This window comes from Miscanthus floridulus, chromosome 10, assembly GCF_019320115.1.
Source record: "Miscanthus floridulus cultivar M001 chromosome 10, ASM1932011v1, whole genome shotgun sequence".
Taxonomy (NCBI): domain Eukaryota; kingdom Viridiplantae; phylum Streptophyta; class Magnoliopsida; order Poales; family Poaceae; genus Miscanthus; species Miscanthus floridulus.
The window spans coordinates 86,398,603-86,542,225 of NC_089589.1; the positions used below are offsets into that span (position 1 = coordinate 86,398,603).

General features: G+C 44.8%; 7 protein-coding genes and 2 long non-coding RNA genes across 19 annotated transcripts; 6 read left to right on the top strand and 3 right to left on the bottom strand.

Annotated features, from left to right (window-relative positions):
• Positions 1-32,434: 32,434 nt before the first annotated feature.
• Positions 32,435-34,558, top strand: LOC136485015 (uncharacterized). 2 transcript variants are annotated; one of them, XR_010766299.1, is made up of 4 exons: positions 32,435-32,875; positions 32,981-33,411; positions 33,503-33,701; positions 34,060-34,558. It is a non-coding gene; the product is annotated as an uncharacterized lncRNA (long non-coding RNA). The 2 variants fall into 2 exon arrangements; XR_010766298.1 differs by having other exon boundaries at positions 32,735-32,875; positions 32,981-33,701.
• Positions 34,559-35,152: 594 nt separating this feature from the next.
• On the top strand, positions 35,153-38,511 carry LOC136486832 (uncharacterized). Of its 6 annotated transcripts, none has more exons than XM_066483866.1 (5): positions 35,154-35,565; positions 35,798-35,834; positions 35,935-36,118; positions 36,464-36,835; positions 36,940-38,509. In XM_066483866.1, the coding sequence occupies exons 3-5, from the start codon at positions 35,938-35,940 to the stop codon at positions 37,668-37,670; spliced, it is 1,284 nt and encodes a 427-aa protein (XP_066339963.1). In that variant the 5' UTR covers positions 35,154-35,565; positions 35,798-35,834; positions 35,935-35,937; the 3' UTR covers positions 37,671-38,509. The 6 variants fall into 6 exon arrangements, with proteins under 6 accessions (XP_066339961.1, XP_066339963.1, XP_066339965.1 ...); XM_066483868.1 differs by having other exon boundaries at positions 35,154-35,435; XM_066483864.1 differs by having other exon boundaries at positions 35,153-35,834; positions 36,940-38,511.
• Positions 37,873-39,536, top strand: LOC136486833 (early nodulin-like protein 18). Its single transcript, XM_066483869.1, has 3 exons — positions 37,873-37,997; positions 38,549-38,960; positions 39,062-39,536. The coding sequence occupies exons 2-3, from the start codon at positions 38,672-38,674 to the stop codon at positions 39,427-39,429; spliced, it is 657 nt and encodes a 218-aa protein (XP_066339966.1). The 5' UTR covers positions 37,873-37,997; positions 38,549-38,671; the 3' UTR covers positions 39,430-39,536.
• Positions 39,537-39,794: 258 nt separating this feature from the next.
• On the bottom strand, positions 39,795-45,578 carry LOC136486831 (putative disease resistance RPP13-like protein 1). 4 transcript variants are annotated; one of them, XR_010766984.1, is made up of 4 exons: positions 44,225-44,338; positions 41,294-44,093; positions 40,349-40,494; positions 39,808-39,944 (listed from the first exon to the last, which is right to left on the bottom strand). XR_010766984.1 is itself a non-coding variant. In XM_066483861.1 (3 exons), exons 2-3 carry the CDS (start codon positions 44,058-44,060, stop codon positions 39,817-39,819), a joined length of 2,895 nt encoding a protein of 964 aa, XP_066339958.1. In that variant the 5' UTR covers positions 44,061-44,093; positions 45,230-45,578; the 3' UTR covers positions 39,795-39,816. The 4 variants fall into 4 exon arrangements, 2 of the variants coding, with proteins under 2 accessions (XP_066339958.1, XP_066339957.1); XM_066483861.1 differs by lacking the exons at positions 40,349-40,494; positions 44,225-44,338 and adding an exon at positions 45,230-45,578 and having other exon boundaries at positions 39,795-39,944; XM_066483860.1 differs by lacking the exon at positions 40,349-40,494 and having other exon boundaries at positions 39,795-39,944.
• A 5,204-nt stretch (positions 45,579-50,782) lies between these two features.
• On the top strand, positions 50,783-51,841 carry LOC136485016 (uncharacterized). Its single transcript, XM_066481965.1, has 3 exons — positions 50,783-51,240; positions 51,355-51,454; positions 51,554-51,841. The coding sequence occupies exons 1-2, from the start codon at positions 50,897-50,899 to the stop codon at positions 51,425-51,427; spliced, it is 417 nt and encodes a 138-aa protein (XP_066338062.1). The 5' UTR covers positions 50,783-50,896; the 3' UTR covers positions 51,428-51,454; positions 51,554-51,841.
• An 873-nt stretch (positions 51,842-52,714) lies between these two features.
• Positions 52,715-70,730, bottom strand: LOC136486834 (putative disease resistance protein At3g14460). Of its 2 annotated transcripts, XM_066483871.1 has the most exons (6): positions 70,130-70,239; positions 63,510-63,586; positions 62,136-63,242; positions 54,622-57,798; positions 54,326-54,444; positions 52,715-53,256 (listed from the first exon to the last, which is right to left on the bottom strand). In XM_066483871.1, the coding sequence occupies exons 2-6, from the start codon at positions 63,522-63,524 to the stop codon at positions 52,848-52,850; spliced, it is 4,827 nt and encodes a 1,608-aa protein (XP_066339968.1). In that variant the 5' UTR covers positions 63,525-63,586; positions 70,130-70,239; the 3' UTR covers positions 52,715-52,847. The 2 variants fall into 2 exon arrangements, with proteins under 2 accessions (XP_066339968.1, XP_066339967.1); XM_066483870.1 differs by lacking the exon at positions 63,510-63,586 and having other exon boundaries at positions 70,130-70,730.
• Positions 70,731-111,032: 40,302 nt separating this feature from the next.
• On the top strand, positions 111,033-117,483 carry LOC136486836 (putative F-box protein PP2-B12). Its single transcript, XM_066483872.1, has 3 exons — positions 111,033-111,387; positions 111,491-111,609; positions 116,052-117,483. Exons 1-3 carry the CDS (start codon positions 111,133-111,135, stop codon positions 116,479-116,481), a joined length of 804 nt encoding a protein of 267 aa, XP_066339969.1. The 5' UTR covers positions 111,033-111,132; the 3' UTR covers positions 116,482-117,483.
• A 9,953-nt stretch (positions 117,484-127,436) lies between these two features.
• On the top strand, positions 127,437-136,288 carry LOC136486837 (uncharacterized). Its single transcript, XR_010766986.1, has 3 exons — positions 127,437-127,543; positions 135,357-135,421; positions 135,505-136,288. It is a non-coding gene; the product is annotated as an uncharacterized lncRNA (long non-coding RNA).
• On the bottom strand, positions 127,554-129,518 carry LOC136487224 (putative disease resistance protein RGA3). Its single transcript, XM_066484345.1, has 4 exons — positions 129,349-129,518; positions 129,238-129,295; positions 127,623-128,716; positions 127,554-127,563 (listed from the first exon to the last, which is right to left on the bottom strand). Exons 1-4 carry the CDS (start codon positions 129,516-129,518, stop codon positions 127,554-127,556), a joined length of 1,332 nt encoding a protein of 443 aa, XP_066340442.1.
• Positions 136,289-143,623: the final 7,335 nt, after the last annotated feature.

Consider the following 143,623-nt stretch of genomic DNA (forward strand, 5'->3'; position numbering starts at 1 on the left):
AATCAGTTCCATTTCATCACCTTCCATCTTTCAGTTCTTACTACGATGCTAGAGTTAAGACAAGCCATACCGACTCGACGGCGATTCATGAATCAATGTCCCCAGCTGGGTACCTCGAAAATACACGCCCCACTTGTACCCTAGGCACAAGTAGGACTAATCCATCATCCTCCTGTCCTAGGTGTCTAGGTCCCCATCCAAACTTGGACTCTAAGCCCATACTCCTAAGTCCTAAACTTAGTGCAGTGCAAGGACCTCCACCATCCTCGCCTCTAATTAGTCGGTCTAGAAAGAGCCGGATCCACGACAAGAGAGCAATGAGCCTTCCCTATGCCCATACCCAAGTATGTGCTCGGGATAATAGATCTGTGACTTGCGTAGCGTCCATTGCAATGATCAGTCCTTAACCGACACAGACATGGAAAAAGTGTAACCAAGCTATATCCTATTGGCTGTGGGACACAACCTCTTGCACCCACCCATACCCAACCATATCCCTACCTGGTCACCATTTTCCTTTCCACCATTTTATCATAAGTGATCATAAGTATCACCTATAGCGAGTAACGGTAGGTTACTCGCGCTATCGAAATCCTGAGCATAGCAGCTACTTGACCTATACTAGTAGGACTCATATGTAGACTTATTTATGCATGTAGTTTCCATAAAATGCCTGTAATATAAATGCACATCATATATATATTTAGTGATCAGTAAAAATATGTGTTATGCACTAGGGCTTGCCTTGGGTAGGCGATGGGTCAGCAAAGTCAGCACCACAAGGCTTTAGGGCTCCCTCCTGCATGAGGATCTCCTCCTCGTATTCCTCAATGATATCTTTGTATTCCTATTCGTCCACGGGCACGAACCCTACCAACTCATGATCTATATGCATGAATTGATGATGCAACATTTAGTAATACGACAACGGCAACTCTTAAAATAAAGCACATCTATCAAGCTACTAAGTGAGTCCTACTGACTAAGGTACTATTTACCTACTGCTACCACTAACGAGTATGAAGCATGCTATATATTATCTTAGCAACTAAAGGTATTCTTACTCCTAATACCGATTTACTCTATATATGATAAAACAAAGATAATAACTACCCTATTTATCAACCTACTCTAGGGCTAAAAAATTCATAGCAAGTACATAATAATCTAGTGAGCCTACTGTAAAATTTTCATAGCTATAGATATCACCAATTTACCACAAAAATTCCTACAAATATTAATTTACATAAAACTAAGCTCTCTACTTTGGATTCATGAACCTATCACTATCACAGCTATCTGTAAACTAACTACACTACAAATAGATGGCATTTTTGTGAACCTAACAAACTTGGTTTCACTATTTTTGGACATATACACGATTTACTATAATTTTTCAAAGTTTTGCTCAAAACTAAATTGAATAAGCATTTGTAATTCACTGGAAAATCAGAAAACTGATTTCACCGTGCGGCCCACGAGCGAACGGCTTGGCCTACTCCGGTGTCCCGCCCGTGCGCACACGCAGCACTCGGCGTGGCCCACGTAGCGGTGCGCAAATGCAGCCCACGGCGGAGCCCGCGCGTGGCTGGCACTTTTGCTAAAGAACCCCTATTTTCTTTTCTATTCACGAAGCTTACTTGAACACTATTTAGTTGAGTCACTGTCTTTGCATCTATCACCCTCCCCTTTTTTCTTCTTTACCACGGCCGAGTCCCCCAGTACCCATGCACACACCGGTGCGGCGGTGCTGGCATCGGGTGGCTACACTGGCCACACCAGACCCTCACAGTCCTATCTAATGAGCCGATGCTCACCTCGACGTCAACGTGAAGCGGTGGGAGACGATACTATGAATGGAGATGCTGTCCCAAGCCCTCTCCCTAGCGATGGACTCCTCCCTACGATAGCGAGCATGTTTCGGTGAGACAAGGCACAGACAACATGAACAAGTTCAAGGATGAGCAACATCAACTCACCCTGAACCTATCGATCGTGGTGGATTGACCGGAGGCTGATCGAGTGAGCCTAGCCACGCGTGCACGGCAAGCCTCATGACAGCGGTGATGGCATGACTATGGCAGCAGCGCTAAGCAAGTAGTAGTAGGGCGAAATGGGGTGTGCACTGGATAGAGTGGAGCAGGGTGAAGGTACAATGCTAACGAATTAGACAGAGGTGGACTAGGCAAGGTGAATTGGACAAGCACTACCGTGGAGTTTTAAAACGACCGACGGCGACAGAACTGTCAAATTGAGGCTCGGCCTCGGCTAGCAGCAGTAGTGGGAGGGTTCGGCATGTAGCTAGGTCTCTACTCCATTCACAGGCGCACACAATTTCATGGATTTGGCTGACACTGTGAGCTTGCCTCGGCATGGACCAGCGACAGAGGAACAGGGAAGTTAGGCAAGGTTGGCCCAGCGCTATCGTGGTGGGATATGGCCATCAACTCGAAGCACAAGAGCGCATGGGTGAAGAGGAACAGCGAGACATGCACAAGGTGCTTGGCCGCAATACCAGAACTCACAAGTCAACAGCGGCATAGTACTGCGCCACAGTGGATGGCGCTAGCCACGGGAGGCACAGCACAATGTTGATGAGCCAAACTGATGGCAAAGGTAGGCCACACTTGCACGCATGGCAAGGTGATGTGCATGTAGAGCCAAGCGTGGCCATGCGGCAGCGACACGGCGTGGTGGCGGCAGCGCACTGACCAGGATAGCGGGCCCATGGCGACGGCAGTGGTGGCTGAGCAGTCAGGCCTACCATAGTGGCGTGCGTAGGCGTGGCTGTGGCGATGCGACTGGCGCGGCAGCGTGCACTGGGCAGGCCAGTGCAGCGGCGCCAAGCTAAAACAAGTTGGTGACCGTGTCCGAAGGTAGAAATCGTGTCATGCACGTGTTTTAAAGTTGCTTGAAAATCCAATACAACGATCCAATTGCTAACCCAATTATTTTACGCTCGAGATGGTATATCTAGCGACTAGAACAAACCCTTAAACCAAGCCACTACCTAACCTGATCTTTCTATAAAAATTCCCAAACTTTGCTTCATCGACAGACTTTCCGACCTAACAAATGACTAAGTTATTCGTTCGGATTCGTGTCACTTTCGATTTCCAAGCTACCAACTAGGCCAGCTAGTGACTGTCGTTCTTGACCGCAAGTATTTCATCGTCACCTACAAAGCTTGTTCTATGAACTTTATTAAAGTTTCGCATGTGCGTTCTATAGCCTTTTTGTTCAATAAAAATTCGTTTAGAACACCAAGTGATACAGCGCGACATGCAATGTAACATTTGTTTCGTGTTTCAATTGAACGTTTCAAGTTTCGTATATTGCTTTACACCTTATTTTACAACCAATTACACATAAGAACAATGCTCATGCAGTGTTTTAGCAAAAACTGTACAATGCAACACTGAGGGTATTACACCCGGCCACGTGTGTAGTCGCTTAGGACTGGGTGGCTCCATGGTGAGAGCGTGCTGGTGGTGAGGGAGTGGTGTGGCTTGCTGGTGACGACCGCCAAATAGCAGGCTATGCAATCGATGGGGCGGCTACGGGGCAACATGGCCCCAAGTGCGCTCGCACGCACGGCGGTAGGCGAAGGAAGCGGTCGCGCTAGCAGAGCGGCCCCATGGCTCCGAATGGACCTGGCACGCTCGTGTGCACGGTGGCGGTGGCCACAGGGAGGAGCGAGACGAGGCGAAACCGCACACAGGCTTCGGTGAGCAGGAGGAGAGCAGCAGGGTGCTACGGCCGGAGGTGGAGTGGTGTGGGGAGGTACGTGGACTCGGCATGGGGGACAAAAAACCGGCGATGATGCTCCAGGGCATGGTGGCAGTCGCGTTGGGAGGGGCAGTGCCGAGGGGCGGTGGTCCAGCGTGGATCGGGGCGGGCACGATGGCCAGTAGCGAGAGAGCGCACAACATGGGGAGCAAAAAGGAGGGGTAGCACACACAAAGGGAAAGGGGAAACGACGGGTGGGGGGATGCAGCGACGGCGAGCGTCACCAAAGCCGGTGCTCGGCTTGGAACAGAGGCAGACAGCAGCGGCAGGCAAGGACAATCAGAGACAGAGGCAAGCAAAAATAGAAAAGGAAGGAGGAAAACAACATGAGGGTTCAACCAACTACATTAACGTAGGGACAGCGTGGCATGCTTTGGCAGCTTTGCAGAGCGACGGACGATGCAAGCAGTAGGTGACAGGGACACGCTCGACACGTCGCAACAAATCAAATGACTGATTCAGAGCAAGGGGACGCACCACCATCGTCACACTAGCGCACAGACCGAACAACTCGAACCTAATGGGATGCAAAGGCAGCCAGCTCCTCCATGGTTAGGTGGGTCATGCGATGGGAGAAGCACCACGTTAGCTAGACGGCAGGCTGGCAGTATATACGGCGATCGCAGGTTGAGTCGTACGACGATCAGTAGTGGTGCACATGAATTTTTAAGAGACGCAAAACCGCTGATGAGCTCATACTCCATACCAAGCCATGGAACAAAATATTAGGGTGCTACGTAATTATTTTTGCCTAAAACAAATCGCCATAACAACGCTTTAAAATATAATTTCCGATTTTTACCGTTGACGCGCGAAGCTAGTTTTTAAATTTTTAATTTTGATTTTTGAGCTATCGAACGTACCATGGAACAACATCCACACGCCAGATCAACATTTGCATTTTTAACTACTAACTTGCACTTCTAATTTTTATTTAAGTTCTAATTACAAGTTATATTTTATTTTGTTTATAAAAATTGTTTTCATGCTCAATCCAACAGAACAAGCCATTCGCCATTTACTTGCTAGAATCATTATCGGACATTCCTAAATATCTTTACGCACTGAGTAATTTAACTTGGCATCGATTCGAGTCCACAAAACTAAGTCACACATGATTCCCTTATCACTTCAAGTATGTTTTAAATAAAAAATCTGAGAAACTCATTTCAGAAACTTTTCTTAGGCCTAAATCTCGGTGCTAAATGAGCTCATAACACCAAAAGTGTTACATGCATCCACCCTTCTCATTAGGCTTGTCTTGGTCAAGTGAGAGTTTGTGCTTGTTACTCTTGGTGATCGCCATCACCTAGACGGCTCTGTGGTGATTGGGAGCTTGGTGGTCATCCGATGGAGCTTGTGAATGACCCAACTCAAGTTATGAGCAGTTGGTGGTGATTCACCATGATGGAGTGTTGAAGAATCAGCCTGTAGAGAGTACTTGCTTCTTGCGCGGATCAAGGGGGAGCTACACCCTTGCGCGGGTGCTCCAACGAGGACTAGTGGGGAGTGGTGACTCTCCGATACCTCAAGAAAACATCACCGCATTCCTTTCCCTCTCTTTACTTTGAGCATTTACATTTGAGCAATTCATTTCTTGTCTTTACATTACTAGAATTGCCATGCTAGAGTAGGATTGGAACCTAGGGTGCAAAACTTTTGAGCGGTAGAACTATAGAAACACATTCTAGGCACAAGGGGTGAAGTGGGCTAAGTGTATGGCTTAATTCACCCCCCCCCCCCTCTTGGGCATCTTGATCCTTTCAATGTTAAGCAATGATTATGATCTCTAGTTCATAATCTAGAAGTAATGATGAAGGTATTGAGGTCAAACCTATAAAAATGAGCCCCAACTTGGACTCGGATAATACACTTTGCTTACATGCGGACCCTTGTGAAGATTACACAAGAGTAATGTTAAACATGCTTGTTTCATGTACATTACATCAACCTGCAACCATCTTGACCAGTGAAAAAGTTTCATGAAGTTTGGAATCAAGAAGTCACATGAAATGATGAGTTATAATCTTTCTTGAATTGCTTCATCAGGTGAATGAGAACATGGGATGTCGACCAAACCTTGCAACCTTGCTCAAACAACTCTAATTCAACTCATGAACAAAAGTCATGAAAGGTTCATTTTGAGCAAATGTCAAGAAAATGCTTCTAAATGTGGGAATAGCTACAATTGTCTTTTTCATGATATGATTTTGACCTGTGTTGACCAACTATCTAGATTGCTTGCATGGAGTTAGACCTTAAATAAAAGTTGAAGTTTGAGTGGAGTACAACAAACTTTATTTTGGACCAAGACCTATTTCAATTCCTAAGTGGCTCAAACAGTGGTCTCAAGTTTGAATGCAGTGCTGTTTTGGCCCCTCTGAAATATTTCTGTCCTTGATTAACAGCGGGAAGTTGACATGTTTGTGAAATTTATCTTCCAAATTCATATGGTAACTCAACTGGATTCCTTAATATGAGTTGAAGTACACCTTGTGAAGGAAACCACAAAACAAGTCTCATCACTTTTGGAGCACGTTTGGACTTTCAAAAGTTAATGCAAAAACAGCAAAAGTTTCTTGAATTTAGCCCTTAACTGAATTCAGTTTTTAGTTTCGTATACCCTACTTTGGAGGCTTGTATGTTTGTAACCATGCCAAACCAGCCCAAGATCCTTTAAGCAAAGTTGTTGATCTCACGTAGCTCTACAACTTTGGTTACTACAGCTTGTGCCACAACTAAACGGATTAGGAGTTGGAAGAGGGAGAAGAAGGCCGTTTCAGTCGACATGTAACCAAAATTCAGAGTTCCATTTTTGGGTATCCTCCTTTGAAGATCCATATCTCCAAATCTAGGCTGAGTTAGCTCTTGATCCTTAAATCAGTGTTGTTCACCTCACAAAGATCTACAATTTTGCCTCTTGCGCCATGATCATAGGGTAACCGGATCAGGAGATAGAAGATGGGGAAGTTGGAGGTTTTAGTCGGCCAATGGTGCCTGAAGCTGCCAAAGGGGATGAACGTGTCCATCTGGTCGTAGCACTTCGTTGTCATGTGCCTCGCGTGCTTGGTTGCATGTACGCCACCTCACCCTGTGCTTGAGAAAAAGGGAAAACCTGGCGCCCTATGCGTCCTCTCTTGCTCGGTCTCTCTTTCTCTTCCATGTGCTCGCCACAGCCATGGCCATCCAAGCTGAGCTCTACAGTGCTGTGTCTAACCGCTCGCGCTCGCCTCCGACCAAGTGGAAGCGCGCCCCAGCAGCCCCACATCCATAGCACACGTCTACCGACCGATTTCTTCGTTGCAACGCCACCATTCGTCGTCGCAGGCACGTCCACCATTGGTGCCACGCGACCAGGCCGACCTGGCCCACCTCAGGCCGAGCTAGGTAGCCCCATGGGTGCGCTCAGACCCCTAGGTGCTCTCTGCCGCTCTGGCCCCTGCTGGCCAAGGCCGGCCGACCTCGAGCCCATCCTCGCCGGCTGTTAGGCCGCTGCTGCCGTGGCTACGCCACCTAGGGCCATCTTCGGTCGAGCTAAGGCCACCCAAGGGTGCACGTCGGTCCCCTGATGCTCCACCACCACCACTCCCCGGCCGATGGCATGGCCTCCTTCAGCCTTAAATGGTGAGCTCCCATGCGTCCTCTGCTCCAAGTCACGTGAAGGACCTCACGCAAGAATTCGACGAAAGGGAAGGGCCTAACTACAAAGTTGTTGACTCATGTGAATAGCGGCTAGAAGGACTATTTCGCTGGAATTTATTTTTGTGGAAGTTTGGGGTCCTTGGTGCAAGTTTATTTTTCTTTTATGGCTAAAACTTTGGAAAATCATAATAAATCATAGAAAAATCATAAAATAGCAAATGAGGACTTTTTGGAATCCTTGTGAGTAGATCTTCATAGGACTTTTTGAAAGATTCTGATGTTTTTATTTATTCTTATAAAGTGCTTTTAGAAATCATGCATATCTCGAGGTAGGAATGTCCTAAAAATGTGATTCTAGTGTTGTGAGTCTTGTTTCAACATGTGCTGGCTAAGAAAAATATTATACATGTCGTTTGATCATTGTTTTTATGATGTTTTGATTTAATCGTGATTGGCCATCAGTTTGGGGATGACATGTTGTAGAAAACAATAGCTTAGTCCTCAATTTATTCCACAAAGTGCGCCAAAAATGACTCAAGAATTTTGTATCGCGATCTAAAACAATAGTAGAAGGCATACTATGCAAGCAAACGATTTCTTAAAAGAAAAGGTCAGCAATATGAACAGCATCGTCCTCTTCTGACAAGGAATAAAATATGCCATCTTAGAAAAGTGATCAACCACCACAAAAATACTATCCCTCCCCCTCTTAGTCCTTGGCAAACCCAACACAAAATCCATAGATATATCAGCCCAAGGAGTAGAAGGAACAGGAAGAGGCATATACAAACCATGTGGGTTCAACCGTGACTTAGCTTTTTGACATGTCGTGCACCAAGCCACATACCATTCTACATCTCGCCTTATCCTAGGCCAAAAGAAATGTGTGGACAGCACCTCCTCTATCTTCTTGGCTCCAAAATGTCTCATCAATTCATCTCCATGTGCCTCCTACAACAACAAAAGACGAACGGAGCCAACTGAAATGCATAGGTGGTTAGCTCTAAACAAAAACCCATCATTGATCATAAACTTATTCCATGTACGTCTCTCTCTACAATTTAACAACACGTCCTAAAAATCAGGATCAAGCGCATATTGTTCTTTTACTGATTCAAGCCCAAAAATCTGACAATCAAGTTGGGACAACAATGTATATCGTCTAGACAAAGCATCAGCAATCACATTATCCTTCCCTTTCTTGTGTTTAATAATATAAGGAAAAGATTTAATAAATTCAACCCATTTAGCATGCCTACGATTCAGATTATGTTGAGAGTGAAAATACTTAAGTGATTCATGATCAGAATGAATAACAAATTCTTTAGGCCACAAATAATGACGCCACGTCTCTAAAGAACAGACAAGTGCATACAATTCCTTATCATATGTGGAATAATTTAGAACAGGACCATGCAATTTTTCACTAAAGTAAGCAATGGGTTTACCATCTTGCATCAAAACACCCCCAATGCCAACTCCACTAGCATCACATTCTAGCTCAAAAGTCTTACCAAAGTTTGGAAGTTGCAGCAATGGTGCGTGTGTGAGCTTGTCCATCAAAGTGTAAAAGGACTCCTCATGTGCCTTTCCCCAATGGAACACCACCCCTTTCTTCATCAACTCATGCAACAGGGCAGCAATGGTGCTGAAATCTTTGACGAAGCGGTGGTAGAATCCTATAAGACTAAGAAAACTCCTCACCTGTGTGACAGTTTGGGGAACTGGCCAGCTCTTTATGGCTTCAATTTTCATCTCATCCACCTCAATTCCCTGTGGAGTTACAACATGGCCAAGAAAAGAAACTCGATCCGTGCAAAACATGCACTTCTCAAGGTTACCAAATAAACATGCATCACGTAAAGCATTAAAAACAGCACATAAGTGATCCATATGTTCAATAAAATACTTGTTGTAAATCAATATATCATCAAAGTAAACTACCACAAAACGACCAATAAAAGCTCTTAAAACCTCATTCATTAAGCACATGAAAGTGCTAGGTGCATTTGTCAAACCAAAAGGCATTACTAACCACTCATACAACTCGAATTTGGTTTTAAACGCGGTTTTCCATTCATCTCCAAGTTTCATTCTAATTTGGTGGTAGCCACTTTGTAAGTCAATCTTGGTAAAAATTATAGAACCACACAACTCATCAAGCATGTCGTCTAGCCTAGGAATAGGATGACGATACCAAATAGTAATATTATTGATGGCTCTACAATCAACACACATACGCCAAGTTCCATCTTTTTTAGGAACCAAAAGTACAGGAATGGCACAAGGACTAAGGCTTTCACGTACATACCCGCGGTCTAAAAGGTCTTGGACTTGCCGCTGAATTTCCTTAGTCTCCTCAGGATTGGTTCGATAGGCAGCACGGTTGGGCAGGGTTGCTCCCAGAATCAAGTTGATTTAATGCTCTATCCCTCTCATAGGTGGCAGCCCTAGGGGTATCTCAGCTAGAAAAATATCCTCATACTCCTGCAAAAGGTTAGTGACAGCAGGAGGTGCCGAGCTAACAATATCATCAAGCAAAAACATAGCTTCTTTGCATACCAAAGCATAGCAAATATCATCATCAGAAATTTCAGTAAAGTCACATTTTGTTGCAAGCATAACACCACCCTTCAATTTAATCCCCTCAGCCTTAGAAATAGATGTAGACTTATCCTTTTTAGGTGGGAGAATAGAATTAGCAACTTGCTGATTTTTAGATTGAACATCATTCAAACTAGCAGCGCGTTCTCTATCAGCTTGTATAATTTGAGCAGGGGTCAAAGGTACCAAAGTTATTTTCTTTCCTTTATGCATAAAGGTGTATTTATTACTTCTACCATGGTGTGTAGTATCATTATCATGTTCCCAAGGATGACCCAATAAGAGTGAATAGGCTTGCATAGGTACCACATCACAATCAATAGAATCAGCATAAGAATCAATGAAAAATGAAACTCTACAAGTTTGTGTTACCTTTGCTTTTCCAGATTCATTTAGCCACTGAATATGGTATGGACGTGGGTGCGGGCATGTGGTCAAACCAAGCTTCTTGACCAAATTAGAATTGACCAAATTATTGCAGCTACCTCCATCAATAATGACACATGCTCGATGGTTGCTGATGACGAAGAAAATCTAGAACAAGTTATGGCGTTGTAGCTTCTTAGGTTGCTAGACTTGTGAGCTGAGCACCCGCTGTACAATGATGCTCCTATAGGCTGCCGTGTCCTCGCCACCAAGGACTTCGCCGCCCTCCTCATCTGTGTCTTTATCTTCTTCATCTTTAATGTCAGAGGTGCTGATGTTGCCATCTTCTGTAGCAATGTATGCCCACTGACTTGGGCAGTCCTTCTGCACATGGCCAATTCCATGGTAGTGGTGGCACTAAATGCCCAAAGTGCATTCCCATTGATGCAACAGATGAGGCACTCTTAGCAGGCACCTGCAAAGAATTTTTACCTGAATCTAAAGGTCATACGGGAGGTGCCTTAGGTGTAGTGGTAACTCTAGAGGCTGCTGGTCGCTTGCTTGCTGGTGGAGGTGCCCAAAAAGTGGTTGGCTTGGTCAGCCCTAAAGATGGTGCCGAGGTGGCGTGTATGTGGTGCTGACCTTGCTCTTGCTCTGCTGTTCACGCCCCTGCAATTCCTTTTCTGCAAGCATAGCAAACAGAAACAACTGCTTGACAGTGTTAAATTCTTTATAATCAATAATGTCTTGAATCTCATGCCTCAAACCGAAATAAAAATGACAAATGGAATCTTCGTTCCCCTCCACAACACTACATCGCATCAATCCCTTTTGGAGCTCACCATAGTAATTCTGTACAGATTTCTCACCGTGTTCTAAACGCATCAATTTCTTACACAAGTCTCTATGATAAGGAGGAACAAAACGATCACGCATAGCTATTTTAAGTTCTTCCCACATACCAGGTAAAGCATCCTATGCAGCTAGCCCATTCCACCAAATAATGGCAAAGTCCTTAAACTCACTAGTAGCTTGTCGAACTCTATGATGCTCAGGCACAAGGTGGCCACTAAACTTTTGTTCTACTGTGATCTCCAATCAAGATATCCCTCAGCATCATAATGACCCAAAAAAGATGGTATTGTGAACTTAATCTTAGCATAAGGATCATTAGGCACATGATGATTATTACCTTGATGGTGGTGGACACCACCCATACCTGTTGTGTTGCAGTGAAGACGTCATCGGAATCTTGCTTGTCGAAAGGCTGTTCTATCTATGTTTCCAGTGGCATCATGCACCATGTCTTCTAGCAAGAGACCATCGGTGTTGCTATCGGAGACATCGTTGTTGACCACCACCAAGGTTTCCAACTCAGTAACCTTGTCAGTTATCGTGGAAATTTGTTTGTCCAATCTCCCCATGATGTTGCCAATGTTGAGTTCAATGAGCACATCAGTGACAGCCTTCCTGATGGCCTCATTCATCCTTTTTTGGGCACTATCTATAGTCGCTTGTAGTTGCTCTTGGCTGACACACTCATTGAAATCCTTGGGAATGTTATCTCTAGTCTGATCACCGCCTGCCATTGTAAACACAAAAAAAGGAACAAACGGTGAAAGTTATCCCTATCAAATGATGACGTGGTTGTAGTGGTGTCATTTTTCACAGCAAGTGGAAGCATCTTACCAAGCTCTTACAAAGTTCTTACCAACGCAAGCAGTGGACGATACAACTGGTGGCTGGTTTGTGATACCTATGAGGCAGTTGTACCAAGATTGCAAGGCCCTTTTTTTGTACTTATTTGAAGAGTTTGTGGAGCTTGGAAGGCACACAAAGAATAATATGTATATTTGGCACACAAGTCAGTAATAGAAAGTAATGCTAAATTATAGTCCGAAGTACTTGTTCTCGTTGCTGGTCTAAAATATTCTAAGTGCCAGGTGTGTGACAAACAAGTATGGTGGATAGCAAGGTGCAAGGTGTGTGAAAAATAAGTATGGTGGATAGCAAGAGCAACACAAACAAGGAACCAGACAGCATACGCTAACACAGCTCACTTTGGCCTTCTCTATGTGCTCCTCTAGATATTGTTCCTCTTTTGCCCCTCTTTTTTCTATTTTTTAGGTTGTCATTGTTTTTTTGGGAAATTTTGACTTTTTCTTTTTATTTTTTTATATTTTTTATCACTTAGGAGCACAAAAGAAGTAACCACAGAAAATATGAGCTTAAACAAGTGAAAGGTGTGGAATGTGGAAATTTTAGAAGACATGCTTAAAATTGACAAAAAGCTTGTGACCACAAAAAGAGGATCTTGTGACCAGTTTTTGACCAAAATAAAATTTTCTAACCCCAGGATCCGAAAAAATTTTCTGATCGATTTTGATATATGGAACGTCGAAATCGGAGTTCGTATGCGAAAACTAGACCATTTTTAAGAATGGACTCCGAATTAGAGGACAAAATAGAAACAATGCACGTAAAATTGGTCGCGTCAGCAAGGATTTGATGGAAACGATGGGGGAAAAAATATGGCACTGGACTATGGGACGAATGTGAAACACTCAACTAGGGGATAAATGTGAACCTCATAGTATACCTTAGCTCTGATTACCACTTAATGGGAACAGGGATCCTGATCTTCTGTCAGGTAGAGGTAACTATCATTGTGGCGGAGAATGACACACTGATCCGGCTTTAGATCGAAAGATCGAACCCTACAATCTTAGCACCATAACTCCTCTGGTTATCAACCGAGACACGAATCCAGTTGACCTTGCCAATAAGGCTAATCCCTGCCTGCGCAATAAAGAACACAAGCAAGAACAAGAAAGAAAGCAACCAAATTGTAGATGAATGATTAATCTCACAAAGTTGGGGTCTCACAAACCGATGAACGGTGAAACTGTTCTTGATAAATTAATCTAAACAACCCTGCCAAACCCTAATCGAGTGGTGTTCTTGATAGATTAATCTAAACAACCCCCCAAACCCTAATTGAGTGGTGGTGGCTATTTATGAAGACTTTAGGGTCATGCAAGACCCCTAGACGCGCTCCCTAATGGGCCCAAACATGATACATGGTCCAATGGACCAAAAGACGATGTCGCAGAACCCTAGTAGATTCTAGACGCTAAATTATTTTGACGATTCCCGTTGATTCTAAAGGGATTTAACGTGAGACCACTTGGATTGGCTTCCTTATCAAATTAGCTTTCCAACCATGTGTGGATCGTTGAAAATGGAGTCTGGATGCGTCCTGGGTGACCAGTTTAAGCTAGACTGGTCCTCAAGGCTGAGGCAGACTCGAAATCATGTTGGGCTAGGCCTCTGGTTTCTGTTGAACGTCTTTGCTGGTCATCAATGCCTCCACCTCTTCCTCTAAGTCCCTCATGACCATCTCTAATGTTCCTAAGTAAGATAACATTATTAGGTAGTAGTCTATTCTCAAAAGTATGAAAAGGATCGCTTAAGAACGAGCTCACCTCTAAATTGAGTTGACGCATTTGAGCCCGGGTCATTGGACATTACATGACGGTTGGAGGATCAGCGGGTACATCCGAAGGAGTGATGTCCTCATCAGGTCATCAGGTTGCTATCGTCATATCTAATGTTGTACTACTCCAAATGACCTAAAAATTTTACGCTAGTATACTTATGGCATGTGTGAGCTCTGGTTAAAATTCCATAATTTTTTATGCATTTATGGTTGAGTTATGAATTTAACTTGATTAATGCTTGAGAAACAGTTTTAAATGATTTATAAATAATTTATATATGCAAAAATGTGAAATATGGTTCCTTTAGCCTTGAATGGTAATATTGTGACATGAGAAACCATAATATGTCTATGTGTTTACAGAAAATGATGATTTTTAGATTTATCTTGCTTTTACATGTTTTCTTGCAATAGCAATTTATCTTTTTCATAGTAATTAAACTATAAAACCTGAGCATGTGAAATTTGTATAGTATCCATGTTTTGATAACATCTACCACTCATAAAAGTCTCAGCCCCAAAAAGTAGTTGTTCTCATATATCACTAAAATTATATATATATATATATATATATATATATATATGTTTATTAGGAGAAAGGATTAATAAAAGCATAATCGTAGATAAAGCTTATAATTGTATTTGGTGATGCTTTGGGTGATTGGTGTTCAATAAAGTGTTTCTAAGTATGTTAGTGGTGGTTGAAGTTCTTGAATGGCTCATGTGTGCATGCTCTTTGTTAGCAAAACAAGTGAAACATCAAATTGTTATATTCTGAAATGGCTGCATGTGCATTTTCTGTTGTGATAATAACTTTGCGGATTAAATGATGTTTTATGTAAATATGGTGAATACAAAAGTTGTAGATAATTTCCTTATCTTTCTTTTCCTAAAATTTCATGATGTTAAGCCTATTGTTTTTGAGGTATAGATTTTACAAGTTTGCAGTCAGCTTTTGTATGTCTTCTGAACAGATCTGAATGATTGTATTGTTTGACTTATTTAAGCATGGAATTATGTCTTGGTGATAATAGGAGAGTTGTAGTGATTTTCTTAAGCTTTCTAAAATGTCTAAGATTACTACTTTTAGTGGTCTAGAACTCTAGTTATTGCTATTCAAAATGGAATGACAGATTATGTCCAAATCTAGATAGAGATGCCTTCTTGGTGTTGTTTAACCCTTTTAGATATGAAGTCACCCTTAGATGATAATACCAAAGTTTTATATAATCTCATTAGATGTCCAGAAAGTCTAGGATCACCCTTGTTGAAGGCCTATAACTTCAGTTATGGTTAAATTGAGTAGCTATTATGTTGTTGTCTAGATTTTGTGCATATACTTGCAATTGATTGCTTATGCTTGATCTTGATTGTATGATTACTAGGATTAGCTTGTGCTAGATGATTCCTTAAAGTAGCTTAATTTGAGTGCCTCATTGGTGAATGCTTGGTGTTATTTTCTTGCTACCTTACCATGATAGGCATGTGCAATAATTAGTTAAATGACTTGCTCTCTAGTGCTTAAGTCAATATGATGTTACCTTATCCTTGCCTTTGTATGCCTATTGCAATGTATCATGAGTTGTTTTCTATGCATTCATACATTTGTATTTTTCATCTCATCTAGGTACGCTAGATGCACCATGTAAAGGATGTGATGTTGGAGCCGAACCCAAAGATGGAGTTTGGTGAATCCATCCAGAAGACGAAAGGACTAAGCAAGTGCCGAGATGGGAGATGTTCACCAAGCAAGTGTCATCTAACAAACACTAGCCTAGTGTTGGATCCTAGGCAAGCCCCAGAACATTCTAAGCCTCCTATGTTTTATAAATATCAACTTGAGTCCTTTTATGTTTGATGCATTAGGTTATAAGAGTTGATTGGAAGCACTTTGATGCATATAATTTTCTTGTCCAGAAATATACCTTGAACCCTATGTAGGTTCAGGATCGAATATATGCTTAGCAATTCTTAGACCAATAGAAGTCGGGTGATTTCCTGTCACATGCAAGATATAGGTGGATACCAAAGCACGGTTGGCTATATTTGCTATTGTGGAAAATAACCATGTGATGATGAATAAACAAAGACCGAATGGGATCTAGTGATTAAGAGGCACAGGACATGGAGGTCTTGTGTGCATGTTTTATCCCATCTGTGTCGATTAAGGACTATACCGTTGCTGACGCTTCTATCGAGATTGAACGCATACCTCTCACTTAGCTGGCCGGATAACTCATTTCGACCACAAAGCCAAGTAGCTCAACTCAGGCTGGGCCCCATTCTATTAGAGTGCGCACTCTAGATGGTAGTAAGGATGTGCGGGGAGCTAGACGTGAGCCCAAGGGCAAGGTAGTCCTGATCATCTTGGCAGCTGGTCGTCCCTGATTGTGCAGCGCTGGTCGAACCCACGAAATGTAGACCTAAGTTGTAACAAAGCTGACCTAAGGCTACCATGGCTAGTAGACCTAGATTTGTGTTAGAAATAAATTCCCAACTGGTTGAAATTGATTCAAATCGTCGTCTCTCCCGGATAGTGAGAAACTCGACTAGTCCCAGCATCGTAGTAACTGGATTATGGAATATGATGGTTATGATGAATATGGAATTATTACACCGGCTATGGTTACTATTGTTATGCTACTAAATGATATACCACATGTTTGGCACAGATTAGTTGCTAATCTAGAGATGAATAGCATAATTAACTTGATGATCGAATTATAAAATGTATAGCTGAATTAGTGGCTTTTTATGCTAAATATTGTCAAGCTAGCTCCACTTATAAAGCCTTACATGATCCTTGGAGTTATTTTATTTCTGGTTTATAATGGGTAAGTCTAGCTGAGTACATTCGAGTACTTAGGGTTTATCCCACCATGTTGTAGGTGAAGTTTTTTGCCTGCTGAAGATGGTGGCTAACCGCCGATAGGCTCGGTGATTCTATATTTATTTCTCATCTATATGCTTTTATCATAGAATGTCACTTATGCTAGCAATGTATTTGCAACTTATATTAATGTAATCATTTGAAAGCTGTATTGTTTTCCCTTAATCGGTTTTGAAACCTAAACTTATACTATTATTTGTGAACCCATTTGTAATATTACTTCTGCTGCAACTCTGTGTATGTGATGTGTATTTGCTTAATCATGCGATCTTGGTTATGATGTTGATTTACCGAGGTCCTTCGTGACACTCGGCGGACTACTAGGTTTATATAACTAAAAGTATGTGTGCATCAACGTGTTAAACAGGGACAGCCGTACTTGATCTTGTATAAATTGGGCGGTTCTGTCACAATCGCCTATTGTAAAGATCATGTATTCTATGCATGATCATATATGTTCGGTTTTGGTGATTCAGGTGAAAACACAAGCACCATGACTAATATGTATGTTAAGGTGTGTTAGACATGTTCTAATAGGGATGCAACACAAGAAATGATGTGAAAACCAGCAAAGAAAGAGTTAAAATCAAAATGTGCGCAAAAGTCGTTGCACATTCTCGACAATCCGGTGACCACGGTTATGAACATGCCAGACAAAAAGTTGTCCACTACAAAAATCAACTGACTAAAAAAATTAAGGCGCCTGTGGTGACTTCGTGAATTTCATGATCTGCTGGCTCAGTCCTTTGAGAAGGTGCTCATAGAGGTAGGGTTTGTGTACTTGTGTTCATAGGGGTGACTATGCGTGCGTGTTATGGGCATCTATGTTGTACTATATAATTTAAAAAAACAATTGAAAATTTTTAGATCTTTCGGAGCACAACTTTTGTTGTAGGTCATTTTTCCATCAACTGTTATTTAATTTTTTTTCCAAAATCTAAGGTCAAAATGAATATTTGGGCCTCCAAATGCTCACAAGTAAAGAAGTTATCAAATACGAAGTTGTACATTGTGTGAAGATGTACTACCACCATCCTAGAAAGAATGCAACTATGGTTTGCGTGCCACGTAAAGTGATTCACGTTTGACCAAGTTTCTAGAAAATAGTATTAATATTTATGACTCCAAATTAATTTATTATAAAAATACATTTCATAATTAATCTAATAATATTTATTTGTTATTATAAATATTTATACTTTTTTATCTATATTTGGTCAAAGTTGATATATTAACACGTGACACTTTTCGAGAATTGCATTCTTTTGGGGACGGAGGGAGTACAAGTTTAGTATAGACAATGTCTACATTCGAGGTCATTTAAAAAATTCAAAAATTTCAATTCAAAATCTAATAAATTAAAACGAGTATTTGGTCTCAAAATAGATCACATTAATGGCTAAAACTTCGGTATAAAGCATGCCAGCAACTAAGGTAATTTGAAAACTTTAAAAAAAATTCAAAACTTGATAATTGAAAGGATTTCACTCCCACCTAGACTTTTTTTATTGCTCTTCTTTGTACCAGTTGAAAAGATAGACCCAAATAAAGAATAAATAGTAATCTTTGACAAAACAAATGTCGACACAGAATTTTGTCCAGTGCCGACGGCACACGAGCAAGCCAGAAGGGTCCGCTCGATGGAGCTAGTAATCCACTTAGCTTCAGCGTAGGGATAGTCGATCCGGCGCACTCTTCCCGAGACATGCCAGTCAATTTAACCCTGTAATTAACAAGGAGAGAAAGTTTATCAGTAATTAAGGGTGAAAGATGCCGGTGTTGCCAGACAGTCCTGAATGTGCGGCTCTACAAGCCGATATGAAAGGAGATCGACTAAATAGTCGATTCCAGCATATCCACAAGAATAAATCGATTAAAGCTCATGAGGTTGTGTAAGAAGAATCGGTTATTGTTTAGGATGAATATCATTCTTTGGACAAATATTAGTCAATGGCAATAAGGTGTCAACAATAATTAATTCATGCTAAGCCAATGACTGCAAGCAACCAAACTCCTTTATAAAAGAAATAGTTCATCAACATTCAACCATTTAATCGAAATAAATCTAATGAACATGTTAGATCTCATCTATCGCTATAACCAGTGGGGCATGAAGCAGAATCATGCAGGTCATAGAAACAATAATAGACTCGACGACCCTAACTTATTACTAATATTAGTGGGGCATGAGGCAAAATTATGCAGGCTGTAATACAATAATAAGATCATGGAGCTAACATATCTTTTAACCTATCGCTACTTCAACGATCTCGTGATGCGAACTATTCGTGCAAACGCTTGATATCGGCTAAAACAGTCGATTCAGGCATAGCGCACAGTTAAGGTCATGCCCTCTCAGGAATAGATCTACCAAATAACGATCCCCACTCCACAGTGCTAATAGTAGGGTGTGAGGCAGAATCACACAGACCGTGATAACGGGTCATGCAATAGTTTTTGCTAGCTAATAGATCTACTCAATATCAAACATGCCTTAACCGCACACTACGCACGATCAAGATTGATGTAAAACAGCCGATAGAACATAACTCATCGTTTAAAATACAGATTAGATCAGTTTAGATTAACAAACGATGGGTTAAAAAAGATGTAAGGCTAATCTAGATCAATCCCAATCGGGCGAAGTGATATTACTGTAATTAAATAAATAATTGAAGCAATAAGCAATATCGGTAACTTAATGAATCTATCCGAAGGAATACCACCCTTAGATAGAGCCGATAACTTGACCTCAATCTGGTTCGAGCAGTGGAGGTCGACCAAATCGATGCAGCCGTACTTGAACTAGACAAAAGTCGATAACTAACTTATACCAGAGTCGTAGTGGAGATCGACCAAATCGATGCAGCCGTACGAACAGAGGTATAAGCCATGACGGTACTTACAGACAAGCAATGGAGGTTGACCGGATCGATGCAGCCATACTTGCTGAAGAACTCGCCGAGATCTACTCTACTCCTACTTCTAAGGGGTGGCTGGAGCTAAAAAAGTAAATAACTGGTATTTGATTGATTGTGTGTCCTGTTACAATAGCGGAGGGTTGTATTTATACCCTAGGCTAATAAGAGTCCTAAACGAACATGACTAGATAACAAAAAGAAATATAGATACATGGACTCTAACTTTCCTTATGCAGAGTCCTTGCTGATGAAGCTTCCTTGTTTGATACGTGTCCTTGTTTCTTTCATCCTCATATGCACCTAGACGTCATGTCTCCCTTAAATATATTAAATAATATTTCCTATTCGGCTCGTAAATATTCCTTAACTAGGAGACTTTCTTGCTTTTGACATCATCGGTCGGTCTCTTTCTTTCCAGGATAAGCTTACCAAATTTTGGTGTAAACACAGGCCCCCCTAGTTCGAAGTATGAGTTCTCATGCTTTGAACTATTTTGATCTGATGGTCTTCTTTTCCCTAGCCGAAGACATTTGATCGCAATCACTGAAAGTTGCATCGGCTCCATCTTCTTTTTGATCTTGATAACTTCAAAATTGATCTTTCTCTGCATCTCTGTTCATCTACTTTAGCCAATTAGGAGCTGGCCCCCCGAGTTCGATCATAGCAATACAAGCTAACTGCAATACGAAAATATGCTGCATAAAAGTTTAGGCACTCTAGCCGATAGTCTCCTTCCAAGGAGCCGGGGAATTTACTAGCAGCAATATTACCTCATTCTAAGCCTCACCTACACATGTGAACTTTGAAGTGTCTACCATACCATCCTGGGTGGTTGAGGAATGGAACGGATTAGAATCCAGTCATCCTTACTTCCCCTGCTCAAAAAACTTGGGTTTTTGAAAGATTTTCAAAATAAAACATAGCTTTGCTCCTCAAATGATTTTCTCAGATCGGTCAATGTGTATAGTTCCTCATCAAAGCATTGTTTTGTCTCTTCTTATCCTACTTCTGAAAAGCTCTTGTGGAGTTTTAGGTGGGGATAAAATATGTAGCGTACTTACCTTGCATATATTGTAAGGTCAAATCCCGGATCTAAGGAGAGAAATGCCATACTCTTAGATCAAGATGTGCATGTGCATGGAATATTTGGTGGCTAACCTAATTCTACTATGCTCTTTGAAATATATTTCTCTCTTATGGAATATTTTTTCGAGAACATGGGCTATCTTTTCTCATCTTTTTCTTTTCCCTTTTATTTATTTATTTTGGACTTCTTTTGTATCCATCTTTTATATATTTTTGCATAACCCATGTCTCTTTTCATAATAAACTTTTGAGAGAAATATTATCAAAAACTTGGAGCATTTATTCTAATAAAACCTAACATATTTTTGCCTTCTCTCAGTGTAGGAGCAGAACATTTTGAGGTGGATGAAAAACATGTTTTTGCATACTTCTGGTATAGAAGCATCACATATATGTGGCATGTACGTGATCTTGATCTTGGGAACATGATAAATCTCTTAACAAGGGTCAACAGGACTCGACAAAACTCAACGCAGAACAAGCAACTTATGTGGAAGATTTTTAATGAGACTAATATATGGCTCTGGTAGGAAATTCAACATCATTGAGGAGACAAGCTATTGATTTTGAATTTTTGTAAGAAAATTTCCCAAGTACTTTGCAAAAAAAAAGCAAGGTTTCTTTCATCATACCATATCTCATTCATCAACTACTTAAATAGCATGCTTTCCCTATGATAGATTATTCACAAGTGACAGGAAAAGCATGAAATAAAGAATATGTGTACCTTCGTTTTGAACCAATGAATGCCTTTGCTCAAACTTTCTCCCAGTATGTACATATCAGCTAGACTTCGTCGGCCTTATGATCTCTGCTTTCTCAATCAAACATATGATATGGCACGACCGCACGTACTTCCAAGATCTGAATCATCCTTTTTGTGCCCACATACATCGTGTATATATATGCATGGAAATCTGACTTGCATGCACTACATAAAGGGCTCTATCGGCTTGATGTCTTGATCTTCCAATCCTAAGCCGATTGCAAGCAATCTTTCATTTATTGCTTCTGACTTTTAATAAGGCGATTGTCAGTTTTAGAAGTCCCGCAATCAGATCAAGTTGAGAACACAGAAAGAGCACTATGAAAAATTCGCTTGTTGAAGCCACAAACTGCAACAAAGGTCAGGGCTGGCCAAGAGGCTTCCTGCGTTGGCTGCTGAGCGCGCTATAGGTACATCTTCATCCTTATTTTTTAACTAGAGGCGATACCCTTCTGGTACCAGCTATTAGAGCCGATGACTAAACGAATCGGCTATCAAGTGTTGATCAAATGCTAGGATAACATCCCTTTAAATATTTTTTGCCATAGAACTTTTTATACTAAAGGCTAAATGGTCAATCAACCCAAGTCAAGCACCTCATTAAGCGAAACAAAACTTCCTTTAATAGATCTATTACTTATGATTTGACTTAGCATTCACATGCGTCGACCTAAGCCCATCTCTAGGACCAGTGCTTATTCTTCCTTAATCCAATGGCCGATGTGAAGCCGTGACTATTTACTAAAACAAACTCTCAGAGTTGATTGCTTGAACTGGCTGTTGGCCTTCATTATTAATCCTAATGTAGCCTCCTTCCCATAACTTGCCAGAAAAGCATTCAAAATCTCCTAGTTCCCAAAAGACTGGATCGGTTGTTGCGATGCTCATAGATTTATCAACGCAAACTAGTTCGACATCACCTCCATGCCATTGAATCAAACACTGATGCATGGTAGATGGTACACAACAGTTCGCATGAATCCAATCATGACTAAGGAGTAAACTATACGACCCTTTTCCATCGATGATGAAGAATGTGGTGAGCAGAGTCTTACTTCTGATTGTCAATTCAACATTTGTTGCCCCCTAGGTCTCAGATGTATTACTTCCAAAATCCTTAAGCATCATGTCAGTCTCCATCAGATCTCCTAGTCCTTTGCCAAGTTTACGAAAAGTGGTGTAAGGCATAAGATTAACAGAAGCACCTCCGTCCACCAATATCTTGTTCATTGGCTTCCCATCAACCAAACCTTTCATATATAAAGCCTTCAAGTGCTGGTGCTTGACTGGTTTATCAAATATTGCTTGTTGTACAACTGTCAACATGGCAACTATCTCCTCACACTCTGATTCATCAAAATCTGAATAAACTTCTTAACTTGCCGGAGCTCTGAATTCTAATGACAACAGAAAAGCCATTTGGATATTAACCGATGGTTGCTTTCTATCGGTTGTTTGCTTAGTATGCCATACTTGAGGTTTGTCGGATGCCTGAGCCTGTTCCAACTCTTTATTCCTTAGGCGTTGCACCCTTCTCTTCTGGCTTCTTGTTAAACCTCCTGGACACCATTGGCATTCCTGCCAAACATATTTTCTCCCACTGCCTTATTCTTCATAATCAGCCCAGTCTTGGTCAACAACTTTTTTTTCTAGCTGATTATGACCACTTCCATTTTTTAAGCGTCGATCCATGTTATTATGATGATATGCATCTTGAGCATGGATAGACCAACGGTTGATTTGAGATTGCCTAACTCCCAATATTGATTGCTGCATTCTAGACAGTCATGGCTAGTAGGTGACTTCAAATCTTCATTCTAGCAATGTCTGGAGAAAGGACAATTCCAATGTGATTCGGCTTGTTTCCTTTCATATCTCTCTTTTTTCAATTAACGCTGGTATTTTTGATCCTTTAACCAATGCTGATAATCATTTTCCTTCTGCCACTGCCACTTATTCAATAGGATCCGAGATGTAACTCGTAGCTTTGTCGCCCCATCTTTTGACGTTTCCCCTGCTCATATCGGCTCTTTTGCTTATCGTGACGTCTCTCAATTTCCCTGTATTCATCGGCCGATATTTGCATCTTGGGATCGACTATTCCAGCTTCTCTTGATTTGGCTGATGTTAAGACCTTAGTCTTCTCTTTGAACAGCCTAGCATCAACCATGTTTTAATCTCCTGGGAAAGGATTATCATCAACTTTCATCTTCTGAGGCGTATCAAATTTGAGCCTTCCTTGCTGAATAGCCTCTGTATATGCTGCTGGAAAATTCTACATTCATTTATGGAATGAGAAGTAGCATTATGGAACTTGCAAAACTTCTTATTCTTCAACTGATCAGGGGGCAACATAACATGATTATCGGGCAACTTCATCTGCCCCTTCTCAAGCAAGAAATCAAAGAGCTTGTCTGATTTTGTGACATCAAAGTCATAGCTCTCCTTGACTCCTCTTCTCCAAGGATTCGACACCATTACTATCTTCTTGCCCCAATTCCATTCAGCCGCAGCAACCTCTTCTTCTTCATCTTCATAGCCGTCATCGACTAAGTATGGATTATAAGCTTTGGCCACTGTGGTACTCTTCTAAAATCGGGTATCTCTGTGCATACTCTAGAATTGGCTATTGAGCACTGCCACTCATTGAGCCAATTGACCCAAGTTATCAAATTCTTGTCCCAGCAGTTTCTCTTTCCACATTGGCAGTATTTCTTGGATGGCTAAAGTAGCTAGTTGATCATCAGCCAAGTTTAATGAGAAGCACAAGTTCCTAGTCTCCCAGAACCTCTGAGGAAACTCAGTGCCCAATTCATTAGTCTTCTGCCTTATAGTTATCAAATTAGTTATCTTCTTTTCTCCAGTCCTAGTATAAAATATGTATGAAACTTCTTCTCTAGGTTAGCCCAATTGGCAATGGAATTGACTGGCAGTGATGAAAATCAAGTAAAGGCTGGCCCTGATAGGGACAAGAAGAAGAAATGAACTCAATGGGCATCCTCAACTGATGCTTCACCCAATTGTATAAGATACCGACTGACATGTTCTATCGTGCTTGTACTGTCTTGGCCAGTGAACTTAGCAATCTCTGGGAGCCTATAATTTGTGGGAAGAGCGACCAAATCATACCATTCTGGATATGGGCACTTGTACAAAAAGGTTAGCCCTTTTGGCTTTAGACTGAACTGATTCTTTGTCATCTCAGTCACCTTTAGCAGCAACTCGTCAACTTATAGATTTGGATTCCTTTACACTTGTTGACCTATCTGTGGATTGAAATCCCGTGTGCCTTGATATCCTAGATTTGGAATCATGTGAAGGGTGTTATAATCTATGCCTTAATGATAACCCTGTGGAATCTCTATCTACTGGGTCCGTTGCTGCTTGCTGCTTGAAGTCTCTGATTGTAGACATGAGGATCTATATCTTTACAAATCCTTTGAATTGGTGGTGCTATTTTTTGAGTCGATGATGGTATGTGGCCTGATGTGCCAAAATTGATCACCTAGTTCTGACCTTGCCCCATCGGTCATTGCACATGTTGTACTGACGGTCTAGGATTATACTGTATTTGATTCATAGTAGTAACTTGAGTTGTTTTAGATGAACCCTGAACTGCCTGGACATCGCTATTGCCAGCTGGTGCTGCTTCTTGATGGCTGGTACAAACTTGATTAGTCCCTTGGGCCGATGGATCAAGAATGTTGTAATAAGCCAATCCAACTTGACCAATTGGAAACCCATGAATCGCTTCTTTCATGGCATTGTGGAATGTGTCTAAGAAAGCTTCATTATGGCTTGATATGGCATCACAAACCAATTTGTCTACAACTTCCATAACAAAACGCCTATCTTCAGCTTCGGTTGTATCCATCTGCCCGTGTAATAGAACTCTTGGTAGTAGAAATTTCTGAACAATTGTGTTGTCACGTGTTTTGGTGTAGAACAACAAACACTTATTCTGAAACTCTTCTATAGCTTTGCTGATGACACCTTTATCTCCATCAGGTAGATCTTTATAATGTATCATAAGGATGTCGTTGTTGTTGTGAACCGCCATGATAATTGTGGGGTCCCACCGAGTGTGCCAGAAATGTATGTCGACATAGAATTTTGTCCCGTGCCAAGGGCACACGAGCAAGCCGGAAGGGTCCGCTCGATAGAGCTAGAGATCTGCCTAGCTTCAGCGTAGGGATGGTCAATCCTGCGCACTCCACCCAAGACATGCCAGTCAATTTGACCCTACAATTGATAAGGAGAGAAAGTTTATCAGTAATTAAGGGCAGAACATGTCGGTATTGCTAGACAGTAATTAATGTGCGGCTTTAAGAGTCGATATAAAAGGAGATCGACTAAATAGTCGATTCTAGCATATCCATAAGAATAAATAGGTTAAAGCGCATGGGGTTGTGTAAGAAGAATCGGTTATCGTTCAGGATGAATATCATTCTTTATACAAATATTAGTCAATGGCAATAAGATGTCAACAATAATTAATTCATGCTTGGCCAATGACTGCAAGCAACCGAACTCCTTTATAAAAGAAACAGTTCATCAACATTCAACCATTTAATCGAAATAAATTTACTGAACATGTTAGATCTCATCTATCACTATAACTAGTGGGGCATGAGGCAGAATCATGCAGGCCGTAGAAACAACAATAGACTCGATGACCCTAACTTATTACTAATATCAGTGGGGCATGAGGCAGAATCATGCAAGCTGTAATACAATAATAAGATCATGGGGCTAACATATCTTTTAACCTATCGCTACTTCAACGATCTCGTAATGCGAACTGTTTGTGAAAGCGCTTGATATTGGCTAAAACAGTCGATTTAGGCATAGCGCGCAGTTAAGGTCATGCCCTCTCAGGAATAGATCTACCAAATAACGATCCCCACTCCATGGTGCTAATAGTGGGGTGTGAGGCAGAATCACACAGGCCATGATAACATGCCATGGAACAGTTTTTGCTAGCCAATAGATCGACTCAAGATCAAACATGCCTTAACTGCACGCTATGGCCGATCAAGATTGATGTAAAACAGCCGATAAAACATAACTCATCGTTTAAAGTGCAGATTAGATCAGTTTAGATTAACAAACGATAGGTTAAAAAAGATATAAGGCTGATCTAGATCAATCCCAACCGGACGAAGTGATATTGCTGTAATTAAATAAATAATAGAAGCAATAAGCAATATTGATAACTTAATGAATCTATCTGAAGGAACGCCACCCTTAGATAGAGCCGATAACTTGACCTTAATCTGGTTCGAGCAGTGGAGGTCGAGCGAATTGATGCAGCCATACTTGAACTAGACAAAAGTCGATAACTAACTTATACCAGAGTCGCAGTGGAGGTCGACCGGATCGATGCAGCCATAGGAACAGAGGTATAAGCCATGACGGTACTTATAGACAAGCAGTGGAGGTTGACCAGATCGATGCAGTCATACTTTCTTAAGAACTCACCGAGATCTACTCTACTCCTACTCCTAAGGGGTGGCCGGAGCCAAAAAAAAGTAAATAACTGGTATTTGATTGATTGTGTGTCCTGTTACAATAGCCGGGGGTTTGTATTTATACCCTAGGCTGATAAGAGTCCTAAACGAATACGACTAGATAACAAAAAGAAATATAGATACATGGACTCTAACTTTACTTATGCAGAGTCCTTGCTGATGAAGCTTCCTTGTTTGATACGTGTCCTTGTTTCTTTCATCCTGATATGCACCTGGACGTCATGTGTCTCTTAAATATATTAAATAATATTTCTTATTCGGCTCGTAAATATCCCTTAATTAGGAGACTTTCTTGCTTTTGACATCATCGGCCAATCTCTTTCTTTCTAGGATAAGCTTATCAAATTTTGGTGTAAACAACAAATAAGAAAAAAAATGATTTTTACTTCGATACAAGAAGAATCAACACAAGAAAAAGCCTTTTTCTAGGTGCTCATTTTGTCTAGGCTTTCAATTTAATGTTTTTATTCGGTGGCCATGGTTATTGGCAAGAACTCATTGAATCTATCGTTTGGGCTCATAACAAATTCAAAGTTGCTCTTGCTACTCAGCCTAGAGTTGCTCAATCCATTGCTTGTTTGGACCGAATTCATGGATTTTTTTAATAGCAAATACTAAAAAGAAAATAACCTCATTTGCTTGCAAAATAGACTAAATATAGCCTGAATGATCCTAAAAACTCCTCGAAGGAGATAATAAAGAACCTAAAGCAGATGGTATCCTACTCCAAGGGAGGTCTTAAGAATCCAAAAGAGGTTGCTCAGAAGAGATAGATATATCCCAACCTCTATTGCTCCCGCGTAAAGCCTTTTTTATGTGACAGGAAAAAGTGACTATGAATTCCCACCTATAGCTACTAACTTGCTGCCTCCCCATGTTAAGTTGGTACTTGTTGCACCAGGAGCTGTAACGCCAGGCGCGCTAAAATTGATTATTGCTGCTATCCAATATGAACTATCTATGGAGTATTAGGTGTCAAAATTTGGATATTCGTAGAAGAAGAATAACTAACCATGTCTTCCCATTCTGCTCAGTGATAGAATAAAAAAGACAAGAACAATTTATTCTAGACTTTTTGATAATCTATGATTAACCGCTTTTTATAATACTCCCTACCCCTAGGGGAAGTCGAATCCTGTCGATAGAATATCATCAGTAGTCCATCGAGGGGCATCCCACGATGGTAGATTTGTCGGTGGAGATGCACGTAATCAGGAACCAGATGGTGACACAAGGCGCAGAGACAGCGATTTAGATAGGTTCGGGCCGTCTAATCGATGTAATACCATATGTCCTATGTCTTTGGTGTATTGTATTGATCTGTATGTAGATCCGATCGTCATGTATCTTGTCCGCTAGGGGACCCCTACCTCTCCTTATATACTCTTGAGGGCAGGGTTATAAGGAAAGTAGCCTATTTGGTACTATACAATATCTTGCGGTGCACGCCGAGCAGCGTCGTGCACGCCTTAATCTTATGGGCTGGGCCACCTCTGATGGTGCGTTCCATGTCTTGTCTTGTGGATACCGGGGACCATACCCCCATAGCTAGTCCTCGAGCCTGATAGTAGGTGACGTAGTCATGTAGTGCCAGGGTCATAAAGTAGAAGACCAGCCGAGCAGGCAGCTAGTCCCCAGGCGTAGCCTTGAGATGAAAAGCGCACATTCATCGCAAGGTGAAGTGTGCCCACTTAGTCCCCGAGCCTACTGGAAGATGAAGAATGAATCTTGTAGCAGGGTCAAAGAAAAAGAAGTCTAAAAGCTTGTCAACGTTGTCTGACATGCGCGTATCAAGACCCCAGACGTGCTACCCAAGATCAGCACCCTGATCCAAACAGCATGGAGCAGCTTGATAGCACACCGATGAGACATAGCAAGATCCGAGCAGCAAGGAAGTCCTCGGCGTAGTTGGCGACGCCCGAGCACCGAGGAGCGAGGAGTCCCCGGTGTTGCTGGCGATGTCAACCACCGAGGAGCGAGGAGTCCCTGGCGTCGCTGGCGATGTCCGAGCACCGAGGAGCGAGGAGTCCCCAGCATCGCTAGCGATGTCGACCACCGAGGAGCAAGGAGTCCCCGGCGTCGCTGGCGATATCCGAACACCAAGGAGCGAGGAGTCCCCACCATCGCTAGCGATGTCCGAACACCAAGGAGCAAGGAGTCCCCAACGTCGCTGGTGATGTCGACCACCGAGGAGTCCACGGTGTCGCTGGCGATGTCCGAGCACCGAGGAGCGAGGAGTCCTCAGCGTCGCTGACGATGTCTGAGCACCGAGGAGCAAGGAGTCCCCGGTGTCGCTGGTGATGTCTGAGCACCGAGGAACGAGGAGTTCCCGACGTCGCTGGCGATGTCTAAGCACCGAGGAGGTCCCGACATCGCTGGCGATGTCGAGTAGGCGTCGCTGACGATGTCCGAGTACCGAGGAGCGAGGAGTCCTCGGCATCGCTGGCGATGTCCGAGCATCGAGGAGCGAGGAGTCCCCGGCGTCGCTGGTGATGTCCGAGCACCGAGGAGCGAGGAGTCCCCGACGTCGCTGGCGATGTCCGAGCACCGAGGAGCGAGGAGTCCCCAACGTCACTGGCGATGATCGAGCAACGAGGAGTCCCCGACGTAGGCGGCGACGTCCGTGCGGTGAAGTGTGCCCACTTAGTCCTCGAGCACGAAGAATCCGAGCGCTGAGGAGTAATCGGCGTAGCTGGCGATGAAGCACGAGCGACGAACAGTCTGGTCAACTAGTCGGTGGTGAAGTGAGCATTGAGTAGAAGCGATCGGCGAACAGTCCAATCAACTGATCGGTGATGGAGTCCATGAACCAAGCAGTCTGACTAGTTGATCGGTGGAGAAGTCCGAGCACCAGGTGATCCGATCACCTAGACAATGATCCTACAATACAAATATATAGAATGGGTAGTACATGACGCACAAATAAATAAACTCCAAAGAAAAAATCAGCAATGGTGATGAAATAGCATATGCAGTTCAGCGATCAGTTGGAGCAAAGATGTATTTATATTTAATACAAACTGCCCAAACAGTTAGTGTGTAGCTGAGTCTCTAGCCCTAACTAGCCCGTTAACCATAACGCGGGGCGCGGAGCCCGTGCACATGTAGGAAGAACAAAGCATCGCTAAGGAGCCGCTGCCGACCACCCATAACGCAGAGGGCAGACACTCGTGCACGTGTAGGGAGGAGCTGGAGACAGGGCCGTCTCTAGAGGCGTCCGAGCATCAACAGGACTGATCGGGGGTTCGGAAAATCGTTTGGAGAACAAACATGGAGAAAACGGTTCGGAGAAACATTATGGCGATATACGAAGATTGGAGAATATTTAGAAGAATATTAAAGCATGACTTAGCTTTAGACAGAAAGTCTGATCGGTGACATATGGCGTTATCTGGTCGGTGAGAGGATGGACGTCTTCAACCTAGTTGGCGAATCTGCCCCTCAGGGCATGTTGATAAGTAACGGCGATGTTGGTGAGCCCGAAGAGTAGGGTCGTAACCTCTGGAGTTTCCCGAGCAGCCTCCAATAGATCTGGATCGGAGGGTGGTCGGCGCTAAACCAGAGTGTCCAGAGCCGATTCGGCGATGGAGAGGCAATCGGCGAGCTTCAGACCAATCTAATCGATGGATACGATCAGATCGTCATTGTTGATTTGCCTCCTCTGGTAGCGAGGAAGCGGGCGGCGAGTTGTTGATGAAAATGACCTCGGAGGTGGTTCCGAGATTGGATATGCTGTCGCGGGGGTTGATGTAGCCAGCGATGAATCGTCGTCGTGGACCGGCATGGATCTCCATGAGATTGATGACGAGAACGCGCTGTTGATTTGAGGTCCATCTGGCTCGCCATGGATCAAGCGCACACCCCTACCTGGCGCGCCAACTGTCGACAGAATATCATCGGCAGTCCACCGAGGGGCATCCCACGATGGTAGATTTGTCGGTGGGGATGCGCGTAATCAGGAACCGGATGGTGACACAAGGCGCAGAGACAGCGATTTAGACAGGTTCAGGCCGTCTGATCGACGTAATACCCTACGTCCTATGTCTTTGGTGTATTGTATTGATCTGTATGTAGATCCGATCATCATGTATCTTGTCCGCTAGGGGACCCCTACCTCTCCTTATATACTCTGGAGGGGCAGGGTTACAAGAAAAATAGCCTATTTGGTACTATACAATATCTTGCGATGCACGTCGAGCAGCGCCGTGCACGTCTTGATCTTGTGGGCTGGGCCACCTCTGATGGTGCGGCCCATGTCTTGTCTTGTGGATACGGGGGGCATACCCCCACAAATCCCTACTGCCTCCATGAAAGAGAGATGTCCTGAACCACTAGACGATGGGGGCATCACTAAAAGATAGCACTATATACAACCACACGTCATTATACTATAATGCTTTATCTTTTTACCTGAAATAGGAATTGGTATTTATCTAGATTTTGTTCTCTCTCTATCCGTTGATAGGGTAGAGGTTCTATTATCCAATTATTATACTAAATAGGATTTTTTTTTAACCAGTCCGCTCTATATTCTAGAGTGGAAAAATAAAAAATTCATAGGTACAATTTCACAACCACGTTGAGCTTGACAATTTTCATGTAAAGATTATTTTCATTTAACTTCATATAAAAAATAATGAAATTTTATATAAGAGAGATCACCTGACATGTGGCTCCACATTAGCAAAACCACCTATGATGCCAACTTAAAACAAATATTTGGCCTCCAGTAATCTCAAATAAAAAAGTTGTCCACTGCAAAACTATAGACCGCGTTAAGGGATAAAACTCTAGTATAGAGCACGTCAGTGTGTGAGGTCATTTGAAAATTCTAAAATCTGGATTTCAAAACTTGATAATTTAAAGAATATTTGGGCATCTAAAATATCTCAAATAAAAAATTATCAGCTACAATGTTGATGACCGCACCGAGCTTTCCAATTTTCAGAGAAAATTTGCTTCCATCCAACTTCATATGAAAAAATTATCAACTTTTATATAAGAGAGACCCCAGACATGTGGCTCCACTGCTACCGTTAGTAAAACCACCTTTAAAACCACTTTAAATGACAGGGGTGGATGTATTTTGAAAGTTAAACTGTGTATGTTTTTTGGTATTATAAAGCTCAGGGGCATTTTCAAATTTAGCAAAAAGTTTAAGTTGTAAGGTAGTCTGAGGATATATGATCTATGAGACCATGATTTTACGTAATGTTATGACCCGAAACTAGTTTTGCCAATTAAAAAAACTTGCTAATTAGTTGAAAAAAGAAATGTTGATTGTGGGCTTTTGTTGAAAAACCTGTCATAGTTAGGTAGTAGAGAGGTTGGATCTGCCCCATGGGAATTTTACAAAGCAAGGTCGCAAAAGGATAAACACTTCAGAATGCAATTAAGGAAGGGATCTGCACGAGCGACGCGATCCACCTCTTCGTCTTCCTCCGCCGCGGCCGCGGCGATCCCTCCGCTCGGGGCCTACTCCACTTCCACCCCCTGTCCTCCACACCATGGGCGGCCCTACATCAGCCATCAAGGATGGGATCTCCCTCTTCAGTGGAGGCGAAGGAGCAGCCGGATCCGGCGAAGTACGATCGGATGCTGCGAAGGGAGGAGTGGATCCGGCACTTGGTTTGTCGATGAGGACTCGGAGGCAGCGGGCGCAACGCAGGAGCGAGCACACGTCAACAACCACCGCGACGTCAATGCGCAGGTTAGCGGCGGAACACAGAGGCTGCTGTCCGCCTAATCAACAGTCCGACGACCTTGAGCTGTTGCTCAAAGGTTCGATTCTCCCCAGCCCTGCTTGTTGGATTAAATTATTTGCTTCTTGTCGTCATCTTCAGTGTTTCTCCTGCGGTTGATATGGGCATCTGAAACTTGGTGCAGAGGGTGGTAGGGGATCTCCATTCTCAAGCAATTTCGCTACTAGCTGATTACTTTTAGGAGGAATTTCTTGAATCTCACCTGAAAAGGATCACTATCTCTGCAAAGGAAACGAGGCATATCATCAATTTCTTTTCTTTCTTTCTTTACTGACCCGGAATCCTGTCATTTGCATAGCTGGTTTTCATGTGTAGTAAACAAGTTAGAAGCTAGAACCTTGTCCAAACCTGCTTGCATATGTTGCTAACGATCCAGCTCCAGATAATATGTTGTGCAATGTGTATGCTATTTTCTTAAGATGGATGTTTATTACTCTGGCATATTCTATAAGTTTGCATAGTTCCATTAGTATTCTTGATCAAATGGATCCTGAGATTGATCGGCAAATTTCAGAACACGCTGCACGAATGCATAGATATTGCCTGATGATGGAGGTAGCTTTGCTATTTTACAGTCGAATATATTTGTTTTCAATTCTTCCATTCTTTTTATTTGCTTAATAAAAGACAACCTCATAAACTGTAGGATCAAGAGGTATCTTTATAAAGAGGGATATGCCGAAGAAGATGATGGTTATGCTAATGCAGCCATTTTTTGTTGAGTATTGCTCCATGGTCAGGATAGAAGAGGCAAGAAAGCCAAGCAAGACAGGCTAATTGTCAAATTTCTGAAGAAATATATTCATTATGCGAAGAACCTTATTCAACCGAAGCTTACTAATGAGGTAACCTTTTACAATCTTGCATACAGAGCCATACAAAGTTGGCGGAGATATTATTTTTCTATTGTGCATTAACATACCATGTTTTCCTCACCAAGGTGGGGGCTGCTTTCTTCCTCTACAATACACTTCTGTATTTCAATGTTTCCTTTTTTTCACTGCGGTGCATATTTGTTGATCTATTTGCCTTTGTTACCAATGACATTAAAAATATCTTGGGCTTTTATTAACTATGCCCATGCAATTTTACTAATTTAGGAGAGGATATTGGGCAGACAAATTGCTGTATGATCTCTTGAAGCTTTTCTCTGGGTAATTTTTTGAACTCTTCTCATCAACAAAGTAATGTCAAAATTTGCAGTGCTGCCACAGAAGAACTGTATGCAACACAATTAGCGAAGCTCCAAGAAATGGGTTTCTTGACACATGAGAGAACATCCGAGCCTTGGCCGCTACCGCTAGAAATGTTCATGCTGCAGTGGAGCGAATTCTTGGAAACATGGGCCAATAAAATATGATGATGATAACTGTACTCTGATGTAGTTGGCATTGTCAGATCATGTCTGGTTCATTGGTTTTACAACTGAGATTGAGAGGTGACATCTAGATTTTGTGTTCAAGGACGACTAAAGAGTCTACCAGCGGGAACCTTTCGTATACATGTGGTCCGGTGTCATGGTTAAAATTGTTGTTGTTTGTACATCGGGTTGCTTTACATACATATTGATCTTTTACAATCTTATGTACATAGACAATGTCTTTTGTACAAGCAGGTGGGGGAGGGAATATGTGGTGCAAACCATGAGAACCCAAAAAAGCTGTATTTCGATTGCTCAAAAAAATATGAGATGCATCCATATCCTAAAGGTGTCTTTTGTTTCAATAGTTGGGATTACCTCAAATTTATTTAAAAATACAAGAATAATAAATTCAATGATTTTTGTCATTTTATATGATTTTTTTATAAAACGAGATTGAGTTCTAACTTTTATGACAAAAGTACATATATGCTTTTTGAACATGCATCACTTCAATTTTTTGGAGCCACGGAAATATGTTTTGATTGAATCTTTAAGGGAGTACTTCAAATTTGATAGAATTAACTTTTGACTTAATATAACACGTAGCGTTAGCACGGGCAAATATACTATTATGTTGTAAGTGTCAACGGATAATTGAATTCTGCAGGGGAGAGGTCTCAATGATGAATTAGCATAGTAGAACAATAGAACCTAATCCAGAGACTTTTTATTAGATGGGTATAATCCAACATTGTTGGCGTCCTAAACCTCATCTCTCCCGGGCCCATCTGTCAGCCAGACCAATACACGCATAGCACAGTCTCACAGCCCCGGGCCTTCCCCAAAGACCGGGCCCGATCCGTCTCTGGGCTCTTGCTCTCGTATAAAACCCGAAGGGGAAAACAGGGAACGCGAAAAAAGTCTGCTTGTCTCCTGACTGGACCGGGCCGCAACCACAGTTTTCCTCCGGGCAGAAAATATCAAGCCACGAAATCCCGAAAACACCCTCGCACGGGTCTCTTTCGGCGGCGAGACCGCGGCTGCGTGCCTCTCCGTCCCACGTGTCTCTCTCCGCCGCCGAACTTCAACGCGGCACGCCTCTTCCTCCCCCAGCTCCACGGAATCCGACGGCCTCGTCCTCGTCTCCTCCTGTGGACTGGAGCGCCGCCGGGTAGAGATCCCACATCCGCGCCTCAACCAATTCCTCCTGCCTCCGGTAAGGCGGGCCATGAATTTTTAAGTCTAGTTCTTTGGTGCAACCTAGCTTATTTGTTTGTGTACCACTGCACTATGGAACAGCAAGCATAGGACATGATCTATGGTTGGTGATTTTGCCTTCACTTGAGGTGTGCTATTCTAATAGTGACCATCCTGTCCATGCTGACATGCTGTTATCGCAGTTCAGTTCAGTTATGTTATTATCTTTGATTTGTTCGTTAGGCATAATTCTGCTCCTTGCTATCCCATGAACGAATACTAGTGCACGGGTGGCCATTTGCTACCTTCACATGTATCCTCTGCCCCCGCTGATCTCACAGTTTTAATGGTGCCTTTGATTTCTTTGTGGTCCTTAATTAGCTTGGCACTTCGGCTCCCGAAGGTTCAGTCACGAAATGTATGCATTGATATTTAATACGTTGGTAACGAGCATATCAGAGCTATCTGCACCCCTGTTTGCTACAGCTAATACGTCTGCTTTGCTATCAATACTACAGAGAATGGCGATCCTCTGTCCAGGGCGTGTTGCTCCATCGGTTCACCATAATTTTCTGCCCAGATGGTTGCTGCTGAACAATAGCTCCAGAATGTATGGCCATGTCTTTCCAGACAGAATGAAACCAAAAAGACAAAACAGACATCAGAGGATGGCTTGCTTCTCCAAGGGGTCTTCGTTTCAAGGTACTGTCTGACCAGACTTTTGATGTTGTCGCTCCAAGCTTATTTCTGTGCACTGGTAAACAATGTATTTCTATGTGAATTGTTCTTTGTAATATACCCATCAATATAGTATGCATTCATATTGTGTAGTTGTTCGCTTTCCTAGTCATGCAACTGTTTCCGCTTCCACAACGAATCATATTAACTTTTCACTTTACCGGATGCAATGTAGTTGTAGTTTGTTTTCTCCTATTTAGTTTCTCATTTTATATTATTATTGACAACATGAAAGCTATGTTTCTTGGTTGTGAAAATTTACCATTCTATCCATACCAATCAGCGACCATTGTTCCTTCAACTCTGCAGATCTGGTGCCCTCTGTAAAGCCTTCACGCCTTCTTCCAGCAGAGGAACTAAAGACATATCCCAATACTGTTCCTGAGGAGATATTTAACACAACCATATTAGATGACTCTGATGCGTTCTATGTGCTAGAGCTTAGCACAAGTACAGAATTTAATTCCTCTTTGGATAAAAATTCTGCAATCTTAATCTGCTTAATTGATGTTGATGGTGACTCCTTGCTACAAAGAGTACCGGCAATCTATTTGGGTCAACCTACACCTGGAATTAAGATAGCGCAACTGATACCCTTCCAAAGTGGTTCAGTTGATGTTGTCACTTTCAAGGGGTCAAAACTGAAAAGGATTAAAGAAGTCTGGATCGGTCTTGAATCAGGTACATTCCATTTCATGTTCTTTGCAAATATAATGTAATGGTAGTATGTTCACCTGATGAGTGTTTTCTATCCTTTGTTTATTAATTTTACCCTTGAAGGTTAGGTTCATGGAGATTAGATGGTTTGAGCTTGAAAGTAATACATGGACCGGTTGATCCACCTAAAGAAATTAATGGAACACCTGAACAGAAGTTCAACGGTTTGCAGTACATTTTTGAGAAAATAAATGCATTTCTTGGAGATGATGGAGCTTCAGTAGCTGAAGCAAGGCCTGTGGCTGTCACTGACCTCTCAGGAGTTGGCCTTTCCGATCTTCAAGAAGGGCTGTTATCCTCAGAAAGCAAAGCTTCAAGCGTTAAGGAACTAAGAGAGGATGGGTTGAGAGAGTACGCTGACCTCAAACAATCTCTGCTGCTCTATGACGCATCTATAGTGATAACAGGCTTCTCCGCCTTCATCTTGGCTTCAAATGACAGCGCTGCCTATTCGTTCCTGATAGGTGGCATTGTTGGGTTCCTCTATCTGTTGCTCCTCCAAAGATCGGTTGATGGTTTGCCCGTGATTGGTTCACCTTCAGAAGCTGGCAGTGCGCAGCCCTCAGTAAAAGGTTTCAGTGGTGTAAGGAGGCCATGGTTGATACTATCACTGGTACTGGTTGCAGGTGCAGTTGCACTAAAGTATGGTGCTGGAGGTGACAGCTTTGAACTCACACCGACCGAGCTCTTTGTTGGCACTGCAGGGTTCCTAGCAAACAAGGTTGCTGTTCTTTTTGCAGCATTCATGCCTTTGCTAAGTGACTCGAAGAGTGAAGATGGATCTGGGGATAGCAATTAACTGGACTCTAAAAATAGGTTAGTATTAGTTTCCTATAGAAGCTCTGTATTCAAGATCTGAAGGTAATTAGCTGATGTGCAAAGGGCAACTCCTAGTTTCTGAACCGGAAAAATGAACCCTGTAGCTATATCATCTTGGTAACCGAGTCGATCAGTACTTGAAACACAACAGCAGGTCCCAGGCATGGCATCTTTGCGAGGGTTCAATTCACAGCAAGGGTTCTGGTGTTGTGGTACTTAGAAGTCAGAAACTTGAGTTGATGTACTCACAAATCGGACACTTAACTGTTAAGATGATCTGCAGACAACAGGAACGTGACTACACCAGGTACCTCAAGAGATGAGCTCGGAAAACTTGATGATTGTACGAGAACCATGTACCCATTGTTGTATGTCAATATGATATTTGTGAGGTAAATATACAGTAACTATAAAAAAATGTTTGGCGTTGCTCCAAATCAGCATCATGTAAGAAAATTTCTACACAGAAGTGATTGTAGCTTCACTCAACACTAGTAATAGTATACAACTAACTGTGAATGTTTTCTATCAAGTCCGGCTGAACAGTTATTGTTTTTTTTAAACTTATATCACAAAAAATATATATAATGATCTGAAGTAAACACCATTTCCTAGGCACTTTAGTCACACAATTATCATAAGTATATTTTACCATAGTCCATAGATCTAGTCACCGGGCACAGCATGGTATCTAGCCAGGTGTCTGCTGCAACTCCCCCGAGCCGGCGCTGCCACCTCCTGGATGCCGCATAAACCGTTGACATCACCCCATCACCATTAATGACCCTGTTCGCTTGAACTTATCTACCGTATCGTTTCAGTGAAATAACAGTGTTTTTTTTTCTCGCAACAAATCAGCATCCGCCGGCCAGCCGAACAGGGCAGTCTTCACTTACAGAAAGAGTCACACATTTAGCATCTGAAGCTTCTGACTGAAGTCTAGCATTTGCAGCACATCATCACCAGATTTCTCAGTGCCAGATGCCGCCAGCCATGGGCATTCCGACGACAGTGATGTTCCGAGTAGCAGTCATGGTTTTTGCCGTAACGACCGCTGCAGCCGCAGGCAATACGATAGAGAGCCCAACCTCCACGGCCAATTCCACTTCGAGCCCGACCAAGAACACGACGGCGCCATTGCCGCCGTTTGGCACGAACCACGCCGTGGGCGACGGCACCGGGTGGTTCTTCGACTGGAAGGCGAACGCCTCGGCCGCCAACTACTCCGCCTGGGCTGCGAACCGCACCTTCTACCTCGGCGACTACCTCAGTGAGTTCTCAGCTTCCACTCTGCAAAGCACTACGTAGGGAGCTCGATCGATGCTAGTTACTGACATTGTGTGTGACGTGTGTGGCGTGCTCACTCGCAAGGCTTCAAGACGGACACAGGCAACACGGTGGTGCACACGACGAACTCCACGGTCTACAAGCTCTGCAGCACCGGCGTCACGGCGAGCGGCGGCGGCAGCGGGTGGAAGCCGGAGGGGGCGTTCCTCGCCGTGATGCTCACGGCGGAGGGCGCCAACTACTTCTTCTCCGACGCCTGGAACGGGGAGCACTGCCAGAAGGGGATGCGGTTTCAGGTCAGCGTGGCGCGCGGCCGCGGTCTCCCGTCGGTGCCGCCGTCGTACTACGAGCCGCTCTCCGGCGCGGCGCCTGCGGGGACGCGACGCGTCGGGACTGGGGCCGTGTGCGTCGTTGCGATGGCTGCAGCCTTTGCTGCATTTGTGTTTTCTTGATTATTTATTCACAATACAAAGTCATCGCCGGCGTTTTTGGGCATGTTTCCTATAACGTTTTCCTCAATCTCTTTGTTCAACTTTGACGAAATATTTGTAACATGTTTTGGTAGAAAAAAAGAAAAATAGAATCTTTACATTTTTTTGCTAACATAAACTGAGCACAAAGCATCTCCTTGTTTTGCTGCTGATCAGGAAAAGGCACAAAGCAACTACTTGGTTAAACAGTTAGGGTCCTGTGTGGAACTATACAGGTTCCCCTTGAATTTTAAAAAGCACATGAGAATAGTTCATGGACAAGAAAATCCCTTTCTTATCTGTGAAGTGAGCTCAGCATGTATCACTATGGTTGGCAAGGAGAAGATACTTCGATCCTAGAATATATGCTTACACAATGTATCGCCAGGAATTACTTGAACCCACTTGTTCCCTGACAGAGTTCGAGTTAAAAGGATCTGCTGGCGAATGCAATGAAATAATTTTGTAGTTTCCAATTGGGAAAGTAGAAATTGTGCCTGTTCAGAAATGAAAGGTAAATTGATCAGCAAGAATAACCACAATGTAATTAGGTAGAACTGGCAATGAAATATTATTTACATATTTATTGCAGTCATGATTCAATTAGATATAACCTGTATCGCTAATACAATATAAGAATTTATAGCGGACGAAGTGGGTACATAGAGTCATAGAGAGGTTTGGACAGTATCTAGTATGTAATTGCAGGCCTGCATCATCGGGACACAACGTTCAGACTTACAGTGGGGAAGATTGAGAACGAGAAAATATCACTAAAACAGAACTTTTCAGAATGCAGTTAGAATAGGTATAGGTGTGAACAAAATGTATTTCGTAGGGAGCAAATTAATTGTGATAAGATTTCTCAAAAATTTAATTGTGATAAGCTTTAGTTACATACCATTAGAAATTCAATTCTGACAAGATTCCTTTCACTAGTTGTTCAGATGAGCAATCCATCATCACTAGTGCTTTCAAAATAGGGATTCCCACCTTTATTGCACATATAGAGTTCAAGCACCTATCTGGTTCACACTGTAGTACTATCTGGTTCCATTCAAGCAGAAAAAAAAAACTCATTTAAGACAACCTGAAATGAGTGCTGTCACTGGAATAGAAGCAGTAAAGTCTTTTTTTTTTGAGAAAACAGAACTAAAGTTGTACAAAACAACAACCATACAACGATTCTCCTTTTTATTGGTCTGCTATACAGATCCTGAAAACATCTGGACAAAAGTTCCATCAGAAAGTATTACTGTCTAACTCCGTTCAAAAATACCTGTGTACATGTGGTTCATGCCAGAAGACAGCCGGGGTACATTAACTCCGGCGAGCTCCTGGGTCTAGAGTCTGGACACACTCAAACACAGAGGAACAGATAACCACTCTGTTCGTTTGGGCTTGTTTGGCTGATAAGCCATGGCTGAAAGTACTGTTGGTTGATTTGGTGCGAGAGAAAAATATTGTTCGTTGGTTGAAAAAGTACGGCTTATAAGCCAAACAAGCCCAAACGAACAGGGCGAACACAAGATTGGCTGCGGAGTTGCAGCATGTTTTGACTCTATTGATTTCCTTATAAACAGAAAAAACTCGACTACAAAGTTATAGCCACCAGGTCTGAACCTCACACCATGATCCATGCTTCTTGCGCCATGGCACGAAAGTCCAGACCATGCCACGGTTGCGCTCCAGCACGAACCAGTCATGTGTCAAGCACAGAACGCGCACGTCGTGCATAAGCTCCGGCGTGCGTGGGACACTAACTGAGCATAACAGATTACATACCATGACTAGCAAGCCCGTTACATTAGGAAACTAGCAAAGCTGACAAGGACAGATTACATACCATGTTCATTATCTTCAACGGTAGGAGTCTTCAGTTGTGGTGGAAGCAGATCATCTATGGGGAGCTTTGGGCACTCCCCAACCTCGAGATGCTCAAGGGAAGTAAGACTAGCAAGCCCATCACAGTACTGGAGATTAGAGCACTTATTTATGCAGAGCCTTGTAACTGAGGGCAGACTTTGTTGTTTAATTGGTATGCATGTAAACTCTGAATCATCAATATTTAAGCACTGCAACGATGGGAAGTCATTCAATGGGCTGTACATTAACTTATCACTCAGTCCAGACTTGAGATTCAAGGTGGTGAGTGCAGGAACAGAGCCGACTGCACAAAGATTTCGACACTGCTCTAGATTCAAGGTCGTTAGTTTGGGGAAGCAACAGACAGAACTCACAACAGGGCTTGGAAAATCAGAACCAATTGGAATAAGACTTGGACAATCGAATATGTCCAATTCCAGAAGTGATGGGAGAGTAGGAAGTTTGCGTAGACCAGAACATACCTTAACAATTAGTACCAAAAGGGATGGAAGAGTAGGAATTTCTGTTAGGGCAGGACAATATCCGATCTCTAGTTTATGAAGAGAAGGGGATTCAGGTAACCTAGCCAAGCTATCACACCACCTTAGATTCAAAGTTATCAAAGATTGGAATGGCCCCAATGGAAGGGAGATCATTTTCGGACAAAATGATATCGAAAGTGTATTTAGGCACGGAAAACCTCCAGCATCAGTTCCAGGCCATTCTGACCACTCCGTCATATATTTCATATCGTTGACAGTGAGGTACTTAAGGGAAGGCAAGGCACCAAGTTTTGGGAGGTGTTTGGATTCACCACGGCATATTGCTATTCTGCTCAACATGGAGAACGAAGTATTTCCTAGCCAACTAGGGTATTTTCCAGAATCGTAACGGTGTATACTCAGTTCCCTTAGGTTGTGATGCGGTCGCAAGGTGTCTAGTAGTTGGTTGTGTGGTATGTTCACATGTTTTTCATGCAATCTACATGGACACTGACCCTCTCCTCCATTAAAGCTCAACTTTAGTGATCGGAGGTGCTTTTTCCTCTGCAGCTGGGCTTCAGTTGCATCTTCGACATGGCGAATGTTACTCAATCCACAAATACTCAGCTCTCTTACTCTGTTGATGTTCCTCAGGTCTCTTATGTTCAAGCTACAATGACGTCTGCTAATATGTATACCAGGCAAAGTATGGAGACGAGTTAGGTGCCTAATTCCACTGAGTACTAGATTCTGTACATGATGAGAAGTAGATTTTCCCACAAGTCGATCAATTTGTACAAACAAATGGCGTAGCAGTTTCAGGTTCCCCACGCCATCATGCAGTGCCATGCCAAGGCCCATGCTATGGCTTATGTCAAGAGCTCGCAGCTTCTTACATTTTGAAAATAATGCTTCTGGAACTGCATTTGGACTGATATTGGTACAATGTTCAAACACTCTGATGGCTCTCAGAGTATGTGGAAAAACTGAAATGTCAGCTGATGTAATAGCTTTATTTATGGACAGATACCGAACATTTTGTGGAATTTGACTCAAGGTAGCTCCTTCAACTCTATGGAATTCTTCCCCAGCAAAAAAGCATGCAAGATCGTGGACAAGATCATGCAAAAGGTATGAATCACCATAAATAGGATGAGGCTGAAGTATTGACCTTCCAACCAACTCCTTCAAATACCATCGTCCAATTTCGCACTCATCATCACTTCTATCAGAATCAAGCAAGTCAAGTAATTTCCACAAATGGCACACTTCTTCAGAATCAAGTTCATAATCTTTGGGAAATAGAGAAAGGGCAAGAAAATTTCGTCTTAGGTATGTGGGCATGTGCTTGTAGCTCAATTCCAGTGCTGGCAGAACCTCGTCCCTCGGTTCTTTTAAGTCCCATAATTTACTCTCTAAGACATCCTCCCATCTGGTTTCTTCAGTTTCATAGCGCAACATGCTTCCTAGTGTCTTGATTGCCAGTGGCAAGCCTTTGCACTTTTTAACAATACTCTTACAAATATTTATTCGGTTTGTTTGGCTGTCAGACTCTTGCTCACCAATACAGGCAGCTTTGCTGAACAACAACCAGCTCTCATCAAAACTTAAACAATTTAGGGGATAAAAGGGTATAGTCTGTATCAGCCTTGCCACTACCTCACTCCGAGTGGTAACTATGATCTGGCAAATCTTTGCAGCTGTCATAGGAGCACAAAACATCTCCCAGCAGTCTCTTCGCTCATTCCATACATCATCCAACACAAGGAAAACCCTCCTCTCATTCATTTCTTTTGCTAATTTCCTCTGAAGATCAGCAAGTTCTGTATACATACACTGCACACTTGTTAGGGAAGTAATGATGTTCCTTGTCATTGTTTTGATATCAAAGTTTTCAGACACACAAACCCAGGCATGCTTCTCAAAGGACTGCCTCACCCTTGGGCTGTTATACACAAGTTGTGCTAGTGTTGTCTTGCCTAGTCCTCCCATGCCAACAACAGCCATGACAGAAACATGATTTCCTGCATTTCCCACTTCACTAGACAATAACTTATCAATTATCTTCTCTTTGTCCTGGTCTCGCCCCAAAATGCTCTTCTCAAATACAACAGAGCTAGTATGTCGCACACTACTAATATCCGGCGTATACCGTCTCTCTCCATCATTCTCTGATAAACTCAAATGGTCAGAGTAATATTTGATATCATCCAACCTCCTGATTAGTTTTCTTGCTTGAAGAACCAAGTCATTAGGAACTTCCATCACACCAGTATCCACCGGATAGGCCTCAGTTTCCTTCATGAAGAAAGAAGAAAAGGCTATGTCAATCGTGTATGTTTGATATTCTGCTGTTAAAGAAGAAGTGTAACTTGGATATGAAACTTTCTTACAGAACTACATAACCAGAGATCATTGAACCAAATTACCTCCTGGTGCTTGCGCTTGCCGGTTCTGTACAAGCCAGTAGATCGATGGAGGACCTCATACTCATATTCGTCTACAACATCCTCGATGTCGTACGCGAGCTCCTTGAGCCGCAGCTTGGCAGACTCCTCACGTATGTTCCAGTGCTCCTCAGCATCGTCCAACATTGCTCGGATCCTATACATGGTTCTCTCCAGCTTCCGCAGCTCCTCCAGATCATCGTCGTGGCTTGCCGTGGATGACGAGGGCAGCAGTGAGGATGTTGTAAACACCCGCATGAAGGAGGAAAGCTTCGCCCATGCCCTTCCCACGGACAGAGATGCAAACAACCCCGACATCTTTTGGTCTACCCAGGCTCTGCTCTGGCGAGCTGATGGAGAAACAGATTTTGGGACAAGGGGAGGGATCGGAGGAGCACAGGTGCATGAAAAGCTAGAGGATGCTACCATAGGACATAGGTTATGATGTGGTGGGCCGGTGGCACGCTGACCAGTAGTTGGTGGTGTGCTATTGTCACAAGTTCACATAGAAAGGCAATGATCTTCCACTAAGTTCAAATGTGCAGTAGTCACGGGAGGAGGCTTCTCCTCTGCAGCTGGAGCTTTCATTAACTTTATACATACATCAAGCACCCACAAATTAAGCAAAGGACTGGTATTCTTTCAAGAGGATGTGTTCACACCTCTCCACATGCTGACCATTCTTCTTGACGTAGATCTCATCACCAGGAACCAGTCGTTCTATGTCTAGTCTAAGTCTAATGGTTTAGTCAGCGGTAATGGTCCCCAGATATGCACTTGTTACGTATGCTTCTGAACAGATACAAGATGCCTAATTAAGCAGAAATTAATATAACAGCTTACCAAGTGGTAAGACTCGCATTCCAAGAAGAGCAAACGGACGAGGCAATTCATCAAACAAGTGACGTGCAATGGTGAACAGGAAAAGAAAAAGGACCAACGGAACAATGAGCTCGATAGGGAAGAGGAAGGTGAACGGAAACCTACAAAGGTCCAGCGGAAGTCCTCCTTGAATGCATGCAGCTCGGCCGTGCTCTGGCGGCCTTGCGCTCCTTGCTAGCGACGCGGGCGGCCTCCGCTCGCGAGCGCGACTCATCCTTCCGCTGCCGCTCTGTATTCCGACGCCAACAATAGCAGCCGCCGATATCCCCCGAGAGTGTAAGGAGACTGGAGACAGGTGCCGTTGGAGAGGCTAGCACGAGTGCTATCGCCATGGTCGTAAGCGGCGGCGGCAGCGCTTTTCTTGTGCACGGAGCCGGGCTAGCCGCTGGTTAGTCGTTAGACCGTTGAAGATTAGCGGTCAATGAAACCCATGTCACCACTCACCAGTCCACGTTCGAAGGATGGTACACACTTCTTAAAGACAATCAAGGAGATGTATCTCACTATGTTTTAGGGTTTGTTTGGTTATAAATAAGTTACCTCCTCTCCTTATAAGTTAAAAAGTAAAATAAGTGACTGATTTTGTCAAACACCACCAACTTATAAGTCACCCTTACTTATAAGAAATAAGCTGGTTCACCCCTGCTTAAAACTTATAAGCCACCATTTTTCGCGTGGGGCCTACACCTTTCACTTAACAGGCATAAGCTTATAAGTCATCTACAACCAAACATGCATGACTTATAAGTCACTGGTTTTCAGTCACCTGACTTATAGAAACCAAACAGGTCTTAATTCTTGCGCTCGTACAGAAGTGACTTTCTTCTTGTTAGGATTCAAGTTCTTTTAGGCCCCGTTCGTTTATTGTCGTTCCTGCTGCTAGGAACGATTTCTAGGGAAGCTTGGCCTATACAAATTGTATAAGTGTTCTTGCCGGGACCGGTTCCAGGAAGTAATTTCCTGCATACCCAACATGGCCTTAGGGCATTCGGTTAGCTCGTTCCTTGCCGGGAACGGTGAGGAATCATTCCCACGCTATGTAAATTAATGAAGGAATTGTGTGGTTGGAAATTATTCTCAAGTAACCAAACAAAGATTTAATGTGTACGCAACGCAAGCACAAGAACACAGAGGATAGGAAATGGAACACAACTCTATTATTTGTGAATGAGTTCAGTACACGAACATTTATCTGAAGATGTCCCTTTTCCTTTTATATAGGGAAGAAGCTGATGAGTGTTGTCCATGGTCTTCTCTTTCACACTTGTCGGGGTCGGGCACAACCGAGGACGATTTGGACCCTACGGATTTTTCGCACGGGCAGCGGCGCGGATCCGTTGTTCCTCTCGCTTGTAGCAGCGCGCATCTTCATCGCCAGGTGAGTGCTTCATCTCTTCCTTCCCTCTCTAGCTCACCCTCCCTCTCTCAGATCTACGGCTCACTGACAAAGGCGAAGACACAGCGGCATGGGTGGGCGACGAGCCAAGGACAGGGACACGCCAACAATGAGGACGGGGTCGGCGAGGGGCACGCCAATGACGAGGATGGGGTCGGCGAGGGTGGCCTCGATGGACCAGGGCAGCAGCGTGCTCAACGACCAGGACTGTGCCTTTTTTTGTTTTTTATTTAGATTAACAGAAGCAAACATTTACAACTGCCTCTGTAAATCATAATTAACAGTGAGCGAAGGCGGGCGGGTGCCGGCCTCTGTTAACATCTTTTGCCGGCCTCTAAAAAGGTTTATTGTGCTAGTGCGGCGAGCAGGGTCCAGTTTTGTTATTAACGGATCATGTTGGATGGATTTGGACGTCAATTGCAGCTTTTGTTTCGTTTTATGAAACTGGAAGACTGAACCAGGAGTCCAGGACGCAGGTGATCAGGATATTGACACTTGGATTTTATTTGCCATGACACTATAAATTGCTACATCGCTGATGACGGGGTGAACTGCAAAATCTATCGATTTTGCCCCAAGACAGGGGTGGCATATCCGGCCGTATTAACATCGGATCAACACCACTCGTGTGTGAAGCAAGCAATGCGCCATCGATCAGGCAACAGTTAAAGCACATCCATTCGTCAACACCGCATATGCATACTGCATGCTGTGACTCCTATCAGTTTTTTTACCGGTAATGCTGGGTCAGGGTGTCCAGACGGACGGACACGGCTTCCCAGAAAATTTCCACTCGCTACCGCGCCGTCTGCTCGCTCCACCATACCGCCCGTCTTCCCTACTTCGCCTCCACCATGCCATTCACCTTCCCCACTCCGCGCTCCACAGCGCAGCCCGCCTCCACCGCACTACCCGCTCGCCGTGGGCACTCCACTACTCCGCTGAGCTGGTGAGCTCTTCATGACGAATGTTCTAGCCAGCAGGCGAGGGAGAAGCTTCGTGTGATGCAGCCCCGCGCGGCGAGTTGCCCTCGCTACTGCCGCACCCACGAGCTCCGCGCCATCGCGACTCCACGCGCCGCTCCCGACCTCCGCACCGGCGTCGATCTCCGTAATGACGAGCCTCCATTCATCCAAGCAGCGAGGTGATATTGCGATGAAAGCACATGTTGTAAACGTATATTTCAAGTGTTTCAGATGTTTCAAAGGTATGTTGCAAGTGTTTTATATCGATGCTGCAAACATAGATCGAGATATTGCACAAGTTGCAATGACTATACACGAATATTTCAAGTATATGTTCCAAATGTTTTATCTGTTTTATAAGTATGTTGCAAGTATTTTATCTAGATGTTGCAAAAGTAGATGTGAATGTTGCATATGTTTTGCAATGGCTACACACATGTTCTCAAGTTTTTTTTTGTGTTTTGCAAGTGTTTAAGTTGTTTTTGGATGTATGTTGCAAATGTTTCATCTGGACGTTGTAAAAGTAGATCTGGTGTTACACATGTTGTAATGGGACCCAACTGCCGCAGCTGGTGCGGTGCCACTGTGGGTTACTATGTGGGCGCCCGAGGCCAACAAACACATACACAGGCAGGGCAGGTGACTAGGACCCATGTGGGTTCCTGCGTGTGGACATGGTGGTTACGCGACACGGAGCGAGCACGATGGTAGGGCGGTACGCACCGTGGGGTCCATGCGGTGGGGCGCACGAAAACAGGCGCGGCCCCGTTCGTTTCGCTGAAAAAATAAGCCGAAACACTGTTTCCGGCTGATTTGTTGTGAGAGAAAAACACTGTTCCGGCTAAAAAAAACAAGTTAAAAAATACGGATAATTAGAAAAACGAACAGGGCCAGGCTTCTTTCGTGTGCAGCGCGGCCTCGACGTCTAGGCGCTAGTAGCGCCTTTTTTAAGCAAGGTGTTGCGGTTGTTTGGCAGGTAGAAGGCAGATTTGGCACGAGACCGCCAAGGTTTGGTGTGTTCTTGAAAGTCATCCCTTTAGATTCGTTTGTGTAATAAAAACATAATGATGCTAAGTTTTATTGAAGCACGAGAGCAAACACGGCCAATGGAAAGCAAAAGAAAGGGCTAAGAATGAAAGCCTGGAAGAATTCAATCAACTGAAGATTGAGTAATATCCTAAAAATCACAAGCACCGAGCTTAAATTACTACATTAGTATGTGTATTGGGAAACATCTAATGCTGCAAAAATTCCTTACAAGAGATATCGTCGTGTCGACGTCTTGTATGTTCAGACTTTCATAACACCAACGTTCTGTTTATTTGGGCTGGTTTGACTTATAAGTCATGATTAAAAGTACCATTAACTAATTTAATATAAGAAAAAAAACTATTCGTTGACTGATAAGCCATAACTTATAAGCCAAATACAACCAAACAAACAACCTCAATGGCCGGCTGGTCAGCTGTTCAGCGCTATCCCAGTCTCGTGATGCAGAGTCTTGCATGTGATGGACAGTACAGGCAGTTTTGGTACTCGTGGACTGTAGGAGTACAACAACAGTACAGCAGTTGATCGAGTGGATAAGGGCGTGTTTGGGACCGCGGTTACCCACCGCGCGGTGTGGTACGTGTATCGCGACACGAGGGCCGTGGTGCCGAAAACGCAGACGCTAGTTCATTTGTGTAGTTCCGATGCTGTGTGCGGGGAAAAGAATCATCACACCGTGGGAGCGTTTGGCGTGATTCTCGGATTGTTTTCACCGCCGCCGCAAGAAACGCGGTCCCAAACACGCCCTAAATCAGACAGCACAGAGGACCGCGCGTAAACCGAGTGGCAAGAGCACGAGATTTATTTTCTATTAATAATTTTAGTTGTCTCTTGTATAGATGTACCATAATGGTCAAGTGACGTATCCATCATGCTCGGAGTCTAACGATCTTTGAGTATCTCTCAGCTACGTTTGTTGTCTAGGTATAGTTGTAGGGTTGTTCGTATACCGTGTGTTGTCTAGATATAGTTGTAGGTTCGTTCGTATACCGTGTGTGTGAGATCCGTGCGTGTGTGTGTGATAGTTTGTATTTATATCAAACAGATATTACCGCTATACTTAGATGAGAAGTAAAAAAAAAAAACAGACAGTACAGCTCTCTGAACTTGATTCTGTCGTGCAGAGAGCTGAGGTCGCTGTCCTGCTTCAGGCCTCCACTACTTCTGTTAAATAAGTCTAGGATGTCACGTCATGTATTATATGGAACTGTTTGAATAGTAATAATAAAATAAATTACACAAGTTTTCAGTAATCCGCGAGATGAATTTATTAAGCCTAATTATTTCGTCATTAGCACATGTTTACTGTGGCACCACATTGTCAAATCATAGACTAATTAGGCCTAAAAAATTCGTCTCGTAAATTAGTTGCAATCTGTGCAATTAGTTATTTTTACTCTATATTTAATACTCCATGTATGTGTCTAAACATATGATTTGATAGGGAGTAAATTTTAAGAGGAGAAACTAAACAAGGCCTACTCATACTTCCCTTTGTATCATCCTTTGACTAGAATTCGAATCAAGCGGTTCAAAGTTTTCTACCAATTGCAAAAGTTTGGAGCATCTTAAACTTTTACTCTACAAAAACAAGGAGAAGGATAAGTTTCTCTCAGTAGTTTCTTTGACGTATACATCCAAACAAGCCCCGAGGTGGATAAGTTTCCATCGAAAGCCAGACACAAATATTTAATACAACCTATTGGCTTGGTTGTAAACGATCGTGGATTATAAGCTAGAACATTATTTTTCTCTCATACCAAACCAACCAGCAGTAATAATCTACGATCGTTTGAGCCAAAACAAACAGGCTGCGTGTCAATTGTAAGTACTGAAGAACATTTTCTGCAATCATGCAAAACTAACGTATTATTGCTTCTGACCCAAAATGACACGTACGTCTGTGTTGTTTACTGGCAACAAGCATGTAGGAATTTCAGACGTAGGTTTCAGTATCAATGCTTTCCACTCACTTGTGGTCAGTCAATCCCAGTATAGTACAACCATGTGAAAACCACCAGAGAATCACGCACCTCTCTGCGCAGCCTGCGCAACGGCTACATTAAGCAAATCAGCATGCAGTGCTGTCCCTGTCTCCCGATCTCTTTGTTCCTTTTCAACAGAAATGTTGAGGGAAAAAATGAAAAATATGAAATACAGCACAAATACAACATAAGGCAAGTACAAATAGCATTTAAAAGGCACAAAGAGCATGAGACGGCGGCACACAGCATACAAAGCTCCTGGACCATCGTCTCATCTCCCTCTACTCCACGCATATATAGACAGCTAGCTCGGACGGCTCAGTCCACACTCCACACTTGAGTTGATCATCAGCCTGCTACCAAACCAGCGATCGAGATGGCCCGGCTTCACCACCTGTCTCTCGTCGCCATGTCCCTCCTCCTCCTGCTGCTACCCGTCCTCGCAGCAGCAGCAGCGGAGGAGCCGGACATCAGGATCAGCGTGCAGTACCCCACCGAGGAGGAGGCGCGGTGGCTGGACCGCTGGTCGGAGAAGTACCAGGCGCAAGGCGCCGGCTCCGGCTTCTCGGTCCACCCGGCCACCGAAGAGGAGTCGGCGTACCTGAACAGCATCTTCGACAACGGCAGGAAGAGAGCGGCAAGTGGTGGCCACTCCCACGACGGCGGTGGCGCACGCGCCGGCTTCGACGGCCACATCGAGTTCGACGACGACGACCATCCGTATGCATGTTACTGAATTCGCATTATATTAATTAATTGCGTCATTCACTTGCGCCACTTCACCATACTGATTTTTTGTCTTGTGGATTTTGCGTCTCGATCGATCGAGTGCAGGTTTGGTAGAATCGTCGTAGACACCGTCCACTCTCAAGCGAGCTCATCCGAGCCGAACGATGATCTGCAGTAGAACCACGAGTCCCACTCTCACGCCGAGGTTGGTAGATTATATATATATTAAACTGGCACTGCAATCATCTTCTTCTGTGTTGTGTTATTAAATCCTTGATGCTTACTAATCCAACTCTCTTTGCAGTATGACGACGTCAAGGATCTTTAGGAACATTGGACTTCAATCGAGTTCGTCATGAACGGAATAAATGGAGGATTGCTGGGAGGGAGTTCGTATTTCATTAGCCTGTTTTAGTAGTAGCTTAGCTGGTATGGCGTCGCAGCCAGCAGGAGTCTGTCCTTCGAGAAACTATTGAAGTGATTCTCTAGTAGTAGTAGTGTCACGTGTGCTAGGTAACTTATTCTGAAGTGTGGTGGTGGTCTCAGCTTTCATTGCAATAATTGTCTTTGTTTCTTGGCTAATATAAATCATGTGCAGAGATCTCCTGCAATAATTGTCTTTGCTCAGCTGTGTTTATTTCCCCCTCCTAAACTTTAATCCCTATCGCATCGGATATTTGGACACATGCATGTAGTATTAAATATAGACTAATTATGAAACTAAATGCACAGATTGAGACTAATTTGCGAAACGAATTTTTTAAGCCTAATTAGCCCATGATTTGACAATGTGGTGCTACAGTAGCGTATGCTAATGATAGATTAATTAGGCTTAATAAATTCGTCTCGCGGATTATCGAGGACTTGTATAATTTATTTTATTATTACTGTCTAAACACTCGATGTGACACCCGATGTGACACTCCTAAACTTTAGCCCCAGATTTAAACACCCCTCAGCCCCTTTTGGCAGAGATTCCGGCAGCTCCGGCCCCACTGCAAATTTTCACTGTAGCGTTACTGTTTACTAAAGCTGATTTCCTCTCTTTTTCCTCTCCCTCTCACGGAGCTAATAAGAGCTAGTGAAGCTAAAAATTTTGACTCCAACAGCTCCTCGTGTGTCCGTGAGAGAGGAGGAGATGAGAGAGAAAAACGGATTTGTCAACACAGTTGTGACGGTAAGAGCCGGATCTAGGGGAATCCATACCGAACGGGCCATATGTTTCTCCTCTGGATCAATCCACTTGGCCATGTTCCCCCTAAAACACACAGCCTAGCCAAGCTCCTGACGATGCGATTCAGAGACGTGGTGATAACTTAAAAATTTATGAACTCAAAAATAAAAAATTCAAGTTTATGGACCTAACTGAAACCCTCATATAAGTTAATGGACCTCCGGCATATTAAACTCCCCCCAAAAAATGAAAATTGATAGCAAACATGTTACATGTATTTTCCAGAGGTCGTTTTGTGTCAAATTCTCACCATCTTTTATAGTAGCAATTAAAAGTTTCCTTGATAAAGATATCACATATGAGACACTCTTTTGAGTGTTTCTATTAAATAAAAGATCAGGTTTATATGACTAATAATTGGTGGCTAGGTAATAGGCATGCTTTTTGCTCTAATCTCCATGCCTTCAATGATGAGCCCTTTCTTGGCATAGGTGTTCGTTTTCTCAGACAAGTGCACTTTTACCGTGCTAGTATCATCACGCAGGCTGAACTCACCGAGCCTGAGCTCCATCCATCCTTCAGAGCGCGTAACCGGGTAAGCCACGCGATCCACGCGCACAGCGTCTTGGTCCACAAAGGAAACAATGGCACCAAACGTCGGTACACCATCGACTAGGACGCATGACTCGCCCCATCTGAGGCCATCGTGCTCATCTGCCAGCTTGTAAACAAGGTATACATCGTAGCTAGTATTTGTGGGGAGGGCCCCTTGAGGGAGACTGCCCTCAATGTCAAGCCACCAGACTTCTAAGAGTTCCATCGATGATTCAAACCTGTAATGTGCAAACCAAACAAGCAAAGTCATGCGTCTATATCTAATAACAGGAAAGAGTACAGAAAACACTTTAAACAATTTATACTGTTGCTATTGGTATGAAAAACATTAAATCTAAGAAGACATATTCCTGTAATAGATATATGTGATATGGCATCAATTAATAGTATTGTGGGGAGTGGGGACTGTTGACATGTCAATAATTTAATTTATTTCCATGAGTGTCGAGTCCATTTATATTACTTTGGTTTAATTGCGAAAGCAGGTTATTACTATTGCAACAAAAGAATATATATTTTCAATGACGAGCTGCTGCTATTTCAACTGTCTAAAGCTGCTGCGATAGATTCATTATTTTCATTGCGGTTTATATTTGTGTTAGCTCATTTATCAGTGGTAATAAACATTATATAGCAACTAGTGATTTATTGTTGCATTATACAAGTAACTACTACTCCCCCCCCCTTCAAATTTCAAATTGTAAGTCATTCCAACTTTCTTGTAGAGTCAAAGCATCTCAAGTTTGACCAAAATTATAAAGAGAATTACAAAGACTTATGACATCAAATAGGTATTAATATGAAAACATAATTAATGAAGAATCTAATGATATTTAGTTGATATCATAAATGCAATTTTGATATCATAAATGCAATTATTTTATTATATAAATTTTGGTCAAACTTGAGATGTTTTGACTCTCCAAAAAAGTTAAAATGACTTATCATTTGGGATGGAGTGAGTGCCAACACTCTGAACTATGCCATGTTTTCTAGTTACTTCCCTGGAAATAGAAAATAGATTTGGCATGGTGGTAAAAATGAAAAGTGTGGCACCACTAGTGATTTGATATTGCATTATACCTGTGATGTCTGGCAATGAACTTTTAGAGGTACCACATTTTTTACATAGCGCAACAATTCTTCTTGCAAAATCTGATCCTGATTTCCTAGTATTTGTTCATTTTTCAGGCTAAGTTTTCTTTCTTTAAAACTTTATGCTTAACATTTTGAACAATATAACCTAATTTACAAATTATTCAGGCCATTAATTTCTCAAAATCAAACCTTGAGTGAGGATGAGAATGCATCCTCCAATATCTGTCATCCCATCCCCAAAGGATGTGTAATGATCTTGCTGGTAAGATGTAGCTGTTGCTCTGACCATGACTCTCCAGCCAGAAACCCTAAAAAAAGCATGTGTTGTTTGTTTCAACGCAAAGTAGAGGAATGTAGCCAATTAATAATACCTATGCATGCCTTGGTTAGAAAATAAGAATAAAGTGAGCGAAAAGTCATCATAAACTTGTTTGTCGTCGGGAACATTAAATTCGTGGAGATACAATGCAATGCATGGAACATACCTGTCGTTTGATTCCCGCAAACATAGCTTTGTTGACCCCTGATTCACTCCACCCATGTAGTTCATCATTACAGTCAATGAATAGATCTTGCAGACTACAAAGCTGAGGCAAGGATTTAAGGCTCTTGCATCCTTCAATTGTGATCTTCACGAGTGACTTGAGATCACCCATCCACCCTGGCAATGCTGCCAGTCTATCACAACAGCTCAAAGTGAGGGACCGAAGGAAAGAGAGGCGCCTCATTCCCCCCGGTAAGAACTCCAGGGGACAGCTCACAACCATCAAGCTGTGAAGGCATGTCAGGTCCCCCAACCATTCAGGCAGGTGTTTCAGGCCATGACATTTACTTACCGTCAAGGACTGGAGGGAGGAAAGGCTCTGAATGCTCTCTGGTAAAGCTTCCATCCCATGGCAGCTAATGATCGCCAAGTTCTGTATCCCGGGGAGATGGTGAAGCAATTTCCAGTTACTGGGAGGAACTTTGCATGACAACACTTGTAGCATTGTAGCAAGCTCGCCACCTCCACTGTTTCTGTTTTTGTCATAGGATGACGCTATTACCGGATCGCTATTATTTATGTCCCACTCCTCCGCTCTTGGGAGGCCAGGCTTCAGCTTCAACTGGGGGCAGTTCCAAATCGTCAGCTTTACCAGCTTAGGGAACATGAACTCCTCCCTGTCCCTGCCACAGTGACCAGTACTTGTACTACCTGACACCGTAATAACCCACTCCTCAAGGTTCGGCATATCATTCAGAACAAACTTTGTCAACCTTGGGAAGAACAACACAGATGATGATGAACGGTCACTCCCGCCGCACAAGTCCCTGTCATCTATCCTTGTGATCTTAGGCATCCCTTTCAACCGAAGCTCCTGCAGCCCTGGCAGCTGTCCTAGTGGTGGCAGGCGGTCGCACATAGGCAGGTCCTCCATGTTGATCCGTATGAGGTTGCCAAGAAAGGAGGTCACTTTGTCAATCCAGCCATCAAGTGCACAGCTTGCAAAACCTGTTACAAGAAAATGGGGTGATGCTCCACTGTTTACAATAGGTTGCTGTAGGAACCAATCTGGCCATGATTTGGCGAGGCTAGACCTTGTGTAATGCGCAACTGTCTCAACTTGTTCCAGCAAGCTTCTTGTATCTTCAATGCCTGAAACCTCTAGATTAATTAAACACTGCATGTTATTGCCTTTGGCTAGCAATGTGTCAATCAAACCGCAGCAATCACTTGTCCCCAGATCCCTGAGAGTGATGAGGGAAGCATTAAACTTCCATCCATCACTAGGAAGATGTGGAGAACTGCTGCTGGAGCCATTGACATGCAATTCGGTAGTGTAGCCAAAGGGACACCGCAAGCCCATGTACTCTGCCAATGACTGCATAGCCTCATCCTTCTCAAGAAGCTGTTGCGATGCTCTACTACTTGCTCTTACTTCCCAGTCTATGCTTCTTGGAGGACATGGACTCATTGTTAACCGAGGGCAGTGGTATATGTTAAGCTCCTGAAGCGAGGGGAACATGAACAACCCTTCCGGTTTGTGCTGGTGCTGGCTACTAGCTGATGCCATTAACATGGTAGTGCACCATTCTTCCAGGTTCTCCATGTATTCCAAAGTGAAACTTTGCAAGTTCATGAGTACTCCGGTGTCATCACCTAATTCTCTGCCTAGTCTCCTGATTTTGGGCATCCGGCATAGGTGCAGCTTCTTGAGATTTGCAAGCTGCCCGAGCTGTGGCAAACTGTTGCACATTGGAAAATGCATCAACCCGAGTTCGTCGAGCTGACCCCGGCGGAAGGAACTGATATCTACGTTCCATTTAGGGAACCTTTTGCCCATGTAACCCTGTACCCTAAACTTTTGAAGATCTTCAGGTGGCTCAAGCACCTGAAGCAGTGCCTCATCCTCAACGAATCGGCCAACATTCAATGTCCACATCAGTCCCAAACTACGTAATCCAGATCTGGCCGGCATCTTTAGTGCTTCGGCCTCCTCAACTGCTCGCACATTCTCGAGGCGGTACAGTTCCAGCTCAGAGAACTTCTCCTGCTCCAGCTGGGTAATGTTGCTTCGGATGCTGCCAACCTGCGCTTCAATGACAAATGCAGGTAACGACTGCAGGCCAGCACCCAGCCTATGTTGCAGAATGGGTTTCCTCACCGATTCTGCACAACCATCCAGCAAAATGAACCTGATGCTTTTCATTTGGCCCAGCCTCTCTGGTAAATTTCCCAATTGACTACAGTCAGAAAGATTCAGTGTATGGAGATGTTCAAGGTCACAAAATTCTTCAGGCAGACCTACAAGTTTCGGACAAGATGACATATCTATGTAGTTCAAACCCACAAGTTTGTTAAGACCATCAACAGGTATGTTTAATTCAGAACAGCTTGAGATGTCGAGGTATCGGAGACCAGTAAGTCTAACGAAAGAATCTGGTAGCTTGGTGAGTTTCAGACAGCCTGATAGATCCAATTGTTTTAACTTCTTCAGCTTACCAAGAGATTCTGGTAACTTGCAAAGACAGGAGCAGCCTGACAAATTGAGCTTCTCCAAATCCTTGAGTCCGGCAAGATCATCAGGTAATGAACATAGTTGACAGCAGTTCTTTAGTGACAAAAAACACAGGCACTTGAGTTGGCAAAATGAGCTGGGCAATGCCTGCAGATTCTTACAGTCTGATATGTCAAGATGCATCAACTGACCCAATTTGGAGACTGAGTCTGGTAGTCCGGAAATGCTACTGCCATGTAGATTGAGATACTGTAGTTTAGACAGAGTGCCGATGGCTTTGGGGAGCTCTTTGAATTGTATTCCTGAAGCGTTAAGGTACCTCAGCTGCATCAGTTTTCCAATAGAGGAAGGAAGCTTCTCAATATGATGCCCACTAATATCCAGGACCCGCAGGCGTTTGGCGAATGAGGATTTGCACCATTTGAACTTCAGTGTAGGACAATCTTTAATATGCAGAGCCCTTAACCCAGCAAGCTTATTATTCTTATGCAAGTTCTCCTTCACACAAGCCAAAACCATGGCATAGCGAGGTGAATCACGTGTACATAACATATTCTCCTCATTGAAAATTTCTAATTCATCATCACAAACTAACTTAGCAAGGTCGTGTACCAAGTCATGCATCTTAAGTTTGGCTGGAGCTCCAGAACTCCTTATCGTCACCTGAAAAAGTAACTCAAGAGCTTAATGGAATCACTGGCTTGTAATTTTTTTATGAAGCATGTTTTTTTATTTGAAACAAGATAATTACATCGAGTTGATACAAATATCTTTAGTTCACTCCCGAGCTCGACATATTGAGATGCACATAGCCTACTATAATGTATCATGTAATACAATAGAACAGATGAAGTAAGTAGTATGAATTTATACTCAATCAATATGCAATCATAAACTGCCTGATGGATCCCTAAAGAGCACATAATGTTGGGCTGCATATGTAAAAAAAAGGCCTATGAGCCGATATGTCATGTATGCTAAAATGTATATGTGATTCACGAGAAGCAATGAAGATAAGGCTAGATGGGAGTAAATGCACACTATATTATTGTTGAGGATTGCAAGCTAAAAGGCTTTCTTTTGAGGAAAGAGATTAATGAAAATTTTCCTTTTTTGTCCCCTGTTTGTTTTGTGTGTTGCACTACATGTACATTAACTAATCTTGCAATTGTTGTTATTCTACTCTGTAGGTTCTCGTATGTACCACAACCCCATACTTCTGAACGTCATAAATGAAGTCCTTCATGACATACTCAAAGATTGGGGGCATTGAGAAGGTGTCGACCATGACTCTCAAGGATTGTAGCTGAGAGAAAGTTGCGTGCGTGGTGACTCCAGCTTGCTTACCTTCCCTCAATTTAAATATGCAAGAGCTGTTGATGTGTGTGCTTTGCCGTGGCAGGGGCATCACCCAGGCATCCCCGCCCTTCCCGAGGTAGTTAGCCGGCGGAGCTCGAAGCGGCGGCGGCGGCGCGTGGAGGCGTGTTTCCGGTCCCCATCCCCGCACGTCATCCTTGGCGGTGCGAGTTCGCGGAGCGGAGGTAAACCGAGCGCTCCTGCGACTCCTTGGCGGCCGACACGGACCCATGGCCAACATTGATGCGGCGGTGGGAGAAGAGGGAAAGAGCATTGCGGAACAGGGGAGAGAGGAGGCTTTGGCAAAAGGCTGAGTTTATCTTATCCATCATACCCATTGGGTTCGATGATTAGGGATAATTGATAATTTAGGGGTATGGGTAGAGATAATTTAGGGGAATGGGTTGGGTGACCATACAGACGTTTTTTTTTTAGGGAGATACAGACGGATATTAGTGTTCCACAGGCCCCGTTTGGCTGCCCTTAAAACTGGCCTGACTTCTTTTTTTTATCTGGAACAGTGTTTTTCTCTCACGACCTTTCATCCAGGACAGTGTTTTTCATCCAATTTCATCCAACTTTCCTCCAGCCGAACGGCTGTGTATTTCATATTTTTTTCTGATCTTAGAACCAAATAAGGATGATGTCGAATATTGATATCTATCTCGTAACATATCATAAATCTGATTTTGAGTATTCGGATTTGGATATAGTATGGATATTAAATATTTGGATTCATGTGTGGACTATCTATATAGGGCTTCAACAATGGATCGGAACATACACATCTCGTCTTCATCCCCTAGGTATGGGTATAGCTGAATGCATTACTTCCCCATTGGCATCACTACTTCTATGCCATGATTAGTGAAATCCATGGTCGTAGATAGATTTGGTCAAGGTTCTAGGGTGGACTTTGGTGCAACAGATGGTGTTGGGGCTCGTGCAAGCAATACTATTCAAAGTGAAGGCGATGCAACTATCTTTCATATATTTGACAAATACTTGTCTTTTGAACCTGCTTCCCCACCTAATTATGTGACCATAGAGTTAGATGTCTAATTGGAAGAGGAAATGTTGGCAAGAACAACAAAACTGGACATCATCAATTGGTGGAATGTTGCAGGGATGAAGTATCCTTGTTTAAGAAATGTTGCTTGAGAAATTGTGGCAATTCCTGTAACACTATTAGCATTCCAGTATGTTTTTAGCACTAGTATATGAAATCTTACCCACAAGGCTTCACGGGTGTGGGTACGAGTTAGAGTTCGGGGCACAGTCATGCGCAGGTAAATGCTTTGACTACACCTTTGAATGCATCTAGTCCCCAATTTAGTGATTTGGGGTTCTAGTGATTTATGAACTCAAGTTTGTAACCAGCGTGTGTTTCGTAGCAGTATTCACATTTAAGTAAGCCAAAAATTGAATGGGAACAAGTGTCTTCCCCCGAAGACATGGTTTGATGTTTGGAGTATGGTACAAAGGATATTTGTGAAGACTAAGAACATAATATAGCGAATGTAAGCTTGGTGCTTAGAGATGTTCGCTGTATTCGTGACTTGGTCGAAGGCACTGGATAATAGGATTGAAGAAAGTGGTTGTGCACAGGGGCTTTGTGTGCTGTTCTGTCAACTTCATGGTCTGTCCGGCCACATATGCCGTTGGACAGCGGGCCAGAGTGAGGAGTGCTTGCTCCGGTGTTAGGCTTGGACGCTACACACGAACTGAAGTGCAAGTATTCAGAGCCATGGCCCACTTGGTGGCTCCTGGCGGTCGAACCGTAGAGGCTAATGGTTGGACTGGCATTGGACTGAAGAGCGTGGGAAAGGTTGCGGTTCAATAGGAGGAGAAGCACATGTTTTGTTGGTGGCCCATTAGATTGGGCCAAACTTTACCAGTGGAGTGGTTTTTGGCTCGCGTGTGACCGTGGCGTGGGCCGGTTGGAGCGTGGGTCTTAGGCCCAGTTGCATGTGGTCATTTGCACTTTATGGCAACTAGTTGTTAGGCTCAACCGGTCCAATCGCAGGAGGGCTAGTTGGACTGCCAGGTACAAAGAAGTGGTTGTTGAGGGTGTAACAGCGAGTTGGGCATCCCCCTTTACATATAGAGGGGTGGCAGGCCATTTTAGTGGTTGAACACCTTGGGGACTCTGTGTCTTGCCTTTGTGGAGTGTTCTAACCCTCCAACTCACTTGTGCTTAGTGGAGATTGCAGAGCATTTCCTAATGCATTGCATTGCATGCAAGATGGTGGTGCTTATTATTCTTGGAGGTTGCCACCTTCTAGATGGGTTGAAGGCTTGTGGACTTCGTGTAGCACGCACGGAGATTGTGTGGTGCTCTAGATGATATCGTATTGTGAGGGCTGTTGTGCTCGCCCCGTGGGAGATCATGAAGAGCACTCTAGTAGAAGTGAGGTGCGAAGAGCGCCGAGTGGTCCGTCAGATCAAGTGCTAGAGCTCACGTTGGAGCACACCTCTGGTAGTGAGTGCGAGCTTGCGGCTTGCTACTAGCAAGAGGATCAGCATCAACTTTGGGCTTACCTCAACAGGGATTAAGTGATTGGCAAACCACCAAACCTTGGGATAAAAATCATCGTGTCAACATAGTCTTTCTTGTTGGTTTGCCATTTCCTAACACTAGCTCATGATACTTGTTCATACTTGTGCTAGTGTTGTTGCTCTTGTAGCTAGTTGGCTTGTGTAGCAACTAGTTGCTCTCTTATTTAGCTTGTGTAGCTTAGCTAGTAGTGCTAGTGTAGGTAAAATCCATTAAATCCTCTTCAATCAAAAATGGAAAAATTATGATTGTCGGAACATATGCAAGTATTCACAAGTACTTCAAATATATAATTATAATCAATAGGGGGTAGGTAAAACCCATCCTAGCTGTTTCCCACAAAAAATATATGCAAGTATTCAAATGTACTGATTTCGGGGGGTTTAACAAAACATGGATGATTGGGAACTTATGCCACGCTTTGGAGATGCTACAATGGAGGTCTTTGCTAGCCTTGGATGTATGTTTAGCAATAGATTATGCTAATGACTTTAGATCTCTAGTGGCAAGTTATTATGGGTAAAGCATCATATAGAAGGTAGAGCTTGGGTTATTTCGATTCCATCATCTAAAATTGTATATTGGCAGTGGACAATATTTTCATACAATTGGGTTGGTCAAAAACTCAAACCAATTTCATAAATTATTTGTTGCAAATAATTAAACTAGAGATGCATGGTTTGTATTCAGAATAACATAAAAACTCAAATCAGAATATTAAAGAGCTCTGATCCAGAAATCAACCCACAAAGCAATTCACAATGAAGACAAGAAAACACCATTTTCTGCACTGACGAAAGACACTAATTTTAACTGTTCAATCATAATAAATACAAAGGAGGGCCTACCAAATGGAGTAAGCAATGTCTCTTTTTAATTCATAGTCTGAATAGTATATTGATGATAATGAAGTGATAGTGAGGGGTAGTTCCTGTATGGGTCGGTCTCTCTTTATATAGAAGTACATGAAAAAATTGAAGTAAAGTACTAGGTACCATTAACTTATGGTTATGTCAACTCTATGGAAGCAAGCATGAAACTATTACATAGAGCTACAAATTTGAGTAAGTGAAAGACAATAACTCACCGAAGATGGCCCTGAATCTTGAAGAAATGACATGTCCAATAATTCGTGAATCGTTTCCTCTGCAAGCCTTTTAGTTGAGCTTTCAATTATACCCTGATTCTTCCATGGGTTTACAATTAGCCCAAGAGCAATCCATTGGTGGCATAATTCTTCACGATCAATCTCACAGCCTTTAGCAAAAATTGCACAGTAGGCAAAGCATAGCCTTAGTCGTGGAGTCATTAAGTGGTATGTCAGCCTGAGGGATCCAAGAACAGTTTTCTCAATAGCATCTTGTCCATAATCTGATGTGGGTGGAAAGATATCTTTTATTAAACTCAATAGTTCTTCTTCGGTTCCTGGTTTCAATCGGGATGCAATAGTCTTCAGAGCGAAAGGTACACCTCTGCACTTTGCTACAATTTCATCCAGTGCAATATCTGGAATGTCACCTTCACGGAAATATGATGAGGATGCAACTTTCTTAGCTAAATCAAAGCTGAGTTTGTCTGACAAAGGTTCCAAGGGGAACATTATTGCTTTTCTCGTATTCAACTGAATAGCTTTGCGTGAAGTAACTAAGATCGAGACATTCCTGCCTAGTATACCCTGCAATCTCTCCAAGGATGAATTCCAAAGATTATCCAATACAATGAGACATCTACTCGTGAGCACCTTTTTGAGATGCTGGTATATGGATTCAAGAATCTCAAGCTTGCAACGTCTATGTTCAATTACTGAGATTATATCTCTGCAAATATCTTTTTCGTCACAATTTTGGCGCAAGTAAACCCAGGCCCTTTGAGGAAATGCCTCCTTGATTCTTTCATCATTGAACACCAATTTTGCTAGTTCTGTCTTGCCAACACCAGCAAGCCCATGAATAATGGTACAGTTATTAATTTCTTGAGCATATGTATTGGAGCTAAGCAGTATATTAATGACAGATTCTTTCTCAACTCTACGACCAACAATCACATCTGATGGCCCTGATATTGTTTCCCCATCAGTGTACTCTGTTTTGGGTTCAGGTATCAACCCAGTCCCAAATTTATTTTGCTTCCTTATTTCATTTAACTTTTTATTCATCCTCTTCATGCGGTTGGCCATGTCAGTACTAAACATTATCTGTTGAAACAATTAATTCATCAATTCCAGATGTCTATTTTGGAGTGAAAGCATTAGACACAACCAAGGGTCAAAAATGTATAGACACAGTACAATATATTTTTGTCAAATATGCATGCCTCAGTGAATATCTAGATTTAACACCAAAGTTGGTCAAAAACAAAGATGACTTTGCCCATGGAGATTTGAGATATAAAACATTAAATATAAATTATATACTTAAAAATGCATGATGAAACATGTTTTTCGGTGTACTATATGCCATACCATTTTAGGGTCCATGTGTGTGTTGTGGAAGAGGGTGGGGAATTGGGGATGATGGTGACCCCACAAGAACCAGCACCCTACAATTTTTCATTAAGATAGTTTTGTATTTGAAAGCCAAAATAGATTCTGTATAATGTGTGAGATATTTGTATAATATATAGAGAGAGAGTATGGAGACTTGGGGCACAACACCGTGTCTCCCTACAGACATATATATACTGTATCCTAACTGCTAGATATACTCTAACATGACCCACAATCATAATAGGAGTATTATCACAAATAGTCGGACTATAGGTGAAGTTGGTATTAAAACATCCCTTATAGTCATATTGGGAGCATTGTATATGGTCAGACTAGAGAAAAAGTCAAAGGCTAACTCCCCATAGTCATAGCAACATCGCATTGCAGCGATGCTATGACTGGAATAGAAATTGACAAGTAGCTCAAGCGGATGACGGGCCTTTTTTACTGAAACAGCAGAGGTTGTTGTGGACATGGTCAAAGCTTTAATAGAGGCAAACAAGTACAAACAATCACTAGCTTTCTACAGATGATTGGTGGCATATGATGATGAGCTGAACGAACAGTGGAGGTAGAAGGGCTACTCAGACATATCAATAATAAGCGGTCACATGTCATCCTTTAGAGACCATAGTCTAGTGTCGAGAGCTACATGACAAGGAGGATAAGCAGTATAGGTGGCACCATCCTAGATAGGCGGCAACCATGAAAATAACTTAACCACGAGTAGTGTCCTTGCTACAAGGAGTACGCACAACGACAACTTCGTCCATCGGACGTTGACAGATCCATAGACATGGAAACGCAACCCCAACCTCCGATCTGGAAAAATAGCAGAAGCATCTCCCTAGTACGGTGAACCATGGAGGGAACCATTTGTCATGGCAGGCAAAGGCACTGTATGGGACATGGCCATTGGCAATGCAGTAGCCACAACACGGTGTAGCAGGGGGCAAGATAGGCGTGTGACATGATGATGCTCTTGGTAGATCAACCCAACAACATGGAGTGGCAAACACCTCATGCTACCACCCCCATACTATCTGCCGTCTCGTGGCGGCAGCGGCAACCTTATGGTTCATGATTGAAACCTAAACTCATGACATCGTACGTAGTATATTGGGTACAATGCGTGGGATATTTGCACTAAACCTCTCGGGTGTTATAGATAGAGTACATAGACTTGGACGGCTAGATTCCTCCCTAGATACATATGGCAGTGGTGATTACAATATCCTGGCTATTAAATATACTACAATAGTACTATTATCATAGAAAATAGTTAAAACTAAAAAATTAACATGTTCTTATATATGGTCAGTTGCTTATGCTTCACTCTAACACATGAACAAGCTACATGATTTATTAGCATAGAAACACATCACAAGTACTTATTTATTCTTTTGTGTGCCAAAGTCTAAATCATAGATAGCATCCTCCAAATATCACCTACAATGTGGTAGTCACTTCATGTTGGTATCTTTTTCAAGTGGTATTTAGATCTCAAAGTCAATTGCAGGTCTCCTATAAGTAATTCAAATTCTTGTACGCACACCTAATAAATATGAGTAAGGAACGTCCTAATGCAAGGTATAAATATACATACAACTAACCCCAAAGGTATCTAGACCCAAGGCCACGACATATTGAAAGTTTCTAATTGCTAGAAGGGGTGAATAGCCTATAAAAATTTTTACAACAACACTTAAGCCAAGAGATTAGACAATTAAGAAGCGAAACGAGTGTTGCGCTAGCCTACTAAAAATGCAAGCCACCTATCCATAATTCTAGTTGCTATGATCTCTATTTCATACAAGGGCTAAGCCACTACTCTCTAAGTTAGTAGGCTCTCAAAGACTAACTAAAGAGCCTCACTAACCAAATTAACAAAACATAAGCTAGCTCTCAAAACTAGTTACACTAAAGAGCTTAGCTACACTAGAATGTAAATACAAGAGGGATAGTGAGGGTTATACCGCCATAGCAAGAGATGATCAATCGATCACAATGAACACCAAATGAATTCCTCGGAGACAAGATGACACAATGATTTTTCACCGAGGTTCACTTGTTTGTCGGCAAGCTAGTCCCTGTTGTGGTGATTCACCCACTTGGAGGTTCACGCGCTAATAGGCATCACACGCCTAACCCACAATCAGGTGCCGCACAACCAACGCAAGATGGGGATCCACAAGCCACGAGCAATCCACTAGAATACATTTTGGCTCTCCGCTGGGAAAAAGTCAAGAACCCCTCACAATCACCACGATCAGAGCCGGAGACAAGCACCTTCCTCCGCTAGACGATCCTCACTGCACCAAGCCGTCTAGGTGGCGGCAACCACCAAAAGTAACAAGCGAAATCCGCAGCGAAACATAATCACCAAGTGTCTCTAGATGTAATCACTCAAAGCAATGCACTTAGATGCTCTCTAATCTCACCAAATGATGAATCAATCAAGCTAGATGAGTGAGAGAGGAATGACTAGGCTCACTAGGATTTATTCTCAATAGAAATGACCAGGAGGGTGAGCTCAAGCCAGCCAAACACCTTAAATAGGTGTCCCCTCGAAATAGAGCCGTTAGGTTACATAAGTGACCGTCGGACTCAGCAGCGTGGGGCCGTCGGACAGTTCGATGTAGGGTCCGACGGTCTGGGTGGCCACTGCCGCAGTGCCACGTGTCCCGTTCAAATCACCTGACCGTTGCGTGCCCAACGGCTCACTGCCATGCGCTGATCTGCATCGTCGGACCCAGCTGTCGGACGCATAGCCAGACCCAGCACAGGGTGAGTCCGACGCGATCCAATAAGGTCGAGAGATGGTTAAAACCATTGGACCAAGGTCTGACACCAACCATCGAATCCAGCTAGCAGTCTGACGCTGCCACGTGTCGTGCCTGCGCAAGCCTCGCTCTCACCAGCGCGAAGGAACAGTGCTTGCATTTGGTACGACGCCACCAGTTGGCGTAGTATGATGCTGCTGCGTCGCACCCCTGCACTTTGGTTAGCCGTCGGACCCAGCCAGCACACGGTCCGACGCCTCCTGAGCCAGGGTTCAACGCGAAACCCTTGCTCTCTATGTCAAGCCATGGGCAAACACTGAGTCCAATAGATAGCCATACTATTATGGGGGAACTCCAATGTTCAATTTTGTTTTCTAAGTGCCACTAGGTGGATGAATTTATTGCATATGCATTATACCTTGTGAGGAGGCCCAAGGTGAACATTTGCTAGTCCTGCTTGTCCGTCAATGGATCGTTGCAGCTAAGGAGCACTAGGAAGCGACCCTAGTACTCGTTGACGAAGCCCGTTTGCCGTAGGTGCCAAAGTTCGCCGAGGGCGATGCTGCATAGATCACGAAAGACAAACCACGATGGTGTCCCGCAGCTGGGCACCAGGTGGGCATACCAGTGGTAGGCGTCCCCATTCTGATGAAATCGAGCGAGCCATACCTTGTGGTGCTCCTCGATCTGCTGAGTAGTGAAGAATTGCTCACAATGATCAAGCCATGGCAGGGAATCACCATACTGTCGTAGTGTGGAAAATCCATCTTGATGTAGCGGGGGACGAGTCCCTCCATCTTCTAGCGCAAACGATCGTCGTCGGGTTTGTTCACCAAGATGAAGCACGTCTTGGGCGAAGGTCCCTTGGGCAGCAGCAGGTTGCCATTGGTGACGACGCCTTTACTGCCGAGGATCCCTTTGCCCCTAGAAGAGGTGATGAGGATGTTGGCAATGGTGGCGTAGAAGGGCCGACGGGAAGCGCCACCGAAGGTGACGTTGCCGCGCTGGTGGCGCTGGACTGCCCCCCCAACTTGGTAAGGCACCCCAAGATGTCAGAGACCTTGTCTGTGACATCAGTCAATCCCATATGGAATGTCTTGACGATGGAGTTGAGCTCGCTGATGCCGAAGGTGATCATCTTGAACTCTTCCTGGGCTTCCTTGCGTAGAGTCTCCTCCTGGGCTACCAGGAGCTGCTTGAGTTGATCGACATTGCCGAAACTCATGGCAGGATCACTGGAAGCTGATACCAAGTTGTCATGTCCTTGGGGAAGTGACCAGATAGGATGGCTGTGGGAGGTCATCGACCATTTGGCTGTTGGTTTTCGGGTGGCTGTGTTGATGGTTAGGTAATAGAGAAAGGAGGTGAGAATTTGATTGTCTGTAATTGCTTGTTTACTTCATCACCATTGATTGTAAAGGGATTACAAGCATAATTCTCTCCTAGACTCTCGCCCGCCTAAGTCAGGCTTTCCAGATTGATCCCCCAAATCTCTCCTGCCTAATTAGCCCCTTTGATGACGTCTATAGCTGTTGCTGACCATAACAATTGTATACATTGTACTTAGTCTAAGGATGCAAGAAATGGACTTAAGTTGGGATAAGGTGAAGATCAAGGAATCAACACCTCAAATGAAGATCAAAGAGCGACATTGCCCTAAGAGAAAAGCAAGAAACTCAAGACACCATAGAAATGAAGAAAATACAATTGGACATGAAGAAATGCTCTTAGAGTAGAATGAAGAAGTGCACTGGAGTTTCCTGTGAGCACGGAAATGCTCAAACAGTTGCACCACAGAATTTCGGTGGGGCCATGTGGCAGTGTTGGAAGCTATGCATAATGTACTTCTAGTGTGACCAGAGTTTAGCACCAGAGATAGAGTACAAAGATGTATGCACTAGAGCCCAGAGAGTATAGGTGCATTCCTGAGAGGTCCTAATTCTTTGGACAACACACTGGATTTGTCTAGTGGGGCACAAGAGAATCCTCTCGAGAAATGAAATTTCCAACGATCGGCAATGACTAGTCCACGTGGCACGACATCAGATTTGTCCAGTGTGGTCACTGAATCTATCAAGTGCTCACTTCTTTTGCACGACATCAGATTTGTCCAGTGTGGTCACTGAATCTATCAAGTGCTCACTTCTTTTGCAATCCAAATACCTGGGCATTTGGAGTGTGTTAGAGCTTGTTGAAGCTATATTTGAGTTGAAGCTCACACAATTGTGCTCTAACCATAAGAGAAGACTAGGTGATTAGCTAAAGAGCTAGGATTAGTACTTAGGCTAGTTGAAGGTCAGTTTAGTGCTTGCTCTAGGTTTAGGCCAAGTGTTCAGTAAGGTTTGCATACCTCCTTGCTATCAGCGCTTGTGCGCACCAAGAGTGGTAAACCATGGGGTTTGTAATCTTGCGAGATCACACCAGCCGTGTTTATGGTGTAGCTGTCGGTGGTGTATGTGGACGAGTGGCTCTTGGCCATTTGGCCAAAAGCTCTCTCCATAGTGAAGATGGCGGGGGAGCAGTCCGATAGAGGCTTCGTGGAGACCCACTTGAGCGTGGGGAAGACTGAGCTATCTGCCGAGTTACCTAACCACGGAGCTTGGCCCTTGCAAGAGGCTTCAACAGGGATTTATGTTAAGTGTGAGCTTTCTGATACCTCAAGAATAATAATGTCACGTGGGTGTTTGAGTTCTCTAACTCATTTATGATTTTGCATTTACTTTTTGTATTCCTTGGTGTGTGCTTATCTTCCTAGTCTAGCTTGCTAGGTTAGTTGATAGGATTAAAAATCTTTTTCATTAGAGATAGCAACACTTAAAAAACGAGTGCACATCTATAAAGAACTTGTGTAGTTTTTTCTAAGTGGTTTTTGGGCTTTAGTTTGTAGGTGACTTAATTCACCCCCTCTTATTAGGCGTCACAATCCCTTTAATATGAAAATAAGATTTTTAGAAATAAATTTCAAAATTAGTCAAACCAGTCTCAAAGATCTTTACAAACAATGCTCATGGTGCACAAGCTCATTATACATTCAATAAACTCAAATTAATTAGGTTTTTAGCTTATATTCAGTCAACAAATAAGCTATCATCAACCTCAGGAACGTAGATGTCATTTTCATCCTCAATATAGAGAACTATGGGCAGTAATCGGGATCACCAAATACCGAAATTCTCTAGACTGCATATTTTTCAGACCATAGCTTACCGAAAATTTCTGAGCAGATTAAATAGACAAATGGTGCCAAATAGGGCCTGGCCCATTCTCATGATAAATATGGCACGTGAGTTTGGGCTATCTCGGACCACTCCAGTGCTAAATCCTAATTAATTATATTCCTTAACACCCACTGCCAAAAATCTACTCACCGTTTGCATCTCAGCGCTATGATCTCTCTGCACCAACCGTCAAAAAAATCACTATGCGCGCGCGGTCATTTTGGGCTGTGCACTCTATCCTCCTTAAAATATATAAGGTATCCCTAGAAATTCTTAAATATATTAGGACTTGTTCGGTTAACTTTTTTATCCGATGGGATTAGAGTTGATTGGGGGAGATTTTGGTTTGTATGGGATAAAATCTCTCCAATCCCCTTCTACACCTATCGGATTGGAGCTAACCGAACAAGCCTTTATCAGGTAAAGCAAATGAAGCATTTGGGTTAGCGATAGATATTAATGGTAGGTAGACATGTCAATTTATCTTTCCGAACTGATCCTTAGATTACTTGTGTACATTTTCAGTATTCGACTATGTAGTGGCGAGCCAAAACATAAAAATCAAATGAATCCAGAACATCTTTCCAGAATATACCTTGTACCACTTTTGAGTGCTCTGCAGCTTTCCTGGCGGCCTGTCGGGTTGGAAGTCATCAAACATATCAGTGATCTCGTAGCCCACCTCCTTGAGGCGTTTCAGCCACAATCGCGCGCTCTCGTCGTTGATAGACCGCTTCTCTGCATCCGCGATGACCACCTCGATGGACTGGAGCGTGATGTTCATGACCTCGAGGTCTTCCTTGAAGCCCTGAATCCTCTTGAGAGGACCATGGACAGAAGCCTGGAGCAGCGCAGGCAGCTTGCTGACAACTTCCTTTATGACGGCCCCGGCCAGCATCTCCCCAACGACAACCATGGCTCATGCTGCAGCCTGAACCTCTCAATATTGTGGGTGGAAACGGTGTCCTTGGGTGAGCGCGCGGCTGAAGGTGGGTGGGCTTTTGCTGTTATAACAGCAAATAGTGAGAAGGAGAAACAAGATTGGAAAAGCTATGGGACTGGATCGATCAACATATGGCCAGCTTCACTGCACGTTGATATCATCTTTTTTTTTCCCTCCAACTTAGCAAAAGGTCACCTATTGTGATGTTGATCGAGGGAGACCACTAGTCACTAGTCAGAAACCAGAAACTTCCATGCTTGAAAAAACGCAGCTGCCTGGATTCTGGACAGGGACTTGAAACCATGAGGAATTTAGCACACAAATAATGCTACTTGCTCTGTTTGTTGATGCAATTGTCCCTTCGAAGGGACCGTGACTGACATAAAAACCAATACAAATTGTATCTAGATGTGCACTAGATTTTTCTAAGTGTTATTATCTCTAACGTCAAAGAGTCTTGTACACTAGATTCCAATCGTATTAACAAACCTAGTAAAACTAGACTAGAAAGGTAAATCACACAACAAGTAATGCAAGTAAATACAGATGCATAATAAGTTAGAAAAACAAACTCCCACTCAATGATACATATCCCAAAGGTATCGGAAAGCTCATGTTTTCTTCTAATCCTCGTTGGAGCCTCTAGTAATGGCCAAGTTCTAGATTAGATAACTCTGTGGATAGCTCACAGGTCTTCCCCATGTGCAAGTGGGTTTCCGTGTGGCCTCTCGCGTCCTAATCCCACCGTATTCACTATGGAGAGCTTTTGGCTGAATCACCGAGGGCCTCTCATCCCTATACAACATTAGCGGTCACACCAAAATACGGTTGGTGTAATTTTGTAAGATTATAAGCCCTGTATATACCACTCTTGGTGCACGCAAGCACCAATAGCTTGGAAACATGCAAACCTCACTAAACATTAGGTCTAGAGCAAGCACAAAGTGGCCTCTAACTATCCTAAGCACTAATCCTGGCTCTTTTACTAGTTGCCTAATTTTTTTTCTTAAGCCCATATGGTGACTAGAGCATAAATAGATGAACCTCAACTCAACTATATAGCTTCCTCAAACTTGAACAAATCTAAAGGGACAGACATGGGGGTATATATACCCCCAACCAACTCAACTAGCCGTTGGATCCTCGGGCTGCATTCATAGTGAGCACCAGAGAAATTTGACATCCTTGCGAGGTCAACTAGTTGTTGTTGATCGTTACCTTTCCTTTCTAGTGATTTCTCGAGTGCTCCACCAGACAGTTGTGCACAGACTTGAGTTATTGGTGCTTTCTCCGCTGCACACACTAGACAAATCCAGTGCTCTGTAATAGCCTATTGGGCCGACACCTAAACTGTAGTGCTCCATGTAGTGTATGCATCGGAGAGCTTCAGTGCTCTCTTATGCTCTCTCCATCGCATAGCTGTGGCAAACCTCCGGTGATCCATTGACCACACCGGAAGTATGCCATGGCTTCTTCCTTCTGTGCCTTAGACTAGCCTCGTCGGGTAACTCCAGTGACCACTGAAACTTTTGATGCATTCTCCGGAGTTTTCTCTTGTGTCCTTCTTATTCAGTTCTTCATGTCCTTTTGTTTGAGCTTCTCTTCTTTGATGTAATAGAAACATCTCTCACTTAGTCATATAATAACTATGTGTGAGATGTATCCATTTGTGAACAATGTGCAGTACTGCTTTGTTAAATCATTTGAATTTTTTAAGCAATGATTATACACCAAAATTATATTGTCATGCAAGTTTGTAGATTTTCCTAACCAGGTTTAGATATTATTACATTTATTCTATGGTAATGCAACAAAATAATTGTGTGTGTGTTTCTTAATTTGCTTTCTTTTTCTTTTCTTTTCTTCCTTTTCTAATTACATATCAATATATCCCTATTCGTTTTTTATCTCTCCACTTCCATTTTCTACATATCCTCTTCACATCACAAACCTATTAAATTGAGTTAGAAACAAATGATTACACACATGATAAATCACTCAATGTTTCTTTATTTATTATTTTATTAAACAACACATGCATATATTTTTTATTGTGACCTACTACAAATCTCAAATGACCAACTGTCCATCGTGTGTTTTGGTATTTCTAGCGACTTTCACCAATGCTAATTTTGGATGTGGTATACTGCACCCTACTGTAAGTGTCAGGTCATAGGTTCACACCCATGGCTGCATGTTTTGCTTATTTTTTTGTAGTGATTAGGCATATATAAAACAAAGCGCCACATTTAATAACATCGGCCGTGAAACATAGACAATGGGATGAAATATGTTGGGAAAACAATGAAAATAAAAATGTATATGTACCCACCCGACCAACATGGACAACAATGTTTAAAAAATCAATAAATTACTTTGTGACGCACACACTCTATCATAGATTGATGATATTTGAAAATTAGCCTTTGTGATATAGAAAATGCCTCTATGACGTAGCAGATATCATCACTAGTTGTGTGAAATTTTTGTGACATGCATTTTTTTGTCACTAAGTAGTTCTCATAAAAAACATCATAAAATGGATAACTTAATGGCGTTCTGACCTATTGTCATGGAATATACATCACAAAATGACACATTTCTTATAGTGTAAGTGATCGGAACGAATGAAAGGGGTGAGAAATCTCCGATCAATAGCCACTTTACCGAGAATAACGGGAGGGGAGGGTTTTCATCTCTATGCCAGTGGGCACCTTGATCCAGCCACCTCTTGTAGTAAAAGACCAGAGATGTCTCTAAAAACCATTTATGTAGTAGTGATTGTGATCATGGATATTAAAATTTTTGTTTCTCTGTAACAAGGGAACTAATAATACAACAGTGCCATAGGAGCGTCTTCCATACTTCACCTTCAGATTTTTTCTTGTAGTAATAACCATGGCCCCAGCCCCATGCATGTGCATGGCCACTAGCATATACAAGAGGGCTCTGGTTCTCCTTTTATCTTTTGGATGGAGAGCTTTCACTATGACAAATTTCATAATCACTGTCGGGTCAGAGCCCCTATCACTTCCGGATTTGGCGCTGGTAGTGAGCAATCAGTAGATGGGGCAGCCTCATCATTGCCAGGTCTAGAACCGACAATGATTAGTAGTAAAAATACGCTGCTCTTTTAACTATAAATTTTGAATCTTATATTGTATATTTGACTCACCAAACGATCTCAAATAAAAAAATTGTTAACTGCAAAATTGTAGATCTCGTCAAGTACTATAACTTTGATCTTGACTTTATCTCTATTCAACATTGCTAATCATTTCAAATCTAATATGAGAATTTACATTTCATATTTGGACTTGTAAACCATCTCAAATCAAAAAGTTGTCAACTACAAAGTTTTAGATCTCTTTAAACTTTACAATTTTAATACAAAGTTTATATTAATCCAAGTTATATGAAAAGTTATGAATTTGTTTTGCGAAATAGGCTATCACTATCGGTTCATGGCTCCAACCAGCACTAATAGACCACGTCTATCACTGTCGGTTGGAGCCACGAATCGATGGTGATACTCCACATATCACTGCTAGTTGTGCTATCTGTAACACCCACGAATCGATGGTGATACCCCACATATCACTGCTAGTTGTGCTATCTATAACACCCTGCGTCCAAAACTGCTTATATGGCCTAGCTCCGCACGTGGAACAGGCCTGCATATGAATAGCACGTCTCTTACACTTTTGTCCTCGCTTCCTGTAAAAAAGGTTAATATGGAGATGTTACGTTTGGAATGACAAGGATTATAAGCTGGCCCTCACCCTCCTAAACATTCAAGGTAGTACTAAACCCAACAATCACAACCACACATGTGCCACATGGGCTAACTTCACAACTATTGCAAGCTACTAACGGGCTAGGGTTTTACACTATCATTGTTGGTTGAAGCCACGAACAGGCAATGATAAACTTATCACTACTAGCTCCGTCATAACTGGCAATGATTACGTGTTTTGGCATAGTGTTTGTTACCCCATTGGGATAGTGCCATTGGTACTTCCAATTTTTTTTGGCTTTTTAATTTAGGGAGATTATTTATAAAATTTAAATTTTGCTATTAAGAATTGTGAACACAAGGTTGACATGTGACCTTATGTGTCGAGTTTGTGATGAGTGATTGTCAAGAGAGGATCGGCTTGGTTGAGTTTGGAGACTAACCATTGCATGAGTGCGTGTGCAACATATCTCTTGGTTGTGTTGGTGTGCAGGTGTGGAGCACAGGGATAGTCGATGGGCATGGAGAAGGTCAAGTAGAGACGTGTTGTGCCAATGGACAAGGAGCGATGAAGGATAGATGTGAGGCTTGGACCGAGGGACCAAGATGGCCGGAAGACTGATCGTGGGTGGCTGACACTTGGGGACATCAACAAGCAAGAGTACATGCGGAGTAGATCATGTTGACCAAGTCAAGACGATGGTTGACCAAGTCAAGTGAAGGCGCTGGAGGACTTGGTGATTGGGCGCTCAAGGACTACAATGACATGTGTCGAGATGGTGGAGGAGGCATAGCAGATACGCTTCTCCAAAGGGGTTTGGTGGTTTGGGCCTCAAAACCACCGGTGGATGGTTTTTGAATTTGGGCATCAAAACCTGGTTGTAGTTTCAACGGGAATGGGAGGAGGCACGTGGCGTCATCGTGAAGCTTGCGTCGAGGCGAAACAAAGTCATGAAGAGCATGTGGCTGTCAGATGCACATATCATAAGTTGGACCATTTTACCCCTTCGTTAGTGGTTCTGCCAAAATATCTAAGGGTATGTTGGGAATGTGTAATATCTCTATAATAAGATAGGAGGCTGCCCCAACCAGCCATCTCTCCAGTCATATCTCCAGTTGTCATTCTCTAGGTTTTCCGGTCTCTAGTTTCCTAGTTCTTTTGCTATTGAGATCCAAAGTCCAAGAGATTGATACTCTGTCTGTGTTTGAGCCTTCTATAAGTTGTCCTTCGTAAGAACCAGACCCGGTTGATCTTCAGAAATAAAGCAATGTTCTCTAAGATTTGAATATGAGTTCTTACTTGTGTTGAATTTGGTTTTTTCTTCCCTTTCTCCCTTCCCTTCTCTGTTTCGATGGATTTTGGGTTCTAGGGGTTTGGGGGTTGTTTTGAGTGCTCAAACTGATGCAAGGACCTTTGGTGAAGCTATCTCCCACGTGGTTTGGGCAGAAACACCACAAGCACGAATATACACTCCTTTTTTATCGCAAAATACTGTGGGGGAGATCCCCACAGTGTGGACTTTTCATTTAATAAGAGTACAAAATACTTACAAAGGGGAATTAGCTAAAAACATCTAGCCAAATACAAAATGATGACCGCAAGTCATCTTTAAATCTAACAGACTGAAGGTAACATTGATTTTTAAAATTTGACAACCAGACAGTTGGGCTTAGCTCATGCTGTTGAAAAACCTTGTCGTTGCGCATCTTCCATAGCTCCCATGCTGCGATCAATGCTGCCTCAGTGAAGAAAGGAATGTTGTGTGTCGTCCTCGCTTGTGTCAATCAGTCCAACAGCTGCAGGGATTCATCCCAAGTTATGTTGATGGTTGCCCAGCATTCCTACGCAAAGGGGTAGCCAAAAAATAGGTGCTCTATGGTCTCCAGCTCTCTATTGTCACACATAACACATATCGGGCTGTCTTGTATATTTAGGCATCTTCGTTGTAGCATGGACTTCGTGTTTAGTTGCTATACAAATATAAGCCAGGCAAAAAACTTGATCCGTGGTGTGCATCTTGACTTCCAAACTATCTTAAAAATTGGATGGGCTTCCATCGTGCTGAAGGCATTTGAGTAAAAGCGACGTGAAGTATATCTGTTACCCCATATAGGTGTCCACTGATCATCGCTATCTTGATCATACGGCAAATCTTGCAGCAGTGCTTGAAGGTTCTCCAACTCATCAAGTGCCTGCTCGGAGAGTGGTAGCATGAAGAGAGTGTCCAAGTCCTCTGCTTGCATAACCTCTAGAATAGAAATACCATCACTCCTGGCAAAGGAGGCCAATCTAGGGTACTTGTGAGCTAGCAGCCCATCTAGCCATAAGTCATCCCAAAAGCACACCGAAGAGCCATCACCCAATTCACACTTGCCAATACCTCTAAAAAGAATGTTGAGACGAAGCACATCTTTCCACCAAAACGAGCCCATTTCCCTTGTTGCATGTGGCACTCAGTTGGTGTAGTATTTGTTCCAAACTAGGCGCACCAATGGAATGTTTGCCTTGTTATAGAACTTGTTTAAGTGCTTCATGAGGAGGGCGTCATTCTGCAGCCAAAGGTTCACAATTTCTAGCCCACCCTTTTCCTTTGGCTTCATTACTATCTGCCAAGCAACAAGATTGCCTCCTTTCTTCTCTGTACTGTTACCACGCCACAAACATTGCTTTCTTGCTTGATCAATGTTCTCAACAACTCCTTTTGGCAGCTTAATAGTGATGAATATACACTCTTGAGAGGAATTTTGAGAAAACCCCATTTCCTTCAATGGGTTTTTAGATCTGCAGAGTTTGGAGTTGTTTTAGGGGTTGGTCCTCTTAGCATATCCTCCCAACTTTGGTAGAAACACTTGTGCAAAGTTTGAGATCAATCCGACTCCGTTTGATCAAGATTTGGCCTTTGGATGGAAGTTTTTCTCGTTGCCTGTGCAAGAACAACTCAGCCGGCTCTTGGAGTGGGTTGAGCTGACTCAAGTCGGCTAAGCTGACTAGGGGAGTAAGCTTAGCCGACTTGGCTCCTCCCTGCCCTGTGAGCTGGCTAGGGAAGTCGGCTAAGCCAACTTGGAGGTCGTGCGGCGGGACGTTTTGCATCGAGTTTTATTGCTCCGTTTTGAGTCTCGTCACTTCCATGGTTTTCCTGTTGTGCCTAGGAACTTTTCTTAGTCCCCAAGTCACCAGTTGGCTTAGCGGATTTTGAGTCGGACTCTTGCTTCATCGTGATTGAAGTTGAGAGCTCTGTTTCGGATTTTGGTGTTGCGTGTTGGTTTTTAGCTGCTGTGATGTCCCGCTGTGTTCTTCTTCACCAAGGACATCCAACCACTAGTTGGCTCGAGGGCATCACTGTTGAGATGTTTGGTGTTTTTGGAGTGTGATTTTTGGGAGAGCATTCATTTCTAAAGAAATTTTGAATTGGCTCTCATTCACTCCTCCTCTAGTTGCCTTTCTTGGTCCTTATGCCCCATCTGGCCATCTCACACTAGGCATAAATGGTTCCACTACTTCTTCTGCCTTAGACCCCACCAACACTGGATGACTATGTGTTCTTGCCCGAGCTCTGCGGTGGCGAGAAGCGAGCGTTTTCTTTATGCCTTGATTTGATCTAAAAATGATAGGGATTGGAGGGGGTTGAAGGGGGTTAAGGTGGATTTTGACTTGTTGGAGATTTATTTTCCCTCAGTCTTCTCTAACCCCCTTGATTTTGTGATCAAATTAAACGAAGAGCTGCAACGCCTGACAATCGAGACGGGACGAAGACCGAACACTTAACGGGCTTGTTGCGCGGACACATCAATTTGGTATGCTTGCGTATGTGCTCCATTGATTCATGGACGCCGACTAAAAGCTAGTGCTCTCTTCTTGCTTGGTGTTCTTGTTTTTCTTTCCTATATATACATGAGGTAGTATGTATGATTGGTACGCTTGCTCCAGTCTACTCTGAAAACCTCAACCACCGGACTGATTCGCTTGTCCGTATCTGTACAGCATCGACGCCGCGGACGAGGACTAGAACTCTAGCAGGAGATGACGTCGCAGCTCTTGCGCGTCTTCTGACCCGGCCGGTCTCGCTCTAATGTGTCACCAACATTAATAACTATTCTTTTCTCTAACTAGAAGATTATCGAAGAAAAATAAGAGAAGCTGAAAAAATAATCATTAATCGAACAAAAATATTTAGCAAAATACCATGTCGGGTGTCCGAGTAGCACGCGAAGCGGGTTCTAATTTACTACTGGATTCGCACGGCACAAGCATCTGAGCCCGTCCGAGATATTTTTGGAATTATAAACGGCGACGTGGCTAGCACGAGGCCATACGTGCTTCCAGGCTCCGCTTCCATTTCCAGTAGGCAGCTGCATCCGAGGACCGGGCCAGCGGAAGGGAGCAGGGCGAGTGTTAGTTGAGACGACGACAACGTACCGTATTTTTTAGGTGTAGATAGACAGATAGATAGAGATGTGTCACCAAAAACAACCGCGAGGCGATTCCCGCATATTTTACATGGCTTCGATGATGAGACTATTTAATATCATAGCACACAGATTAATTATTTTGAACCGATGTGATCTTTTTGCAGAAGAAAAATAAGAGAAGCTGAAAAAATAATCGTTAATCGAACAAAAATATTTAGCAAAATACCATGTCGGGTGTCCGAGTAGCACGCGAAGCGGGTTCTAATTTACTACTGGATTCGCACGGCACAAGCATCTGAGCCCGTCCGAGATATTTTTGGAATTATAAACGGCGACGTGGCTAGCACGAGGCCATACGTGCTTCCAGGCTCCGCTTCCATTTCCAGTAGGCAGCTGCATCCGAGGACCGGGCCAGCGGAAGGGAGCAGGGCGAGTGTTAGTTGAGACGACGACAACGTACCATATTTTTTAGGTGTAGATGGACAGATAGATAGAGATGTGTCACCAAAAACAACCGCGAGGCGATTCCCGCATATTTTACATGGCTTCCATGATGAGACTATTTAATATCATAGCACACAGATTAATTATTTTGAACCGATGTGATCTTTTTGCAGAAGAAAAATAAGAGAAGCTGAAAAAATAATCATTAATCGAACAAAAATATTTAGCAAAATACCATGTCGGGTGTCCGAGTAGCACGCGAAGCGGGTTCTAATTTACTACTGGATTCGCACGGCACAAGCATCTGAGCCCGTCCGAGATATTTTTGGAATTATAAACGGCGACGTGGCTAGCACGAGGCCATACGTGCTTCCAGGCTCCGCTTCCATTTCCAGTAGGCAGCTGCATCCGAGGACCGGGCCAGCGGAAGGGAGCAGGGCGAGTGTTAGTTGAGACGACGACAACGTACCGTATTTTTTAGGTGTAGATGGACAGATAGATGGAGATGTGTCACCAAAAACAACCGCGAGGCGATTCCCGCATATTTTACATGGCTTCGATGATGAGACTATTTAATATCATAGCACACAGATTAATTATTTTGAACCGATGTGATCTTTTTGCAGAAGAAAAATAAGAGAAGCTGAAAAAATAATCGTTAATCGAACAAAAATATTTAGCAAAATACCATGTCGGGTGTCCGAGTAGCACGCGAAGCGGGTTCTAATTTACTACTGGATTCGCACGGCACAAGCATCTGAGCCCGTCCGAGATATTTTTGGAATTATAAACGGCGACGTGGCTAGCACGAGGCCATACGTGCTTCCAGGCTCCGCTTCCATTTCCAGTAGGCAGCTGCATCCGAGGACCGGGCCAGCGGAAGGGAGCAGGGCGAGTGTTAGTTGAGACGACGACAACGTACCATATTTTTTAGGTGTAGATGGACAGATAGATAGAGATGTGTCACCAAAAACAACCGCGAGGCGATTCCCGCATATTTTACATGGCTTCCATGATGAGACTATTTAATATCATAGCACACAGATTAATTATTTTGAACCGATGTGATCTTTTTGCAGAAGAAAAATAACAGAAGCTGAAAAAATAATCATTAATCGAACAAAAATATTTAGCAAAATACCATGTCGGGTGTCCGAGTAGCACGCGAAGCGGGTTCTAATTTACTACTGGATTCGCACGGCACAAGCATCTGAGCCCGTCCGAGATATTTTTGGAATTATAAGAGGCGACGTGGCTAGCACGAGGCCATACGTGCTTCCAGGCTCCGCTTCCATTTCCAGTAGGCAGCTGCATCCGAGGACCGGGCCAGCGGAAGGGAGCAGGGCGAGTGTTAGTTGAGACGGCGACAACGTACCGTATTTTTTAGGTGTAGATAGACAGATAGATAGAGATGTGTCACCAAAAACAACCGCGAGGCGATTCCCGCATATTTTACATGGCTTCGATGATGAGACTATTTAATATCATAGCACACAGATTAATTATTTTGATCCGATGTGATCTTTTTGCAGAAGAAAAATAAGAGAAGCTGAAAAAATAATCGTTAATCGAACAAAAATATTTAGCAAAATACCATGTCGGGTGTCCGAGTAGCACGCGAAGCGGGTTCTAATTTACTACTGGATTCGCACGGCACAAGCATCTGAGCCCATCCGAGATATTTTTGGAATTATAAACGGCGACGTGGCTAGCACGAGGCCATACGTGCTTCCAGGCTCCGCTTCCATTTCCAGTAGGCAGCTGCATCCGAGGACCGGGCCAGCGGAAGGGAGCAGGGCGAGTGTTAGTTGAGACGACGACAACGTACCGTATTTTTTAGGTGTAGATAGACAGATAGATAGAGATGTGTCACCAAAAACAACCGCGAGGCGATTCCCGCATATTTTACATGGCTTCGATGATGAGACTATTTAATATCATAGCACACAGATTAATTATTTTGAACCGATGTGATCTTTTTGCAGAAGAAAAATAAGAGAAGCTGAAAAAATAATCGTTAATCGAACAAAAATATTTAGCAAAATACCATGTCGGGTGTCCGAGTAGCACGCGAAGCGGGTTCTAATTTACTACTGGATTCGCACGGCACAAGCATCTGAGCCCGTCCGAGATATTTTTGGAATTATAAACGGCGACGTGGCTAGCACGAGGCCATACGTGCTTCCAGGCTCCGCTTCCATTTCCAGTAGGCAGCTGCATCCGAGGACCGGGCCAGCGGAAGGGAGCAGGGCGAGTGTTAGTTGAGACGACGACAACGTACCGTATTTTTTAGGTGTAGATGGACAGATAGATGGAGATGTGTCACCAAAAACAACCGCGAGGCGATTCCCGCATATTTTACATGGCTTCGATGATGAGACTATTTAATATCATAGCACACAGATTAATTATTTTGAACCGATGTGATCTTTTTGCAGAAGAAAAATAAGAGAAGCTGAAAAAATAATCGTTAATCGAACAAAAATATTTAGCAAAATACCATGTCGGGTGTCCGAGTAGCACGCGAAGCGGGTTCTAATTTACTACTGGATTCGCACGGCACAAGCATCTGAGCCCGTCCGAGATATTTTTGGAATTATAAACGGCGACGTGGCTAGCACGAGGCCATACGTGCTTCCAGGCTCCGCTTCCATTTCCAGTAGGCAGCTGCATCCGAGGACCGGGCCAGCGGAAGGGAGCAGGGCGAGTGTTAGTTGAGACGACGACAACGTACCATATTTTTTAGGTGTAGATGGACAGATAGATAGAGATGTGTCACCAAAAACAACCGCGAGGCGATTCCCGCATATTTTACATGGCTTCCATGATGAGACTATTTAATATCATAGCACACAGATTAATTATTTTGAACCGATGTGATCTTTTTGCAGAAGAAAAATAACAGAAGCTGAAAAAATAATCATTAATCGAACAAAAATATTTAGCAAAATACCATGTCGGGTGTCCGAGTAGCACGCGAAGCGGGTTCTAATTTACTACTGGATTCGCACGGCACAAGCATCTGAGCCCGTCCGAGATATTTTTGGAATTATAAGAGGCGACGTGGCTAGCACGAGGCCATACGTGCTTCCAGGCTCCGCTTCCATTTCCAGTAGGCAGCTGCATCCGAGGACCGGGCCAGCGGAAGGGAGCAGGGCGAGTGTTAGTTGAGACGGCGACAACGTACCGTATTTTTTAGGTGTAGATAGACAGATAGATAGAGATGTGTCACCAAAAACAACCGCGAGGCGATTCCCGCAGATTTTACATGGCTTCGATGATGAGACTATTTAATATCATAGCACACAGATTAATTATTTTGAACCGATGTGATCTTTTTGCAGAAGAAAAATAAGAGAAGCTGAAAAAATAATCGTTAATCGAACAAAAATATTTAGCAAAATACCATGTCGGGTGTCCGAGTAGCACGCGAAGCGGGTTCTAATTTACTACTGGATTCGCACGGCACAAGCATCTGAGCCCATCCGAGATATTTTTGGAATTATAAACGGCGACGTGGCTAGCACGAGGCCATACGTGCTTCCAGGCTCCGCTTCCATTTCCAGTAGGCAGCTGCATCCGAGGACCGGGCCAGCGGAAGGGAGCAGGGCGAGTGTTAGTTGAGACGACGACAACGTACCGTATTTTTTAGGTGTAGATAGACAGATAGATAGAGATGTGTCACCAAAAACAACCGCGAGGCGATTCCCGCATATTTTACATGGCTTCGATGATGAGACTATTTAATATCATAGCACACAGATTAATTATTTTGAACCGATGTGATCTTTTTGCAGAAGAAAAATAAGAGAAGCTGAAAAAATAATCGTTAATCGAACAAAAATATTTAGCAAAATACCATGTCGGGTGTCCGAGTAGCACGCGAAGCGGGTTCTAATTTACTACTGGATTCGCACGGCACAAGCATCTGAGCCCGTCCGAGATATTTTTGGAATTATAAACGGCGACGTGGCTAGCACGAGGCCATACGTGCTTCCAGGCTCCGCTTCCATTTCCAGTAGGCAGCTGCATCCGAGGACCGGGCCAGCGGAAGGGAGCAGGGCGAGTGTTAGTTGAGACGACGACAACGTACCGTATTTTTTAGGTGTAGATGGACAGATAGATGGAGATGTGTCACCAAAAACAACCGCGAGGCGATTCCCGCATATTTTACATGGCTTCGATGATGAGACTATTTAATATCATAGCACACAGATTAATTATTTTGAACCGATGTGATCTTTTTGCAGAAGAAAAATAAGAGAAGCTAAAAAAATAATCGTTAATCGAACAAAAATATTTAGCAAAATACCATGTCGGGTGTCCGAGTAGCACGCGAAGCGGGTTCTAATTTACTACTGGATTCGCACGGCACAAGCATCTGAGCCCGTCCGAGATATTTTTGGAATTATAAACGGCGACGTGGCTAGCACGAGGCCATACGTGCTTCCAGGCTCCGCTTCCATTTCCAGTAGGCAGCTGCATCCGAGGACCGGGCCAGCGGAAGGGAGCAGGGCGAGTGTTAGTTGAGACGACGACAACGTACCATATTTTTTAGGTGTAGATGGACAGATAGATAGAGATGTGTCACCAAAAACAACCGCGAGGCGATTCCCGCATATTTTACATGGCTTCCATGATGAGACTATTTAATATCATAGCACACAGATTAATTATTTTGAACCGATGTGATCTTTTTGCAGAAGAAAAATAACAGAAGCTGAAAAAATAATCATTAATCGAACAAAAATATTTAGCAAAATACCATGTCGGGTGTCCGAGTAGCACGCGAAGCGGGTTCTAATTTACTACTGGATTCGCACGGCACAAGCATCTGAGCCCGTCCGAGATATTTTTGGAATTATAAGAGGCGACGTGGCTAGCACGAGGCCATACGTGCTTCCAGGCTCCGCTTCCATTTCCAGTAGGCAGCTGCATCCGAGGACCGGGCCAGCGGAAGGGAGCAGGGCGAGTGTTAGTTGAGACGGCGACAACGTACCGTATTTTTTAGGTGTAGATAGACAGATAGATAGAGATGTGTCACCAAAAACAACCGCGAGGCGATTCCCGCAGATTTTACATGGCTTCGATGATGAGACTATTTAATATCATAGCACACAGATTAATTATTTTGAACCGATGTGATCTTTTTGCAGAAGAAAAATAAGAGAAGCTGAAAAAATAATCGTTAATCGAACAAAAATATTTAGCAAAATACCATGTCGGGTGTCCGAGTAGCACGCGAAGCGGGTTCTAATTTACTACTGGATTCGCACGGCACAAGCATCTGAGCCCATCCGAGATATTTTTGGAATTATAAACGGCGACGTGGCTAGCACGAGGCCATACGTGCTTCCAGGCTCCGCTTCCATTTCCAGTAGGCAGCTGCATCCGAGGACCGGGCCAGCGGAAGGGAGCAGGGCGAGTGTTAGTTGAGACGACGACAACGTACCGTATTTTTTAGGTGTAGATAGACAGATAGATAGAGATGTGTCACCAAAAACAACCGCGAGGCGATTCCCGCATATTTTACATGGCTTCGATGATGAGACTATTTAATATCATAGCACACAGATTAATTATTTTGAACCGATGTGATCTTTTTGCAGAAGAAAAATAAGAGAAGCTGAAAAAATAATCATTAATCGAACAAAAATATTTAGCAAAATACCATGTCGGGTGTCCGAGTAGCACGCGAAGCGGGTTCTAATTTACTACTGGATTCGCACGGCACAAGCATCTGAGCCCGTCCGAGATATTTTTGGAATTATAAGCGGCGACGTGGCTAGCACGAGGCCATACGTGCTTCCAGGCTCCGCTTCCATTTCCAGTAGGCAGCTGCATCCGAGGACCGGGCCAGCGGAAGGGAGCAGGGCGAGTGTTAGTTGAGACGACGACAACATACCGTATTTTTTAGGTGTAGATAGACAGATAGATAGAGATGTGTCACCAAAAACAACCGCGAGGCGATTCCCGCAGATTTTACATGGCTTCGATGATGAGACTATTTAATATCATAGCACACAGATTAATTATTTTGAACCGATGTGATCTTTTTGCAGTGCTGAAGTGCTGAAAATGGTACGAATTTGTGTTTAGGAACACATGACGTTCAATGGGAAGACATTGACTATTATTATTATTATTATTATTATTATAAGACTATTCTGCAGCTGGCCATAGAATAACTTATTCTATAGCCATCTTGATTTACGATAATATTTGTACCAATTTACGATAACATGAATATGTATTTACGATACTCGTGTTACTACAACTCACGATGATATTTACGATAATGTTATAGTAAATCACTTAGTAAGGAGTTAGTGTAATCTCGTAAATTAGCATGGTAATTATCGTAACTCAAAGTGGCCACATAATAAGTTATTCTATGGCCAGCCGTAGAATAGTATATATATATATATATATATATATATATATATAGGGAATGGAACTACAAGAAAGATGGCGGCCAAACATCAAACATAGTTATACAGAAAGCGATGGACATATATCAAACAATATAACTTACCATCGCTTTATTACTATTATTAGATATGTACTGACGGCTAAGATTAGACAACTAGTGGAGAAACTACCAAAAAAAAAGGATAGCCTAGGGTAGCCCCGTCAACTGATAGGCTAAAAAGTGACAGGCTATAGGCCCTTCAAGGATCAACTATAGTTCCTGCTCGTCAATTTTGAAGCTGAAAAGTCACATGGTGAAATTTCGTGACATTTGTATACATGAGTCATTATTATTAGTGACGCATCCTACTTTGAGATGTGACGGGCTAAGATTAGACAATTAGTGGAGAAACTACGGAAAAAAGGATAGCCTATGGTAGCCCCATCAACTGATAGGCTAAAAAGTGACAGGCTATAGGCCCTTCAAGGATCAAGGCCTTGTTTAGTTGCACCAAGTTTGCATCTCCAAATTTTGTACAGTGTAAGATTCTTTATCATATCATATCACATTAAATTTTTAGACACATGTATGGAGTATTAAATGTTGACGAAATCAAAAACTAATTACACAGTTTGGTTGTACTTTACAATACGAACGTTTTGAGCCTAATTAGTCAACGATCGGACAATTATTACCAAATAAAAACAAAACGACACTGTTGCCACAGTGTCGCTACAGTATTTCGGGCGGCGCAAATTCTGGGCAACTAAACACGGCCCAACTATACTTCTCGCTCGTCACTTTTGAAGCTGAAAAGTCACATGGTGAAATTTCGTGACATTTGTATACATGAGTCATTATTATTAGTGACGCATCCTACTTTGACATGTGATGGACATGCCTCTTACCCTATGCACGGGCCGCTACAGATACCGACGCATTTTTCTTCTTCCTCACCAGACCTAGCCCCCCTACCCGCCTCGACCACCACCCGGATCGTCGATGACCTCCCTGACTACCGCCCACCCCCATCGGACCATCCCGCCCTTCTCTATTCCCCATCGTAGAGTTTGCCTAAAACTCCTCACCTTCGCTGTCGGCACCACCCATCCGGTTGTGTCCCACAACCCACTCAGTGGCGCCGCTGCCCTCGCTCGGTGCCCCTAACCCCGCCACCACCGCTAGACTAGCCACTGCCGCTGTCGGACCCTTCCCTTTCTAAGTCTGCCGGCCTTGGAGGGCTCCCCTAAAAACCCTAACCACCACTACTGGAAACTCGAATATTTCTGTGGGTGATGAATTTTTCTGTGTGTTTTTCTCTATACACACAGAAAAATTCGTAATTTTTCTGTGCGTTTCAAAAATCCCGACAGAAATATTCAAAAACCCACAGAAAAATTGCGTGATTTTTCTGTGCGTGTCAATACACATAGAAAAATTGATATTATTCTGTCGGTCTTTTTAAAACTCACAAAAAAACTATATACACGCACAGAAAAACTATATACACGCAAAAAAACCCCTAAACCTATCTCCAGACGTGGCCGCCCATCCTTATCCCAAACGCGCCGTCCGCACCCGCCCGAGACCACGCCCGCACTCCCGTCGCTCCTAGGTCTCGCAGCGGCCACCCCCTCCTCTCTTCCACCGTCGCGGTGGCCACCCCCTCCTCTCTTCCACCGTCGTGGCGGCCACCCCCTCCTCCACCGGTGAGGTCACCACCCTCTCCTCCACTACAACTCCTCCCCTCCCTTCCCTCGGAAGACGGCGGTGGCTGCCCGTGCAAGGCCGGATGGCGGCGCCTCCGCCCCCAGATCTGCCTCTTGCCGCACCAAGGAGCTTCGCCGCCCGCCGCCCCCAGATCTGTGTCCCCCTCCTCTCTTCCACCGTCGCGACGGCCACCCCCTCCTCCACCGGTGAGGCCACCACCCCCTCCTCCACTACAACTCCTCCTGTCCCTTCCCTCGGAAGACGGCGGTGGCTGCCCGTGCAAGACCGGATGGCGGCGCCTCCCTCTCTTACTAGATCCAACCGGTGCCCCTCCCTCCACCCACATCCGGCTGGCGCTGCCTCCCTCCTCCAGCCGGCGTCGACTCCCTCCTCTAGATCTGTGCTCACCCTGGTCTTCATCGGGCCTTCGACATTTGCCAGCGACGAGCACCCACCAGGTATGCGCCCACCCCTTTGCTCTCCCTTGAAACCGAGCACCCAAACCCTAGCTAACGTAATCTATTTGGGTTTTTGTGCTCGGTTTAGGATTCGATTTGGGGGTGGATCGATAGATCAATGTGTGTGAGCTGCGGTTGCTCAAACCTGATTCATGTTTAATTAACCTGTCACATGTGTGCTATTTTTAGAATTAAAAGCATGCTCCTGTTTTTAGCATTGTTTGATGGGTGAGGACACATTATATCATCTCCAAATACTAAAATGCTAAGAATATGCTTGAGAAGCATGCAAGTAAGTTTCATTGCAGTAGAATATTCCCGTGCTGTTCACAAAGAAGAAATTTGCATCGTTGATTTTAGTTTCTAGACAGGTAGTGTTTCAGCTTTAGAAACCCAAATTAATTGAGGTGGAAATGGATGTGCAAGAGGATTTGTCCTATGTACTGAGCTTAGCTCTCATCACCCAAATTAATTAGGTAGAGAACAGTTTCACAACCTATCATTTTTGAGCCAAAACTGGAGAACATTAGAACAATGAATTTGGATCTTTGTTTTCTCAAACAAAGCTTTACTTGTTGCTGGTTTGAGTGATTTGATTGGTCAGTGCCTCCGAGTTAAGGTCTGCTATTCAAATGTGTAATTTTGCGTGCTAATCTATGCTGGCTGTTTAAGACTGAGACTTTGAGTACTATCAGTGGGTCCTAACTCTAGTAGAACTGTTAATACCTACGTCTTGTCATCATGTTTTGTTCAGCGCTCGTGACCTGTTTTTTTTCTTCTTATTATTATTTTGAGATATCATCACTACTCTGTGCTAGTATATAACTGATCTGTTCCTTTGCACTGCCTTACTTTCTCGACCCTTCTCGTGCTGATTATTTGTTGAAGGCAATGCTTAATTCAATATATTTGTAAAATCTGGGTCCTTTAGATGGTGCTTTTGTTGTAACATAGGAGTAATTGTTGTTTCTCCTCTTTTTTCAAGAAATAAAACCCCATCTCAATAAGATCCATTTATTTCTTAATTTCCAGGCTGAAAGTGCTACTGTTGCGCTCAACTGCAGTGGATCCTTGCCAATAAGGTAAAACTCTAATCTTTTGACATTACTTAATTCTCAATCTATCTTGGGTTAGCGTTTCACATTACTTAATTCTCTGTTGTACTGAAATGCTATGTATGTGTAGTCATTTCCATTATCACAAGACCGTTACTGAACTGTACCTGCATCTATTATGGGTTCAACTTCTAGAAGAATGTTCTTCTCCTCTATTGTTAGTTCAAACCATTGTCTTGGTGGAGGTGGACCCCTCTCATCCGGTCTCCTTGGGGGTCTCCCAGGATTGTTTCTTTGGCTGCTCTAGTTACCAGATTTGGCACCCCATCCATCTGCTTTCCAGTCCTTGTTACTAGAATCAGTTGTCTATTTCCATTGAGCAGTACCTTGTGAGTTCTCAGCAGTAACCCAATCAAACTAGAATAGACACTGATCCTAAACAAGGCAAGATCTACCAATCCCCAGAAGTCCTTGGGTGGGGAATAAATGTCCCTGTGGTGTTGCTGCAGTCAAAACTGCTGACTTAACCATTAATATTAAAACATGCTTGGTTGACAAACCTGCACAACTTGATTGAAGGCACATGAGATGCCAATAAGTTCCCTCACTTGCTGAATGCCATATGAAATAGACCTCCGTGTGTCAATGAGGTCAAGTACAGGTAAGCAGGCATCAATTGTTGTCCTCTAGGCATCATCATTGCTTACAGCATCATCTTTTTCAACAATGATTTCTAACGCCGGCTCACCCTTTCATTGCAGCGTCGAATCAAACTCCATCTACATCGAAGGGTAAGCTTGATTTCTTTTTCCATGTCAGGTCTTTGCTCCAATTTTTAGTGGAGTTACAAGATTATTGGGGCCTTGGTTGAAATAATGCATGATTTAGAATTCTAATATTTGTTATTGTTATTATATATACACCACATCAAGAGTTCCTGACAATAATGTACACAAAGATTGCAGCAAAGAAGGTAAATGGTAGGCTAATTTTCTGATCTTCATTTTACCCATCCATGCAGTTCAACTGTTGGTATTAAATCTTTGCCTTCTCATATGCTTGGTATAGTAGACTTGATATGTCTCTTTTCAAGACAAAAAATCTCCCCTAATACATGTTCCTGTTCATTAATGCTATCATATTCTTCTAAATGAGCAGGACTGGTGTCTCCTCCGCTTATTCCTGAGTCTGGATCACTTATAGATACAGTGTACTCGGGTATTGCACTATTTAGACTGCATGTACTGCTATTTTAGCAAATGGAAGTACCTTAATCTGCCAAGCTTTTGGAAGACTCAAAGTGGATGTCCCAGTTGCTAGGACACTGAATACTCATAGTGAACGTCTTTGTATTGTCTGTAGCAGGCCAGTCTATCCATCTCTGCCTAAGGTGTGCTTAATACCTATTTGCTATATGCTTATCTTTACATGTTTGCCATCCCTTAAAATGACAACACTTCCGAGTGAGATCTATTTTCCTTCTATGTCTTATTACGAGCTTGAGTTGTCTAAATGCAGTGCTGCTCGCTTTGGTATTTCTATTATAGCACGAGCACGATAATGTACAAACTTTACATTTTTGTTAACTTGTTAGGCAAAGGTTCTTGAGCAGTTATATCAGTTAGATGTTAAGTTACTAGCAATGATTTCATGAGCATTTTTTATGGGACTGCAGTCACATTTCTTTATATATTTCCTTCTACAAGTGTGCTCTGTCAGTTGCATTCATTTAATCAGATGTCATTTGTTTGTCCAGTTACTATCCTTCTGTGTGACACTATTGCTGATACATTTCTTATCTTAGGTTGTGATGTTTAACGCCATTGTATGTCAACATTGTTGCCAAAAGTAATGAATTCTTTCAACATTGTTGCTGTCTTTTATGATAAGCGCATTGTGGGATCCTCCTAGATACACTAGGCTCTTTTTCCTGAGTGGTTAACCACTAGACCTCTAGTTATATCAACAGTTTAATACGTTATTTGTGAAGCAAAATATACATATCGTTGAAAGTAAAAGCCGCTGCTCACTAGCTGTCTCTGTATGTGGTTCCTCTAACTAGACACATTTTGTGATGCATTAGAAACCTGATGCCATTCTATATTAACAATGTAATATACTTGTGCAATTGGTTTCATAGAATTTTATCATGTGCAGTACCTTGAGCTAACTCGTTCATTTTAACAGATGGTGTAACAGACTACTCTGCTACTGGTAGCAAGTCAAAAGAAATACTGGCGGCTCAGACAAGTAAATCTACAGATATGCTTCATCTTCAGACCCCAACCATCACTCCACCAAAATCCTCGTTCAACTTCAAGCCCAGCACCTCCATTCTTGATTAACAGACGGTGATGGAGTGCTGATTGACAGTTTCTTTCACAGGAGCAGTTAATTCTTTGATTCTTTCATTTGCTAGCGGGTCCATCAGTAATGCTTCGTTTCTTTTATCTGATAGCAGGTCCCTTCGAGTACTGTATTTGTGTATTATTTGAATGAAACCTTGTTGGTCATGCACATAAATTACTGTATGGAAAATATATATTTTAATATGATGTTGCTACTGTTTTAAAATAATTTTTTTGTGCGTTTAACTCTTTTTTTCTATGAGGCTGGCTACACAGAAATATTATTTTTAATCTGAGCGAAATGAATTTTTCTGTGAGTTCACCTAGACCGACAGAAAAAAAAACATGTGTTTTTCTGTGCGTTTATTTTTTTTTCGGTGTGGATTGACACACAGAAAAATTAGTTTTAATCTGGGCGAAAATAATTTTTCTGTGCGTGTGAGACCCACAGAAAAATTATTTCTGACGGTGAACCCATTAATTTTTCTGTCATTATATTTCTGTGGGTATTTTTCTGAGGGTACACCGTCAGAAAAATATTTTTTCTGACAGTATTCGCATTTTTCTGTGTGTTTTCGCACACACAGAAAAAAGCGAGATTCCAGTAGTGCACTGTCGACGTAGCCTCCTCCTCCATCATCCCGACCCGCGGTAACCTCACCGCCAGCCGTCCCACCCACCGCCCTCCCTCCCCCTTTGGATTTTGCCGCCGTCCTCGCGCGTGCGTCTCTTGGGCTAGCAACGCACGCACGCCGAATAAGAATTTGGTGTGATATATGGACATCACTTTGGCGAGGTCGCCGTTTACCAATTACCATCACTTTTTTGCTGATCTCACGTTGTGATAAACTATGGGACCAAGGATCGGAGTTAGTGGATCAGCATATGGCCACGAGGCCATCTTCATTGCACCGGCCGTGTGTAGGTTCGCATCCATCCTTTTGCCGACTAATAGCGAAATAAAGCCCCACTTATTGTGATGTTGATCGGGGGAGACTACTTGTCACACGCAACTAGCAACTTCCTAGTTAATAAGCTGGAATAATAGCACATAGCTAGTTTTCCAGATGGTACGGTAGATTCGACCGTAAACCTTGTATGCGTTTGTGAGCACAATAGCTGCGTACCTGCCAGCAGAATAATGGTGCACGCGCTCAAAAAGAACTCGTCAAATCGCCAAGGCTAGAGATCGTTAGTTGCCTGTATGGTTAGGTACACCGGAGTTTAAGTTCTTTCCTTCTTTGTCTCTTAATCAAAATAATAGTAACTCGATGACCATGGCCAATATCACTAAGATGCGTGTATCACTATTACACAAATGATTTTGTGAGGTGGTGCACTTTTATTAACCGAGGCGGTCATAAATCCAACCGTCTCGTAAAATGCCTGGGGATTTTCGGAGATGGACGTTTTCATTTACGGAGGCGGTCACGATTGCCCGTCTCGTAAAATCAATTTGTGAAGGCGGTCAAAAAATAACCACCTCCTAAAATCGGGCCTCCGAAAATGAAGGCCATTTTCAGAGGCGGGTCTCCTGAAAAGCCCACCTCAGAAAAAAAAGACCGAGGTCCAAGAGGCCCAGGCGAAGCCATTTCACTCATCTCTCCCTCTGAATCTCACACAGCACCTCCTCTTCCTCTGAATAGCCCGAGCGGCGGTGCCTCTACCTCCCTCTCCCGTGGAGCCCAAGCCTAAGCGGCGGCACCTCTCCCTCCCTCTCCTGTGCCTCCCTCTTCCGAGCGGCGGCGCCTCTCCCTCCCTCTCCCGAGCCCCGGCGAGCGCAGATTTGGAGGACCGACAAGCGCTGGAGCCCTGGCGGTGGCTCGGCGAGCGGGATCCCCGGCGAAGCGGTGTGCCCCCCCCCCCCCCCGGCGAGGTGCGGCGCGGGTGAGGCTACGGGGCCTCCTATGGCGGGCTGTGGCATGGAAGCGGCGGATCCGGCACGGGAGCGCCACGGAAGCGGCGGATCCGGCATGGGAGCGACGGATCCTGCTCGAGCATGGCAGATTAGGCACTAGTGAGGCGGATCCAGCTCAGGGACATCTAGATCTGGCGAGCGGTGGTGGCACACACACAAATCCGGTGGGCAGCGACAACGCACGCGTGGATGGGCTCGGCGATGGGCTCAACGGGCCTCATCGATGGACTCGCTGGATTTTTTTTGTTTTTTTTATTGATTAACCTAGGCAGGCATATCAACCGCCTTGGTAGTTTGTGATTTACTGTGACCTTTTCACGGAGGCGGCCATCTCCTATAAGATTTGTGTAGTAGTGTATGAAGCCAGAGTAATAGCAAAGGCGGCTCGCAGTTCTCGCAAGGAAGCTATGGTGGAAGCTGGCCACTACAGAAGGAATTTTGTGGAGATAAGAGAGAAAGGGTGGAATGGGCAATGGGGTGGTATGATGGAAAAATTGGAAGAGATCAATCTAATCTCATAAAAGGATTTTGTAACATGGAAATTTGTGAAATCCGCCATTTCCACGTCAAAGAGTAGTCTGCATAGATACATATAAACCAGGAGGGGGGGTGTTATTGATATGTGCATGATGGATATCTGGTTAATGAGAATTCCACTGAGAGCGCAAATTTTCCTTTAGATAGCATGACATGATAGGATCCTGTCGACAGACCAGCTTCGACGAAGAAATTGGGATGGCTCTATGTATGGAAAATGTTGTGGTAAAGAGGAAACAGTGGACCACCTACACTTTAGATGTCTAGTTGCTTCAACGAAGAAATTGGGATGCCTCTAGGTATGGAAAATGTTGTGGCAAAGATGAAACAGTGGACCACCTACACTTTAGATGTCCAGTTGCTTCGACGAAGAAATTCGGATGGCTCTAGGTATGGAAATTGTTGTGGCAAAGAGGAAACAGTGGACCACCTACACTTTAGATGTCTAGTTGCTTCGACGAAGAAATTTGGATGGCTCTAGGTATGGAAAATGTTGTGGCAAAGATTAAACATTGGACCTCCTACACTTTAGATCTCCAGTTGCTTCGACAAAGAAATTGGGATGCCTCTAGGTATGGAAAATGTTGTGGCAAAGAGGAAACAGTGGACCACCTACACTTTTGATGTCCAGTTGCTTTGACGAAGAAATTGGGATGGCTCTAGGTATGTAAAATGTTATGGCAAGGAGGAAACAGTGGACCACCTAAACTTTAGATGTCCAGTTGCAGTGTTATAGCTAGCTTGATGTTGGGTGAGCGATTTGGGTTGGAACACTTCTCCTACTTCTCTTAAAAATTTCCAGGAAATGTGGCTGGGGATAGCAGGAGAGAGCAGTGACTGCCGCCACAAAATTATGTGTTAGCTGGTGTGGGTTGGGCTCTTTGGAAAATAATAAATGACCTAGTTTTCTCTAATAAAATCATTAAATACTGACCTAAACAAGTGGATTATTGTCGGTGCAGAAAGTGACCAGCACGTAAATATTTGTAGTTTTGCCGTACGTTATGATCGGATGTGGCCTAGCATTCAATGACACAGGGTTTATACTGGTTCAGGCAACGTGCTCTACGTCCAGTTTGAGTCGGTCGGTGACTTTATTCCTGAGCCCAGGTGCTCGAAGTTTGCTGTGGGGTTACAAACGAAAGGGAGAAAGGTGGGGGCTGCAAGAGGCCCGGTCGGACTCCGGACTGAAGGGCCGAGAGTGACGGGAGCTCCTACGTGTGCTAAGTATTTGAGCGTGTGCTCTGTGAGATTGATCGTTGGTTGTCCAAATCGTTGGAGAGAGAGCGCATCCCCTTTTATAGATGAAGGGGACGGCCTTACAAGTGATAGAGATAGAGTACGCATGTTACTAAGTCTTGTTGCCCACACCGTCGGGTACAAGGTGATTGTAGGCGCCCATAACACTGTTGATGTCAGACGCATGTGGGAGGTTTTACCGCATTCACCATGTATGGCAAATGACGATGCCCACAACACTGCTGATGCCCAGAGGCATGTGGGGGTTTTTACCGTGTTCACCTGGTATGGGAATTGATGGCGCCTACAACACTGTAGGACAAACGTCGGCGCCCACAACACTGCTTGGGTTCTGACATGCCTGGAAGGTTGCAGGGCACCCTTCTGATATGCCCTGTCGGTACTGTACTGCAGGTGTACAGGGTACGGTCCTTGGTATTGCGGTTGACTTAAGCGCCCTGCCTTACTTGCTCTGCCTACTCTGGGTCCTTACCGAGCGGGCGTCCCCGTTCGGTTGTTTTTCAGTCGGCTCCGACCGCGCCAGTCGGAAAAGAGCTGTAAGGAGAGGTTCGGTGCATCCCCGGTTGGAGAGGCGGGCCGGAGTTGGAAGCGAGCGACGTTCCTCCTTGGTGAGGCCTTCCAGTCGGAGAGGCGGGCCGGGGTCGGAAGCGAGCGACGTTCCTCCTTGGCCAGGCCTTCTGGTCGGAGAGGCGGGCCAGGGTCGGAAGCGAGCGACGTTCCTTCTCGGCCAGGCCTTCTGGTCGGAGATTGGATCTCTCTTCTGGCCTATCGTTAGGTATTTGGGCCGGCTGTAACACCCTCGGTGTTACACTATACAATTTTTGCTAAAACATTTCATATGCGTCATGTTTACATGATAATGTATGAATTATAGAGTGTAAATAAATTCATGTCACTCGAAACGTTCATTGGGAATGCGAAACGAATGTTATATTTTATGTCGCGTTGTGTCACTTAGGGTTCTAGACAAATTTTTATAGAACGAAAAGGCTATAGAACGCATATCCGGCACTTTAATAAAGTTTGTAGTACCAACTTCATAGGAGGCAATGAAATACTTGCGGTCGAGAGCGGGAGTCACTAACTAGCATAGTTGATAACTTGGAAATCGAATTCGACGCGAAACCGATAAGAACTTAGTCAATTTTCGTAAGTCGGTAGATGGTTTGACGAAGCTAAGTTCGACAATTTTTACAGGGGAATTGGGTTAAGCGATGGCATGGTCTTAAGGTTAGTTTTAGTAGCTTGATACACCACCTCGAACGTAAAATAGTTGGTTTAGCAATTGGATCGTCGTGTTGGAATTTCAAGCAACTTTAAAAAAGCGTGCACGACACGTTCTGGAACGGTGGCTGCGTCTGGCCGCGGTCACCAGGCTTCGGTTCGGCTTGGCATGTGGCTTTGGCCTACCCCTGGCGTGTGCACTTGCCCCACTATTGCCATGCCCTGGCGCGCACCCGCACCGCCACTGCTGCGCTCACGCACGCAAGCGCCCACGCCTACACGCGCACGTCGCGCCGGCAGCCAGGCTGCTTGGCCACCACCGCTGTTGCCGTGGGCCCGCTGCCCTAGCCTGTACGCATGCCACCATGTTGGCCGAGCCTGCCGCTGGTTCCACGCTGCTGACCACGGCCGCTCTACCACCGCCATCGCGTCTACCTACTGCTCTACCGCCTCGCGCTCGCCAACACGGTGCCGTGCACACATGGCCACATTTGGCCCTGCCTGCACGTCGCCTTGTCATGCATGGTCTTGCCCGCCTATATTGCCAGCGCATCCGCTTCGATGCGATGCTTGCGCTGACCGGCGCCATGCCACTAGGCGCAGGACGGTGCCACCATCGTCGGTTGCGATTTATAGCCGTGCGGCCCACCGTCCTAAGCGCGTTTGGTCGATTCCCCCACCGCCCTGTAGCCCATGTGTGCTTGTGCTTTGAATTGATAGCCGCGTCCCGCCATGGCAACGTCGAGCCAAGGCATGCCTGTGTTTCCCCTGTCGCCGTGGTCGCTGGACCCGCGTCTCTCAATTCGGCCTGGTGGAGCTATCTCAATCCAATTAGCCACGCGTGGGTTCTTCCCATCGCGGGCCATCGCCGTGCGGACGTGGGCCGCATCGTGTGTTGTGGGCCGCGCGGTAGAATTAAGTTTTCCAATTTCCAGTAAGTTAGTAAATGCTTATTCAATTTAGTTTTGAGCTAAACTTTGATAATTTGTAGTAAATCTTGTAGATGTCCAAAAATAGTGAAATCAAGTTTGTTAGGTTCACAAAACTGCCATCTATCTGTTAGTGTAGTTAGATTACGGTTATCTATGATAATGATAGGCTCATAAATTCAAATTATCGAACTTAGTATTATGTAGATTAATATTTGTAGGAATTTTTGTGGCAAATTGATGATAGCTTTGGCCATGAAATTTTTACAGTAAGACTATTAGATTATTATGTTATCAACTGTAATTTTTGTAGCCCTAGAGTAGGTTGATAAATAGAGTAGCCAGTACCCCTGTTTTATCATATATAAAATAAATCGGTATTAGGAGTAAGAATACCTTTAGTTGCTAAGATAATATATGGCATGCTTCTTACTTGTTAGTGGTAACAGTAGGTAACTTAGCACCTTAGTTGATAGAACTCACTTAGTAGCTTGATAGATGTATTTCATTTTAAGAGTTGTTGTTGTCGTATTACTAAGTATTGCATCATCATTTCATGCATGTAGATCATGAGTTGGTAGAGTTCGTGCCCGTGGACGAATAGGATTACGAAAAGGTCAATGTGGAGTATGAGGAGGAGATCCTCATGTAGGAGGGAGCCCTGGAGCCGTTTGGTGCTGACTTTGCTGACCCACCGCCTGCCCAAGACAAGCCCCAGTGCATAACCCATATTTTTACTGATCACTGAATATATATATGATGTGCATTTACGTTGCAGGTATTTTATGAAAACTACATGCATAAATATATCTACCTATGAGTCCTACTAGGTCAGGTCGAGTAGCTGCTATGCTCAGGATTTTGGTAGCCTGAGTAACCTGCCGTTACTTGTAATAGGTGATAATTATGATCACTCATGATAAAATGGTGGAAAATTAAATGGTGACCGGGCAGGGATATGGTTTGGGTATTGGTGGGTGTAAGAGGTTGTGTCCTGCAGCCAATAGGGCATAGCTTGGTTACACTTTTTCCCTGTCTGTATCGGTTAAGTACCTACCATTGCATAAGGCTCTAGGCATGTCACAGATTAATTATCCCGAGCACATACTTGGGTATGGGCGCAGGGAAGACTTGTTGCTCTCTTGTCGTGGGTTCCGGCTCTTTTCGGACCGACTGATTGGAGGCGGGGATGGTGGTGGTCCTTGCACCGCACTAAGTCTGGGACTTAGGAGCGGGGGCTTGGAGTCCAAGTTTGGACGGGGACCTAGACCCTAGGACCGGAGGGTGATGGGTTGGTCCTGCTTATGCCTAGGGTACAAGCAGGGCGTGTGTTTTTCGGGTACCCAGCTGGGGGCATTGATTCGTGAATCGCCGGGCGATCTGGTATGACTTGTCTACGGTTTAGCATCATAGTAAGAATTGAAAGCTAGAAGATGATGAAATAGAACTGATTGCTCAACCTTTGCTTGAAAGTATAATAGGTGCTTACATAGAATGGCTAGATAATGAATTAATATGGCTGCAAATAATAACATAAATAAGGACTCACTATTAGTATTGCTTTCCACAAAAAGGAAACCAGCAAACCATAAAGCTTTGCATATCCCTTGGAGTCAGGAAACTATTCTCACTAGTCGGATAAGTCTTGCGAGTACATTGTGTACTCAGAGTTTATTTACCGCTGTTGCAGGTAATGCTTAAGGAGTATCATTGTGTGAAGGATTCTTTTGGTGAGCATAGACGGATCCTCGTTCCTTATCGCTAGATGTTTATTCTTATTCCGCTGTTTAATATTCTGCACTCTATATTTGGCAATGTAATAATAAATTTCTAAGAACCCTGAATGTATGAAATGTATTAAGTATTGTAACTTGTTCTCATTATTGTATCCTTGGGGAAAAATGTGGATCTTTCGGGTTCTCCCTTGGGGTGTGCCCGACGGATACCGCCCGTTGTAGCTTGCTTTCGGGGTGCTTAGTGTCTGGTGGAAGACGAATGCCTCCGTAAGTATGTTATTTCGGGCGGTTCTGCCACAGTTGGTACTAGAGCCAATAATGGGTTACGAGTTTCATCACTCTTTTCAAAAAACTTAAAAATTGGACCAACAAAAGTTTTGTGAAAAGTAGGATGCGCTAAAGTTATGTAAATAAGTATAAGTCCTAGCAATATGGTCTATCTTGGATAACGGCACTGGTTTTATCTAATCATTTTTCTGCAGGTACACTGACTTACGTTGCATAAGAAATCACTTAGTATATGGAAAGTGAGTGTGCGATGTGCCGAAATGTTACGAATGCTGCTATATTCCGGCTTGAGTGAACGTATAGGCCGATGCATGCATCATGATAATGGAATTTTGCTAAAAACTAAATCCCCCTACACGTATAATTAGATTAGTAAATTGATAGGATAACAAAAAGAATGCTTTAATAAATGTCTTGTCATTCTCTAATCCCTTGCTTCTGACCTGGGAGGTTGTCCTAAGTGGTTGTTTCCTATGTCTTACAGATGAATCTGAGGTCCGGACGTGGGAGCACCAGTACTGGGGTGGGCCACGGTCTTGGCGAGGGCCAAGGTGAGAGTCGCCGGGCCAATGAGCATGGCGGGGAGAGCCATGAGGCTCCACTTCTGGCTCCTCCTCCTCCGCCACCTCCACCTCCACCTTCACCTCCGATGACTCATGCGGAGATGATGACGGAACTGATGGCTGCTCGCCGTGAGTCAGCCCGTGCCATGGAGCTACGGGGGTGGTGCCCGCGGTCCTAAGGGGCCCTGCTCGTACCAGGATTTCCTCAAGACACACCCGCCCATGTTCACACCGTCGGCTAAGCCCCTAGATGCGGAGCATTGGCTTAGCATTCTGGAGCAGAAGTTTCTGTTGCTTAACTTGATGGGTGAGCAGAAGGTGCGCTTTGCAGCGCAATAGTTGTTGGGGTTCGCAAGTGCATGGTGGGATACCTTCAATGCCATGCAACAGCCAGATTATCGGGTGACCTAGCAGGAGTTCACCGCAGCATTCAGAGAATTTTATATTCCTACGGGTGTCCTCAACAGGAAGCTGACTGAGTTCCTGGACCTGCGGTAGGGGAGTATGATAGTGATGGACTACGTCAATAAGTTCAATCACTTGTCCCAATATGCGGGAACTCATGTGGACATAGATGAGAAGAAGAGGGACCGCTTCTATCATGGCCTCTCTTGCAGCCTTCAGGAGAAATTGTATACTGGGAACTATCAGACTTTCGGGGCAATGATGAACGCTGCCATCGCCATGGAGGGTTTGCAGCGAGATTCCCAGGTGGAATGGAAGAGAAAGCGGGTGGCTATGGGGTCTTCTAGCCACCCCCATACTCAGAAGGTATAGGTTGTCCGATGGGTGCCCTATCAATCAGCAGGCGGGCATTCATTTTGACAGCCCCAGCATACTTCTCAGACTTCTTCCACGTAGTACCATGCACCCAACCAGCAGATGCAACCGTAGCAGCCTCAGGGATAGCAGGTCCCACCTCATCTAGGACAGGGAAACAAGCTGGGTGCTTGTTTCAAATGTGGCAAGGATGGCCACTATGCTCAAGAGTGTCCCAGAACCAGCCAGCCCAGTCTGCTCAACCATCGACTAACTCTAGGCTAGTCAAGCGGACAGTGATCAGGAGGAAAGTGCCAGCCAGCCGATCCGGGCAGGTGAATTTCACAGATTCTAAGCAGATATTGCAGCAGGAACCAGTGATGGCTGGTATGTTCACCATTGATTCCCATCCAGCTTATGTGTTATTTGATTCTGGTGCATCACATTCATTTATGAGCATGGGATTTGTAGACCGGCACAATATACCTCTTAAGGCTATACCGTATGCCTATAAAATCCATACTCCGGGTGCGTAGATGTGCATCAATACTCGAACAGACACAGTGAGCTTGGTATTAGCCACTCACACCTACCGTCTCCAATTCATGGTTCTGCCTGGGCAAGGCATTGATGCTATTCTTAGAATGAACTGGTTACGGGTATATGGGGTAGTATTGGATTTGAAGCAGAGAATTGTGGAGTTACGGCTTCCTTTTTATGAGGATAGGATGTCTCTTCTTGTACCCTCAGATCTAGTCTTACCTGTTGCTGCTCATGCTGAAGCCTCTCCTGATCTTGCCTCTATTCCGGTAGTATGTGAGTTCCTAGATATATTTGCTAAAGATCTACCTAGGTTGCCACCGGACAGAGAGGTGGAATTCTCTATTGAGCTAGAGCCTCGTACTGCTCCTGTCTCCCGATGCCCATACCGCATGGCTCCTAAGGAATTGGCTAAAATGAAGAAGCAGCTCGAAGAATTATTGGAAAAAGGCTTCATCCGTCCTAGCTCTTCACTATGGGGTTGTCCAGCCATTTTTGTGAAGAAGAAGGATGGCACCCTGCGGATGTGTGTGGATTACCACCCTCTTAATGCGGTAACCATTAAGAACAAGTATCATTTGCCTCACATAGATACTTTGTTCGATCAACTAGCTAGTGCCAAGGTGTTCTCCAAGATTGACCTCCGTTTGGGCTATCATCAGATCAAGATTAGACCACATGATATACCAAAGACCGCTTTTTCTACTAGGTATGGGCTGTATGAGTACCTAGTAATGTCTTTCGGTCTCACCAACGCTCCTGCATTCTTCATGTACCTGATGAATTCAGTCTTTATACCGGAACTGGACAAGTTTGTTGTGATATTCATTGATGATATCCTGATATATTCCAAGAATGATGAAGAGCATGCCCAACACCTTCGGATAGTACTGGCTCGAATGAGAGAACACAAGCTATATGCTAAGTTCAGCAAGTGTGAGTTCTGGTTAGATCGAGTATAGTTTTTGGGGCATGTGTTCACATCTGATGGTATCTCTGTTGACCCCAGCAAGGTGCAAGATGTGCTAAATTGGAAGTCTCACAAGTCTGTGCACCAGATTTGTTAGTTCCTTGGTCTAGCTGGGTACTATCGGCATTTCATTCTAGATTTCTCCAAGATAGCTCCATCGATGACCAAGCTGCTCCAAAAAGAAGCCAAGTTTGATTGTAGCCTAGCCTGTGAAGAAGCCTTCCAAGCTCTGAAGACATTTCTGACCACTGCTCCTGTGTTGGTCCAACCAGATATTGACAGAACCTTTGATGTATACTGTGATGCCTCGAAGACGGGGTTGGGATGTGTGCTGATGCAGGATGGGTGTGTGATAGCTTATGCTTCGCGCCAACTAAAAAGCACGAAGTAAATTACCCCACCCATGATTTAGAGCTGGCTGCTGTGGTCCACGCTCTAAAAATTTGGAGGCATTACCTGTTAGGCAACAAAGTACATATCTTTACAGATCATAAGAGCCTCAAATATATTTTCACTCAGTCTGAGTTGAATATGAGGCAAAGGAGATGGTTAGAATTGATCAAGGATTATAACTTGGAAGTATATTATCACCCAGGAAAGGCCAATGTGGTAGCTGATGCCTTGAGCCGAAAGTCATATCTGGTTGAAGAAATGCCTTTGTCTCTCAACCATGCAGAGGTGTTGACTCACATTGCCTTGACCTCAGAATTGCTGGAGCAGATTATTCTGGAGCAGAGGCAAGACTCGGAAGAAATTCCTCACATCAGGAAATTGATTGCTGAAGGGCGTGGCCCTCACTTTAGTATTGATGAGCATGATGTGGTGATATACAAGGATAGATTGGTGGTTCCATCGAATGATGAGCTGAAAAGGAAGATTTTGAATGAAGCACACCATTCAAAGTTGTCTATCCATCCTGGCAGCAACAAGATGTATCATGATTTGCGCCACTTGTACTGGTGGTCCAACATGAAGCAGGATATCACCTAGTACATCATGGAGTGTGACACTTGTGGGAGAGTTAAAGCAGATCATATGCGTACTCTGGGATATTTGCAACCCTTGCCCATTCCTGTTTGGAAATGGGAATACATCCCCATGGACTTTGTGGTGGGTTTGCCCCGCACATGCAAAGGCTATGATTCTATCTGGGTCACTGTGGACCGTCTCACTATATCTGCTCATTTTATCTCGGTGGACACCAGATATACAGCCAGGAAGTATGCTCAGATATATTCTGACTGGATTGTGACCCTACACGGAGTTCCCCTTACTATCATCTCTGATAGGGGATTAGTTTTTGTCTCTTGCTTCTAGGAGCAACTCCAGGAATGTCTTGGAACTAGTCTCCTCCGCAATTCAGCTTATCACCCCTAGACTGATGGCCAAACAGAAAGGGTGAACCAGGTGCTCAAGGACATGTTGAGAGCTTGTGCCATTTCTTTCCCTGAAAAGTGGGATGAATGCCTGAAGTTCGCTGAGTTTTCTTACAACAACATCTATCAGGAGAGCATTCGTATGGCACCATTTGAAGCTCTATATGGGAAGAAATGTAGGACACCACTCAATTGGGTTGAAGTGGGAGACCGTGGGTATTTTGGGCCTGATTTCATCAAAGACGCTTGAGAGCAAGTGAGCATTATTCAGGGTCACTTGAAGGCAGCTCAGAGCCGGCAGAAAGCTTATACATACAAGCGAAGAAGGCCCTTGCAGTTTGCAGATGGGGATTATGTATATCTCAAAGTATCTCCTATGAGAGGGGTGCATCGGTTTGGTGTCCATGGCAAGTTAGCCCCTCGATATGTGGGTCCGTACAAGGTGTTGGAGCGGTGTGGCCCAGTTGCTTATCGTCTCTAGCTTCTTGATATTTTATCTGCAGTACATAATGTGTTTCATGTATCACAATTGAAGAAATGTTTGTGGGTTCCTAATGAAGCTGTGGAAATTGAAGGGCTTCCCCTCCAGCCCGATTTGACTTATGTTGAGCACCCTATCAAAATCCTGGATGAAAAGGAAAAAGTGACAAGGAATAATGTGGTAAAGTTTTACAAGGTGCAGTGGCAAAATGACTCAGAGGATGAGGCCACGTGGGAACAAGAGAGCTATATATTGAAGCATTACCCCCACTTTCTCTCGGGTTCTGATGAGTAGTTGTTATGTTGAAATGTATTTCCTATCTCCTTTCCCACACTAGGCACATGAAATCTCGGGTCGAGATTTTGTTTTAGGGGGGTAGATTTGTAACACCCTCGGTGTTACACTGTACAATTTTTGCTAAAACATTTCATATGTGTCATGTTTACATGATAATGTATGAATTATAGAGTGTAAATAAATTCATGTCACTCGAAACGTTAATCGAAAACACGAAACGAATGTTATATTTCATGTCGCGTTGTGTCACTTAGGGTTCTAGATGAATTTTTATTGAACGAAAAGGCTATAAAATGCATATCCGGCACTTTAATAAAGTTTGTAGTATCAACTTCGTAGGTGGCAATGAAATACTTACGGTCAAGAGCGGGAGTCACTAACTAGCATAGTTGATAACTTGGAAATCGAATTCGACGTGAAACCGATAAGAACTTAGTCAATTTTTGTAAGTCGGTAGATGGTTCGACGAAGCAAAGTTCGATAATTTTTACAGGGGAATTGGGTTAAGCGATGGCATGGTCTTAAGGTTAGTTTTAGTAGCTTGATACACCGTATCGAACGTAAAATAGTTGGTTTAGCAATTGGATCGTCGTGTTGGAATTTCAAGCAACTTTAAAAAAGTGTGCACGACACGTTTTGGAACGGTGGCTGCGTCTGGCCGCGGTCACCAGGCTTCGGTTCGGCTTGGCATGTGTCTCTAGCCTGCCCCTGTGTGTGCACTCACCCCACCATTGCCACGCCCTGGCGCGCACCCGCACTGCCACTGCTGTGCTCACGCACGCAAGCGCCCGCGCCTACACGCGCACGTCGCGCCGGTAGCTAGGCCGCTCGGCCACCACCGCCATCGCCGTGGGCCTGCTGCCCTAGCCTGTCCATGTGCCACCACGTTGGCCGGGCTTGTCGCTGGTTCCACGCTGCTGACCACTGCCGCTCTGCCACCGCCGTCGCGTTCGCCTGCCGCTCTACCGCCTTGCGCTCGCCTGCGTGGTGCCGTGCGCACGTGGCCATGTTTGGCCCTGCCCGCACGTCGCCTTGTCATGCATGGTCTTGCCCGCTTGTATTGCCAATGCATCCGCTTCGATGTGACGCTTGTGCTGACGGCGCCATGCCACTACGGCACAAGACAGGGCCACCGTCGTCGGTTGCGATTTATGGCCGTGCGGCCCACCGTCCTAAGCGCGTTTGGCCGATTCCCCCACCGCCCTGTAGCCCATGTGTGCTTGTGCTTCGAATTAACAGCCGCGTCTTGCCATGGCAACGTCGAGCCAAGGCACGCATGTGTTTCCCATGTTCCCCTGTCACCGTGGTCGCTGGACCCGCGCCTCTCAATTTGGCCAGGTGGAGCCATCTCAATCCAATTAGCTTGGTGCATAGCTCCGTTGCGTAGTCCGCCAGCCACCTGACCCCATTACGCTGTGAGCCTTGCCGTGCCGTGCTCCAATTTGGAGTTTTCCTCTCGCCGGGTCGTTAAGACTGTCATGGCGCGCATCGACGGCAAAGTCTCCATTCCGGTGCTGCTCAAGTTCAATTAGTTGCACCGCCAGCTTCGCCTCCACCCACTCATCACTCTGTGTACATTTGCCGAATCGCTACCGCCGCCTAGTCTCCCCTGACGCAGCCTTGCCACCGCCGTGCGCCACTGCATTATTCGGGTGCACGCGGCCAGCTCGGCTCGGTCCATCTCTGGTCAATCCACCACGTCTGATAGGTTCGGGGTGAGTCCCTGATGCCCGTCCTTGAGCTCGTTCGCGTTGTCTGTGCCTTGGCTCATGGGAACGTGGCCGCCATTGTAGGGAGGAGTCCGCCGTCGTGGAGGGAGCTTGGGACAGCATCTCCATTCGTCGTGTCGCCGCCCATCGCTTCGGGTTTACGCCTAGGTGAGCACCGGCTCGCATTTAGGGGCAGAGAGGGACCGGTCCAGCCGACGTAACCGTCCTATGCCAGCGCCGCCGCACCGGTGCGCGCGTGGGTGCCTAAGGGTATCGCCGTTGCGAAGATAGGTTATTCTAGGGATTGTTTTGCGTAATCGTAGACTGGCAGAATAGTACTCTTAGTGCTCGTGCGATTACTGGGTAGACCGAGGGCGTTTTTGCATATTGACCGGTGCGCGTGGGTTCTTCCCGTCGTGGGCCGTCGCCGCACGGACTGGGCCGCACCGGTAGAGCGTGGAAACTATATGCATAAATATATCTACCTATGAGTCCTACTAGGACAGGTCGAGTAGCTGCTATGCTCAAGATTTCGGTAGCGCAAGTAACCTGACGTTACTTGCAATAGGTGATAATTATGATTACTCATGATAAAATGGTGGATAGAAAAATGGTGACTGGGCAGGGATATGGTTTGGGTATTGGTGGGTGTAAGAGGTTGTGTCCTGCAGCCAACAGGGCATAGCTTGGTTACACTTTTTCCCTGTCTGTGTCGCTTAAGGACCGGCCGTTGCATAAGGCTCTAGGCAAGTCACAGATTTATTATCCCGAGCACATACTTGGGTATGGGCGTAGGGAAGACTTGTTGCTCTCTTGTCGTGGGTTCCGGCTTTTTCGGACCGACTGATTGGAGGCGGGGATGGTGGAGGTCCTTGCACCACACTAAGTCCGGGACTTAGGAGTTGGGGCTTGGAGTCCAAGTTTGGACGGGGACTTGGACCCTAGGACAGGAGGGTGATGGGTTGGTCCTGCTTGTGCCTGGGGTATAAGTGGGGCGTGTGTTTGTGGGGTATCCAGCTGGGGGCATTGATTCATGAATCGCCGGGTGATCCGGTACGGCTTGTCTACGGTTTAGCATCGTAGTAAGAGCTAAAAGCTAGAAGATGATGAAATGGAACTGATTGCTCAACCTTTGCTTGAAAGTACAATAGGTGCTTACATTGAATGGCTAGATAATGAATTAATACGGCTGTAAATAATAACATAAAAAAGGACTCACTATTAGTATTGCTTTCTGCAAAAAGGAAACCAGCAAACCATAAAGCTTTGCATATCCCTTAGAGTCGGGAAACTATTCCCACTAGTTGGATAAGTCTTGCGAGTACATTGTGTACTCATGGTTTATGTACCCCTGTTGCAGGTAATGCTTAAGGAGTATCATTGTGTGAAGGGTTCTTCTGGTGGGCATAGACGGATCCTTGTTCCTTATCGCTAGATGTTTATTGTTATTCTGCTGTTTAATATTCCGCACTCTGACATTTGGCAATGTAATAATAAATTTCTAAGAACCCTAGATGTATGAAATGTATTAAGTATTGTAACTCGTTCTCATTATTGGATACTTGGGGGAAAATGTGTATCTTTCGGGTTCTCCCTTAGGGTTTTCCCGACGGATACCGCCCGCTGTAGCTTGCTTTCGGGGTGCTTAGTGTCTGGTGGAAGACGAACGCTTCGGTAAGTATGTTATTTCGGGCGGTTCTGCCACACTGGCCCAATAGTTGTGCATCGTTTACAACGTCATCTGCTAGGCCGAGCCTTTGCTGGGAAGCAGGTCTATGAGGGACCCCGTGTTTATGAACCCGACAAATGGATTATAGACCTTTTGGGTTTCTTAATCATTGACAAATAATGGCAATAAAGGAGAAGATTAAGCTAAAGAGAACTTCTATGGAAGCCGAAGAGAGGCCTAATAAGTTGATGAATGCGTGACTACATGCGTTGTAATAGGATTTTGGGGTCACAGTCTTGTCTTTCTACGTTGGCAAGTTGTAATCTCTCGTAGTCTTGTTGTAGCTTAATTGGACTAGGCTCAGGGCCTCATTGGAACTCAGGATATCTAAAAGAATAGGAAAACATAGGATTGGAGTTGCATGTCACTTACAATCCTACATGAATTAGAAATACAGGAGAAACACAGGGGTTAGAAGAGAGATAGACATAAAGAAAACTTTCCAAGAGGTTGGACCTCATGTTTTGCTCCAAAATTCCTTTGGATTGAGTCATTCTATAGTAATTTTATAGGATTTCAGGATGGCCATGCCTTAGTTTCAAAGGGCCACATAGGAAAAATTCCTATAGAGATTTACAATCCAACAAAATTCCTCTTTTGAAATTAGATTGTAGTTAACCTGGTAACCCGACAAAACTATTTTTAAAGCTTTTTTATAAAAGGTAGGCCAAGCTTTGGTCTATAAGAGCTCTTCTGTTCTTTTTCTTTCCTCTTTGTACGGTATACTACAAAAGTTGTTTATTATAATGTGGTCACTTGGAGAGAACACTCTTAATTATTTACTATCATAACAAACATGGCTTAGAGATTTATACATTTATCGCATCATTTGTTCCACTATGTTGTATCATTGCTGGATGCACGAATGCATAGGGTTCTAATTCTTGTGAGCACGGGTCGTAAGGTCACATATGGGATAGTAAGGAGCATCAGAGCATTTGTGAAAAGTAAAAAGGATGGTTGGAAGAATCCCCTTCTCTCTTTGATATTGCTAGGAAACATCATTGTGAATTGCAATGGGACGTTCGGCTTGATGCATGGTTACATGGATGACTTATTGCTCGGAGGTTTTAAACAGCGATCACGTCATACATTTCAATTCGTCTAGGAATCGAACTTCATACTATGTTGGGACGTGCATGTTGTGCTCTAACTATATGGGTATAGGAGGTTTAGAGATTATCAATGATCATATCATGTGTTCCAATTTATTTGAGAGCCAACTCTGCACCATGTCTAAATACTTACCTCGTACGGGCATGAGAGAGGGTGGTGGACAATGGAAACGCTTTGTATTCCAATTCATATGGAATCTCACTCCGCACTGTTCTTAGACGGTATAATCTAACTTGTATGGGCATCAGGACACGGGAGGATTTTGGTTCATAGAATCCCTATTAGATGGTTGTAAGCAATGAAGGATGGGAAAACCTTAGCCTCTTTAATATTAGGAGGATAGAGGGTGGATACACATATCCCTGCAGGTGCAGTTATAAAGTACTAGCAAACATGTCTCGATCTGTGTTGTAACATGAGAAAGAAAAGTTATCAAATATCAAGGGGAAACATGAATGGGGAATGCTATGTATCAGTTTATTTTTTCCATGACGATTATGACATCCATGATTTGAGTTAATGTTGGCAACATATTATGTCAGTATAAAAATAAAATGCATCCTCTATAATTTTTTAATGTTGGAAATCAAATAAGGCTATATCAAATTAAAATGCAACCTCTAGAGTTTTTTTCCCCATTGAAAAGCATGATATATTTGCTTGTAAATATATAATAACTTTAATTTTCAAATTATCCATGTATTGATACGGTTAAATATCAACTTCTCTGAATTTCTTTGAAGCCCATCAACGAACCAAGACAGTAAGGAGTGTTATATGTGGACATGTTAAGGACATGTTTTTTGGTTGATGGTTATGAGGAGAGAGCTATCTCGATTTTCGATGTTGTGGCTCTCGTCGGCGATTATATGTGTGAATGCGTACAGCTGAGAGTCAAATTTAGTTAGATTGAGCTAGACAACAAATTTCTCAAGATCTCAACACTATTTGATTAGTTGGACCACTGGCTAAACTATTCTAATATGACAAGTTTTATTCCTAATCAAAACTGTATCAATAACTTGGTTCTAGTAATCTTTGTTTGTTGGGGAAAACCAGGGTGAAAATGGTGGCAGAACAATCTGAACGCTCAGATTAGACACGTTAAGTAGGAAAGGAAGAAGAAAATAAATTATCCTCTTTAATATTACTAGCAAATATCACTACTACAAAAAAAATTTGTAGCAACGCCCCCCCCCCCTTTATTTAGGGTAAATGGTGCCCAAACGAACCGCCCCTTGTAGGGGCTATTGGTGTTATCAGCCGCCCCTACAAATAGTCCCTACAAATGGCTCTATTTGTAGGCGCGGCTCTATATTCAGTCGTCCCTATAAATCAGATTTGTAGGGGCGGCACGCCGAATAGTAAAAATTAAGTACTAAAATTCAAATTTTTCAAACGACCTTGGATAGAAAAATAACTAAAATAAAAGTTGTAGATCTCGAAAAGTTATAAAACTTTGTTGTTTACAACTTTTTCATTTGAAATTATTTAGTGCTTCAAAATGTTGTTTACCCTCTAACTTATACAGCCTTGCAAGAGATTGAGTCCATTGGATCTTTATCGAACGGTTGTGCGACGAAGAACGAAGAAACATTTCACTTTTTTAATATTAGCGATAGAAGATTATGTACAGATAAACTTGAAGTCTCTGCCCCCCAAATAAAGATCATTCTCATTTCTAGAGATGTCAATCATTCTCAGTTTTATCAAAATAACTAAATAGAAAAGTACTAATATTTATAATATGTAATAAACATTATTAGATACTCCGTCTGTGTAAAAATTAACTCACCTAGAGTTTTGTGTGGATCAAACTGTCACTAGATTTGTAAAAAATATTAGCAATATTATGAAAATATATTTAATGATTAATCTAATAATACTTATTATGCACCATTAATATTAATAATTACTTATATGTATTTTATTAGTGTTGAAATTGTTTGACTCCATCTTTGCGGGATGGAGTAGTAGTCTTTTTTCTATACAATGAATATATTTACATAATAAATTCATTTGATTTGAAAATACTCCATCTATCCAATTGTCGCTTCCCGAGAAGTCAAGGGATTTCAACTTTGACTAAAGTTGTACAAAAAATACTAACATTTATAATCCAAAATAAGTATGAACGGATTAATGACAGAATATATTTTCATAATAAGTCTTATTTGAGACATAAATGTTAATACTAATCACTATAAACCTGATCAAACTTTAGTCTTTTTGACCGGCACGAGTCATGTAGTTACGTTCTTTTTACGACGGAGGTAGTATCAATAGTAATATTACTTTTTATGAACTTATTCAATTTACTCTAAACATAGGATGGCATTCTTCTGGATGGAGGGAGTAGGAGATGTACTATCTAAGAAGACGTGTCTAGGTACGGTGTGCCGTGTTGGCTGTCGCCGCGAGCAGGACCTGGCTCGGTCTCCCTAGAGATCGAGTCCACTGCCCCACGTCACACAGCAGCTTTGGTCAACAGGTCAAGGAAACGGCCGGTGCGTGGGCCAGCAAGGAAGAGTTAAAGGCTGTGCCCTCTGTTCCGTGGATGACTGGATGCTCTCGCTCTCGCCACCCTGGCTAGTCTCTGCTCTCATCTCACCCATAGCAGCTTCCCAGAATCCGGCCTGCCGGAGGGCGTATGGAGGACATTCGGCTGCCGGCGGACGTCCTCACGTCGGTGATGTCCCGCGCCGCCACGGGGCCGCGGGCTGCATGCATCGCCGCCATGGTGTCCCCGGCGTTTCGCTCCGCGGCTGACTCCGACACCGTCTGGTCGCGTTTCCTCCCGGCCGACCTCGCGCCGCTCGTCTACCCGTCGCCGCCGCCACGCTCCAAGAAGGAGCTCTTCCTCCGCCTCTCCGGGACCCATGTCCTCCTCGAGGACGGCCTCACGGTCTGTACGCCGCAGCGCTCTTCCTTCTCCCTGTCTCCCTTTATCGATCGATCACAAACTAGCGATCGGCGAGCTGATCCGTGTGCGCGTTTTTGCCGTGCAGAGCGCGTGGCTGCATAGGGAGACCGGCGCCAAGTGCTACATGGTTGCGGCGAGGGCTATGCACATTGTATGGGGCGGCTCACCGCAATACTGGCGGTGGATCCCGCGCCAAGACTCTAGGTTTGCTCAGTCAAGTCCCCTATTTCTTTATTATTATTAAAATTAAGATCTATCTGGTGTGTTATAATATATCCAGCAAAAACAAATTGTGGGTTATCTAGTGCAATAATTTGTTTTCGAATGTTCCCTCTCACTGTTATCTAGTGCAATAAGTAGTACCAAGTTGAACCAACGATAGTTTGAGTCCCCTCATTTATAAAACCGGACTTTAGCCTACCTCGACTTTTATAAAATCATTTATTTCTGTAGTTTTGGATGGTGTGGTTTGTGTGACGTGGCATCCACGTCAATCGTGCCACATCGTACGATGGAGTAAAGCAGACTTTGTTGATAGTTAAGGAGTTAAATTGAACTATAATTACTTTTTTGAAAAATTATCAAATGTTTTTTCTTCAAAATTTATACAAATAAAAATCCTAAAATGTAGTCTAATGTTATAAAAATCATAGAAAATTGTTTTCGCTCAGAAAATTATCAAATCTATTTTCGACTTTTACTAAAATTATACTCTATCTTACTATGCCTAGATTGAAATTATTTGAATATTTGATGGACCTTTTATATCTATTTGCTAGCAGATGTTCTCGTTATTTATTTAGTTAGTCGATGTTGACCAAACAAATCGCATAGAAGGCTAAATGATATGGACTACTCTTGCTAGTAGATATTCTCTGTTCATTTTTTTCTAAAATTTGTTTTTGTTTTGCTAGTGTCTCTGGAGTGATACGTGTGAGTCATTTCATCCACACTCTGACAAGAACACTCCATGCTTTCTACAATAACATATGGTCATATATATATAGAATCAAATGACACTTAGTGGATGTTCATATATACTATGGGCCTATAAGCAGTTTATTATAATCAAAATAAGCTCAAACTAAAAGCCAAACGACGCATTTTTAGCATTTTTCTGGCCATTCTCCTCATAGCCCCAATTCGTACTAAAACATAGAAACTCAGTCAAACTAGCTTTTTTTGGCCACACTATCCTCCATTTTGTGTAGCTTTAAAAGGAACCGCTTTTCCCCATAGTTGCACCAAACAAGGTCTTAATAATAGTATAAGCATGATATGTTACATTATTATATGACACTTGTGTTTTCGTCAAAGTCACTAAACTTTTTCATAGTCCTAGGTCCCCGTTGTTTGGGCTTCTCAACCTGTTGTGGCTTCCAAAAAAGCCAAAAGCTAACTAAAGAGGTTGGCAACCACTGAAGTTCTTCCACAAAACCATCTTCTTCCTAGTTATTTTTCACGGAATCTCTAGACCTGCATCCACCAGCTATGGGATCGTAACTTCCGCAGAATTTACCCACCTGCCACTAGTTATGAACATACCAGTTTCTTTCTTTCTTGCGATTCCTCTCCCTGTCCGACAGCACTCCTCCTGGCTAGCCCCTTCCTCGACTCCGGTAGGCCATCCTAATTTCTCTGGCCCCATCCACCGTCATCATGAGCACTTCTGCCCTGGGCTTCACCGAGGGAGCAACCTTCGCCCAATCGCGAGCTTTGTCGCCGGTCGCGAGATCCGTCACGGGCACGAGCTCCGTCGCTCGGTTGCGAGATCCACCGCCGGGAGGAAGAAGGAAGAGGCGTCAGTGACAGAGGGAGAGAGTTGAGTGGGGAGGGCTATGGATGACTTGTGTGGTCTGCTCGTAAGTGAGAGAGGCTTATGGCGTTTTTTCAGAAGCCACAACTGTTCAAACAAACGACTTTCATCTTTCTTATAGCTCACAACTCAAAACTGCTTTTCCACAACCCACCGCTCACAACAACTTTTCTAGAAGCCATAGCACAAACAAACATGCTCTGAGTCATCGATATAGACTAATTATTACAGATATGATATCATCTACTTCCTCCGTCCCCAAAAGAATGAAATTCTGGAACAATGTCATGTTTTAGTATATCAAGTTTGATAAATTATAGATAAAAAAGTATATATATTTATAATATAAAACAAATATCATTAGATTAATTATGAAATGTATTTTTATAATAAATTTATTTAGAGCAATAAATGTGAATACTATTTACTAGAAACTTGGTCAAACGTGAAGTACTTTAACTGGCATGCAACCCATAGTTGCATCCTTTTAGGGACAGAGGTAGTACTTGAAAATAATAAGAAAAATGAGTCTATAGAAGACTCAAATAATTCAAATTTAGTAATCATAAGGCAGGGCATGATTTTAGAAAAACTTGAAACTAGTTCCATAATTTTCTGAGCTAAAATGAAATTGCTATGACTTTTTTAAGATTAAACTGATTTTATGATTTTTAATTGCATAATTTTCAGAGAGAAATATTTGAAAAAATATTTGTTGTCCGGTTTACTTCCCTAAACTATCATAGAAATCCAATTTACTCCTTCATGTTTGACGTGGCGCCACGTGAGACAAAACTGCCTTCCAAAACTGCCCGGCCGGTGTGCAAAAACAAATAGTTTTAAAAGTTGAAGGGGTTAAAAATCTAGTTTTGTCGACGAAGAGGAAAATTTGGACTATCGTATAAGTTGAAAGGGGTCAAAAAGGACTCGCCCTTTTAAGGTTTCGAGTATAGAACCCATGGAGATGAGAAAAATACTATGACGGTTTGTAATAACACACTCAAGGGAACATGAGACTATCTTAGCGATTCGGACTAGCACTCAAGAAAATGTGGAATTACTTTAGCGGTTTGAGTTAGCACTCAATAATATGCATTTCTTTGAGGTTCCATGAAAACCCCTATGATAATGAAATATATTTTTGGGGCTTCAATTTCGAGAAAATTGGATTTTTGTTATCTGATATAGTGGGTTTCGCAACTTTACCATCCCAATTGCTGGCTTCGCAAAAATACCAGCCCAAACATGTGTTTCTTGTTTTAGTTATCATTTTCTCTATTTCTCTCCTTTTTCCCTTTTTCTCCTATATTCAAAAAAGAAAGAAAGAAAGGACAAAAGTGCCCCTAGGCCATTTTTCACGTACGGGACCGGGGACTCCTTGTGTACTCTGTACTATGCCTTTTTCTCCAGATAACAGAACGACTAATTAGTGTATATAAGCTATTATTTGTTTGTTACCTCATGAATCAAAGAGCAAAATTCACCGCCGGTCCCTGAGCTTGATCGGCGGTGTCATCCAGGTTCCTAAACTTATAAAGTGACATCGGTGGGTCCCTAAACTTGGCAGATGGTGTCATCTAGGTCCCTGAACTTTTAGGGTGATCACCGTTGGATTCTAAATTTGGCCAACGGTGTCATCCTAGTCCCTGAAGTTTCAAAGTGATCACCGCAGGTCTCTAAACTTGGCAAGCGGTATCATCCCTGTCCAAATATGATCTAACCTACTCTATAAGTTGGTGTGGCACGCTGACTATATGTTAGACGTGGATCCAACATGTGTCAATTAATCAATCATTATTTATATAATATTTATCACAAAAATATAAATTATATAAAATAATTTACATCAACAAAAAATAAATTAAAGTATTAAAATAATTTACAACAACAAATATATTAGGTTTAAACTAAAATAGAAAAATACTAAAATTAATTTAGTATTTATGTATCATTAATAGTATGAAATAATATTAAAATTCTTATAGTATTAAAAGTTTTCTCTATTAACAGTTACTTCTAATTTTAATATTATTTAAAAGTTTTAATAGTAGTATTATAGAAGTAACTTTTCTCTTTTATTAATACTATAATACAATAATACTATTACTTTTAATAGTAGTATTATAGTATTAGAACTTTTAATAGTAGTATTATAGTATTAAAAGTTTTAATAATAATGTTATAGTTTTAATAACAGAGAAAAGTTACTTCTATAATACTACTATTAAAACTTTTAAAATAATACTAAAATTAGAAGTAACTTTTAATAGAGAAAACTTTTAATTCTATAGGTAACTTTTAATATTATTATATTTGGACAGGGATGACACCGCTTGTCAAGTTTAGGGACTTGTGGTGAGCACTTTGAAAGTTCAGAGACCGAGTTGACACCGTCAGCCAAATTTAGAGACATGCGCTTGAAAGTTTAGGGACCTGGATGACACCGTCTGTCAAGTTTAGGGACTCACAAATATCACTTTAGAAGTTAAAGGACCTGGGTGACACCGCTGACCGAGTTCAGGGACCAGCCTTGAATTTTGCTCTGAATAAGGCCTTGTTTAGTTCTAAAAAGTTTTCCCAAAAAGTGCTACAGTAGCCATCACATCAAATCTTGCGATACGTGCATGGAGCATTAAATGTAGACGAAAAAAACTAATTGCACAGTTTTGTTGGAAATCGTGAGATGAATGTTTTGAGCCTAATTAGTCCATGATTGAATACTAATTGCCAAATAAAAACGAAAGTGCTACGGTAGCCAAATTTCCAAATTTCGCCCAACTAAACACGGCGTAAACAACCTGAACTTCAACTTGCTTCAAAACTATCACAGGTTCCCAGAATGCGCTGAACTGTTGGCGGTTTGTTGGCTGGACTTCAGCGGCTCCATAGAAAGCAGGATGCTATCAGAAAACACGCGCTACGCCGCCTACCTAGTGTTCAAGATGGACGATGACTGCTACGGCCTAGATTCTCCACTGCAGGTGGCATCAATCTACATTGGACAAGACGAGATATCATCCCACCCAGTCCGCCTGCAGAACAACATAGGCAACGAACAGAACGACGGCACCGAGGAAGGAGCTGCTCCTCGGCTTCCCCTGGAGAGGCCCGATGGGTGGATGGAGCTGGAGATAGGGGAGTGGGACAACCACGGAGGTGAAGACAAACAGGTTTGCGCAAGAGTGAGAGAGACCACGTATGGAGGCAACTGGAAGAAAGGCCTTATTTTGCAGGGATTTGAGATAAGACCTAAGAACTAATTGAGGGCAGATTGCTTGTAAAATCAATAGCCTATTTGTAGTGTATATATGAATGTTTTAGTGTTGTGGCACTCGATAGTTGAACTGTTTGAGTCATGCAAAGTTTGAATTTTTTATGCTCCCAAGTCAAAACAAAGCAGTTGAGTCCGTTTGGTTGGGATACGAGATATAAGAAGTCACATTATGAATATTTAAGCACTGTGTGCAATGATAGGAAGTCATTCAATGGACTGTACAGTAATTCATCATTTTTTTAAGATCACCCACCTGAATTATATTCCACAGATCCCATATAACTGGTGGGTGGAGGGATAATTATCTAAAGAGTTGGCTTGGAGCCATGTTATAAACAATACAACAGCAGAGGTGAGGAAGCACATGATTGTAAGTTTGGGGAGCGAAGAGACTGAGCTGACCACCATGTGCAGCAGCGAGAAGAAATAGAACCAATGGAAATGAGGCTTGGACACCCAGATATGTGCAGTTTCAGAAGTGATGGGAGAGTAGGAAGTGAGCTTAGACATGGACATCCTCGAACCTTAAGTTCCAAAAGGGATGGAAGAGTAGGAATTTCTCTTAGAGCAGAACAATCTTCAATCTCTAATTTACGAAGAGCCGGGGATGCAGGAAACGTAGCCAAGTGATAACAGCACGTTAGCTTCAAAGTTATCAAACACCGGAATGGCCCCAATGGAAGGGAGCTCAGTTTAGGGCAAAGTGACAACCAAAGTGTGTTTAGGCATGGAAATTTCCCGGCATCTGCTCCAGACCATTCTGATCACTTGGGCATAATCACAAATTGCAATTCTGTCAATGATGGGAATTCTTTATCTCCTACAAGTAGCTGTGTGGAAGACCTCAGGGCGATACATTCCATATAACGCATATGGTGGACAGTGAGGTACTTGAGGGAACGTAGGCGCCACCAAGCTTTGGGAGTTGTTTATGTTCACCACGGCTTAATGTTATTCTCGTCAACATGGACAAGGAATCATTTTCCAACCATCTAGGGTATTTTCCAAAGTTGTACCGGAATATGCCCAGTTCCCCTATGTTGTGATGTGGTCGCAAGCTGTCTAGTAGTAATAGTTGATCGGGTGGTGTTGTCACATTCATATGCTCTGGACGCAGACCACAGAGACACTCATCTTCGTCTTCATTAAACCACAAACTTGATGATCGGAGGTGTTTTTTGCTCTGCAGCTGGGCTTCAATTGCATCTTCAACATGGCAAATTTTATTCAGTCCAGAAATACTCAGCTCTCTAATCTGATTGATGTTCCTCAGCTCTCTTATGTTGAAACTACAATGATGTCCGATACGCATTTGGGGCAAAGTATGCAAGCGAGTGCGAGTAAGCTGCCCAACTCCACTCAGTACTAGACTCTGCACGTGCAAGGTCCAGATAGAGGATCCGTAATAACGATCCATAATTAAGTGGCGTAGTAGTTTCAGAGACCCCACGCAATCTTGCAATACTAAGGCAAGGCTGCAGTTTTGACACAAGTCGAGTGCCCGCAACTTGTTACTGGTTGAAAATAGTGATTCTGGAAGTATAGTTTGTCAGAAGTTCGCCCGCCGGAAATTCGGATTGCCGGCGAGCTCTCTACCTCTCTCTCGCGTACTCCGCGCAGAATCGCTGCGAGCGCGAGTCGATCAGTGTGATCGTCGCAATCACCGGGATCAATGGCCTCCCAGTACTGCGCCGCCTGGAGGTTCACCTTCATGACCAACGCCCACTCTTGGTAGTTGGCCTGCGTGAGCATCGGGTACTGGATGGAGTTGGAGCCGCGCTCGATCACTCGCTCGATGACCCGCTCGCGACGCCCGGCGTCCCGGGTACGCGATCGGCTTGGGCAGCGAGGACGGCGAAGTCGTGGCGAGCGCGACCCTCTGGCGCCTGACCCCTCAGGGTCGTCGTCACTGCCGGCAGAACACGGCGGAGTGGTTGGCGCCATGACTGGAACAACCCTCGGCTCTGATACCAAATGTCAGAAGTTCGCCCGCCGGAAATTCGGATCGCCGGCGAGCTCTCTACCTCTCTCTCGCGTGAACTCGGTGAACTGCAAAACACATGAGTTTTTGGTGCTGTCAACTGGCAGCATTTTCTTGTTTAGATTGCGGTAATAAAAGAAGATTACAAGGCCATCGTGGCTGGGAAAAACGGCGGCACACTCGTGATCACGGAGTGCCATCCCAAACTGCTAGGATGTGCTGCGACGGACGCGCGACGTGGACGATGCCGCGCGGACTCTAACTGAAAGTCTGACCCGCTAACGCTAACTGAATGTAAAAACTGAAACCAGCTAGCCTACTGTACATATCCGGCAACTAACTTATAATGGCTAACAAATACCGCTGGAGATGTGGAGCTTACTGGCCAAGAAGGCAACAGCCAGGGAGGCATGGCAGGCGGTGAAGACCATGCGGGTCGGCATCGAAGGTGTGCGCGAGGCGAACACGCAGCAGCTGCGACGCGACTTCAACTCCATCGCCTTCAAGCCTGGTGAGTCCGTCGATGACTTCGCAGTTCGACTCACCACGCTCGCCAACAACCTCCGCACACTTGGCGACGGCATCACGGACGCCAAACTCATCAAGAAGCTCCTCCAGGTGGTGCCGGAGAAGCTCAACCAGGCGGCCGTCGCGCTCGAGATGCTCCTCGACCTAAACAACATCCCGGTCGAGGAGGTCGTTGGGCACCTGCGGGTGTTCGAGCAGCGCACCCAGCCGGAGGCCAAGCAGGTCACGGACTCGCTGGGCCGGCTGATGCTGTGCGAGGAAGATTGGGAGGCGCGCCGCAAGGCTCGGAACGAGCAGGAACGCGGCGGTTCCAGCTTCGGGTCTGGCGGACGCGGCAAGCGCTGCGGCCACGGATGGGGGCGTGGTCACGGTAGCGGCGAATCCCATGACGCTCCACCTTCGGGCTCGAGCAGGCCTCCACCTGATGACAAGCGCCGCAAGTGCGGCAAAACAGGCCATTGGGCCAAGGACTGTAAGTCCAAGAAGAAAGGGGAAGCCCACATGGCGTATGCCGATGAGGAGGAGCCGGCCCTGATGCTCACCACTGCGGAGCTGATTCCGGCGGACGCACCGCGCTCTCCATCGCCATCCTCTCTGACATCGCTCGAACCACGTCGCGTCGAGTTGGTGGAAGCCAAAGCCTTCATCCAGCTAGATGCCCAGACCGAGAAGGACGCCGACCGCTGGGTCCTCGACACCGGCGCGACAAACCATATGACGGGATCTCGGAGCGCGTTCGCGGAGCTTGATCCTGCCGTGTGCGGAACCGTGTGGTTCGGTGACGGATCACTGGTGAACATCGAAGGGTGCGGGATGGTGCTATTCGCGTGCAAGTCCGGTGAGCATCGCACGCTCACCGGCATCTACTTCATCCCGCGTCTCACTGCCAACATCATCAGCATTGGGCAGTTGGACGACGCGGGGAGCAAGGTCGACATCGAGAACGACATCCTTCGCCTCTACGACCCCGACCGCCGCCTTCGCGCCAAAGTACGGCATGCACCGAACCGCCTATACTGCCTCAACCTCGACATCGCCCGGCCAGTGTGCCTGGCGGCGTGCAGCAGCGAGCCAGCATGGCTTTGGTATGCGCGTTACAGCCACCTCAACTTCCAGGCGCTCAGCCGGCTGTCCTCGCAGTCGATGGTGCGTGGCCTTCCTCCAGTCGACCACGTGAACTAGCTCTGCGATGCGTGCCTGGTTGGGAAGCAGAAGAGGACGCCGTTCCCGCAGCAGTCTGCCTACGGCGCTGACGACCACCTAGAGCTCATCCACGGCGACATCTGTGGACCGATCGAGCCCACCACTCCGGGGGGTAAGAGGTATTTTCTGTTGCTGATCGATGACATGAGTCGCTATATGTGGCTCACCTTGATCACCAGCAAAGATGAGGCGGCTACCGCCATCAAGCAGTTCAAGGCCCGTGCAGAGTTGGAGAGCGGGCGCAAGCTGAAGGCGCTGCGAACCGATTGCGGCGGTGAATTCACGTCGATCGAGTTCGGCGAGTACATGGCGGATCACAGTGTCCATTGGCAGTTGACGGCCCCCTACTCGCCCCGGCAAAATGGGGTCGTCGAACGCCGAAACCAGAGCGTGGTCTCCACCGCGCGCAGCATGATGAAGGCAAAAGGTGTTCCGGGGAGGTTTTGGGGTGAGGCCGTGCACACCACGGTCTATCTCCTGAACCGCTCCCCGATGAAGGCACTGTCCAGAGTGACTCCGTACGAGGCCTGGCATGGCAAGCAGCTGTCTCTCCATCACCTGAGGACTTTCGTTTGCATCGGTCATGTCAAGGACGTGCGGCCTCACCTCAAGAAGCTTGCGGATCGGTCTACACCAATGGTCCTGCTCGGCTACGAGGAAGGGAGCAAGGCTTATCGCCTCTTCGATCCAGTTGGCGAGCGGGTGAACATATCGCGCAATGTTGTGTTCTACGAGAGAGTGAGCTGGAGCTGGGGTGCAGCATCGACACCGGCTGCTGGAGTCGAGCCATTTAGCGTCGAGTTCTTGTCTCTGCCCATCGGGGTTGGGGAACAAGAACCTGCAGCTGCGAGTCCTGCACCGCCTTCGCCACAGCCTGCCACACCGCCACCGACATCACATCCACCTGCATCGCCGGGCTTGGTGGTTCCGCCATCACCGCAGGATGGCATCGAGTTCGCGTCGCCACCATCGTTCGATGATGCACTCGATGCAGACGTGGATGATGATGAGCCCCAGCGCTACCCCCCTCGTCGACAACGTCATCGGGGACAGCACTCCACCTGGGTATGCACCTCGGCCACTGCTCGAATTTGATGAGCTTCATGCAGTCACCGCCGAGGAACCAGGCTCGTTCAAGGAGGCAGAACATGCCTCAGAATGGCAGCAAGCCACGCAGGAGGAGATGGACGCCATCATCGCCAATGGGACATGGAGTCTCACTGAGCTCTCCACCGGTCACCGTGCAATTGGCCTCAAGTGGGTCTATAAGGTGAAACGGGACCAGCAGGGTGCCGTCGTCCGTCACAAGGCGCGCTTGGTGACCAAGGGGTACGTCCAGCTCTAGGGGGTGGACTTTAAGGTGGTGTTCGTGCCGGTGGCGCGCCTCGAGTCCGTGCGGCTCATGATCGCCATTGTCGCACACTAGAACTGGCTGGTTCACCACATGGATGTGAAATCGGCCTTCCTGAATGGAGACCTCAAGGAGGAGGTGTATGTCGCTCAACCACCCGGCTTCATCGACAAGGACTGCCCCAGTGTGGCAGAACCACCTAGGATAGCGTACTTACGGAGGCGCTCGTCTTCCACCAGACACTAAGCACCTCAAAAGCAACTACCACGAGCGGTATCCGTCGGGCACACCCCGAGGGAGAACCCGAAAGATCCACATTTTTTCCAAGGATCCAATAATGAAAATGAGTTACAACACAAGTCCATCTCATACATTAGAGTTTCTTAAAAAGTACATTATTACAATACCAAATACAGAGTGCGGAATGATAAACAGCGGAATATTAAAAGATAACATCTAGCGATATGATAACGAGGATTTCGTCTGAGCCCACCAGAAGAATCCTCCACACAAGGTACTCCTCAAGCATCACCTGCAACAGGGGTAAATAAACCCTGAGTACACAATGTACTTGCAAGACTTATCCGACCAGTGGGAATACTTTCCCGACTCCAAGGGATATGCTAGGCTTTATGGTTTGCTATTTCTCTTTTAGCAAAAAGCAATATTAATAGTGAGTCCTTATTGATACATTATTATCATTAGCTGTATTAAGTCTTCATCTAGTCAATCTATATAAGCACCTGTTCTACTTTCAATCAAGGGTTGAGCAATCGATACTGATCATTCTCCTTTTTTCCACTTACAGTTCTTACTACGGTGCTAAACCGCAGACAAGCCGTACCGGATAACCCGGCGATTCACGAATCAATGTGCCCAACTGGGTGCCCCGAAGACACACGCCCCGCTTGTACCCTAGGCACAAGCAGGACTAACCCACCACTCTCCTGTCCCGGGTGTCCAGGTCCCCGTCCAAACTTGGACTCCAAGCCCCCGCCTCTGAATCCCGGACTCAGTGCGGTGCAAGGACCTCCACCACCTCCTCTTCCCATCAGTCGGTCCGGAAAGAGCCAGATCCACGACAAGAGAGCAGCAAGCCTTCCCTACGCCCATACCCAAGTATGTGCTCGGGACAATAATCTGTGACTTGCCTAGAGTCATATGCAACGACCGGTCCTTAATCGACACAGACAGGGAAAAAGTGTAACCGGGCTATGCCTTGTTGGCCGCAGGACACAACCCCTCACACCCACCAGTACCAAATCCACATCCCTGTCCGGTCACCATTTTCCTTTCCATTATTTCATCGTGATATCATAGTTTAATCACCTATTTGCGAGTAACGACAGGTTACTCACGCTACCGATATCCTGAGCATAGCAGCTACTCGACCTGTACTAGTAGGACTCATGGTGGATATATTTATGCATGTAGCTTCCATAAAATGCCTATAACGTAAATGCATATCATATAAATATTTTCAGTGATCATTTAAAAATAGGGGTTATGCACCGGGGCTTGCCTTGGGCAGGTGCCGGGTCAGCAAAGTCAGTACCAACAGGCTCCTGGGCTCCCTCCTATGCGAAAAGCTCCTCCTCGTACTCCTCAATCACCTCGTCGTACTCCGAATCACCAACGGGTATGAAGTCTACCTGTTCGTGATCTACATGAAATGACGATGCAATGATTAACACTATGGCAACAGCAATTCTCAATGCAAAAGTACCTCCATTAAATTACTAAGTGAGGTCTACCCACTAAAGTCTAAGCTACATACCAGTACTACTAACAAGTATGAACGTGTCCTACATTCTTACGATGACTACGGATATTCATACTCCTAATGCCAGTTTACGATACATACTAGAAAGCAAGGATAATAACTCCGCCATTAAACGACTCGTTCTATGGTTACCATTTTTACCGCAAGTATATAAATGCCTAAGGAACCTACTGTAACGATTTCAAAGCTAAAGCTATTATCGGTTTACCACAACAAATCCTGCAATTAAAGATCGATATACCGCTAAGCTCTCTACTTCAATCTTATGAGCCTACCATCCTAACAGCTAATGGTGAACTAACTGTACTAACAGGTAGATGACATTTTTGCGAACCTAACAAACTTAGTTTCGCTATTTTTGGACAACCATGCAATTTACTATGATTTATCAAAGTTGGATTCATAACAGGAAATAAATAAGCATTTCAAATTCCAGGAAATAATGAAAACCGAAACTTCCTTTGCCGGCCCACAACGTGCGGCCCGATCCAACGCGTCACCCTGCCCGCGCGCGACGGAAAGCCAGCGCGCGGCCCACGCGGAGGCGCGGCCCAGCCGGCCAGTGGCCCACGACGGTGACGGCCTGGGCGTGAAGGCGATTATGCACGGGCACCCCCGAACTACAACGAAATCGCAGCGAACCCTAAGCCACTATTGAATCAGTCAGCGCTTTTACAACAGCACCCTCCGACTTCTACGTCTTCACTGCGGTGAAGTCCCTGACCATCCAGGGCGCGCACCGGCGCGACGGCGTGGCGCTGGACGTCTACGTCAGCCACCCCAGCCCTCTCCTTACTCAAATAAAGAGCCGATACTCACCTACGTGCGAACGCAAATCACAGGGCGGAGACACACGCGCCGAGATGTCGCAGCGAGCTCGGACCACGATGGTGGGCACCCTGCAAGTACGGCGATGCCATTCCGGTGAACATCAGCACTGCCGGGACAAAGCGAGGAGCGGACGAGTACCAGCGACTCACCACAGAACTGGAAGACGTGAAGAAACGACCGGAGATGGCTCAGGCCGAGCCAGCCACGTGCGCGTGATGAGTGCAGCGGAGCACGGCAATGGCATGGCCGCGCCACGGGCTGCACTACGGTGGTAGGGTCTAGGATGTGGCGAGCATGGTGACAACCGACTGAAGGGGAGGCTAGTGGCACGAGGAATTTGACCGAGCTGCTTTGGTGGCGATGAAAGCCGACGGCACAGACACTCCTGGTCTTAAGGACCCGAAAGCTCGGCCCTTCAAAATTGGTGCACAGGACTGAGCTACAGGCGGCTATGAGGGGCAGGATGGGCGACCGGCTGCCCAACGGAGCTGTGGGCAAGGCCAATTGCAACGGGGTGCAATCACTACGGCGAATTGGAAGAAAACGTCACTGCGGCAAAGGAACAGTGGAGACAAGGGAGGTCCTAGCATGGCATGGCTCGTCAGCGACGTCAACGCTCGGTACTGACATGCCTGGTCATGGGGAACCTCAGGGCGTGCTCTAGACAGCCATTCACACGGCCACTGCAGCAAACGACGAAACGCGGCATGGCTCCACTGCGGGTAGTGCCAGCCAATGGACACCGCGACGCGATGTCGAGGTGACGGCAAAGCAGGCCATTGTCCAACGCGCAAGCAGCCAAGGGAGTCAAGGCAGGATACCAACGTAGTCGCTGGCGACGCGAACGCGGGACCCGGTGGCGACAACGGCCATGGCGGGGCAGAGCAAGGCGCTGGCAGAGCACGGCTGGCGGCCAGGGCGCACGCGTCAGCTGGTGAGGCGAGCAGCAGCAGGGCGGTGGCCGCAGGTGGGCAGCAGCGCAGTAGTGGCCAGGGCGCGCAGGTCGTGCGCGTGCACCGCGCAGCGAGCGCAACCAGGCGCGGCAGTGGGCTCTGGTCCATGCGGCAGAGCGCGCTGGCAAGCCAACCGGGGTGGTGACCGCGCCCAGAGCTCAGCCAGGTGGCGTGCACGATATTTAAAGCAGCTAGAAAATGCGTACGCCATGTTCCAAACGCTAAGCTAATTGCTTGATGCGACAAGGGGTACACCGAGCCATCACCCACAGTCGCGACATTGCGCTACTCCTTAAGCCAATTGTTCTACAACTAATGCCAAAGATGGCTTCGTCGACCACTTCAAATACTTACGCGGAGGACATCAATTTGAATGGTTTCACGTCGAATCCCAAACCCGACCCCCGGGGCGTACTCGCTAGCCATCCATGTCTTCGACCGCGCATTTTTCTCGCCGTTCGCGAACGTTTCATAACATTTTGTTTTAACAAGAATTCGATTAAGATAATAATTATGTTATGTGACACGAAACATAACCTTTGCTTTCCCGTTTCGTAAAAATGTTTCAATGCCAAACACTGATTATAAAGCCTATCCTACACAAATGCACATAATTCCGATGCTTACGAAAATGTTTCAGCAAAACATTACAATGTAACACCAGAGTGTTACACCCAGCAAGGTACTGCACCTTCACAAGGCGTTGTACGGACTGCGCCAAGCTCCACGTGCCTGGAACACCAAGTTGGACACGACATTGCTCTCCCTCGGGTTCAGGCGCAGCGAGAATGAACACGGCGTCTACACGCGCGGCAACGCACAAAAGCGGCTGATTGTCGGCATTTATGTCAATGATCTCATCATCACGGGCGACGATGCTGAACTACGGGTGTTCATGGAGGACATGAAGAGGAGGTTCCAGATGAGCGACCTTGGCACACTATCGTACTACCTCGGCATCGAAGTGTGTCAGGCGCCATCGGGGATCACCTGTCAGGCGCCATCGGGGATCACCATATCCCAGGAGTGCTACGCCCAAAAGCTGTTGGAGCGAGCAGGCATGCTCGACTCCAACCCGAGCGCGACGCCAATGGAGCCTCGGCTCAAGCTCCTCAAGGAGAGCACTGCCCCACATGTTGACACCACTGCGTATAGGAGTATTGTGGGAGGTCTCAGGTACCTGCTTCACACACTCCCGGACTTGTCATACAGCGTTAGCTACGTAAGTAGGTTCATGGAGGCGCCAACGAAGGAGCACCAGGCTGCTGTCAAGTGCATACTGCGCTATGTGGCAGGGACAGCAGGTCTGGGCATTCACTACAAGCGTGGGGACAAGAAGAAGCTGCCGCGGCTGCACGGCTACAGCGACAGCGATTTCGCCGGTGACGCCAACGACCGTAAAAGCACCGGCGGGGTCATCTACTTCCTCAACAACGGGCCGATCTCATGGCAATCCAGCAAACAGAAGGTTGTGGCCCTCTCGTCGTGCGAAGCCGAATATATCGCGGCGGCGACTGCGACATGTCAGGGTGTCTAGCTTGCTCGCCTCTTTGTAGACTTGGTCGACGTCGAGGCCAAAGCACCGACCCTGCGGGTGGACAACAAGTCCGCCATCTCTCTTGTCAAGAATCCAGTGCACCACGACCGGACCAAGCATATTGACGTGAAGTACCACTACGTCCGGGAGTGTGCAGATCGAGGCTTGATCGATGTTCAGTTCATCGGAACGGCGGAGCAGCTAGGTGACATCCTTACCAAAGCGCTCGGACGCCTGAAGTACGAAGAGCTTCGCAGCAAGATCGGCCTCACCAAGTTTCTCTCTACCAGCAACAGGACTTAGGGGGTGATTTGTTAGCCATTATAAGTCAGTTGCCGGATATGTACAGTAGGCTAGCTAGTTTCAGTTTTTACATTCAGTTAGCGTTAGCGGGTCAGACTTTCAATTAGAGTCCACGCGCCGTCGTCCACGTCGCGCGTCCGTCGCGGCAAGTCCCAGTGGTTTGGGATGGCACTCCGTGATCACGAGCGTGCTGCCGTTTTTCCCGGCCACGATGGCCTTGTAATCTTCTTTTATTACCGCAATCTAAACAAGAAAACGCTGCCAGTTGACAGCACCAAAAACTCCCGTGTTTTGCAGTTCACCGAGTTCACGCGAGAGAGAGAGGTAGAGAGCTCGCCGGCGATCCGAATTTCCGGCGGGCGAACTTCTGACATAGTTTCATGCTTATCATCAAGGCTCATCACTCTGATGACCCTAACAGAATGTGGAAAAACTGAGATGTCAGCTGATGCAATAGCTTTATTTATGGACAGATACCGAACGTTTTGTGGAATTTCAGTCGAGGTATCTCCTTCAATTCTGTGGAACTCTTCCCCAGCAAAAAAGCAAGCAAGATCGTGGATAAGGTCATGCAAGAGGTATGAATCATCACACGAATCTAGTGGAAGTATTGACCGTTGAGCTAACTCCTTCAAATAAAATTTGGCAATTTCACACTCGTTATCACTTCCATCAGAATCAAGCAAGTCAAGTAATTTCCACAAACGAGACACTTCTGAAGCATAAATCTTATAATCTTTGGGAAATAGAGAAAGACAAAGGAAGCACCGTCTTAATTGTACAGGCATGTGCTTGTAGCTCAACTCTAGTGCTGCCAAAATGTCGTCCCTCGGTTCTTTTAAGTCCCACAGTTCACTCTCCAAGACATTCATCCATCTCCTTTGGTCATTTTCATAGCGCAACATGCTTCCTAGTGTCTTAATCGCTAGTGGCAAGCCCTTGCACTTTGTAACAATACTCTTTCCAATCTTTATTAGGTTTGTTGGGATGTCATCAGACTCTTGTTCAGCAGTCAAGACAGCTTTGCAGAACAACGACCAGCTCTCATCAAAGCTTAGACAATTTAGGGGATAAAAAGGCATAGTCTGTATCAGCCTTGCCACTGCCTCGCTCCGAGTGGTAGCTATGATCTGGCAAACCTTTGCAGCTGTCATAGGAGCACAAAACAACTCCCAGCAGTCTCTTCGCTCATTCCATACATCATCCAACACAAGGAAAACTCTCTGCCCATTCATTACTGTTGCTAATTTCCTCTGAAGATCAGCAAGTTCTGAATGCATACACTGCTGACCCGGTTCTGTTATGGAAGTAATGATGTTCCTTGTCATTGTTTTGATATCAAAATTCTCGGACACAAACACCCAGGCACGGTTCTCAAAGGACTGTCTCACCCTTTGGCTGTTATACACAAGTTGTGCTAGTGTTGTCCTGCCTAGTCCTCCCATACCAACAATGGGCATCACAGAAACAGGATTTACTGCATTTTCCCCTTTCCTAGACAGTAACTTGTCAATTATCTTGTCTCTGTCTTGCTCTCGCCCAACAATGCTCTTGTCGAATACGACAGAGCTTGTATGCCGCAAAGTACAAAGATCTGGAGCAAGTCGTCTCTCTCCATCATTCTCAGATAAACTGAAATGTTCAGAGTAGTGTATGATCTCATTGAACCTCTCGGTTATTTTCCTTGCTCCAAGAACCAGGTCATTAGGAACAACCACTACACCAGCATCCACCGGATAGGCCTCCATTTCCTTTTTGAACAAAGAATAAGAGGATATAGGTCATTTTCCATATATGATTTATTTTTCACGGAGAAATATTGGAACACGATAAGACATGATAAATACACAACATACTCCGCCAGTCCGTGAATAAATCAATTTCTAAAGTTATTTTAAATCAAATTTTTTAAGTTTAACCGAATTTATAGAGTGCCAAAATTTATGACACCAAATTAGTATCATTAGATATACCATAAACTTTATTTTAATAATTTGTCCATTTGGTGTCAAAAGAATTTGTGCTTTTTTCTATTAATTTGGACAAACATAAAAAATAAATTATGACAATTCTAGAATTTAATTTATTCACGGAGAGAGTATATAAAAGAATCTTATCTACATGGCCTATTTGGTAGAGTTCCACGAAAAACAGCTCCACGGTGGACCTGATCTATGATGAATCTGGGATCCAGATTCACATTATCAGTGGTATAGCTTGATCAGGTCCATAGTTGTATGCACATAAATGATGATGAGAGCTAAATAATTACCTCATGCTTGCGCTTGCCGGTGTTGTGGACGCCGGCAGATGGGTCAAGAGCCGACAACCTGCAGCGGTCAACCTCGTAGTCGTACTCGTCCACCACGTCCTCATGTCGTACGCCACTTCCTTGAGTTCCTTGAGCCGTAGCTTGGTAGACTCCTCGCGGATGTTCCAGTGCTCCTCGGCGTCATGCAGGGTTGCCCGGTTCCGGCGCATGGTCCTCTCCAGCTTCCTCAGCTCCTCCAGATCTTCCTCCGGGCTCACTGAAGACGAGGAGGACGGCGCCATCTCGCGTAGGAAGGAGGATAGCTTCTCCCATGCCCTCCCTACCGACAGAGACGCAAACAGTCCGGACATCGTCGTCAATGGTGACTCTGCTCAGCTTGCTCTTGCAGTAGGGTGGAGAGTAGTGGAAGAAGAGGAGGGGTATAGGCACACGCTTCTCGCTGACAACTGATAGTGCTGCTGCGTCTGTTGGCCCTAGATCATCGGCTCAGTTGAGTGAACCACTCTATCGATTTTGTCGAGCACCCGCTAGTATTGTCGAGCACCCACTAGTTGTACCGACCACGAACATGCGTTGTCCGTCCCCACACATTATGTCTGGAGCTAGAAGAAAAAGGGAGAACAGAGCATGCACGCACAATACAAGACACCAGTGTTGGCCGAAGCCCTGTCTGTGAGACGGCAAATCTAAACTCTCTTTACTGAGTTACCATAGTAGTCTATTTATACAACTCTATCCATCTAGTCTCAGTACAGCTGTCCAACTGCAACAGTGACTAGATAACATACAGGGCTGACTCTGCGTCGGTCACTGCATATGCCTACAGTGCTGCAGGTGAGCCGTACGGCGTCTGCACCTGCAGCGGCTACAGTATCACAGCAGGGGCCCTTTTCGGCACCGCCTTCCCTTGCTGTGTTCACACAATGTAACAGTAGATTAGCTAATAATCTTCCCCAAATCCTACTGCTAACCCTTGTACCCCCTCTTACCGATCATCTCCTTCAGCTCCGTGAGTCGAAGTCGTCCAAGCGGCTTGGTGAGGACGTCCGCGAGTTGCCGACCAGTTTCGACAAACTCGATGACGATCTGCCCTCCATCAACACAGTCCCTGAGGAAGTAGAACTTCATGTCGATGTGTTTACTCCGCTCGTGCAGAACCGGATTCTTCGCGAGGGCGATGACGAGCTGGTTGTCCACCATCAGTGCTGGTGGGTGAGCTTCCACACCGGTCAGCTCGTCCAGTAGCCGGCGTAGCAACACAACTTAGCACGCCGCTGTGGCCGCCGCTACGTACTCTGCCTCGCACGTAGATAGCATCACCACATTTTGTTTCAGCGACAGCCATGAGATTGAAACCGACCCGAGGAAGACGAGCACGCCAGAGGTGCTCCGTCGCCCGTCGATGTCCCCTGCCATGTCTGCATCGCTGAACACCGTAAGCTGCAGCCTACTCCCGCCGGTCTTTGGAAAGATGATCTCTTGATTCACCGTCCCCTTGACATAGCGCAGCAGCCGCTTCACCGTAGCCCAGTGATCCTCTCTGGGATCCTCCATGAAGCGACTAACGTAGTCCACGACGAACGTAATGTCCGGCCTCGTGTGGACTAGGTAGCGTAGACCGCCGACCATGCTTCGGTAGAGTGTTGCATCCATCTTCGCCACGGTACTGGCCTTCGTCAGCTTCAGCCGCTCCTCCATCGGAGTCACACATGGCTTGCACTCCACCATGCCGCTCCTCTCCAACAGCTTGGAAGCATATGCGCTCTGACCGAGCGTGAGTTTCTCCTTTCCCTGTCTCACCTCGATACCGAGGTAGTAGGAGAGTGCGCCGAGATTGCTCATTCGAAAAAGAGCCGCCATCTCGCGCTTGAAGCTGTTGATGTCCTCCGTGCGCGCGCCGGTGACGATTAAGTCATCCACATACACGCCGATCACGAGCTCCTCCTTCCCTCGTAGTCGCGTGTAGAGCACATGCTCGGTTGCGCACCTTTTAAACCCAAGCTCGTCCAGCGTGGCGTCAAGCTTGGCGTTCCATGCTCGAGGGGCTTGTCGTAGCCCGTAGAGCCCCTTGCACAGTCGGAGCACCCTGTGCTCCTCTCCCTTGATGACGAACCCTGGAGGTTGCCTGACGAAGACCGTTTTCGCTAGCTTGCCGTTGAGGAAGGCCGATTTAACATCCAAATGATGGACGCACTAGTCCTTTGCTGCTGCCAAGGCTAGTAGCAAATGAACCGACTCCATGCGCGCTACTGGTGTAAAGACCTCCTCGAAGTCGATGCCCTCGCGCTGAATAAAGCCTTGGGCGATGAGGCTCGCCTTGTGCTTGACAATGGCGCCGAGCTCATCCCTTTTGACCTTGTACACCCACTTTAGGCTGATCGGACAGCATCCTAGAGGTGGATCGACGAGCTGCCAAGTCTTGTTTTCCTCGATCGCCTTCATCTCCTCCAGCATCGCCTGTCGCTAGTTTCCATCGTGCTCGGCTAGCGCGAATGTGGGTGGTTCCTCTGCACTAACGAGTAGCAGCTCTGCGTCGTTGAGCAGCCTGCCCGCTAGACCTGAGGGACCTGTGCCGCCGACGATGTCGTCCAGCCTACGGAACCGCACCTCCTCACCTTCATGGTAGGCATCCACAAACTCAGTGATGTCACTTGGAGGTGAGGCAAACTCGATCGGTGTCGATGGAGTTCTCTGTTCCGCCGGAGTGCCCTGCATAGCACCTGAAGTGCTCGTCACTGCTTCTGGACAGCTCGTCATAACTCCTGCAGTATTCGGCCACACTGTAGGAGTGCCCAGCCTCAGTCTTGGAGCGGTTTGCACCACTGTAAGACGTCTTAGCTCCGCCACGGGAGTACTCGGCACCCGTCCTGGAGTGGTCGCCACCACTGTAGAACCTCCCCGCATCACTCCTGGCGTGCTCGGCATCCCTCCAGAAGTGCACGACACTCCTCCCGGAGTGCTCGGCATCCCTCCCGAAGTGCTCGGCACTGTCCCTGGAGTGCTCGACTCTACCGCTGGAGTGCTCGGCCCTCCTCCTGGAGTGCTCGGCACCTGTTCCCCAGCGTCTCCACTATCGTGGATGACCAAGTGCTCGACGACGATGGTGCTGGTGAAGCCGCCAGCTTCCCCCGTGTTCAGACTACTCCAGTCCGAAGCCGCCTCCTCGTCGAACACAACATCGCGCGAGACAAGCACTTTGTCCCCACGTGGGTCGTAGAGCCGGTACGCCTTGGTACCCTCCGCGTAGCCTAGGAACACCATCGGTGTGCTCCTGTCCTCCAGTTTGGTAATGTTCGGCTTCATCTTCCTAACATGGCCGATGCAACCGAATGTCTGGAGGAAGGACACACTCGGTTTGCACCCATACCAAGCTTCGAACGGCGTCTTGCCCGTCAGGGCTTTGGTCAGAGCACGGTTGAGGATGAACACCACCGTGGTCATCGCCTCTCCCTAGAACTTTGCCGGCATGCCTTTGGCCTTCATCATGGATCGGACCATGCCGACCACCGTCTGGTTCCGTTGCTCCACCACGCCATTCTGTTGTGGCGAGTACAGCGCGGTGTGGTGTTGCCCCACACCCTGATCCGCGCAGTACGTAGCGAACTCCACCGAAGTGAATTCACCACCGCGATCAGTCCTCAGCACACGGAGCTTCTTGCCGCTCTTGGCCTCCACGCGTGTCTTGAACTTCTTGATCGCCGCCGCCGCTTCGTCCTTGCTCGTCAAGAGTTGTAGCCACATATAGCGACTGCAATCATCCATGAGTAGGAGGAAGTACCACCGACCGCCGCATGTAGCAGGCGTGATCGGCCCGCAGAGGTCGCCGTGAACGAGCTCGAGAGCTTCCTCCACGCGATACTTGGCCGCCTTTGGGAAAGGTAGCCTCCTCTGCTTCCCGGCGAGGCAGCTGTCACACAGCTCGCCTCTGTGCTTGATGTGAGGTAGCCCTCGAACCATCTTCTCCAGCCGACCAAGCACGTCGAAGCTGAGATGTCTGAACCGGGCATGCCACATTCACGGTTCCTCAGAGTGCCTTGCCGCCAGGCACACCGACTGCTCTACCTTCAGGTCGAGCAGGTACAACCGGTTCAGGGACCTCTTCACCTTGGCAAGAGGTCGCTGCTCTCGGTCCCTGATCCTAAGGACATCGTCCTTGATCAGTACCTCGCTATCGCGCTCATCCAGCGGACCAATGCTGATGATGCTGGAACGTAGCTGCGGGATGTAATATACATCCGTTAGCGCGTGGTGCTCCCCATTCTGGCATCTGAAGATAATGGTGCTGCGCCCTTAGATAGCCACCCTAGAGCTGTCACCAAACTTCATCGTACCGGTAACATCACCGTCGAGCTTGGAGAAGGATGCCTTGGAGCCCGTCATGTGGTTACTGGCACCAGAGTCCAGATACCACCGCTGCTCCTGGTCGGCGCCCACACGTCCGAGGTGAACTTGGGCGTGTTGTTCGTCGAGGTTGATGGTCTTTAGGGCCTTCCCAGGTCCTTCCACCGTCTTTGCCTCTTCCCTCTCCTCGGCCTCGACGTCGTGCAGTGCACAGAACGTCGCCATCAGGATAGTGGCCTCATCCTCATCATCGACTTGCGCCAGGTGAGCCTGAGCCTTCTTCTCCTGCTTGCAATTTGGGCACTCCCGTGCCCAATGGCCTATCTTCCCGCAACGCTGGCAGGCGTTGGGGTCGACCTGCTTCTTCTCCGAAGAAGTCTTACCGCAACGCTTGCCATCGCCACCGCGGCTGGAGAAGGCTGCCTTCCCAGAGTTCCTCCGAGCAGCCCACTCCTCTTCCGTCAGCAGGAGTTTCCCGCTGTCCTTCGTTGCTGTCGCCTGCTCTAGGCGCTTGTCCACCGCCCGCAGATGGCCTGTCACATCCTCAATGGTGAGGGTGGACAAGTCCAGCATCGTCTCTATGGAGAGAGCGATCTGGATGTACTTTGCCGGAACAGAGTGGAGGTACTTGGAGACCGCCTCCTCTTCATGGATGGTGACGCCGTGGCTCTTCAGCTTGCTGATGAGCGTCTACAGGCGGAGAGAGAAGTCCTCCACCGTTTCACCATCCTTGAACTTGAGGACAGCGTACTCCTGCTTCAGAAGCTGGGCCGTCGCCTTCTTTACGCGGTCGGAACCGACGCGCATCGCCGCAATAGCCTCCCACACCTCCTTAGCCGAGCTCTTCGTCCCCAACGGCTCCCTGTACTTCGCCGGTACAGCAGCGAGGATAGCCTCCAACGCTGACATGTCATCCACCTCATTGTCGGTGCCCTTGTCAATAGCATTCCAGAGCCATCGGGCTCTGAGCTTGACCTTCATGGTCACCGACCACTCTCCATAGTTGGTGTGAGTCAGCGTCGGCCAACTGGTGCTGCTGACCTCCCGTACCGTGTGAACAACGACCTCCCCTCATGGCTGGGCAGCCACAGCAGTGCCACTGCTGTCGTCCATCTTCGAACCGCCCGTCATCGTCAGCGGTTAGTCTGGCGACGACACTTGTACGACTCCGATACCACTTGTTGGCCCACAGGATCACCGGCTCAGGCGAGTGAACCACTCTGCCGATCTTGTCGAGCACCCGCTAGTGTTGCCGAGCACCCACTAGCCGTGCCGACCACGAACAAGTGTTGTCCGTCCCCACACACTATGTCTGGAGGTAGAAGAAGAAGGGAGAACAGAGCATGCACACACAATACAAGACACCAGCGTTGGCCGAAGCCTTGTCTGTGAGATGGCAAATCTGAACTCTCTTTACTAAGTTGCCATGGTAGTCTATTTATACAACTCTATCCATCTAGTCTCAGTACAGCTGCCCTACTGCAACAGTGACTAGATAACATACATGACTGACTCTGCGCCGGCCACTTCATGTGCCTATAGTGCTGCAGATGAGCCGTGCGGCGCCTGCACCTGCAGCGCCTACAGTATCACAGCAGGGGGCCTTTTCGATGCCGCCTTCCCTTGTTGTATTCACACAAGGTAACAGTAGATTAGCTAACAGCGTCTGCTGCTAAAGGATTTGCACCCAGCACTCGGCTATCTCTTTCCTTATTGTACAGAGTATTTTTTTTATTGTTATAGCCAAAGTTGGCTCAGATTGCGGATTTGATTTGCAGTACAGGGAATCTCGGACGGTTTTGACGCAAGAGGATGAAGGTAGAGGTTGGACTGTGAATGTGAGGTAATGGGTGTCAAAGTTCTAGAGTCAAGATAGTCAATACAAAACCTTTGTACACGTGCTAATATTTGCCATTTGTCTTTCAGTTCTTTACACCTCAGAGCCAGCAGTGGTGTTGTGTTGCTGCTTTAAAAGTTCCCACTTGCATCCTTCCTATGCTTTCCAAGGCTAGCCTAACGTCGGTCTAGAGTTTAAGAAGTCACATATAATGGTTAATGCTACACACGTCACAGTTGTGATGTCTCTTGAGCTATCAAGTTAAGTCACATGATATATGTTGTTACTGTGCAATCATACCTTGAAAGTTTTATCAGTTCGCTTTTCAGCAGTTGGAGGCTCACCCAGCATTTAGCTGGTTATGGCGTTCTATGTGCACACCGAGAGTAAATTTTTTTGGCTGCCTGATCATGGTGGGCAGATTAAATAAGAAAACCATGCTGAGACGCAGGAATCTGAACGTTGGGGACAATGACACCTTCTGTATATATACTTTGCACAGACAATTGTGAGGAGGATATTGATCATCTGTTCTTTGGCTGCGAATTTGCCAAGAGGTGTTGACCGGCTGTTGGCATACGGTGGGATGAATCCATTGGCTTGTTCTAGAGGCTTGCACTCGCCAAGACGCAGTGCAATCTACCCTTCTTCAGAGAGCTTGTTCTCATCGCGAGTTGGGGACTTTGGATGATTAGGAATGACAAGGTCTTTCAATAGGAGCAATGTTAGCTTTAGTCTTTGGTTCTGTAACTTCAAAAATCAATGCTATTCAAGGAAGACATTAGGTCATCCTTTTGCTACTGGTTGGATGCAATCAGGTTAGCTATCTTGTAATCAGCTCTTTTTGCCCCCTTAATTTAAAATAAAAAAGTGTTGTGGGGACCTTCCTCATATTTTTTTGCCCTAAAAAAATAGCTGAGGAAGGTCAGAGGACTTTTTCAAAAAGAAAAGATAATTGTAACATGGGCCGAGACAATCTCATCGACCACATCTTCCTCAATGGACTTGCTAGCGCCCGGACGTCCGATTCGGAAGCAAGTGTTCGGATGCTGCCAACACAGGGAGCGAACGAGCGTCTAGCGCATTGGGCTCGTGAGGGAGCGCACTAGTAGTGGTCCCACGCCGCCCTGGACGTCATCCGCGCCACCGGGTGTATCCCATGTGCAACACCCGATCTACTTTTAAAACATCCTGATGCAACAGTTGCAACATACAAAAAAGACAGATGAAATACTTGAAACAAGTGTTTGAAACACTTGCGAAAGCACCTAAAAAACATTTAAAAATCATTGCAAATATATGCAACATCCAGATAAAACACTTGCAAACATACGTATAAAACACAGGAAAACACTTGAAATATATGCTTGCAACATGCATGTATATGCAACATCTAGATCTATTTTTGCAATATCCCGACAAAACACTTGCAACATTCGTCTGAAACAGATAAAACATTTAGAAGCCTACACTTGAAACATACGTGTGTAGCCCTTACAACTAGGGATGAAAACGGTATGGAAATATCCCATACCGAACCGCATCATTTTCTGCATTTAATCCGATCGATTTCGTATTTTCGGACAAATTCAAATTCGGTTTCGAAATTCGAAACACCGAATTCGAAATCAGGGACAAAAATAGTTTAGACATTTTTTTGACCATTTTCTACTCTTCTACTTTTAATTCGCAATATCCTAAATTCGAAAATTGGTTTTCGAAATTCGGTTTAAACCAAATTTGGCTCACTAGAATTCCATCCTTAGAAAAATTGTATCTTTTTCATACCATCTTGGATGAAGATTATTTTTACATGAAAATTATAGCTATCGACGAGATCTACAACTTTCTAGTTTTTCAGTTTTTCATTTGATATCTTTAAGATGTTCAAAAAAATTAAACAAAATTTCAGCGATATATTAAATCGCGTAAAGTGCTTGTTGTCTTAGAAAAATCGCATCTTCCTTACATGATGTTAAATGGAGATACATTTTAAGAAAGTCGTAGGACTTGTTAATTATTTTTCACTTGTTAATTATTATGCACTTGATCCTATGGGTCAATATATCGTATATCGATTGTGATCAACATAATTTCGCTCGAATTAGTTCGTTTTCGAAATTCTCGATATTCCGTAAGTTCGCGTTCGTTTTCGTGTCCCGCTTTACCGCTTTCCCTTTCGTTTTCGTATTCAAATGTAAAAGTAGAAAATGGTTGAGAGGTTTTCCGAACGTTTTCATCCCTAATTACAACATATATAACATCCTAATCTACTTTTGCAACATGGATATATAACACTTGCAACATGCCTCGGAAACATATGAAACACTTAAAAACGTATTGTTACAATATACACTTTTAGCGTAGTATCTGCTTGCTGCTGGATGAATGGAGCCTCGTTGATGTGGAGCTCGCACCGGCACGGAGCTCGAAGCTATGGAGTGACGCGGAGGTCACCGGTGTGGAGCTCGACAGGTGGCATGGATGTTAGCAAGGGCAAGGGCAGACGCATAGAGCATGGCCGCGACGAAAGACGCGAGTCTAGGGAGCGAACATCTAGCACGTCGGGCTCGCCGTGCGCGGTGCGGGTGGGCGGCGGGGGCACGAGCGTGGGTGGCACGGGCAAGGATGGGTCCGTCCCACGAGCTAAGCGAGCGGACGACGCAGGCGGAAGCGGCATGGGTGAGCGCGGGGTCTGTCCATCCGGACGGACGGACGGACGGACTTCCTTCCGGAGAGGCTAATTCACGTGAGGCCGCAAGCTAACCTTTGGCCCAACTAATGTGTCGGTGTAATCTGGACCGCCCTTTTGTCATCCAACGGCTGCTGCTCGTTCCCAAACAGACCAAACACCGACCGTCACTGCGCTCCTCTTTTCAAGCAGCAGAGAGAGTGATGGCGGCGGCGGCGGCGATGCATGCGCGCGGCGAACTGATGCCTTTCGGTGGTCCGGTGGAGCCGCGTCAGCACGTCGTGCTCGTGCCTCGCCATCTCCACGTTGCCGCGCGGCACTGTCGCATTGGAGGGCAGAGCGCATGGAGTGAATCTGCGACACGGCGCGGGCAGGCGCTCGGCGTCGTGAGATCCCAGTGAAGTGATCAGCAAAGCAGGTGTTGCCTGATGCTCGTGTGCGGTGGCGTGGTGCCATGAGCTACCCACAAACAGGGAAGTTGCCACGGCGGCGACGCCGAATGCTTCAGCCCTTATATAAGGTACTGTATAATCCCTACATGGAATCGCATCAAATTGGCAATTTGCTTTCTCGGGTCTTGGAGGGAAAGTTGGGGAACGATTTTGGGTGTCAGATTTTGGCCCATTCCCCTTCAACAATCGTCACGGCTAACATGAAAATGTTACTAATTAACCCATAAACATGATGAACAGAGCCAAACTTTGATCCTCAATTAGTAATGTGGACATGATATTGGGGCTACACATAATTGATTAACACACCTAATACAAGATTAATTAGCACTGACCTTATCATGAAGATGTCCCTTTAGAGCAGCTGAAATCCTCGTGCCTGCTCAGTGCATGCATGCAGCACGGGAGTTGATGGTCTTCAGGCCCTGCTTGACCCAAAACCTTGATCGTTAGGTAGTGATGTTTAGAAGGTAATTATCTAAGTGCATAAGTTAGTTAACACCATACATTATTGTGGCGATGGAAGACCTAGGCCAAGGAATCGGTCTTCGGCCACGCTTTCGATCATGTGCGTGTAGATGTGGGTTGTGACCCCTGTTTTCTTGGTCAAGGCTGTTAAGCTAAAATCAACTCTTAACATGCTAATCATGGATTGTGGTATACAGATACCGTCAGATTGTGCTAGAGAAGGTTTTTGAATATTGTTACACTTGTAACTTTTTCGATTATATTGCTATTGCAAGTATTTTAACAAGGACAGCCCATATGCAACTTCATATGTAGATCCACCTGGGACTATTCATTATCTAAAAAAGGTGGAGAGATGATGAATCCTCAATAATGCATCTTGTAGTTTAATCACAACAGTTAGCCAAAGGATACAAGAAAGCAGTAGCTATAATTCAGAAGGGCGAACATAAACACCAATTGCATCAAGACATATCCCAGACCGCCCAAAGAAGCCAACAATGCTGGCACTTTTGTCTACTCGAGTGTGAAATGGGGTTCTTGTTGGTTGGACGAAAGGTCCATAGCTGCATAAATTTGTCACCAGGGTGAGTGATGTTATAACAACGTCTGGATGAGGAGAGCATAGCCCATAAGTCCCGGAAACCTCCTTCACATACTCTGAAGGAGCAAGATCAATCTGCAAATGAAGAGAAAAGAGAACAATCAAACTGCATATCCTCTCAAAGCACTATACAAATGGCTTTATGCTCCTAAGTTTGCCCCAGATGCCTGTTATTTGGCCAAAAGTCACACATGCATCAATCACAGCATCCTTCAGCTTCGATCCCAGCCACACAAATTTGTTAGGGTTCATGGGAACTATTGTGTTCTAAACTGTAGGTTGTGTCGTGCCATCGAACTGTTAAGCTATTATAAGTATGATATATATGATTAAATCAATAAAGATGTTATCCAGTGCCAAAAAAAATCCTTTAAGCGAAAGAAAAAACTCCGCCTAAGGTGGGGCGCCTATGGTGCCCCAGCATAGCAGGTCCCAATCCCTGGTAAAAGAGGAAGGTTGTGTTAGGCTTGGCGAGCTAATATAAAAACTTAGCTACTCTTATGGAGATGAAACCCAAAAGAATTCTGTTGGGGCGTAACCCTCTTAGCGACGTGCCATGTCGGAACCCAGGTATGGTGTTAAATAAGCAAGGGTCAGGTCATCACCCCCGTGACGCGCCGTGTCGTGATCTAGCCATGGTGTCAACTGAGCAAGGATCGGGTCGTCGCATCTTCAGTGGCGGGCCACATCGGTGCCCGGGTGTGGTGCAAAATGAGCAAGGGTCTTCACACCAGTCTCGACGGGTGCGAAGGGTAAGAAAGCTAGTCAAGCCAACTATGATTCGTTTAGGTAGCTAAAACGTAGGGTCCCTTACGAGTAAGTTAAGAGAGTTAGTTGATACAGCGGTTAGGAGGCGAGTAAATATCTTGTGCATCCAAGAGACCAAATGGAAGGGACAGAAGGCGATGGAGGTGGGCAACACCGGCTTCAAGCTCTGGTACACAGGGACAACTTCAAATATAAATGGAGTAGGAGTTTTGATTGATAATAGCCTCAAGGATGGAGTGGTGGAGGTGAGAAGGCAAGGGGATAAGATCATATTAGTCAAACTTGTCGTTAGTGATATGGTATTAAACGTAATTAGTGCTTATGCCCCCCAAGTAGGCCATGATGAGAGTGCTAAGAGGCAATTCTGGGAAGACTTGGATGGTTTGGTTAGAGCGGTACCTAGTAGCGAGAAGCTCTTCATAGGAGGTGACCTTAATGGCCATGTAGGTTCAACTAGTGCAGGTTTTGAGGTGGCTCATGGAGGTTTCGGTTATGGTAGGTAGGAACTAGGAGGGAGAGGATGTCCTAGACTTTGCTACGGCTTTTGATCTGATGATAGCCAACACTTTCTTTAGGAAGAAGAGGTCTCATTTGGTGACCTATAGGAGCAGACATTCCTCTAGTCAGATTGACTTTGTTCTTACAAGAAGGGGGGATAAACGTGCTTGTGTGGATTGTAAGGTGATACCTGGTGAATGCGTGGTTTCCTAGCACAAGCTAGTGGTGGCTGACTTCCTGCTTTCTGGTACGAGCTCGTAGGGTTAAACAAGACCAAGATTGCAAGAACAAAGTGGTGGAAATTAGAAGGGGAGGCATCAAATGGTCTTCAAGGAAAGAGTTATTGAAGAGGGCCCTTGGAAGGACGAAGGACGATGCAAACAACATGTGGGAGAAGATGGCAACATGCATTCGGAAGGTTGCGGCAGAGGTACTTGGAGTGACCAAAGGAAGTGGATGCGACTTGAAAGATGCTTGGTGGTGGAATGAAAGATGTGCAAAAGGCTATCAAGGAAAAGAAGGAATGCTACAAGCGCTTGTACCTAGGACCGATGTGCAGACAACATAGAGAAGTACAAGGTGTCAAAGAAGACTACAAAACGAGCGGTGGGAGAGGCGAAGGGGCGGGCTTACGAGGGTCTTTACCAACGTCTGAATATGAAGGAAGGAGAGAATGACATCTATAGGATGGCTAGGGCTCGTGATAGGAAGACAAGGGACTTCAACCAAGTAAGTGCATTAAGGATGAGAGGGAACAGCTCTTGGTGAAGGAGGATGAGATTATACATAGATGACAAGAGTACTTTGATAAGTTGTTCAATGGGGAGAATGAGAACTCCATAGTTCGGTTAGACGACTCGTTTGATGACACCGGTAGACGCTTTGTGCGTAGGATCCAAGTGCAAGAGGTTAGAGAAGCTCTGAAGAGGTTGAAAGCGGGTAAAGCGATGGGCCCTGATGGTATTCCGATCAAGGTGTGGAGGTGTCTCGGCGATTTAGCTATAGTATGGCTTACGAAGATGTTCAACAATATCTATTGATCGCACAAGATGCCTGAGTAGTGGAGAAGAAGCATATTGATACCAATTTACAAGAACAAGGGAGACGTCCAAAGTTGCACTAATTATAGGGGAATTAAGCTGATGAGCCACACGATAAAGCTGTTTGAGAGAGTTATCGAGCATCGACTATGAGGAACGACACGGGTATCTACGAACCAATTCGGTTTCATGTCATGAAGGTCAACCATAGAAGCAATTTTCTTAATAAGACAAGTTATGGAGCGGTTCAGGGAGCAGAAGAAGGACCTACACATGGTTTTTATTGACTTGGAGAAGGCTTATGACAAGATACCAATGAATGTTATGTGGTGGGCATTGGACAAACATAAAGTCCCAACAAAGTATGTTACCCTCATCAAGGACATGTACAACAATGCCGTGACTAGTGTCCGAACTAATGATGGTAACACAGATTATTTCCCGATTAAAATAGGACTTTATCAAGGGTCAGCCTTGAGCCCGTATCTCTTTGCCTTGGTAATGGATGAAGTGACTAGGGACATTCAAGGGGATATCTCTTGGTGTATGTTGTTTGCAGACGATGTAGTGCTAGTGGATGAAAACCAGGCACGAATAAATAGGAAACTGGAGTTGTGGCGACAGACCCTCGAGTCCAAAGGTTATAGAGTAAGTCAAACTAAAACAAAATACATGAGACGCGACTTTGGCAACGCTACACATGAGGAGAGAGAGGTGAGTTTGAAAGGTCAAGTGGTGCCTAAGAAAGATATCTTCCGTTATCTAGGATTGATGCTGCAGAAGGATGGAGATATTGATGCAGACCTTTGCCATAGGATTAAAGCATGGTGGACGAAGTGGCGCCAAGCATCTAGCATTCTCTGTGACAAGAGGGTACCACAAAAGCTTAAAAGCAAGTTTTATAGAACGGCGATTAGACCCGCTATGTTGTATGGAGCTGAATGTTGGCCTACAAAAAGACGGCATGTCCAACAACTAAGTGTCACGGAAATGCGGATGTTGCGTTGGATTTGTGGTCATACAAGGATAGATCGAGTTCGGAATGATGATATACGTGACCGTCTAGGGGTAACACTAATTGAAGAAAAAGCTTGTCCAACATCGGTTGAGGTGGTTTGGCCATGTCCAAAGGAGACCTTCAGAAGCACCTAGTGCATCGTGGAGTTCTAAGTCGAGATATCAATGTGAGGAGAGGTAGAGGAAGACCGAAGCTGACATGGAGGGAGGCAATAAAAAGAGATTTAAAGGGTTGGGATATACCTAGAGATCTTTGTTTGGATATGAGCACTTGGAAAAACAGTTATTGACGTGCCTGAACCGTGACTAGGGGCTCATGTTGGGTTTCAATTCTAGCCTACCCCAACTTACTTGGGACTAAAAGGCTTTGTTGTTGTTGTTGTTGTTGAAGCGAAAGAAAAAAAATTATTCGAGCCTACTCACCAGTTCGGATCATCCCACCAACACCACCCCAAAATGGCATGCTTGTGTTCCATCCCATATCTGTCAAGGTAAGAAAAACCGAGTGCATCCACAACTACCGCACTACAAATTTTCACACTTTTCACACTTTGACGACTATTCCTCAGCATACGTGGGTGACCAAGCTGTTTGGATATGATCTCTCCGTTGAATACCGTTGCGGATGCCCTGTCTCGCTAGGATGAAGATGGGCCTGCTGTTTGAGCC

Bases quoted from the DNA above. Each gene is read 5' to 3' on its own strand.
- LOC136486833 (XM_066483869.1), top strand. From the start codon at position 38,672: ATGCCGCCAGCCATGGGCATTCCGACGACAGTGATGTTCCGAGTAGCA. The intron at 38,961-39,061 runs GTGAGTTCTCAG...CTCACTCGCAAG, and splicing joins CTACCTCGGCGACTACCTCA to GCTTCAAGACGGACACAGGC.
- LOC136486831 (XM_066483861.1), bottom strand. From the start codon at position 44,060: ATGGAAGTTCCTAATGACTTGGTTCTTCAAGCAAGAAAACTAATCAGG. The intron at 39,945-41,293 runs GTATGTAATCTG...ATTTCTGAACAG, and splicing joins CGTTGAAGATAATGAACATG to GCACAATTTCTACTTTCCCA.
- LOC136486836 (XM_066483872.1), top strand. From the start codon at position 111,133: ATGGAGGACATTCGGCTGCCGGCGGACGTCCTCACGTCGGTGATGTCC. The intron at 111,388-111,490 runs GTCTGTACGCCG...TTTGCCGTGCAG, and splicing joins TCCTCGAGGACGGCCTCACG to AGCGCGTGGCTGCATAGGGA. The intron at 111,610-116,051 runs GTTTGCTCAGTC...AAACTATCACAG, and splicing joins ATCCCGCGCCAAGACTCTAG to GTTCCCAGAATGCGCTGAAC.
- LOC136486834 (XM_066483870.1), bottom strand. From the start codon at position 70,450: ATGGTTGTCGTTGGGGAGATGCTGGCCGGGGCCGTCATAAAGGAAGTT. The intron at 63,243-70,129 runs GTATATTCTGGA...TTGTTTCAACAG, and splicing joins GCACTCAAAAGTGGTACAAG to ATAATGTTTAGTACTGACAT. The intron at 53,257-54,325 runs GTTTGATTTTGA...TGCACATTACAG, and splicing joins CATTCTCATCCTCACTCAAG to GTTTGAATCATCGATGGAAC.
- LOC136487224 (XM_066484345.1), bottom strand. From the start codon at position 129,518: ATGGCGCCGTCCTCCTCGTCTTCAGTGAGCCCGGAGGAAGATCTGGAG. The intron at 129,296-129,348 runs GTACGACATGAG...TGACCGCTGCAG, and splicing joins AAGGAACTCAAGGAAGTGGC to GTTGTCGGCTCTTGACCCAT. The intron at 128,717-129,237 runs GTAATTATTTAG...TTGTTCAAAAAG, and splicing joins CCGGCAAGCGCAAGCATGAG to GAAATGGAGGCCTATCCGGT.
- LOC136485016 (XM_066481965.1), top strand. From the start codon at position 50,897: ATGGCCCGGCTTCACCACCTGTCTCTCGTCGCCATGTCCCTCCTCCTC. The intron at 51,241-51,354 runs GTATGCATGTTA...GATCGAGTGCAG, and splicing joins TTCGACGACGACGACCATCC to GTTTGGTAGAATCGTCGTAG.
- LOC136486832 (XM_066483863.1), top strand. From the start codon at position 35,833: ATGTATGCATTGATATTTAATACGTTGGTAACGAGCATATCAGAGCTA. The intron at 36,119-36,463 runs GTACTGTCTGAC...TCAACTCTGCAG, and splicing joins CAAGGGGTCTTCGTTTCAAG to ATCTGGTGCCCTCTGTAAAG. The intron at 36,836-36,939 runs GTACATTCCATT...CTTGAAGGTTAG, and splicing joins CTGGATCGGTCTTGAATCAG to GTTCATGGAGATTAGATGGT.